The 112,500-nt window shown below is 41.8% G+C and overlaps 4 protein-coding genes across 4 annotated transcripts; 3 read left to right on the top strand and 1 right to left on the bottom strand.

The window, feature by feature from the left end:
* Positions 1-6,305: 6,305 nt before the first annotated feature.
* Positions 6,306-8,786, bottom strand: LOC308092740 (ubiquitin carboxyl-terminal hydrolase 5-like; the record flags this gene model as incomplete). The annotated part of the gene is made up of 1 exon (XM_080438841.1): positions 6,306-8,786. One exon carries the CDS (start codon positions 8,784-8,786, stop codon positions 6,306-6,308), a length of 2,481 nt encoding a protein of 826 aa, XP_080294967.1.
* Positions 8,787-11,999: 3,213 nt separating this feature from the next.
* LOC308092739 (ELAV-like protein 1) lies at positions 12,000-13,061 on the top strand (the record flags this gene model as incomplete). The annotated part of the gene is made up of 1 exon (XM_080438840.1): positions 12,000-13,061. The coding sequence occupies one exon, from the start codon at positions 12,000-12,002 to the stop codon at positions 13,059-13,061; it is 1,062 nt and encodes a 353-aa protein (XP_080294966.1).
* An 8,598-nt stretch (positions 13,062-21,659) lies between these two features.
* On the top strand, positions 21,660-66,607 carry copb2 (COPI coat complex subunit beta 2). Its single transcript, XM_080439424.1, has 22 exons — positions 21,660-21,804; positions 22,612-22,749; positions 26,127-26,213; positions 26,950-27,076; positions 30,977-31,125; positions 33,421-33,567; positions 35,268-35,367; positions 38,030-38,172; positions 39,373-39,572; positions 40,191-40,301; positions 43,774-43,862; positions 44,149-44,255; positions 47,532-47,675; positions 52,497-52,627; positions 55,659-55,866; positions 58,156-58,266; positions 58,790-59,004; positions 62,055-62,193; positions 63,757-63,894; positions 64,016-64,093; positions 65,514-65,747; positions 66,214-66,607. Exons 1-22 carry the CDS (start codon positions 21,802-21,804, stop codon positions 66,310-66,312), a joined length of 2,898 nt encoding a protein of 965 aa, XP_080295550.1. The 5' UTR covers positions 21,660-21,801; the 3' UTR covers positions 66,313-66,607.
* Positions 66,608-72,337: 5,730 nt separating this feature from the next.
* LOC308094159 (segment polarity protein dishevelled homolog DVL-3-like) lies at positions 72,338-112,155 on the top strand. The gene is made up of 16 exons (XM_080440645.1): positions 72,338-72,728; positions 81,208-81,277; positions 83,336-83,466; positions 84,130-84,239; positions 87,254-87,386; positions 92,519-92,609; positions 92,858-92,927; positions 93,082-93,221; positions 94,138-94,214; positions 96,328-96,395; positions 97,775-97,924; positions 100,378-100,509; positions 101,906-102,073; positions 108,636-108,830; positions 109,330-111,164; positions 111,268-112,155. Exons 1-15 carry the CDS (start codon positions 72,571-72,573, stop codon positions 109,710-109,712), a joined length of 2,076 nt encoding a protein of 691 aa, XP_080296771.1. The 5' UTR covers positions 72,338-72,570; the 3' UTR covers positions 109,713-111,164; positions 111,268-112,155.
* The last annotated feature ends 345 nt before the right edge of the window (positions 112,156-112,500 follow it).

Genomic DNA, 112,500 nt, shown 5'->3' with positions numbered 1-112,500 from the left:
CTTCCTGTCCGTGGCAATGAAAGAGTTAAGCAGGAGAGAGGAGAGGAGAGGAGAGGAGAGGAGAGGGGAGGGGAGGGGAGGAGAGGAGAGGAGAGGAGAGGAGAGGAGAGGAGAGGAGAGGAGAGGAGAGGAGAGGAGAGGAGAGGAGAGGAGAGGAGAGGAGAGGAGAGGGGAGGGGAGGGGAGGGGAGAGGAGAGGAGAGGAGAGGAGAGGAGAGAGAGAGGGGGAGATGCCCAGGACCGTCTGGGCTAATGTAAAACTTGTAGATCTAATGTAAAACTTGTAGATCTAATGTAAAACTTGTAGATGTGATGTAAAACTTGTAGATCGGTTATTTTAGGTGCGGCGCACCAGCGCACAACGAAGTATAAATGAAGCCTCATCAGAAATATTTAATTTACTTATTTTTGTTTTTAAATGCAAACCTTTGTACTTTTTATCACCGTTTGAGTGTTTTTATGCCTATTAATGTTTTCTAGACACAGGTTTGTGCACAGAGTCAGGGTGTGTGTATGCACAGTGTGTAACAGTGTGTACGCACAGTGTGTAACAGTGTGTAACAGTGTGTACGCACAGTGTGTAACAGTGTGTAACAGTGTGTACGCACAGTGTGTCCAAAATGAAGGATGGTGACAAAGCTGAAGCTTCATTTAAACCACTGAAGCTTGTAGAGTATCATATGTATCATATGTATGTATCATGTACCTTACTGTAAGTACCATATGTACCGTATGTATCATATGTATGTATCATATGTATCATATGTATCATATGTACCGTATGTATCATATGTATGTATCATATGTATGTATCATGTACTCTACTGTAAGTACCATATGTACCGTATGTATCATATGTATGTATCATGTGCTCTACTGTAAGTACCATATGTACTGTATGTATCATATGTATGTATCATGTACTCTACTGTAAGTACCATATGTACCGTATGTATCATATGTATGTATCATGTACTCTACTGTAAGTACCATATGTACGCTACAGGGTATGTAAGGTACAAACACCCTCCTGTGCTGGACTGTTGTCATCCTGAAGTTTTTTAACCACTGCAATATTTAATATTTATTCTTATTTAAACAATTCATGTACTGTAAGAAACACGCTCCTCACTGCTTATCCATGGAAGAGTTGAACATTCCTGACGTTATTACAGCTGAATATTATTAACTCTTCACACTACAGCTGAATTTTATTTATCACTACAGCTGAATATATCATATAAAACACTACACAGAGTTCCCACAGTCACTAAATTCCTGGAAATATTTTGAAATGAAAAGAAAAATGTTTTCCGGGCCTGGAAAAGGTTTGGAATTAATCAAATGTTTTGGAAAATGATTGGATATAATTTACAGTTTGTGGCTTTTGATTCTGTTCATAAAAAAACATGTCTAGCATTACGTGAAATATATGTGGCCTAATGTACACAGGAAAATAATAGATCTACAACACGTTTCACTGTGATACGTTGTTAGCTTGTAGATCTGTTCTTTTTGTCATTATGATTACTATAGGTCTGTAGTAAGACTCATTATGATTACTATAAAAAATATATTAAAAATGTGTGGGAACCCTGAGCTGAGCTCTGTGCGACGCTTTAATATTATATATATAATAATATATATAGTTAATATTAGCTGAGCACACATCTGTTACTTGTGAGTTAATATTAGCTGAGGTTTGTGTTGGAGTTTCTTCTTTACAACAGCTTGACTTGCGTTTATTTTGTGTGTGTGTGTGTGTGTGTGTGTGTGTGTGTGTGTGTGTGTGTGTGTGTGTGTGTGTGTGTGTGTGTGTGTGTGTGTGTGTGTGTGTGTGTGTGTGTGTGTGTGTGTGTGTGTGTGTGTGTGTGTGTGTGTGTGTGTGTGTGTGTGTAAAAAACTGGTCCTTCTTTAACAGGATGTGACTGAAATTCAAACATGTATACATTTGCTAAAAGCTAAAAGAATGGCTCTTTGTCCAAAATTAAAAGCTTTGAATTGGATTCAATTCTGATGCCAGGATTTATGCTTCCTGTACTTCCTGTTTCCATTCCGTCCAAAGTGTAGCTGAACTGTATTAAATTGATTCCAAAACCATGAAAATGATCACTTTGTGTCCTTTAGGATCTGATGACTTCACTAGGATCTTAAGGATCACTTTACTTCATTATTGTGTCCTTTAGGATCTTAGCTTGATATGCAATGTAGCCACCATGTTGTTTAATTATCATTATAGGCCTACATATAATTATATATAATTATAATTATGTATAATCAGTGTTGGGGATAACTACTGTAACGTAATACTTTTTGGGTAACAGAGTAACGTAACGCGTTAGTTTTGCAATTAGAGTACTTGGTTACTTAGTTACTGTTTAAAAAATAATGGCGTTACTTTGTTACATTTATGAACTATATTATGTTTCCCTGTTCTTTATTTAAATCCATCCGACACATTTGCTCTGTTTCCTGATAAATGAACAAGCTTGTCTCTGTCAATGGAGGTTTGCAGGGATGTTGCACGAAAATCGGTGACTGGGTGATTGCGTAGTCATTCTATTTAATGGGTCAGTCACCGCTTTAGGTGTGACACACGGCTGACGCCATTAGTCTGTATAAAAAAGGAGTAGGATAATGCAGTAGGATATGAGTAGGATATTATGGTATATCCAGGACTAAAAGTATCTATTAAACATGGATTAGGAAGTCTAAAGTAATATTAACATTTATTATTGGTTAATAACAGTGTGGGAATTTGCAGGTGAGGCTGTGACCGATTTGAGATAAGAGGCTGTTTCTGTATTTTGAATTAATCAGTCACACCCTGAAGATCCTGCCCTTTTGTTCTGCAACAGGAGAGTTCATCTTTAGGTGTGAACCAAAACAAGTCTCTGGGCCAAGTCTTTTGTTACCAAGCGGCTGATTACAGTCTTTATGCAAGGTGAAGGCTCTCCCTCTGTCCCCAGAAAGTAGGATAAAGGTAAAGTCATGCAGACTCAAAGCTAGATTGAATTCATGTAATTATTCTTATTTCACAGTAAAAGCTTATTTTGTAGTAAGTACACAAGTATGAACAAATGTGGTTGGGGAGAAACCAGCTAGTTGTAAGTCATTTCTCTTCTTGAATCTAAGAATAATGTCATGTTATTTTAAATCATCTCTTTTTGTTTAAATCATTCATAAGGTTGAATACATATATGTGTGGTCTTATTTTGAAGACAATAAGATGTTAAACAAAGATTTCATAATAAGAGCTTGTAAATGTACAGTTTTATAGAGGGTTAAAGTAAATTGTCATGTGTCAGTGTAAAGGAGGCAGATCCATTGTGAAAGGCTGGCACAAGAAGTCTTTTGTTTCTAAAAACCTGTTTGTGAGTGTTCAGAAGGAGGACTAGGAGGACGGTCCTATGTCAAATGTCTGTATATATTTTAATGTCTCTGTGATTCAAGTTACACTCTGTGGATCGGCTACATGCAGATGTCATGTCCTGGAAATAAAACACATTTCTATGGACAAACCCACTTTCAAACTGGATTCTTGTTATTCTTACACTCAGGGAATAGTGTTGTTTCCGCCTGATCAATGGGACCATATACCACAGTCACACATCACAGTCACAGATCATTGTACTGATCACAGTATTCTTAAACACGTGCTGGACCCAAAACATTATCAAGTGAAGAAAAAGGAAATGTCCGCATCTCCCATCTTTTCTTTATTATTTTAACCCACGCAGGGCTTCTTCAAACATGTAAACTGCTCTTGTTTACATTAATTTGTCACACGTGCGCGACACATTGGCAGAGATTGAGAGTAGACAGGGAGGCCCTTTAGTAGGCTACGGTCGTGGAAGTATTCACACTATTTTCGGATGTATTGGTGAAAGTAGAACGTCAATGCAAATGAGCCTTGGTGAAGCCCAGCACAGCTCTCTAATATATGTATGTGTGTATGTGTGTGTGTGTGTGTGTGTGTGTGTGTGTGTGTGTGTGTGTGTGTGTGTGTGTGTGTGTGTGTGTGTGTGTGTATATATATATATATATATATATATATATACACACACACACATACGTATATATATATATATTTCTATGTTTTCATAGTTCATAGTCCAGTAGTGATATTATGTATTAGTGGTCTATGAGATCCAAACTTTATGTTTGCTACAGTTTGTTAACGATGCTCAATCTCTTTCCATTTTACTGTAATTAAAATTTAGAAAAGGGTTTGCAAAAAAAATGTGTGTTCAGTAAAATCTGAGAATTATCTAGTTTTATTTCATACATTCACTAACTGTGGGGGATATGACATTTAATTTAAGTGTGAATATATTTTTTAATGTTTTTATGTTTTTATGAGTTTTTAGATTTTTTAGATAGAGTTTTTAGATAGATTTTTATGACCTTTTTTTTATCTCGTCCCCTGACAAATAATATATATTATTTTATATTAAAAAACCTCAAACTAACAAGAAAATCCACTTTAAAACAAATTAAACCTAAACTGAAATGGAAAATAAAAACAAAATAAAAAACTAAAAGGAATTAAAAATGAAAAACTATAATAATATTGGTGGGGAGATAGGGGGTATATATTGTAGTTTAGTGTGTGTGTGTGTGTGTGTGTGTGTGTGTGTGTGTGTGTGTGTGTGCGTGCGTGCGTGCGTGCGTGCGTGCGTGCGTGCGTGCGTGCGTGTGTGTGTTTGCAGAGGTGTGTGTGTGTTTGCAGAGGTGTGTGTGTGTTTGCAGAGGTGTGTGTGAGTTTGCAGAGGTGTGTGTGTGTTTGCAGAGGCGTGTGTGTGTTTGCAGAGGTGTGTGTGTGTTTGCAGAGGCGTGGCCTCATTCAGTCACTCTATAGACGGATGTCTTGTTTACCAACATTGAGACTGCAGCACATGTGCCTGTTTCATGTAATCTATTCCCAACAGATCCCCAAACCTGCTGTTTTGGGATCTACTGGTTTCACTGGTTTCAGTTCATTGGGATCACTGGTTTCAGTGGGATCACTGGTTTCAGTGGGATTACTGGTTTCAGTTCATTCATCCTCCTCTGTGTGTTGGCTGGTGAGACGCTCCTGGCGAGACATATATACTTCACCCAGCAACGGTATTGCACGCCGAGAACAGCTGACATACAAGCTCACAACGCGTCGCCGATGCGACCGTTGTGAGCTTGGAGGTCTGCTATTCTCTGCCGCTCTCTGCACCATATATATCAGGTTTGAGGGGATACAGCTGCGTGATCACAGAGCGGAGGGGGGGGGGGGGCGGGGGGTTTGGGGGACAACCACTTTGAGAATCACTATAACTGTTTACACAAGTTGACACAACATAAACCAAGGTATATATTTCACAGTAAACATCCATCCTAAACCTTCTTCTTCCTCACTGGGAGGAAAACAGCTTCTGAAAGTTTAATGGGATGTGAGGCTGTGACCACTTTTACATCTTATGATAGATCTATACATACTGGTTCTATAGATCTATACATACTGGTTCTATAGATCTATACATACTGGTTCTATAGATCTATACATACTGGTTCTATAGATCTATACATACTGGTTCTATAGATCTATACATACTGGTTCTATAGATCTATACATACTGGTTCTATAGATCTATACATACTGGTTCTATAGATCTATACATACTGGTTCTTATCAGTGTGACGTTGTCTGGAAACGCCTCTATAGAAGTAGAGATTCCCAAGGTCTTTAGGAGGGTTCTAGGGGTCAGAGGTCAGTCTCCTATAGAAGTAGAGGTCTCCTAGGGGTCAGAGGTCAGTCTCCTATAGAAGTAGAGGTCTCCTAGGGGTCAGAGGTCAGTCTCCTATAGAAGTAGAGGTACCCCAGGTCTTTAGGGGGGTTCTAGGGGTCAGAGGTCAGTCTCCTATAGAAGTAGAGGTACCCCAGGTCTTTAGGGGGGTTCTAGGGGTCAGAGGTCAGTCTCCTATAGAAGTAGAGGTACCCCAGGTCTTTAGGGGGGTTCTAGGGGTCAGAGGTCAGTCTCCTATAGAAGTAGAGGTACCCCAGGTCTTTAGGGGGGTTCTAGGGGTCAGAGGTCAGTCTCCTATAGAAGTAGAGGTACCCCAGGTCTTTAGGGGGGTTCTAGGGGTCAGAGGTCAGTCTCCTATAGAAGTAGAGGTACCCCAGGTCTTTAGGGGGGTTCTAGGGGTCAGAGGTCAGTCTCCTATAGAAGTAGAGGTACCCCAGGTCTTTAGGGGGGTTCTAGGGGTCAGAGGTCAGTCTCCTATAGAAGTAGAGGTACCCCAGGTCTTTAGGGGGGTTCTAGGGGTCAGAGGTCAGTCTCCTATAGAAGTAGAGGTACCCCAGGTCTTTAGGAGGGTTCTAGGGTCAGAGGTCAGTCTCCTATAGAAGTAGAGGTACCCCAGGTCTTTAGGGGGGTTCTCTGAGGCACAGACCTTCTGGTCGTTGAAGATGACCCACTGCCTGTCCTTCTTGATGTGACAGACGTAGTGTCCACACACCGTGCTGCTCCCCATGTGACTGATGAAGGCAAACAGTTCGTACCGACCCGGTCCGTTCCTGACGCAGGACTCAGGAGGAGGAGGGGCGGGGCTTAAGACCTCCACGTCCGTGGAGTCCGGGTGGTTTAGGATCCAGTCCACCGCCCGCTCCAGCATGTTATTGGTGGCTTTCAGCCCTCTGACGGCCTGCTCTCTGCTGAACTTCATGTCCATGATCTTCGCCAGGTGCTCCTCGGACACGCCCCCTCCGCGGTCGGCGCTGCGGCCCGGCGCCACCAGGGGGGCGGAGAGGTCCGGGTCGTCGGTGTGGTCCATGAGCCAGTTGACGGCGGCATCGACTCCGGTGTTGTTGGTGTAGTAGACCGCCTTCCTGCAGGCCTCCAGAGGGAACTCCATGTCACACAGCTGAGACACGATGGAGTCGTCCAGGACCTCCTCTTCCTGCGGCAGGGGCACCTCCTCCTCCTCCGGCAGGAGCTCCTCCCCCGGCCGCCGGCCCGTCCCGAGGAGCGTGCTCAGGTCCAGCGTGTCGGGAACGTCGATGCTCACGTCCAATTTCTTGGGGACCATATCGAGGCCGAAGGTGAACTTCTTGATCTGGATAATGAGGTGGTCGGGGAAGGTGGCGAAGCGGGTGGTCTTGGTGGCAGTGGTCTTGGCCCGTACGGCCGAACTCCAGAAGTCCGTGAGGACCTCCGGCTCGCTGAGGGCCTCCATGCAGGCCGTGAAGGGGATCTGGGCACGCACCGTCGGGGGGGCGCCGGACGAGGAGTCGGCCTCCTTACGCCTCCGCTCCGCCTCCTGCAGCTCCTCCAGGTTGGTGGCCCTATCCATGGGAACGGGCAGCTGGACGTTGTAGTCCACCCTGCGGGTGTACTTGGCCTTCTGGGAGCGCTGACACACGATCCTCTCCTCCACCAGGAACTTAAAGACCTCGGCCGGGTCGGGCCCCGAGCCGCGGTTCCTCTCCACCATGTCTATGAAGTGCATTAAGAACTCCTGAGCGTCCTGCTGGTGGTTGGTGGAGAACTCCCGGTGACCCTGACCGACGAGTGCTTTGAACATGCGTGGCGCGATGCCCACCTGGTCTCCCGAAGGATCGGGCATTCCAGATTTATCTCCGGGGCCCGGCGCCGGTTTGGAATACTCTCCCGACAGCAGACCGTAGCCAAGCTTGGCTACTTGGGTGTTGAAGTCCTGGGTCGGATCCGTGGGCGCTTCGTCGAAGATCTTGTCGATGTTGAAAAAGTACTTGCTCTGGAAGTCGGGCACGGTGAAGAGCACCTGCATGACGGAGTTGAGGTAGCAGCTGTTGCCCAGGTTCTTCATGCCCGTGAGGCCGGGGCCGTGCAAGGGCCGCAGGGTGCTGCCCGACTCCTGGATCACCTCCCACTCCCGCTGGTTCACCGCGATCTCCAGGTCTGTGATGGTTCTCTCCGTCTTCTCCATGGTCATCATGTTGATGCCAAAGTGAGCCAGGTGCTCTCTGAGCTTGGGATCCAGCACCATGTCTCCCTCCTGGTAGGAATGCACATCCGCTCCGTCGGGGGTGACGGTGCCCAGTTTGACGGCCAGCGGGTATTTGGTCTCTTGGTAGTGGAGCATGGCGTGGTTGTTCCCGTCCAGGCCGCCGTACTGTTTACGGCCACACAGCACCTTCCCGTCCGTCAGGTTCATCCACAGGTTCTCCTGCAGGTCACAGCCCTCGCACCGCCAGCCGCCCGCGCCGACCTTCACCCCGTTGTCCAGCTGTTTGAGGCCGTTGGCGTGCCGAGACACCCGTCTCTCCTCTCCGTCCCACTGCGCCACCTGGAGGCCGTGAGACGCAGAGTCTGCCGACAGGATGCCGTTCCAGGACCTGTTCACCGCCTCTCTCACCACATCGGGCATGGCATGAAGGTCATCCGAGGTCACTTCCTGTCTGTCCGGGAAAAGGACGACCTTCACATGTTGCTCGTACTGCGTCTGCTCCTGCTCAACGTCAAAACCTCCTTCGATCCCGATCGCCAGTCTGGTGGGCTTCTTCTTCATTTGGTCAGAGTTACCGTCCTCTTCCTTGGGGGTCTTGCGGGTTCGGATGATGTGCAGATACACCCGCTGTCCGGTCTTGGCATGGTGCCGGTCGACGTACTGGCTGCCGTACCCCAGGAAACTCTTCATGCACACGTACAGACCTCCCCCGCTCTCCGGCGAGGTAAATGACAAGACACATTCGTCTTTGTGGACGCGAACCCCGTAACGCGGCTCCTGAATCATGGACAGAACCGACATCAGAACCTCGCTGATCGCTGCCATTTCAGCTAGCTAGTTCTGCCTTGGATCGAACGAGTGGCTGCAGTGTGTTACGGCCTTCTGTGAGCCGCTGAATGAAAGACTTTGAGATGATGAGCTGAACCGTGCTGGTAGGCCTCCACGGTATGTTCAAATGCACACAGGTATGCCGTAGTTCAGGGGATACGTGCACCTTAAATAGCCTACCGATGACTCAGCATGACGTATGATACTGATCACCCCCTTAGTTACTGTTGCTAAGTATGTCAAGCTTCCTGACCTTGTTCTGGCGGCAGAGCAGCTGTCCCTCAACTCAACTTTAAACTCAACAATGATAAACAATAATAGGCGCCATCCTATTATTGTTTATTGTTTATTAAATGGATCCCCATTAGCTGACGCCGTGGCGACAGCTAAACTTCCTGGGTCCATATAGGATACATACAAATAACTAGACCAGGAGACCTGGTTGTGCCAGACCCCTAGTGGTTAAATACTCGAGGTGACGTCGAGGTGACGTCATGCCGACATCTGATTGGCTGGGTAGGAAAAGAGGAACAGACCGACCGACCGACCGACCGACCGACAAAGCCTCACGTAGGCCGACCCCTTGGGTCTGGCAAAAACACATGAAAATACATCATTACAATACATTAAACAAAAAATACATACAACATAAGATTAAGATTCCGGTCACATGGTCAGCTGCAAGAAGTGTGTCTTTAAAGCTTTCTTGAAATATTTTATTTGTGTGAGATTAATGTGAGATGACATCATATATATTTATTATATATATTATAATGTGTGATTCATGTGAGATGATATTATATATATTTATTATATATATTATAATGTGTGATTAATGTGAGATGATATTATATATATTTATTATATATATTATAATGTGTGATTCATGTGAGATGATATTATATATATTTATTATATATATTATAATGTGTGATTAATGTGAGATGATATTATATATATTTATTATATATATTATAATGTGTGATTCATGTGAGATGATATTATATATATTATAATGTGTGATTAATGTGAGATGATATTATATATATATATTATATATATTATAATGTGTGATTAATGTGAGATGATATTATATATATATATTATATATATTATAATGTGTGATTAATGTGAGATGATATTATATATATATATTGTATATATTATAATGTGTGATTAATGTGAGATGATATTATATATATATATTATATATATTATAATGTGTGATTAATGTGAGATGATAATAACTGTTTGCAAAAATAATCTGGTGTTTGATTTAAATTAATGTTTCTGAAGAACATGAGGAGTTTTTGTTCATGATTAGTCATTGAGAACTTTAATTGACTGTTATGTGCGTATTGGGACTGGCATTGATTGGCCAGCGTGATATTGTTCTACAGCTAAATTCTACCATGCCCCGCCCTGCCGCCTTGCGATTGGCTGAAGCATTGGACTGCTGATCCCAACCCCCTGATTGAATCCTGCTGCCGGCACTCTTTTTCCGTCAACCGCGGACAATTTGATTTGTTTTGGACCGCGATGGAGGCAGTTATGTACCGACAGAGTTATGTACCGACAGAGTTATGTACCGACAGAGTTATGTACCGACAGAGTTATGTACCGACAGAGTTATGTACCGACAGAGTTATGTACCGACAGCGACAGAATCGTAAATCATGTTTTAGGGTGAGCGTTTGCCCCAACTGCCACTCAAAGTGACTACTGGCTAATCACAGCGCGTCTTTTCCGGGTCTTGGCAGAAGTTACACTGTAGCTGCATTTCACTATCTCGCCTCTAGCGCCTCTCTGGGTTCAGGTCTCTCTGGGTTCAGGTCTCTCTGGGTTCAGGTCTCTCTGGGTTCATGTCTCTCTGGGTTCATGTCTCTCTGGGTTCAGGTCTCTCTGGGTTCAGGTCTCTCTGGGTTCAGGTCTCTCTGGGTTCATGTCTCTCTGGGTTCAGGTCTCTCTGGGTTCAGGTCTCTCTGGGTTCAGGTCTCTCTGGGTTCAGGTCTCTCTGGGTTCATGTCTCTCTGGGTTCAGGTCTCTCTGGGTTCAGGTCTCTCTGGGTTCAGGTCTCTCTGGGTTCAGGTCTCTCTGGGTTCAGGTCTCTCTGGGTTCAGGTCTCTCTGGGTTCAGGCCCTCTACTGCCCTCTACTGGCGGTGTGTCTCTCTGGGTTCAGGCTCTCTACTGCCCTCTACTGGCGGTGTGTCTCTCTGGGTTCAGGCTCTCTACTGCCCTCTACTGGCGGTGTGTCTCTCTGGGTTCAGGCCCTCTACTGCCCTCTACTGGCGGTGTGTCTCTCTGGGTTCAGGCTCTCTACTGCCCTCTACTGGCGGTGTGCCTGCCTTGAAACTTTGAGATGCAACATATCTGTGCTTGCAGAAAAGGGGCGGGACTATAAAAGGGGCGGGGCTATAGCACAAAATAAGACAGAGACAAAACAATAAGACACATTGAGATAAAAAGTAAAAAAAAAACATAAATTTGCTGTTTTCTCATTAAAAAAAACATAAGCAAATAATACATACTTTTAAATATAGGAACCTACTGCAACTTTCTGGGTTTAAAATTAAGTCATTATTATTATTATTATAATTATTGTTGCCAGACCCAGAGGGTCGGCCTACATGAGACTTTGTCCCTATTTCGTCCATACATGGGCATAAATGTCGGTCCATCTTTTGTCCCCCTTTCGTCCATACATGGGCATAGAAGGGACCTCGCATGACGTGACTTCGCATGACACGTCATGCGAAGTCCGGCCATTCAGATTTCAACCACCACTTGTTATTATGCAGCAGAGCCTCATGCCCATTGTCGGAGTACCGTCCATATTTGAGCATATTGACAGACTGACTGACTGACTGACTGACTGATTGATTGATTGATTGATTGATTGATTGATTGATTGATTGATTGATTGATTGATTGATTGATTGATTGATTGATTTGAATGCAACATGAAAAATTGCCTCCCTAGCAGCTGGTGACGGCTGTTGCTAGGCTACAGGTGAGGTAAACAAAGGTGTCCTATGAGTTGTATGTTTCCATATTTGGAGAGTATCTTTTACACCACCAATAATAATATAAAACAATATAAAACCTTGCACAGATTCCAGGTTAAGGTCTTAATTAAGGTCTTAAAAATATCAAATCTAATTTGTTAAAATTTCTTCAGACATTTCAAAGCCGATTGGTTGTTTTTTAAAATGACAGAGAGGCCCGGTAAAGGCCTGGCGGGGAAAGATTTCAGGACCAACCTGATAATCAATTACCTTCCTCAGAGCACGACTGAAGACGCCTTGATGACTCTCTTCAGCAGAATCGGAGTGGTGGAAACCGCCAAGGTCATCAGAGACAAGAACAAAGGTCACAGTTTGCAATACGGGTTTGTCAACTACGCTAACCCCGCTGACGCAGCCAAAGCCATCCAGACGCTGAACGGACAGAAGCTCCAGTCCAAGACCATCAAGGTGTCATACGCACGGCCCAGCTCCGACACGATCAAAGACGCCAACATTTATGTGTGCAACCTGCCGAAGAGTATGAACCTGGAAGACGTGGAAAAGATGTTCTCCCCGCACGGAACGATCATCAACGCCCGCATGCTCCTGGACGAGGAAGGCAAGCCCCGCGGGGCAGCGTTCATCCGCTTCGACAAGCGGGCTCAGGCGGAGGAGGCCACCAAACAGCTGAACGGCACCAAGCCTCCCGGAGCCACCGAGGAGATCAAGATCTCCAAACCCATCCTGTGCATGGGCCCCGACTCAAAGGTCAAGGTCGCCAAGGTCATAGACACCACGCTCACCGAAGCCGAGCTCATCGCCTCCCCATACGACCTTGTCCAGGGAGGCGTGGACAGGGTGACCGTACCGCGCATCTTCATCTACAACCTGGGCCAGGATGCCGACGAGGATCTGGTCCGGACCATGTTCGGAACCTTCGGCACCGTCACCGACGTCAAGGTCATCCGAGATTTCCGCACCAACAAGTGCAGGGGGTTGGCCTTCGTTACCATGGAGAACTACGAAGAGGCCATGGAAGCCATCGCACGGCTCAACGGCCATCAACTCGGAGACAACATCCTGCAGGTCTCCTTTAAGATCCAAGAGAGCGGGAGGGAGAGAGAGTCTGGCAAGACGGCCAAGAGAGGGAGAGACACCGTGGACGACCTGGAGAGAGACCAACACAACGACGACCATCCAGACAGTCATTATCACAGAGAGAGGGCCGTCTTCAGACCCTACGACAAACACCTGCGGAGGCGTTAATGGATGGTAATCATAACAACCACTGCTGGAGACCACCTGGCCACTGAGCAGGAGCATTTAGCTGGATGGGAATGGGAGGATCCTATCGCCATCCCCAGCTGAGGCGGGGGAATGTTCATTCAAGGACCAGTTTGATATGCACTCGCATACTACAGATTCTGTGGCGGAACGTACCTCTCCTGACCAGTGACCATTTTCCAGCAGTGGTTGCTCCCATGTGGGCATTGACCCACCTGCACCCCCCCCCCCCCCCCAATGTGGGCATTGACCCACCTGCACCCCCCCATGTGGGCATTGACCCACCTGCCCCCCCCATGTGGGCATTGACCCACCTGCCCCCCTCCCCCACATGTGGGGGAATGATGATAAAATTACCCAAGGCCTACGATGTTCCTCCCAACCTGAACCTACTCTGAACCATTAGGATCATGTACACAGTGAACCATTAGGATCATGTACACAGTGAACCATTAGGATCATGTACACAGGAATGAGAGGATCATGTACACAGGAATGATCCTATTCCATGTACACAGTGAGAGCCAAAGTGAACCAGAGCCAAGGTTGGTCTCATGCTTAACACTGAGGTCATAACCAACATCTCCTCTACAGTGTACGTTTCATTAACTCTGTAACTGTACAAATGTAGAATATCTAGTGCCCCCCCTCCAGGGCTATGGGACCCCATATGGGACCCCATCCTCCAGGGCTATGGGACTCTGACCGTCAGGGCTATGGGACCCCGACCGCCACTACAGATCCTGTGGTGAAAATGTTTAATGGACATGAATGTGTCAATGTGGGAAAAGTTTTACCCCCTTACTCCATGCATGCAGTAACACACAAGTCATTTAGATCCCATAGCCCGTACATCCCGGCTATGGGACCAGACCAGCTGGTTTCCAGCAGTAGTATAGATCCCATAGCCCGTACATCCTGGCTATGGGACCAGCAGCTGATTTCCAGCAGTAGTATAGATCCCATAGCCCGTATATCCTGGCTATGGGACCAGACCAGCTGGTTTCCAGCAGTAGTATAGATCCCATAGCCCGTACTTCCTGGCTACGGGACCAGACCAGCTGGTTTCCAGCAGTAGTATAGATCCCATAGCCCCTACATTCGGGTTATGGGACCAGACCAGGGGTCATCAACGTGTCAACCCTAACCCACAAACAAATGTGTCTCTGACCTTTTTATGTCTGTGGTTTTGATTTTATTTAGATATATATACTGCATATAGATGTATAAATATATAGATATATAGATACATATATGGATGGAACACATTTTTTATTGTTTCCGCCAGGCCAAAAGGCATGGCGAGAGAGTATGTTTTGCACCCCGTCCGTCCTTCTGTGCGTCATTTTGTCTGTGTAGAGCTAATCTCCGGCACCGTTGGCTTGATCGCAGCGAAACTGTGCACACACTCCCTGGATGCCAGAGCAGAACCTTTGCCCTACATTTTTCACATGGGCCTGTTATAGCACCACCAGGATGCCACTTTTTGCAAAACACATTTTTTTTACAGTAGCCTACTCCTATAGATTTAGTCATTAAACGAAACAGATCTTTCCGATTTTTCATATTCCATCCTGATTGGCTAAGAATGGCTTCCAAAATTTGCAGGAGTGCTCCGTTTTGAACAAAATGCCTCAAATCATGAACACAGCGTGCAATTTCCGTGAAAGTTTGCACGCACATTCCCACTAGGCCGAGGAAGAAATACCACTTGAACATTTTCAAATCAGCCTCATGATGGCGCTATAACGAATAGCCGATTCGTGTTTTTATCTGTAACTGCACCGATCTGTGTAAAACTATGTATGTGCACTCCCTAGAGGCCAAGGAAAAGGCTTTACCTTGCATTTTTCACATCTGCCTTTTATAGCGCCACCAGGAGGCCGACTTATGTAAAACACATTTTTGGATATTACTATCCAAATGTCACGCAAATCGGTACACATGATCTCTATAGTTATGTGATCAAGACAGATCTGTTTGATTTTCATATTCCATCCTGATTGGCTAAGATTGACATCTACAGTCTGCAGGAGTGGACCGTTATGAACAAAATGCCGCGAATCATGAACGCAGCGTCCGATTGCAGTGAAACTTTGCACGCATTTCGCACTATGTTGAGGAACAAATGCCACCCTTTCAACATTGCCCTATTATAGCGCCACCAGGAGGCCGATTTTTGCAAAACACACAAACATCACGCACATCGGTACACATGATCTCTTTAGTCAAGTGATCAAGACGGATCCGTCCGATACGACCGATTCTTCACATTACAGCCTGATTGGCGAATTCCGAACATTACTGGTCCACACTAACCTACCTGACCTACCTGACCTACCTGACCTGCCTGACCTACCTGACCTGTGCTCCGAGGAGCACTTTCTCTAGTTATGTTCTTATTTTGTTTGTGAACCATGTTGCATTGATGCATGTATACAGTGAATAGAATAGATCATGATGATGCATGTATACAGTGAATAGAATAGATCATGTTGATGCATGTATACAGTGAATAGAATAGACCATGTTGATGCATGTATACAGTGAATAGAATAGACCATGTTGATGCATGTATACAGTGAATAGAATAGATCATGTTGATGCATGTATACAGTGAATAGAATAGATCACGTTGATGCATGTATACAGTGAATAGAATAGATCATGTTGATGCATGTATACAGTGAATAGAATAGACCATGTTGATGCATGTATACAGTGAATAGAATAGATCACGTTGATGCATGTATACAGTGAATAGAATAGATCATGTTGATGCATGTATACAGTGAATAGAATAGATCATGTTGATGCATGTATACAGTGAATAGAATAGATCATGATGATGCATGTATACAGTGAATAGAATAGATCATGATGATGCATGTATACAGTGAATAGAATAGATCATGATGATGCATGTACACAGTGAATAGAATAGATCATGATGATGCATGTATACAGTGAATAGAATAGATCATGTTGATGCATGTATACAGTGAATAGAATAGACCATGTTGATGCATGAACTACGTTATCAATACACCTGATGAAGAACTACGTTATCAATGATGAAGAACTACGTTATCAATGATGAAGAACTACGTTAATAATACACCTGATGAAGCCACTATCTGTGTCTGAGAACTTCTTGACATTATTCCTTGTTATTCATTGTGTGTATTTTTGTTCAGTGTCACGCAAAGTGTGAGTTTTTTTTGTTGCTATTTTTTAATTATTTCTTTTTTTAATTATTGATAAAAAATGTCTACTACTCTACTTCACACTATTTACAGTAGCACACACGGATTGTGTGTGTGTGTGTGTGTGTGTGTGTGTGTGTGTGTGTGTGTGTGTGTGTGTGTGTGTGTGTGTGTGTGAGAGAGAGAGATGTTTATGTAGACGGATCACAGGCTAAAGATGACCCACCGTCAGCTGGCTACTGCTGAGGACACATCCTGAAGTAGCTCTGAAACATCTGACCGTCATACCATGACAGTCATGGCGCTACTTGTTTCTGTTATTTTCTCTCATTGTCCTTAAGTTTTTTACTGAAAAAGGCGAGGGGCTGCCAGGCGCCAGCCACCCACTGTTCACACACCGCCCCCACTGCGTAATCGGATGCGTCGGTGGTAAGGGCTATCGGAGCAGCAGGGGACGGGTGTGCCAGCATGGCAGCTTTGGAGAGAGCAGCCTTAGCGTCCTCGAATGCCTGGACCCGCATTCACTGCCACTGACGTAAAAAACGTAATTCGTTTTTTTTCTGTACAGCACTTTGTTAACCCTGAACAAGTTTTAAAATGGGCTATATAAATAAAGTGGATTGGATTGGATTGGATTGGGGACCAGTCCACGTCCTCGTTGTCCTTCGTCCCCTTTAACGCCTCATACAAGGGGTGTATGAGGTGAGCAGCGTGTGCTATAAACCTATTATAGAAATTAATCATGCCTAGGTATTCTTGCAGGGGCTTGACCGTGAGGGGGCGGGGGAAAACGGCGATGACTTCCACCTTGGTGGGTAGAGGAACAGCCCCCTGGGGAGAGACGTGGTGGCCCAGGAAATCGATGGCGGGCAGGCCAAAGTGACATTTAGCCGGGTTCACAATCAGTCCATGCTCGTTGAGCCGCTCGAATAGCTGCTGGAGATGTATCCGATGCTCCTCGTCAGATGCACTGGCTACGAGGATGTCATCCAAGTAGACAAACAAAAATGACATACCTCGCAGCACAGAGTCCATTAGCCGCTGGAATGTCTGCGCTGCCCCTTTAAGATCGAATGGCATCCTCAGGAATTCAAACAGTCCAAACGGGGTGATGACAGCCGTTTTGGGCACGTCCAATGGATGGACCGGAACCTGGTGGTAACCACGCACCAAATCTATCTTAGAAAAGATGGTGGCCCCCGCCAGGTGGACAGAAAAATCCTGGATATGTGGAACTGGGTACCGGTCATGTGTGGTAATGTTATTGAGGCGACGGAAATCACCACACGGACGCCACTTCCCATCCGCCTTGGGGACCATGTGCAGAGGATAGGCCCAAGGACTGTCAGATCGGCGCACAATGCCGAGCCGCTCCATCGTGGCGAACTCCTCCCTGGCGAACTCCTCCCTGGCTATGGTCAGCTTGGCAGCATCCAGGCGGCGCGCTCGTGCGTAAACAGGCGGCCCCACAGTCGTGATGTAATGTTCCACTCCGTGCTTGGCAACGGAGGCAGAGAAAGCAGGGACCGTGAGAGCAGGGAAACTTGCGATGAGGCGCTGGTACACATCCCCCGTGGCGAGCATATTGGCGAGGGCAGGAGGCCCCGGCCCCCCCAGTGTGCACGGGTATGTGTCAAAAGACACAGAGTCAATCAGCCGACGGTTCGCAACGTCCACTAACAGTCTGTGAGCACACAAGAAATCCGCGCCCAGTATAGGTACCGACACAGAAGCAATAATAAAGTCCCAGCCAAACTGATGTCCATGGAAACATACGGTCACATACATGGTACCAAACGTACGGATGGAAGTACCATTAGCCGCATCCAGCGGTGGTCCATGTCCGTTTCCCAAGGCGTCCGCGGCAGATGCTGGAAGGATGCTCCTCTGTGCGCCAGAATCCACCAGCAGGCGCTTACCAGAAGACGTGTCCTCCATAAACAGCAGCTCATTAATGACGCCAGCGCTCATAGCCGCTAACGACCGCCGGCTCTTGCGTTTCCCTGCTTACCAAAACAGCATGGTGGAGTGCAGCGCTTTGCCTTGGTGCCAAAACGACGATGATAATAACATAGTCCACTATCATCCCTCTGTGTCTGCTCCCTGCGATCAGACACTCGATCAGACACCGCAGCCACCACGTATTGGCGGGAGGCCAGTAGAATTCTGTCCGCCTCCTCTGCTAATCCACGGTAGTCCTTGGTGCGCACTAGAGGCGAGCTGGCCAGAGCCGTGCGCACTGGAGTCGGGAGTTGCCGCAGGAAAAGTTGGACAAAGATAAACGTAGCGTCACCTTCACCGAGCAGTGCCAGCATGTTCTCCATCAGATCTGTGGCTTTACCGTCCCCCAATCCATTGAGGGACAATAGACGCTCCGCACGCTCCGCGTCGGACAGCTGGAACAGCCGCAACAGCTGCTCCTTGAGCGCGTTGTACTTTCCGTCTGCTGGCGGGTCTCTGAGGAATCCCATCACACGACGCGTGGTGGAGGAATCCAACGCTGCGACTACGTGGTAGTATTTGGTTGCATCCACCGTGATCCCGCGGAGGTGAAACTGTGCCTCAATATGTTGGAACCACAGAGCCGGATCATGTTGCCAAAACTCTGGTAACTTTACCGTAGCCGCAAACACCGCTGGGGCAACGACAGCCGCAGCAGCGGGCTCTGCGTTATCGACCATTATAATGTTCAATCAAACGTCAGGGTCACCACTGTGGAAGTTAGTGAGAATGAGACGAACAGACGGAGTATGGAGTCTCTGATCTTTACTTCCAAACAATTGCATCAAGACACACAGGTAAATCACTTCCCTATATCACCTCCCATTACCACCCCACCAATCCATTCTGAGGTGAGATACCTCCATTTAGTGTCCACCTATTATCACTCTTTGGTGTCCACCACAGGGTCATCTTAGAATTTAATATAATATAAGAATTGTGGTCCAAAAACAAACAAACTGTCTCTGCGATATTGTCAGGGAGGAGGCTCTGTATCGTTTATGATAGTCAGTCACTCATATTTGAAACAGTCTGTTTCTGGCGAAAATGTAACTAATTCGTCTGAAGTAACATTAGCGTTTCCTCACCGTCAGTTGATGGGTCATATCCATAAGAGTAAAACCGCCGGGGTCATTTTTTATTTTTGGAACACAGTTAATATTTGACGCAATATTAAACACGTCTATGGGAATTCAGAACGGGGGGGGGGGGGGGGGAATCGACCCAGGTAGGATGTGTAAATTACGTCAGACTTCAGTGCTCTATTCACCTGTTTCCTAGGCTGTGTGTTTTCCACTTCCTGTCGATTTCATTGGATATCATTGGTCATCTGACCAGTTTCATTGGATTTCATTGGATCAAATCGACAGGAAGTGGAAAACACACAGCCTAGGAAACAGGTGAATAAAAAGCTTGTTAATGCGATCGCCGGCCATTTTCTCTGAATTTTCTCCATATGCTTTCAACTACGTGCCCCTATTGGTTGGGAGGTGTATTGCTTTCAGATACATTATTAAAACAAATTTAAAAACATTTGAACAATACGAAATACGGGTACTTAGATCTGTGCGCTTTAACTTGTTACATCCATGACCATGAGGTCAGCACTTTATATCTGAAATGTGAACGTTTATGTAGATGTACGGGTTGTAAATGTAACATTTTTAAAAAACAGGAACAAGTAGCGCCATGACGCATGTGACCATAGATATATATAAACAGCCTTTCTTATATATATCTATGCTTGTGACAGACAGGGGCGGAGTTAAGAAGTTAGGGGCTCCAAGCAAAGCTCTGGTCGGGGGCCCCTGCGGGGGACACACGCGCACGCACCACTACGGTGGTGCGTGCCAAAAAGAGCCGATCTACAAGCTCACAACGCGTCACATCCACAACGCGTTGTGAGCTTGCAGCTCGGCTATTTTTAAGTATCATTTTATTTTGAAAAGACAGCGGAAGTGCTTGCTTGGCTGTGAGCGTGTGACTTTAAGCAGTGATTAGTTTTATTTTGTAAACCCTCAGCCGGAAGTGGAAAGAACCTTTGACAACAACACGTGACTTAACAGACCTGACTCTGTTTAGCTAACTAGCTAGTTAGCCATCTAGCTAGTTAGCCATCTAGCTAGTTAGCCCGCTTTTGAAACGATGTAAAAAGCTGCATTTGTAATAAAACCGTTTCTTTAAAATCCGACGATTAAATGATCGGCACCACAGTGATAAAAACACGTAATAATAGTTATAAAGCTAAGAAAACGCTAACAGTAGCTAAAGCTAAAGCTAACTGTGGGGTCACGCGCATGCGCACATTTAATCTACTTCTAAATGACCTATACAGGCTGAACCACTAGAGGGCGCTACTGTATTGCATTTTACGTTGAGAGCGAAGAGCGCATTGATCATAATATAGTTATATACAATATATAATATAGTTATATACTATATAATATAGTTATATACTATATAATATAGTTATATACTATATAATATAGTTATATACTATATAATATAGTTATATACTCGGGTAGGCTACTTAGACCCAGGGTTATAAACGGGTAGAAATAAAAAATAACAATATATACAGTAAATATGTTCAGTAAATATGTTCAGTAAACAGCCATCTGTAAAGCTCTTTTAGAGCGGTTTGAAGGAGTTTTCTTTTTTTTTGTACAAATCTTTATTTATAATGTCATGAAATACAAAACAATACAAACACAAAGAGCCAGAGGGATTTACTAACAGAAAACATTAGAGAGTGAATGAACACTAAATATAAAGATAAACATATCATTATATTATATATTATTATATTATTTATTATATATAAACATATTATTATTATTATTATTATTATTATTATTATTATTATTATTATTATTATTATTATATGATCTATTATAGATAAACATATAAAGAGTGAATGAACACTAAAGGACATTAGTTTGAGTCATAAATAGTTTTAATGTACTGCTCTGCTTCAATCTGAAATATGATTAAAGAGGGTTTGGAAACAATGACTACATGGATTTATCTATATGAAATGTAGCTAGAATAATGATTACATTAATTATGGAGGAGAGGAGGAGGAGGAGAGGAGAGGAGGGAGAGGAGGAGGGGGAGAGGAGAGGAGAGGAGAGGAGGAGGAGAGGAGGAGGAGAGGAGAGGAGGAGGAGGAGAGGAGAGGAGAGGAGGAGGAGGAGGAGGAGGAGAGGAGAGGAGGAGGAAGAGGAAGGGAGGAGGAGGAGGAGGAGGAGAGGAGAGGAGGAGGAGGAGGAGGAGGAGGAGGAGGAGGAGAGGAGAGGAGAGGAGGAGAGGAGGAGAGGTCAGGTAGGAGTTTTGTCCCGAACTGAACTCTGTGTCACGTCATCACTTCCAGCGAAGCCTCTGCGCATGCGCGCTTCTGAATCAGGAAGTTCCACGTCAGTTTGACAGAAACGACACCAGAGACTCTTCACTATTTACCTTATTATTATTATTATTATTATTATTATTATTATCATTCCTACCGCTGTGTGGACATGGTATGTACACCTTTATGTTATCATTATTATTATTATTATTATTATTATTATTATTATTATTATTATTATGTCTGTAACGTTATGAAGCATCATTTAGCTCTGAGGCTGAGTTAGCTTCTAGCTCCATTAAGAACCTAGAGCTCCGCTATACAACGTCTAGAGGGTTGTATACTCTCTATCCTACAGGATACTACAGCTACTGACAGCGGACGTTTTCCAGGTTGAATGGTAAACATGGCCACAGGCTGACTAAATAAGACATTTAAAGTTACTACTACACAGAATGTCATACAATCAGCTTACAGGTTACTGGTATGAAGAGAGAAAAATATAACATGTATAGAGGAGTGAGAGGTTCTTAATGGAGCTACTTAGCTTCATGCTAACAGGCTGTGTGTGTGTGTGTGTGTGTGTTTTGGTGTGTGTTGGGGTGTGTAGTAAAGGTTGTGTGTTGTTGTGTTCTCAGCCTCTCAGGCTGGTTGTGTGTTGGGGTGTGTAGTAAAGGTTGTGTATTGTTGTGTTCTCAGGCTGGGTGTGTGTGTGTTGGGGTGTGTAGTAAAGATTGTGTATTGTTGGGTTCTCAGCCTCTCAGGCTGGTTGTGTGTGTGTGTGTGTGTGTGTGTGTGTGTGTGTGTGTGTGTGTGTTGGGGTGTGTAGTAAAGGTTGTGTATTGTTGTGTTCTCAGCCTCTCAGGCTGGTTGTGTGTGTGTGTGTGTGTGTGTGTGTGTGTGTGTGTGTGTGTGTGTGTGTGTGTGTGTGTGTGTGTGTTGGGGTGTGTAGTAAAGGTGTGTATTGTTGTGTTCTCAGCCTCTCAGGCTGGACATCAAGAGGAAGCTGACAGCGAGGTCAGACCGGGTCAAGAGCGTTGACCTCCATCCCACTGAACCATGGATGCTGGCCAGCCTGTACAACGGCAGTGTGTGTGTGTGGAACCACGAGACACAGGTACACACTCACACTCTCACACACACACACACACACACACACACACACACACACACACACACACACACACACACACACACACACACACACACACACACACTCACACACTGAGATTAACTTCCTGACTACATATATATATATCAGCCTGATCTCACATGACTTAGTATACATTGCACGGATCCAGTGCACGTCATTCCGTGCATAGTCGCCTAGAAACCCAGAAATTCCGTGAATAAGTACGGCGAGTCCCACGGTGGGCGTAACCAGTCGCAACCCGGAAAAACCCGGAAGCAGAGCAGTCCTCATAACAAAATTTACGATTCTGTGCCTATCGGTACATAACTCAAACGGCGCTGAGTAGGCACAAGGGAATGTCGCAACGTTCGGGACGGCAACTCGCTCGCTTTAGCTCGCTCGGTGGCCCCTTACGTGGCGACAATTCCCTTGAGACTGCGCGCCTCCGAAATGGTTTTGTCACAAAGGGAGAGATGTACATATGCACGGAATTTCGGGGTTTCTAGGCGACTATGCACGGAATGACGTGCACTGGATCCGTGCAATGTATACTAAGTCATGTGAGATCGGGTTGATATATATATATATATATATATATATATATATATATATATATACATATATATATATATATATATATATGTATATATATATATATATATATATATATATATATACATATATATACATATATATATATATATATATATATATATATATATATATATAGGTCAGAGCATATACTGTATGTCAGGCTCACAACGTGTGGCATTGCGACACATTGGCTGCGGTTCATTCATTCAGAATGAACTCATTCTGAACAGAGATTCAAATAGTTTACATGGGACCTGAATAAAAGTATTCCTGGTTTACATGAATGACCCAAAGCCTTCATTCTGAATGTAACTTTTGACATGCGCAAAGTGGTTCCTGCCTACATCCGGGTCCACTATCCGGGGCAGAGCTTCCCCTGGTGGGCATGGGGAGGAGGCATGGGGAGGAGGCATGGGGAGGAGGCAATAATAGCCCCCTTGTGCCTCCACGGCGGAGGTTTGTGGGCCGTAGGCAGGCTGGGAAGCGACGCACCGCCTCGGGCCAGGCAGCGTTCGATTTGCTGCGTCAACCCTGATCCCATGAGCCGCCCCGCGCACCAGTGCGAGCCCGTGTTCCTTTGTTAACGCCGTTTTAATGCGAAAGTAGCAGATCTACAAGTTCAGACCAGTTTTTCTTTTTGTATTGGTACCAGACAGTACCACCATGTTTCTTTCATTATGCGTTACGGCTGGAAACTCATATTCCATATTGGAATATTCCTTCGAATATTAAAAATGAAAGTTTTAATTAAAATAAAAAAGATTGTGCCTTGCTGTAACCTTCCACAGCATCTGGTCTGATATTCATATATTTATATATATTACATATATATATATTTATAGCTCTGAGCAAGCAGCTTCAAGTCAAACTCAAGTCTCGCCGAACACGAGCCGATCTACAAGACCAACGCGTCGCGAATGCAACTCTTTGTGGGCTTGTAGATCGGCTATGTTTTCCATGGGACACCGTCGTGCAGCGAAGCATAAATCAGGAACGCCTCTGTCATGCTATAAACACACAGACACAAACAACACAGCAGAGCAGACACACATGAGTCGCTCGTAGCGGTAGAAAGTAAGTGCTGTACTGACTGTACACACGTTTAATACTCACACAACCACCTGACTTTATTTAATTACAAAATAATAACACAGGTGAAGCTGAAACAGGTTTATATCCGTTTAGTAATGATGATAGACACATCCAAACAACCAAACTTTAGATTATCCCTCACGGTAAAGCTTAGGTTACTCCTGGAGGCTATTTTATATTATATTATATTATATTAGATTAGATTAGATTAGATTAGATTAGATTATATTATCCCTCACGGTAAAGCTTAGGTTACTCGTGGAGGCTACCTTACTTTTGTTTAAACAAAAAACGTTTCATCTGACTGAATAGATTCTTTTGATTATAATTTCCTCTCATGTGAAGGACGGGTAAAGATTGTTCCTCCATCACAGGCTCAGATCCTCAGAGCGTTTGTTCTCCGGGACAAGTCTGGGCTTAACCATTACAGTATATAAGCTTATTAAATGACACTATAGAATATGAATCATTCATTAACCATTACAGTATATAAAATATTTTACATGGCCCTGTTATAGCGCCACCAGGAGGCCGATTTGTGCAAAATATTTTTTTTTATATTACTCCTACAGATTTTATCCAAACATCACGCAAATCATTACACAGTATCTCTATAGTCATGTGATCAACACGGATCTGTCTGATTTTCCATATTCCATCCTGATTGGCTAAGGTTGGCTTCCAAAGTTTGCAGGATTGGTCCATTTTGAACTAAATGCCTTAAATCATGAACGTAGTTTGCGATTTCAGTGAAATTTCACACGGACATTCCCACTAGGCCGAGGAGGAAATGCCACTTAGAAATGTTCAAATCCGCCTCATGGTGGCGCTATAAAAGGCCAAATTGCGTTTTTAACTGTAACTGCACCGATCTGCGTGAAACTTTGCACGCATACTCCCTAGAGGCCAATGAAAAACATCTGTCCTCCATTTTTCACATTAGCCTTTTATAGCGCCACCAGGAGGCCGACTTATGTAAGACACATATTTTGAGATGAAGCCTTCAGATTGTATCCACATTTCACGCAAATCGGTACACGTGATCTCTATAGTCATGTGATCAAGATGGATCTGTTTGATTTTTCATATTCCATCCTGATTGGCTAACATTGACATCTAAGGTTTGCAGCAGTGGCCCGTTTTGAACAAAATGCCGCTAATCATGAACGCAGCGTCCGATTGCGGTGCAACTTTGCACGTACATTCGCACTACGTTGAAGAACAAACGCCACCCTTTTAACATGGCCCTATTATAGCGCCACCAGGAGGCCGATTTTTCTTTTTTATATTACTCCAACACATTTTGTCCAAACATCATGCAAATCAGTACACATTATCTCTATAGTCAAGTGATCAAGATGGTTCCGTCCGATTTTTTATATTCCATCCTGAACATTGCTGGCCCACAATAACCTACCTGACCTGGCGGAGACCTGTGCTCCAAGGAGCACTTTTTCTAGTTGTAAATTTAAAACGATTAATCCATGATATACTTTTGGTAAGTTTGGGTCCCGGTGAGACATTTAACGTCTCCTTTAAGTCTTAAGTTGTACCGATAAGAATGTACTTATATATAATACCATACAATATACTTATATATAATACCATACAATATACTTATATATAATACCATATACATACAGACTCTGGTAACAATAACAATGTTTTTTCTACAGACTCTGGTGAAGACATTCGAGGTGTGTGATCTCCCAGTCAGAGCCTCCAAGTTTGTGGCCAGGAAGAACTGGGTGATAACTGGAGCGGTGAGTTAATAAAGACATGCCATCTCCGGTTTACTTCCTGTATCTGTGTGACCTAGGCCGACGCCTTTTTAGGAGACTGAACTAAATATTGGACACGATCGTCACAAGACACACAATATTTACAAGGGTTTCATACTAAAATGGCTTTTTGTAGAGACACAAATCAGGAGAAAATCTACTTTGTTATCGACCTTTCTCTATCCCAGCAACAACATACTATATCTGAAGAGTCCATTTGCAATCTGACGGACGAGACATAGAGGGCTCTGTCCCTTATTTTAACTCTATGCTCTGTGGGGGAGAAGCAAACCACGCCTACTTAGGAGACCATTTGTAGGATTTGTTTATTTCGCCTCTAGTGGCTCCAATTGAGATTGTGTATCTTCCTAAATTAACAATCTTTGGTTAAAACATGAAGTTTGTGGCCAGGAAGTTAAAACATGAAGTTTGTGGCCAGGAAGTTAAAACATGAAGTTTGTAGTCAGGAAGTTAAAACATGAAGTTTGTGGCCAGGAAGTTAAAACATGAAGTTTGTAGTCAGGAAGTTAAAACATGAGGTTTGTAGTCAGGAAGTTAAAACATGAAGTTTGTAGTCAGGAAGTTAAAACATGAAGTTTGTAGTCAGGAAGAACTATGATAACCGAGTTAAAACATGTAGATATTATATTAATATTAATATTAAACATGGTATTAATATTAAACAGATGTTACATGGTATTGTATTGTACTGTTTCAGGATGACATGCAGATCCGTGTGTTCAACTACAACACCCTGGAGAGAGTTCACATGTTTGAGGCTCATTCTGACTACATACGCTGTATCGCCGTGCACCCCACCCAGCCCTACATTCTGACCTCTAGTGGTACGTATATCAAATCAAATCAAATCAAACTTTATTTGTATAGCACATTTACATCGACCAAAGTCGAACCAAAGTGCTTCACATTACAGAGCATAATAACATAGACAGGCATTGCTTCAATGTGTATGAAAGCAAAAATGTAAAATACAATGAAACAGTACATGGGAACATCATAGGCTACATGGGTAGACTTCAATTAAATTCAATTAAAAGCGATAGAGTAAAAATTAGTCTTTAATAGGGATTTGAAAGCCGTCAAAGACCGAGCAGTGCGAACATGGAGAGGCAGGGCGTTCCAGAGGTTTGGACCGGCCGCGGCGAACGCACGATCTCCTCTGGTCCTGAAATGTGTGTCGGGCATAACCAGGAGAGACTGATTGGCCGATCTCAGGGCTCTTGTTGGGGCGTATGGAGTGATCAATTCAGCTAAATATGGAGGGGACAGGTCATTTTGGGCTTTAAAAACAAACACTAAAATCTTAAAATCAATTCTGAAGTGGACAGGGAGCCAATGGAGGGAGGCAAGGACTGGGGTGATATGGTCCCGCCTATTAGTGTTGGTGAGGAGGCGAGCGGCGGCATTTTGAACAAGCTGAAGACGCCTGATAGCTGACTGATCAATGCCTGCATAGAGACCATTACAGTAATCTAGTCTAGTTAAAATAAAAGCGTGGATGACTCTCTCGAGGTCGGTACGGGGCAGATAGGCCTTTGCCCTGGCTAGAAGCCTAAGCTGAAAGAAGCTAGCCTTGACCACAGAGCTAATATGCTTGTCGAATTTGAGGTTATTGTCAAAGGTGACACCAAGGCTCTTAACTGAAGAACGGATGTTATCACTGAGGGGACCGAGTGGGGTGATGGGTGAGCTAGGGTTATTGTTGAAGATGATGACTTCGGTCTTGCTTTCGTTCAGAGTGAGAAAATTTGTAGTCATCCAAGATTTAATATCAGAGAGGCACTTCAACAGCGGCTGAGCGGGGTCGGTGCTGGTCGTATTTAGCGGTAAGTAGAGCTGAATATCATCTGCATAGAAATGAAATGATAAATTGTGTTGTTTAATGAGTGAGCCTAGTGGGAGCATATAGAGCAGAAAGAGGATGGGACCAAGGATGGAACCCTGAGGGACGCCGCAGGTTAGAGGGGCCACACTAGAGTTAAAGTCGCCTAGTCTAACTTTAAAACTACGGTCGGTAAGATAAGACCTGAACCATATTAGAGCAGTGCCAGAAATGCCAACGTGGTGCTCCAATCTAGACAGCAGGATCCGATGATCCACTGTGTCGAAAGCAGCTGACAGATCGAGGAGCACCAGGGCTGCAGGGCAGCCTATATCAGTAATTAGACGTATGTCATTTAGGACTCTTAGGAGTGCAGTTTATGTGCTATGTCCAGGTCTGAAGCCGGACTGAAACGTATCATGAATGCCGTAAGTGGTTAAAAAAGCTTGCAATTGAAGGTAGACTACCTTTTCCAGGGCTTTAGAAAGAAACGGGAGTTGTGAGATTGGCCTAAAATTGGAAAGAGAGGAGGGGTCTAAAGTAGCCTTTTTGAGGAGAGGCTGCACCACGGCTTGTTTGAAAGCAGCTGGGACTGAGCCTGTGCGGAGGCAGGTATTGAAAAGCAACAAGATACTCGGACCAACAGTGTCAAACGCGAACATTAAAAAGAACCTGGGGTTTATCGCTATTTTTGGAGATTAATGCAGAAATATGGTTGGTCTTGGCCAATTTGACTGCATTCTGGTAGTCAAAGAGACAGCCACGTAGGATTTCAACCGAGATCTGAAGCCTATCCTTCTTACATTTTCTCTCAGCACGCCGGCAGGCGCATCTGAGAGAGCGAGTGGAGCTATTGAGCCAGGGCTCTGAAAGTGCTTTAGTGCTTTTTGTCTTTAATTTGAAAGGAGCAACGGAAATCCAATATTGAGGAGCATGTGACATCAAAGAGGCGATATAGTTCCTCAGCGTTATGAGTGCTGTCGGAAGAGTAAGGAGGGGAATTGTTAAAAGTGAGGGAAAACTGGGAGGCCGTTGTGGAAGTTATGACACGCTGACGGCGAGCAGGGGCACAAGGTTTGAGTGGTAAACAGGGGACTGAGACCGAAAATAAAATTGGGAAGTGGTCTGATATCCTGATTGAAGAGCAGATGTCACTGACAGAGATGGATAGTCCATGGGAAATAATCAGGTCTAAAGTATGGCCCAAATCATGCGTTTGGCCGGCCACTGACTGAGTTAGGTTAAAAGAGTCTAAAAGGTTAAAAAAGTCCTTGACTAGTGGCTTGGACGGGCAGCATGCGTGCACATTCAGATCGCCCGAGATTAAAACATAGTCATATTTAATCATAATTATAGATAGAAAATTGCCAAAGTCCTGAATAAAAGCTGCGTTAAACTGTGGGGGGCGGTAGATCACTGCACAGATTACAGGTGAGGACAGATTCAACTGAAACTGTTGGAGCTCAAAACTGGAGTAGCTGGTGGAATCTTGGATCAGTGGACAGTGTAAATTGGACTTAAACACTGATGCTAGACCCCCACCAGAGCCAGTAGTACGAGGGGAACTGAAAAAAGTGCAGTCAGCAGGGAGAAGTTCGAAAAATGCTGTACACTCACCAGGGTCAAGCCAGGTTTCTGTTAGGAACATAAGGTCCAAATTGTGAGAGGTAAAAAAGTCTTTCATAATAAAAGTTTTATTTCTAAGCGAATGGATATTTAACTAGAAAAAGTGCTACTCGGAGCACAGGTCTCCGCCAGGTCAGGTACGTTATTCTGGCCTCCTGGTGGCGCTATAATAGGCCAATGTGAAAAGGGTGCCAACCGTATCATTTATTCTTGCATTGACACTGCATTCATGATTTGAGGCATTTTGTTCCAAAAATGTGTTTTGCTAAATTAGACCTGCTGGTGGCGCTATAACAGGCCAATGTGGCATTTCATCCTCGGCTTAGTGGGAATGTGCGTGTGAAATTTCACGGAAATCGCAAGCTGTGTGTATACTTTGAGGCATTTTGTTCAAAACGGACCAATCCTGCAAACTTTGGAAGCCAACCTTAGGCAATGAGGATAGAATATGGGAAATTGGACAGATCCGTGTCGATCACATGACTATAGTGATACTGTGTACTGATTTGCATGACGTTTGGATAACATTTGTAGGAGTAATATAAAACTAGAAAATGTGCTCCTCGGAGCACAAGTCTCCGCCAGCAGACCCGTGCTATTTTAATAGCACGGGTCGTCTTGGTAGAACGGGTCGTCTTGGTAGAATGCGCGTGGTTTTTGGTGTTCTGCAGGGGCGAATATGTAGTGTCTGCATCTAAAAAAAAATCTTCTTGAAGCAATGTGTCATTGCGTAATTGACTGGTCAATTCGTAATTGACTGGTTTGTTCAAATGCTTGTCTGTCTTCTTCATCTTCATTGTCTTGAACAGTTTCAGCAGTTGATTGGTGTGTTTGATCTATGTCAGTTTTCTCTAGTGCTACATAATGTATTTGATCAAGGCGGCCAATTGTTACAGTATTAAGACTTCGGCCTTGTTGTGGGATCAATTCAACTCTAAAGTCCTCTTCTATGTTACTGTTGTAGATGAGTATGCTTTCTTAGCTTTGGCCTTCTGCGCCTTTGCTTGACCAATGTTAGGTGTTCTCAGAGGGACACACACACGCACGGACGGACGGGTGATTTGTACTGGAAGGTACTGTTCCAATCAACCTGATCTATACTTCTCTCTGAGACTGTTTACCTTCATGTTTACTCTGATTCATCTGATCTCACACTGTGTGTGTGTGTGTGTGTGTGTGTGTGTGTGTGTGTGTGTGTGTGTGTGTGTGTGTGTGTGTGTGTGTGTGTGTGTGTGTGTGTGTGTGTGTGTGTGTGTGTGTGTGTGTGTGTGTGTAGATGACATGCTAATCAAGCTGTGGGACTGGGACAAGAAGTGGACGTGCAGTCAGGTGTTTGAGGGTCACACTCACTACGTCATGCAGATCGTCATCAACCCTAAAGACAACAACCAGTTCGCCAGCGCCTCTCTGGACAGAACCATCAAGGTGAGAACCTACCTGACCCTAACCTTAACTTAACCTAACCTTAACCTAACCCTAACCCTAAAGACAACAACCTCTCTGGACAGAACCATCAAGGTGAGAACCTACCTGACCCTAACCTTAACTTAACCTAACCTTAACCTAACCCTAACCCTAAAGACAACAACCTCTCTGGACAGAACCATCAAGGTGAGAACCTACCTGACCCTAACCTTAACTTAACCTTAACCTAACCCTGACCCTAACCTAACCTAACCTTAACCCTAAAGACAACAGCCTCTCTGGACAGAACCATCAAGGTGAGAACCTACCTGACCCTAACCTTAACTTAACCTAACCTTAACCTTAACTTAACCTTAACCCTAAAGACAACAACCTCTCTGGACAGAACCATCAAGGTGAGAACCTACCTGACCCTAACCTTAACCCTGACCTTAACCCTAAAGACAATAACCTCTACCGTAACCCTAATCCTGACCCTGACTACACCCTGGGATTTAGATCTACTAGTCCACACCCTGGGATTTAGATCTACTAGTCCACACCCTGGGATTTAGATCTACTAGTCCACACCCTGGGATTTAGATCTACTAGTCCACACCCTGGGATTTAGATCTACTAGTCCACACCCTGGGATGTGCAGCCAAACTATATGTTTATACTATTGGAATCTTACACACCGGATCATTCCAGTGTGCAGCGCAGAAGTAGGTCATATAGGTCATAGGTCATATCAATTAACCTGGAACTCTAACCAGGTCAGAGACGGTCTGACCATAACATGACATATAGAATAGATCTTAAAGTTTAAACCATAACATGACATATAGAATAGATCTTAAAGTTTAAACCATAACATGACATATAGAATAGATCTTAAAGTTTAAACCATAACATGACATATAGAATAGATCTTAAAGTTTAAACCATAACATGACATATAGAATAGATCTTAAAGTTTAAACCATAACATGACATATAGAATAGATCTTAAAGTTTAAACCATAACATGACATATAGAATAGATCTTAAAGTTTAAACCATAACATGACATATAGAATAGATCTTAAAGTTTAAACCATAACCTGACATATAGAATAGATCTTAAAGTTTAAACCATAACATGACATATAGAATAGATCTTAAAGTTTAAACCATAACATGACATATAGAATAGATCTTAAAGTTTAAACCATAACATGACATATAGAATAGATCTTAAAGTTTAAACCATAACATGACATATAGAATAGATCTTAAAGTTTAAACCATAACCTGGCATATAGAATAGATCTTAAAGTTTAAACCATAACCTGACGTATAGAATAGATCTTAAAGTTTAAACCATAACCTGACATATAGAATAGATCTTAAAGTTTAAACCATAACCTGACGTATAGAATAGATCTTAAAGTTTAAACCATAACCTGACGTATAGAATAGATCTTGAAGTTTAAACCATAACCTGACATATAGAATAGATCTTAAAGTTTAAACCATAACATGACATATAGAATAGATCTTAAAGTTTAAACCATAACCTGACGTATAGAATAGATCTTCAGATGAAAACGTAGGCCTATGCTCTTCATGTCCTCATGTCACCTCAAAGTAAACGCTGGATTATTTCTTCAAATCCACCGGATCACAGGCAGAACTATATTATATTAAGCTATATTTAACTATATTATATTAAGCTATATTTAACTATATTATATTAAGCTATATTTAACTATATTATATTAAGCTATATTTAACTATATTATATTAAACTATATTTAACTATATTATATTAAGCTATATTTAACTATATTATATTAAGCTATATTTACACTATATTATTAAGCTATATTTCAACTTGTACAATTGGATAATTGGCGGATAATAATCAGACTTTTTTAATGACAGAGAGAGAGTGCGACCATGCATCCTGCGCAGTGCACACGTTACAAAGCATTTGAACCGTGGGACCAGCGCATTCCCAGTGGGGCGCTCGTTGTCTCCCGTGGGCGCCCGAGCCCTGGGTGATCGGCGCCTGCTTATTCTGCTTGTTAAAAGCATGATTTTATTAAGACATGACAGCAATGTAAATATCTGAAAATATATTTAATAGAATAACTGAATATTATTTTGAAAACGGTTTGTAGGGGCAGAATATCCACACACATCCCTAATCACAACACAACGTTGATTTGTCCATTCTGTGTGTTCTGTCTCTCTCTCTCTCTCTCTCTCTCTCTCTCTCTCTCTCTCTCTCTCTCTCTCTCTCTCTCTCTCTCTCTCTCTCTCTCTCTCTAGGTGTGGCAGCTAGGCTCCTCCTCTCCTAACTTCACTCTGGAGGGTCATGATAAAGGAGTAAACTGTATAGATTACTACAGTGGAGGAGACAAGCCTTACCTCATATCAGGAGCAGACGACCGCCTGGTCAAGATCTGGGATTACCAGGTCAGAAAATATCAATTAACATCTGGGATTACCAGGTCAGAAAATATCAGTTAACATCTGGGATTACCAGGTCAGAAAATATGAATTAACATCTGGGATTAGTAGAGTAGAATATAGTAATAAAGTAGAGTATAGTAGTAAGAGTAGAGTATAGTAGTAGAACTACCCAGAAGAATCTGGGTGTGACCTTGGACGACCAACTGTCGTACTTCTCGGCAAACATCTCATCAGTGACACGGTCCTGCAGATTCCTCCTCTACAACATCAGGAGGATTCGCCCCTTCCTCACGGAGAAGGCAGCCCAGGTGCTCATCCAGAGCTCTTGTCATCTCCCGCCTGGACTACTGCAACTCCCTCCTTGCTGGTGCCCCGGCGTCTGCCATCAGACCTCTGGAGCTTGTTCAGAAAGCTGCAGCTCGTCTGGTGTTCAACCGCCCCAAGTTCTCCCACACAACTATCCTTCTCTGTTCTCTACACTGGCTCCCCGTAGCGGCTCGCATCCAGTTTAAAACCCTGGTGCTATAGCCTATAGGGCAGTGAAAGGAACAGCTCCTTCTTACCTCCGGGCTATGGTCGATGCCTACACCCCTGCTCGACCACTTCGGTCTGCCACCTCGGGCGACTGATTGCCTCGTCGCTCAAGGGTCCTTCTGGCCGATCCACACGGTCACGACTCTTTTCTGTTCTGGCCCCACAGTGGTGGAATGAACTCCCCACTGATGTCAGGACAGCAGAGTCACTGATGTCAGGACAGCAGAGTCACTGATGTCAGGACAGCAGAGACACTGATGTCAGGACAGCAGAGTCACTGATGTCAGGACAGCAGAGTCACTGATGTCAGGACAGCAGAGACACTGATGTCAGGACAGCAGAGTCACTGATGTCAGGACAGCAGAGACACTGATGTCAGGACAGCAGAGTCACTGATGTCAGGACAGCAGAGTCACTGATGTCAGGACAGCAGAGACACTGATGTCAGGACAGCAGAGTCACTGATGTCAGGACAGCAGAGTCACTGATGTCAGGACAGCAGAGACACTGATGTCAGGACAGCAGAGACACTGATGTCAGGACAGCAGAGACACTGATGTCAGGACAGCAGAGACACTGATGTCAGGACAGCAGAGACACTGATGTCAGGACAGCAGAGTCACTGCCCATCTTTCACCGCAGGCTGAAAACCCACCTCTTCAGGAAACACTACCCTTCCTCTTTGCCTGGCCTACTTGTTGTTAACTAGTTGTACAAACGCTTGTTTTATTGTTGTATTGTTTTATTGGATCTTGTTTATTCGATACAATTATTTGTTTTATCTCTTGCTCATTTGATCTGTTTAAGAAAGTAGGTAACTGATATATTGCACTTTTACCTTAGCGCTAGGTATACTCTTAGTTGCTTGTTTTTGCAGAAAATGCACTTCAGACTTCTGGTGATTAGTAGTTTTCTTGTTGAATGCACTTATTGTAAGTCGCTTTGGATAAAAGCGTCTGCTAAATGACTGTAATGTAGAGTAGATTAGAGTATAGTAATAGAGTAGAGTATAGTAATAGAGTATAGTAGTATAGTATAGTAATAGAGTATAGTAGTAGAGTAGAGTATAGTAATAGAGTAGAGTATAGTAATAGAGTAGAGTATCATAGTATAGTGATAGAGTATAGTAGTAGAGTAAAGTATAACCAGAGTTTGTTGATGTTTTTCAGAACAAGACGTGTGTTCAGACCTTAGAAGGCCACGCCCAGAACGTGTCATGTGTTTCCTTCCATCCTGAACTACCAATCATCATCACCGGATCAGAGGATGGTACAGTACACACACACACACACACACACACACACACACACACACACACACACACACACACACACTCTCGTCGGTTGTTGTTTTTTGGGCGATATTTGTCATTTTATTTAGTTAAATAAATGTATCCTAATGGTCTGCCTTTTCATAAGGCCAAATTAATTAATGTAAGGCACAATAGACCCTTAACAGACAATAGACCCTTAACAGACAATAGACCCTTAACAGACAATAGACCCTTAACAGACAATAGACCCTTAACAGACCACGTCACACTGGTTGCAAATGAAACCCATTCTATCAGGTCTCACTAGGACGCGCAGCACTAGCCAACACACAAGAGGGGGATGGGGTTAGAGGTTAGAGGGGGTTAGATGTTAGAGGGGGTTAAAGGTTAGAGGGGGTTAGAGGTTAGAGGGGGTTGGGGTTAAAGGTTAGAGGGGGTTAGCGGTTAGAGGTTAGAGGGGGTTAGAGGTTAGAGGGGGTTGGGGTTAAAGGTTAGAGGGGGTTAGAGGTTAGAGGGGGTTGGGGTTAAAGGTTAGAGGGGGTTGGGGTTAAAGGTTAGAGGGGGTTGGGGTTAGAGGTTAGAGGGGGTCGGGGTTAGAGGTTAGAAGAGGTTGGGGTTAACTCTTTGACTGCCCTTGACTCGATAACGCGTCAATAGCTACTTTGTCCAGTTGGCCGTCGACGCGCTGGACGCGCTGGACGCGCGTTCATTGTTTAATCTCTGATTGCGCTATGCTGCTTAATATTCAATGTTATTTTCGAGTTCCACTTACTTCACCCACATCTGCATCCGGTTTCATGACCTGGATTCCGTTTCCGCTTTTTCCCCGGTCATTTTCGTCCAGAATAGGAAAACACACGTTTTTTCACACAGTATAACAAACGAACGGACAGGTTCTCTTCTATAATCTATGGTCTGGGTGACGATCAGTCATCGCCGTCGTGTATCACATCGTAATTTTGGCCGATCAGACAATCTGAGACCACGTCACATCCGTTTTCATGTATTTCCCTGTTTAATCTCTCAAGAAGGGTGCCAGTGAGCCAACGACCTGATCAAGCTGTCATATGCTGCTCTCTAGTGGCGGATTTGTGCTGTGTCTTTAAATTATGTGTCTTTAAATTATTTTCATGAAAAAATTCAAAATATAAAAATAAAAAAACACGAAAATTGCTGGCACTGGGGGAGTACTTTATGAAAATACTCTGGCAGTCAAAGAGTTAAAGGTTAGAGGTTAGAGGGGGTTGGGGTTAGAGGTTAGAGGGGGTTAGGGTTAGAGGTTAGAGGGGGTTGGGGTTAGAGGTTAGAGGGGGTTGGGGTTAGAGGTTAGAGGGGGTTGAGGTTAGAGGGGGTTGGGCTTAGAGGTTAAAGGGGGTTGGGGTTAGAGGTTAGAGGGGGTTGGGGTTAGAGGTTAAAGGGGGTTAGGGTTAGAGGTTAAAGGGGGTTGGGGTTAGAGGTTAAAGGGGGTTGGGGTTAGAGGTTAAAGGGGGTTGGGGTGTGCTGAAACCAGCGCACCCCGAAACAACAGGTTGAGAATTGATTGCATGAAACAATCACCTGTGCTTCCAGTCTCAATGTTGGTAAATAAATAATTGGTTTATACAAAGCGTTTGAGAAATGTTAGTGAATTTGGGCCGTTCTTATACAGTCTATGTTCTACATGTTCTACATGTCTATGTTAAACCGTCTACGTTCTTATACAGTCTATGTTCTACATGTTATACATGTCTATGTTATACAGTCTACGTTCTTATACAGTCTATGTTCTACATGTTATACATGTCTATGTTAAACAGTCTACGTTCTTATACAGTCTATGTTCTACATGTTATACATGTCTATGTTATACAGTCTACGTTCTTATACAGTCTATGTTCTACATGTTATACATGTCTATGTTATACAGTCTACGTTCTTATACAGTCTATGTTCTACATGTTATACATGTCTATGTTAAACAGTCTACGTTCTTATACAGTCTATGTTCTACATGTTATACATGTCTATGTTAAACAGTCTACGTTCTTATACAGTCTCTAGAGTGTAAAGTCTAGGCTACAAAACACACTCCCCTTCCTGGTAGGGAATGGAGTGGAGGAGAGCAGAGGAAGGTTCCTAGTTGTCTATTCATCAGCTTCTGTACATCTGATGTTAGCTGAATATATAATTATATGTTTAAAAACTAAACTGAAACTAGCTTTAGTTTCTGTAAATCCTCGCTGTGCATTGCAAGCACAACTCAGGAACGCGTGTCTATTCTTTATTATAACTGGAACTGAGGAGCTGTTTGTTTCTTTGTTTCTTTGTTTCTTTGCTTTTCTGGTCAAATATATCCTAAATCTGAGATTTATTTTGGCTGACGATGGTCGATAGGAATATTTTGGCATATCGCACAACCTAATATCGCACACACACACACACACACACACACACACACACACACACACACACACACACACACACACACACACACACACACACACACACAGAGATCCGTAGATGAATAAATAACATTAATTAAAGGTACAGTGCGTATCTGGCACAGCAGTACTAAGTGTCTGGAGAGCACTCTGAACTATGGGATGGAGAGAGTGTGGTGGATATACAGTGTGTACATATGTATGTATATAATATATACTGTATGTGTGTGTTTTAAAGGTACAGTACGTATCTGGCACAGCAGTACGTACCGTCTAGAGAGCACTCTGAACTATGGGATGGAGAGAGTGTGGTGTGTCAGCGGGCTGAGAGGATCTAACAACGTGGCTCTGGGCTATGATGAAGGCAGCATCATCATCAAGGTGAGTCATCATAATAATAATGAGTCATCATCATCAAGGTGAGTCATCATCATAATAATGAGTCATCATCATCAAGGTGAGTCATCATCATAATAATGAGTCATCATCATCAAGGTGAGTCATCATCATAATAATGAGTCATCATCATCAAGGTGAGTCAGCCTGGGGAGTAGTAGTAGTACTAGTAATATTTGTCACATTCAGCCCTGGACTTCACTGACTGTAGGTAGAGGTCACATTAATCACATTAATCACATTAATCACATTAAATCACAGATTAGAGATTTTATGTATTTTCCCCACAAGTTATTTTCATTCAAATGAAATGTGATTGAACTTGCACTATTAATGACTTTAGTTGATTTTTCACTATTTAAAATATAGTATTTCAATTATAGCTTGTAGATTGGCTTTTTTTCACCATTTTAAATTGTTTTAAAATAATAATGTTAAAAAAGGAATAGTTTTTCCATCCGACAGCGACAATATTTAGCCTATATATTGGTCTGTATCAGTATATGAGTCAGTTTTAGCAGATTTCATTCTAATTGGCTACTATGACTGCCTATGAATTTCATGGGCCTGGGTAGGTCATCCTGGCCTGGCGGAGATATGCCCTGTTGTTCGCAGCAGCGCAACAGGTGAAGGCAATTCACTTAAACAGGAGCTGGCACCAAAAACGGCTGAAACGATGTCACTGTTTCTATCTGCTGAAATAAACTTCCCATTTGGATCATTGTTGACACACGAAGAGAACATGGATATTGTTTGCAAAAGGATTATTTAATAGGATTATTTATTGTCCATCACAGCGGACTACGGCCAAAGAGAGGGGCAACGACGGCCATGGTCGTCGTGGCCGCCGTGAAATTCCTCAGTAGTGTTTAGTAGTATAATAAACTATTATATCTATATAATGTGTTCAGTAGTGTTTAGTAGTATAATAAACTATTATATCTATATAATGTGTTCAGTAGTGTTCAGTAGTGTTTAGCAGTATAATAAACTATTATATCTATATAATGTGTTCAGTAGTGTTTAGTAGTGTTCAGTAGTATAATAAACTATTATATCTATATAATGTGTTCAGTAGTGTTTAGTAGTGTTCAGTAGTATAATAAACTCTAGTATATCTATATAATGTGTTCAGTAGTGTTCAGTAGTGTTTAGTAGTATAATAAACTCTATTCTACCCAACAGTTGGGTCGAGAGGAGCCTGCCATGTCCATGGACACCAACGGTAAGATCATCTGGGCCAAACACAGTGAGGTTCAGCAGGCCAACCTGAAGGCCATGGGAGACACAGAGATAAAGGATGGAGAGAGACTTCCTCTGGCTGTCAAAGACATGGGGAGCTGTGAGATCTACCCTCAGACCATCCAGCACAACCCTAATGGAAGGTAAGATCTATAAGACCATCCAGCACAACCCTAATGGAAGGTAAGATCTATAGATCTACCCCCATTAACCCTAATGGAAGGTTAGATCTATAAGACCTACCCCCATTAACCCTAATGGAAGGTTAGATCTATAGATCTACCTCATTAACCCTAATGGAAGGTTAGATCTATAGATCTACCTCATTAACCCTAATGGAAGGTTAGATCTATAGATCTACCTCATTAACCCTAATGGAAGGTTAGATCTATAGATCTACCTCATTAACCCTAATGGAAGGTTAGATCTATAGATCTACCCCCATTAACCCTAACCCTCTGGCTGTTAAAGACATGGCAGCTGTGAGATCTACTCCCAAACTATCCAGCACAACCCCAACACACACACACACACACACACACACACACACACACACACACACACACACACACACACACACACACACGTTACAGCTAGCGACGCATGTCTTTTAAAACATAGTTTAAAAATCTTTTTTTGGTTTGTGTGTGTGTGTGTGTGTGTGTGTGTGTGTGTGTGTGTGTGTGTGTGTGTGTGTGTGTGTGTGTGTGTGTGTGTGTGTGTGTGTGTGTGTGTGTGTGTGTGTGTGTGTGTGTGTGTAGGTTCGTGGTGGTGTGTGGAGATGGAGAATACATCATCTATACAGCCATGGCCTTGAGGAACAAGAGCTTCGGTTCAGCTCAGGAGTTCGCATGGGCGCACGACTCCTCTGAGTGAGTAAACTTATCTTATCTTATCTTATCTTATCACGACTCCTCTGAGTGAGTTATCTTATCTTATCTTATCTTATCACGACTCCTCTGAGTGAGTAAACTTAACTTATCTTATCTTATCTTATTACGACTCCTGAGTGAGTAAACTTAACTTATCTTATATTATCTTATGACGACTCCTCTGAGTGAGTAAACTTATCTTATCTTATCTTATCACGACTCCTCTGAGTGAGTTATCTTATCTTATCTTATCTTATCACGACTCCTGAGTGAGTAAACTTAACTTATCTTATCTTATCTTATCACGACTCCTGAGTGAGTAAACTTAACTTATCTTATCTTATATTATCACGACTCCTCTGAGTGAGTAAACTTATCTTATCTTATCTTATCACGACTCCTCTGAGTGAGTAAACTTATCTTATCTTATCTTATCACGACTCCTCTGAGTGAGTAAACTTAACTTATCTTATCTTATCACGACTTCTCTGAGTGAGTAAACTTATCTTATCTTATCTTATCTTATCACGACTCCTCTGAGTGAGTAAACTTATCTTATCTTATCTTATCACGACTTCTCTGAGTGAGTAAACTTATCTTATCTTATCTTATCTTATCTTATCTTATCTTACAAGGACTTAGCCTATATAAAATAGGGTCCTAGTGTAGGACACAAGGACTTATCCTATATAAAATATGGTCCTGTAAGAATTGTGACTGTTTTTTCTTCCTCATAGATATCATTGATTGGTAAATTGTTGGCCTCAATAAAAAAACTGTGTCTTCCTCTATAATGTTAATAGACTGAATGTTGTGTATCTTCATAGATATAGTGTTAATAGACTGAATGTTGTGTATCTTCATAGATATAGTGTTAACACATTGATTGCCAAGATCGAGTTAACTCGTTTTTAAGAAAAAAAACATTTTTCAAAAAAAAAAAGAAGCTGGGACAGGAATTTCCAAGCTTTTATTTTTTAGCAAAACTAAAAAATAAAAGCCTGGAAATCGAGGCTAGGAATTTACTTCCTGAAGCCACACTCACACAATCACGCTAAAGCACGCGTTGGCCCCATGTACAGCCATTAGGCGCAGAGGGAGGGGACGCATGCTGCACGTGATTGTGTGAGTGTTGCCTCGCATCCTGACACACAGTCTCGCAGCTCGCTGCACGCAGCCAGCAGCGGCTGTGTTCGAGGCACTCGTCACCGATGATGAACGCACCGTGATGGTGCAAAATATGTACTATATAATGATACTATATCTTCATAGATATAGTGTTAATAGACTGAATGTTGTGTATCTACATAGATATAGTGTTAATAGACTGAATGTTGTGTATCTACATAGATATAGTGTTAATAGACTGAATGTTGTGTATCTTCATAGATATAGTGTTAATAGACTGAATGTTGTGTATCTTCATAGATATAGTGTTAATAGACTGAATGTTGTGTATCTTCATAGATATAGTGTTAATAGACTGAATGTTGTGTATCTTCATAGATATAGTGTTAATAGACTGAATGTTGTGTATCTTCATAGATATAGTGTTAATAGACTGAATGTTGTGTATCTTCATAGATATAGTGTTAATAGACTGAATGTTGTGTATCTACATAGATATAGTGTTAATAGACTGAATGTTGTGTATCTACATAGATATAGTGTTAATAGACTGAATGTTGTATATCTACATAGATATAGTGTTAATAGACTGAATGTTGTGTATCTTCATAGATATAGTGTTAATAGACTGAATGTTGTATATCTTCATAGATATAGTGTTAATAGACTGAATGTTGTGTATCTACATAGATATAGTGTTAATAGACTGAATGTTGTGTATCTACATAGATATAGTGTTAATAGACTGAATGTTGTGTATCTTCATAGATATAGTGTTAATAGACTGAATGTTGTGTATCTTCATAGATATAGTGTTAATAGACTGAATGTTGTGTATCTTCATAGATATAGTGTTAACACATTGATTGCCAAGATCGAGTTAACTCGTTTTTAAGAAAAAAAACATTTTTCAAAAAAAAAAAGAAGCTGGGACAGGAATTTCCAAGCTTTTATTTTTTAGCAAAACTAAAAAATAAAAGCCTGGAAATCGAGGCTAGGAATTTACTTCCTGAAGCCACACTCACACAATCACGCTAAAGCACGCGTTGGCCCCATGTACAGCCATTAGGCGCAGAGGGAGGGGACGCATGCTGCACGTGATTGTGTGAGTGTTGCCTCGCATCCTGACACACAGTCTCGCAGCTCGCTGCACGCAGCCAGCAGCGGCTGTGTTCGAGGCACTCGTCACCGATGATGAACGCACCGTGATGGTGCAAAATATGTACTATATAATGATACTATATATTCATAGATATAGTGTTAATAGACTGAATGTTGTATATCTACATAGATATAGTGTTAATAGACTGAATGTTGTGTATCTACATAGATATAGTGTTAATAGACTGAATGTTGTGTATCTTCATAGATATAGTGTTAATAGACTGAATGTTGTGTATCTTCATAGATATAGTGTTAATAGACTGAATGTTGTGTATCTTCATAGATATAGTGTTAATAGACTGAATGTTGTGTATCTTCATAGATATAGTGTTAATAGACTGAATGTTGTGTATCTTCATAGATATAGTGTTAATAGACTGAATGTTGTGTATCTTCATAGATATAGTGTTAATAGACTGAATGTTGTGTATCTACATAGATATAGTGTTAATAGACTGAATGTTGTGTATCTACATAGATATAGTGTTAATAGACTGAATGTTGTATATCTACATAGATATAGTGTTAATAGACTGAATGTTGTGTATCTTCATAGATATAGTGTTAATAGACTGAATGTTGTATATCTTCATAGATATAGTGTTAATAGACTGAATGTTGTGTATCTACATAGATATAGTGTTAATAGACTGAATGTTGTGTATCTACATAGATATAGTGTTAATAGACTGAATGTTGTGTATCTTCATAGATATAGTGTTAATAGACTGAATGTTGTGTATCTTCATAGATATAGTGTTAATAGACTGAATGTTGTGTATCTTCATAGATATAGTGTTAATAGACTGAATGTTGTGTATCTTCATAGATATAGTGTTAATAGACTGAATGTTGTGTATCTTCATAGATATAGTGTTAATAGACTGAATGTTGTGTATCTTCATAGATATAGTGTTAATAGACTGAATGTTGTGTATCTTCATAGATATAGTGTTAATAGACTGAATGTTGTGTATCTTCATAGATATAGTGTTAATAGACTGAATGTTGTGTATCTTCATAGATATAGTGTTAATAGACTGAATGTTGTGTATCTTCATAGATATAGTGTTAATAGACTGAATGTTGTGTATCTACATAGATATAGTGTTAATAGACTGAATGTTGTGTATCTTCATAGATATAGTGTTAATAGACTGAATGTTGTGTATCTTCATAGATATGCCATCAGGGAAAGCAACAGCTTGGTCAAAATCTTCAAAAACTTCAAGGAGAAGAAGTCGTTCAAACCAGACTTTGGAGCAGAAGGTAAGAAGAAGAAGTGGTTGAATATTTAATTTATTATGATAAATGAAATAAGCACATGGAGCATTCAAGCAGAGCACATGCATCTGAAACATCAGATAGCATTACAAATGACTTGTTTACTATTCATTAATTATAGTTGTAGAATATCAGCTTATATAGTTATACACTCAATTATAATGGTGTCATTAACCAATACTGTGTGTGTGTGTGTGTGTGTGTGTGTGTGTGTGTGTGTGTGCGCGTGTGCGGTGCGCGTGCGTGTGCGTGTGTGTGTGTGTGCGTGCAGGTATCTATGGAGGCTTCCTGCTGGGCGTGAGGTCAGTGAACGGTCTGGCCTTTTATGACTGGGAGAACACTGAGCTGGTCCGTCGTATCGAGATCCAACCTAAACATGTATGTACTCTACTGTGTGTGTGTGTGTGATCCAACCTAAACATGTATGTACTCTACTGTGTGTGTGTGTGTGATCCAACCTAAACATGTATGTACTCTACTGTGTGTGTGTGTGTGTGTGATCCAACCTAAACATGTATGTACTCTACTGTGTGTGTGTGTGATCCAACCTAAACATGTATGTACTCTACTGTGTGTGTGTGATCCAACCTAAACATGTATGTACTCTACTGTGTGTGTGTGTGTGTGTGATCCAACCTAAACCAGGGGTCGCGCTATGATTTTTTCCGGCCGGACAGGCTGTCCGACGTGATTAAAGTTTACCGGACATTTGAATAAAAAAACGGTCATCCGTTTTCGATGCATGATTGACATGCAGGTGCATGTATCTATACAGCCTAACAACATATTATGATACAGCATAGTAGGCCTATTATTATATTTATATTATATATATATATATATTATTTATCATAGTAGGCCTATTATTATATTTTAGATAGAAAACTATTTGAAAATCAAGGAATATAAGAACTTCATCTTGCACAACCAGATGAATTAGGCCTAGACCGTGTACAGGTGCACATTTGATGTGCGTGTAGCTGTGCATGTGTAATGATTTATCATCAAAACAAGCAGTTTTGATTTTGCATTAATTTTAACACATTGTTCACATCTTTTCTTATTGGCCTTTATTCTGTATTTTTCTTCACATTGACAGCAAAGGCACGTAACGAAGGCAATTCAAGACAACAATGCTGATTTTATCAAGCAGAGGCCATAACATACATAGGCCTATTAACTTCATTAATATAAAAATAAAATGCTTATTAGGCTATAAGCTTAGCTTGTGGCCTGTTAAGTTCAGGCAGCCTACTTACAGTAACGGTCTTCTTAAAACAATCCAATATTGCAATCCATAGCTTACAGTCAGTGTAGGGCTGGTGGTTATCAATTTGAGAAGACAAAAAAGTGCTGAAAGTAGCCTGAAAGTAGGCCAATAAAAAAAAAAAGATCAGTCCATATGCTCATTTGCGTGAGGCTTCAGTTCATTGAACTGAGTAGCTGCTGATTTAAAATCGAATGTCTGATAATCTTTTGTGCAGCTTGAAATACGCATGTACGCTGTAACATACGGGTCACCTGCCTGTGTCATTGTCACATCTTTGTAGACATCATTGTTGCACTCATCATGGAACTTTTGTTCCTCTGGGCCTGGGGCTTCACGCAGCTGTGAAAGTGCCGTGATAGACGCCTGCACCATGGGGCGGATAGTGGAAAGATTGACATCGTCTTTCTGAAATACAAGACTGAGCTTGGTCATGACAGGGAGGATGTCACATAGAGCGTGAGTAAGGGCCATGTATGAGAAGGTCTGGATCTTGTTCAGGATTCCTTGTGCTGATGCATTACCTCCAGCAGCTTCTTCGGCACATGGTTGTTTCAGGCTCTTTGTGTCCTCGTCACTGAGGGCCACAAAATGGCGGAGGCGGTTGGTTTGTGTGGCAGAGTGTTTGTAGAATGAGTATACTGAACTAACAGTGCGTTTATAGTCATCTATTTTGCTCACGGCCTTCGCTGCATCAACTGCTGCTAACGCAGCTCGATGTGCAATGCAGTGCCCAGACCAGTGACCCGACTCATGTCTACCCCTCTCTCGTCCAGTGCACCCACTACCATGTCATATATGCATTGTGCATCTCCAGCTTCAACAGTATAATTCCCAAGAAAACAGGTCTCAACTTTCCCTGCATTTTCCAGTTTCAGATACATAATCCACTGTTATATTGACAGTCTCATCAATTATGACACCGATGAAGTCACTCTTCTGTATTTTTTCATCCATCTCTTTCATAATGACAGACTCCAGTGATTTGTCCATGTCATCAAAGGAGTCGTGGTGTTTTTAAATGCCCTTTGCCGTTAAGAAATCAGGGGCTTTGACAACTTTCAGCAGCTCAGTCAGTGGTTCAAATTGATGACTGGGAACATCATGTTTGGCCATGTAGAAAGCTACTTTCAGCTGCGAATCGAGTGTGCGAATCGAGTGTGATACCGTAGGTATCAGAGTGCTGTTTCATCGCTGCCTGCTGGCGCATTAACTCCACAGCAACAATATGGTCGTTACCTTTACTGTGTTCAGAAAGCGCTGAAGATCTCATGTTTGAAGATCCCTTTGTGAACCCATTCTTCCTACCAGTTTTCTCACAGTACGAGCAGAGGTTGTTGTTGTGGTGTGAATAAGGAGCTGGTGTATTCCTATCTGTCATCGTCGGCCCAAAAATCGCCGATTGACGATATATTCGTGCTAGAAAAGCAATAATGTGAGAACAGCTCCCAGTCCTTTAAGCTCCAGTTATACTTCGCCGTACAGCGGGTCGCGTGTCAAAAACAGCAGATCTACAAGCTCACAACGCGTCGTTGTAGATCTGCTATTTTCGGCGCACAACCCCATGGTATGACATAGTATACATTCAGCTGTAACACGTGCAGTGTCGGCTCAATGAAAAAAACAAGATGAGACGGCTGACTGTATTTCTGCTGCCATGCACCTCTCTCTACCTACTGGGGAGGGGACTGAGTTTTTTAGACTAGACTCGTCAGAAATGAGCGCAACAAGAGCGTGCCTTCATCATCATCATCATCATCATCATTATTAGAATGGCCCAAATGGATTAACATTTCGTGCACACTTTGTATTGCGCTTTACATTTAATGTGGCTGTATTTGAAGAGTTTAATTCTGGAGGAGGCAGACCATTAGGATACATTTATTTTGCTAAATAAAATGTCAAATATCGTCCGAAAAATTAGACGATTGGACTCATCCAATCGCCGACTAGCGATTTATTCGTCCAATCGCCCAACCTTAGTGTGCATCTCTACTGATTGATGTAATTTAATATAATGTAATATAATATAAGGTAATGTAATGTAATGTAATATAATGTAATGTATCTATGTAACAGATCTTCTGGTCAGACTCTGGGGAGTTGGTGTGCATCTCTACTGAATGATGTCATGTAATATAATATAATATAATGTAATGTAATGTAATGTAATATAAGGTAATGTAATGTAATGTAATGTAATGTAATATAATGTAATGTATCTATGTAACAGATCTTCTGGTCAGACTCTGGGGAGTTGGTGTGCATCTCTACTGAATGATGTCATGTAATATAATATAATATAATATAAGGTAATGTAATATAATATAAGGTAATGTAATGTAATGTAATGTAATGTAATATAATGTAATGTATCTATGTAACAGATCTTCTGGTCAGACTCTGGGGAGTTGGTGTGCATGGCTACAGAGGAGTCCTTCTTCATCCTGCGTTACTGTGCAGATAAAGTGGCCTCCTCCCAGGAGAACAACGAGGGAGTGACTGAGGACGGCATCGAGGACGCCTTCGAGGTGAGTTAGGTTACAGAGTTACAGAGGACACTATGGAGGTACACTAGCCTGGGTTAGAGACTATCACAATATACAAAACATTACGTCACTCTGTTTGCAACGACCTAGACAGATGGTTCAATCAAAAATTGTCATTAAGCAGTCGAATATCCATCATAAATATGAACATATTACCAAGGGTTAATTTTATTTCCAGTATGCTCCCATTACCTTCTCCTCCCTGTTATTGGAGTCAGATACAGGGCCTTGTTACAAATTTGATTTGGAAGGGGGAACGACCAAGGTTAAAAAACACAATTCTTTACCAGAGTAAACAAAAAGGTGGATTTGAATTACCAAACTTTGAGTTATATCACATATCCTTTGCCATTCGCTCACTTGAGAGATGGTTTTCCCAAGAAGAGAATATCCCATGGCTTATGATGGAACGAAGTATAATTACCCCTTATAAATTAAATGAAGTTCTGTTCAGTGGTTTGTCCAACAAATACTGCCGGTCAAAATTTGGTCCTATCATATCTCACTCTATTTACATATGGCAGCAAGCCGAAAGAATTGGAAAGTGTAATGTCAGATGGCATACACATACACCAATCTTTAAAAATATGTTATTGTGCTTGGAGCGCAAACCCTTGGTCTTCCCATCTTGGTCCAGCTGCGGCATCCATACTTTTTCTGATATATTTAATAATGAGGGTTTAAGATCATTTGAAGATCTCAAGAACAGTTATGGCTTACCATCATTCTCTTTCTTTTTTTATTTACAATTAAGGGCAGTCATTCAAGCACAGGGGGTCCCGTGGAAAAATGCTCTACCTGTACATACACTCCTTAACCACTTAACTAATGTTCCTAAATGTGAGGGTATTGTGTCCTATTTGTATAAGAAATTGAGAGAATCCACATGCCCGCCAATGGGTGTGCCTACCGTCTGGAATGTTGACTTAAAAAATTGGCAGCAGGCGGTCAATTGGAAAAGAGTTTGGGAAAATGTCTCTCTCTCATCACGAAATTATAACTATCAAATGTTGAATTTCAAATGTATCCATAGATTCTATTTGACTCCAAGGAAACGTTTTCAACTCCAGCTCTGTACAACACCCATTTGCATATTATGTAACAACAACAAATTAGGAACATATATGCACATGATGTGGGAGTGCCCAGATGTGAATTATTTTTGAGTTTCACAAGTATTATCTGAGGTAATGGGAGTTCCTATCCCCCTCTTACCTAATATTTTAATGTTGAATGATGATTCAGCGATTGGGTTGACAATGCCACAAAGAAGACTTCTACTCTTGGGACTGACAGCTGCGAAAAAGCTGCTGGTCCTAAGATGGAAACCTCCCCATAAAATAGAAGCTTCACAATGGATCCTCGCACTAATGGACATGATCTCCTTGGAACTCTCTATAGCTCGAACCAATGGGGCAAAAGAAAACATGCCTGTTACCTTAGCCATAGCACTGGAGAAACTTAAATCATGTTATTAACATCATACATAACTACTGATTATTATCTTTTTCCTTTGTTTTTCCCTTTTTATGCAGACTTGCATCTGTATTTGCTTTGCTTATTTTATTTTTCTCGTTTTTTGCCGTATTTATTTTATATATCAATGCATCTGCCCTGTCTATGTCTGTTCAACCTGTGGGCCAGGTAGGGTGGGGGTGGGGAGTAGGGGAAATTCTTAACTGGAGGGACAAATAAGAACCCCTTGTTGGGCAGTTCAAATGTACATTGGAATCAGCTGCACAGTTGTACTGTGCAGGACATGCTTGTTCAATCCTCCAGCTATGTGAACAAAAAATTAAATAAAATGTGATCACAAAAAAGAGACTATCACAATATAGAGCTAATATAGAGTTACTGAACAAACACTGTTCAGTAACTGTAATGAGTACTATCACAATATAGGTCTATTTAACACTGTTACTGAACAAACACTCTATAGTAATGATTACTATCACAATATAGGTCTATTTAACACTGTTACTGAACAAACACTCTATAGTAATGATTACTATCACAATATAGATCTATTTAACACTGTTACTGAACAAACACTCTATAGTAATGATTACTATCACAATATAGGTCTATTTAACACTGTTACTGAACAAACACTCTATAGCAATGATTACTATCACAATATAGGTCTATTTAACACTGTTACTGAACAAACACTCTATAGTAATGATTACTATCACAATATAGATCTATTTAACACTGTTACTGAACAAACACTCTATAGTAATGATTACTATCACAATATAGGTCTATTTAACACTGTTACTGAACAAACACTCTATAGTAATGATTACTATCACAATATAGAGATATTTAACACTGTTACTGAACAAACACTCTATAGTAGGCATGTAACGATTTATCGTATATCGATTTAAATCGATTCAAAGTGGTGACGATTTAAATCGATGCAATAAAATATGACATCGCGATGCAACCAGCAGAGGGCGCAATCGAGTCAGACTCCATTCCATTCCTCCATTCCGCCTACTATTTTGTCCCCTCAGGGCCACCATAGCTGCCTCGTCGGTCTCTTCTTCACTCACTCAACGCAGGCTATGAACGGCAGTGGGGTTCACGTCCTCTCAGTCTATGAAATCTAAACAACTAGGCGATCGCACTGCATAAAGAGGGAAATGTGCGTCGCATGTAAACATGTTTATTTGATTGATGAAAAGCCCAAACTATACCGTTTACCCCCTCCCCCATCTGACAATATTGTTAGCTGTTGTTAGCCTGTCTGATTTAAACTCTGTAGGAAACATTCAACTGATAGGCTTCTAATGAAAACGGCTAATTCTGGAGCGCCTCGGTGCGGCTGCCGCTGCAGAGTACAATGAATAATAATCTATATGAATAATGATAATTTAACAATTGTATCAGACTGCTGACAACGTCAAACTCCTTTCAACACTGTCTGTCAGATATATAGCGAATTACATTGATATTAATCAATAAATGTTTAATCTAATCTCATTTGGAGCAGTTTAAAACAGTTTCCCTTATTACATAAATGTGTACAGAATGCTGAGAATATAGCACAGATAAAAAATTACTTGTAAATCCCAAGCTTGGAACAAAGGCTAAGCCTTAATTTGTTTATTTGAAGGTTTTCTTTATAATTTATTTCATCTGGGACATATGTTTTAAAATTCATTTATTTCATAATACTTATATATTTAAAGTTATTATTTTACAGATAAAAAAGTATATGTCTTAATGTGTACCTTACAGTTAATGCATGTACCTCATGAATAATAAAAAAGGCTTAATTTCATATATTGAAAAGAGGACAAGAGAAAATACAGTTGTTAAAAAATACATGATTTTTGTAAGAGAAATAATCAAGGTTTTTCAGTAATTTGTCTCGAAAATAAATGTGCTTAAAAATCGTGAAAAATCGTATCGTGAACCTCGAATCGTGATTCGAATCGTATCGTGAGTTGAGTGAATCGTTACATGCCTACTCTATAGTAATGATTACTATCACAATATAGATCTATTTAACACTGTTACTGAACAAACACTCTATAGTAATGATTACTATCACAATATAGGTCTATTTAACACTGTTACTGAACAAACACTCTATAGCAATGATTACTATCACAATATAGGTCTATTTAACACTGTTACTGAACAAACACTCTATAGTAATGATTACTATCACAATATAGATCTATTTAACACTGTTACTGAACAAACACTCTATAGTAATGATTACTATCACAATATAGAGCTATTTAACACTGTTACTGAACAAACACTCTATAGTAATGATTACTATCACAATATAGAGCTATTTAACACAGTTACTGAACAAACACTCTATAGTAATGATTACTATCACAATATAGATCTATTTAACACTGTTACTGAACAAACACTCTATAGTAATGATTACTATCACAATATAGGTCTATTTAACACTGTTACTGAACAAACACTCTATAGTAATGATTACTATCACAATATAGAGCTATTTAACACTGTTACTGAACAAACACTCTATAGTAATGATTACTATCACAATATAGATCTATTTAACACTGTTACTGAACAAACACTCTATAGTAATGATTACTATCACAATATAGGTCTATTTAACACTGTTACTGAACAAACACTCTATAGTAATGATTACTATCACAATATAGATCTATTTAACACTGTTACTGAACAAACACTCTATAGTAATGTTTTTTATCACTTTAGAGTTAGTTAGCAGAAGGTATTTCATGTAACAGGGTGGTCTCTCTACTCTAGGTTCAAGGAGAGACCCAGGAGGTGGTGAACACTTCCTCTGGGTGGGGTTAGGGTCATCAGAAGGTCTTTAACAGGGTGGTCTCTGGGTGGGGTTAGGGTCATCAGAAGGTCTTTAACAGGGTGGTCTCTGGGTGGGGTTAGTATTTAACAGGGTGGTCTCTGGGTGGGGTCATCAGAAGGTCTTTAACAGGGTGGTCTCTGGGTGGGGTTAGGGTCATCAGAAGGTCTTTAACAGGGTGGTCTCTAGGTGGGGTTAGGGTCATCAGAAGGTCTTTAACAGGGTGGTCTCTAGGTGGGGTTAGGGTCATCAGAAGGTCTTTAACAGGGTGGTCTCTGGGTGGGGTTAGGGTCATCAGAAGGTCTTTAACAGGGTGGGGTTAGGGTCATCAGAAGGTCTTTAACAGGGTGGTGTTGTGTCTTCAGAAGGTCTTTAACAGGGTGGTGTTGTGTCTTCAGAAGGTCTTTAACAGGGTGGTGTTGTGTCTTCAGAAGGTCTTTAACAGGGTGGTGTTGTGTCTTCAGGTCCAGGGGGAGATCCAGGAGGTGGTGAAGACAGGTCTGTGGGTGGGGGACTGCTTCATCTACACCTCCTCTGTCAACAGACTCAACTACTTTGTAGGAGGAGAGATCGTCACCATCGCCCACCTGGACAGGTACGGCCACCAGGGGGCGCTACACTGTCATGGATGAAAGTAGTCAGACAGACTGATCTCAGTTTAAAGAGTCTTAGATTGGGTCTAAAAAACTAATGAATGAAACACTTGCCCTGTTTTACAGCTCACAACACAATGTACCTGACTGTACATGACTGTACATGCTATATACATGACTGTACATGACTGTACATGACTGTACATGACTGTACATGCTATATACATGACTGTACATGACTGTACATGACTGTACATGACTGTACATGACTGTACATGACTGTACATGCTATATACATGACTGTACATGACTGTACATGCTATATACATGACTGTACATGACTGTACATGCTATATACATGACTGTACATGACTCTACATGACTGTACATGACTGTACATGCTATATACATGACTGTACATGACTGTACATGACTGTACATGACTGTACATGCTATATACATGACTGTACATGACTGTACATGACTGTACATGCTATATACATGACTGTACATGACTGTACATGACTGTACATGACTGTACATGACTGTACATGACTGTACATGCTATATACATGACTGTACATGCTATATACATGACTGTACATGACTGTACATGCTATATACATGACTGTACATGACTGTACATGACTGTACATGCTATATATATGACTGTACATGACTGTACATGCTATATACATGACTGTACATGACTGTACATGACTGTACATGACTGTACATGCTATATACATGACTGTACATGACTGTACATGCTATATACATGACTGTACATGACTGTACATGACTGTACATGCTATATACATGACTGTACATGACTGTACATGACTGTACATGACTGTACATGCTATATACATGACTGTACATGACTGTACATGACTGTACATGACTGTACATGCTATATACATGACTGTACATGACTGTACATGACTGTACATGACTGTACATGCTATATACATGACTGTACATGACTGTACATGACTGTACATGACTGTACATGCTATATACATGACTGTACATGACTGTACATGACTGTACATGCTATATATATGACTGTACATGACTGTACATGACTGTACATGCTATATACATGACTGTACATGACTGTACATGCTATATACATGACTGTACATGACTGTACATGACTGTACATGACTGTACATGCTATATACATGACTGTACATGACTGTACATGACTGTACATGACTGTACATGCTATATACATGCATACATATATACTGTGTGTATATATCATAGAGTTAAAAATAATAGAGAGGGCACCGGATATCGCCTCCCATCCACTTGCTCACCCAGCGCATGGGCTCAATTGAACCCTTCTTCCGGGTTGGAAATTTGGTGGGCGCGGCCTATTTGGGGCTCCGAACGCGTCACTTCTGTGACGCATTTTGCGTCACAGAAGCGCGCAGCCCCGTGCTTTACCAACACACCAACACTGCGAACTCCTGACTGCTTTAGGACCATGTATCTAACCCTAAACCTGTCCTCTGACTGCTTTAGGACCATGTATCTAAACCTGTCCTCTGACTGCTTTAGGACCATGTATCTAACCCTAAACCTGTCCTCTGACTGCTTTAGGACCATGTATCTAAACCTGTCCTCTGACTGCTTTAGGACCATGTATCTAACCCTAAACCTGTCCCCTGACTGCTTTAGGACCATGTATCTAAACATGTCCTCTGACTGCTTTAGGACCATGTATCTAACCCTAAACCTGTCCCCTGGCTGCTTTAGGACCATGTATCTAACCCTAAACCTGTCCCCTGGCTGCTTTAGGACCATGTATCTAACCCTAAACCTGTCCCCTGGCTGCTTTAGGACCATGTATCTAAACCTGTCCTCTGACTGCTTTAGGACCATGTATCTAACCCTAAACCTGTCCTCTGACTGCTTTAGGACCATGTATCTAACCCTGTCCTCTGACTGCTTTAGGACCATGTATCTAACCCTAAACCTGTCCTCTGACTGCTTTAGGACCATGTATCTAAACCTGTCCTCTGACTGCTTTAGGACCATGTATCTAACCCTAAACCTGTCCCCTGACTGCTTTAGGACCATGTATCTAAACATGTCCTCTGACTGCTTTAGGACCATGTATCTAACCCTAAACCTGTCCCCTGGCTGCTTTAGGACCATGTATCTAAACCTGTCCTCTGACTGCTTTAGGACCATGTATCTAACCCTAAACCTGTCCCCTGGCTGCTTTAGGACCATGTATCTAACCCTAAACCTGTCCCCTGGCTGCTTTAGGACCATGTATCTAAACCTGTCCTCTGACTGCTTTAGGACCATGTATCTAACCCTAAACCTGTCCCCTGGCTGCTTTAGGACCATGTATCTAAACCTGTCCTCTGACTGCTTTAGGACCATGTATCTAACCCTAAACCTGTCCTCTGACTGCTTTAGGACCATGTATCTAAACCTGTCCTCTGACTGCTTTAGGACCATGTATCTAACCCTAAACCTGTCCTCTGACTGCTTTAGGACCATGTATCTAACCCTGTCCTCTGACTGCTTTAGGACCATGTATCTAACCCTAAACCTGTCCTCTGACTGCTTTAGGACCATGTATCTAAACCTGTCCTCTGACTGCTTTAGGACCATGTATCTAACCCTAAACCTGTCCCCTGACTGCTTTAGGACCATGTATCTAAACATGTCCTCTGACTGCTTTAGGACCATGTATCTAACCCTAAACCTGTCCCCTGGCTGCTTTAGGACCATGTATCTAACCCTAAACCTGTCCCCTGGCTGCTTTAGGACCATGTATCTAACCCTAAACCTGTCCCCTGGCTGCTTTAGGACCATGTATCTAAACCTGTCCTCTGACTGCTTTAGGACCATGTATCTAACCCTAAACCTGTCCCCTGGCTGCTTTAGGACCATGTATCTAAACCTGTCCTCTGACTGCTTTAGGACCATGTATCTAACCCTAAACCTGTCCTCTGGCTGCTTTAGGACCATGTATCTAACCCTAAACCTGTCCTCTGGCTGCTTTAGGACCATGTATCTGCTGGGCTACATCCCTAAGGACGACCGCCTGTACCTGGGTGACAAGGAGCTGAACATCGTCTCCTACTCTCTGCTGGTGTCGGTTCTGGAGTATCAGACCGCTGTGATGAGGAGAGACTTCAGCATGGCTGACAAGGTCCTCCCCACAATCCCCAAGGAGCAGCGCACCAGGGTGGCACACTTCCTGGAGAAACAGGTAACTGTATAACAGTCTAAATCACTTCCTATAGAAACAGGAAACTGTATAACAGTTTAAATCACTTCCTGGAGAAACAGGAAACTGTATAACAGTCTCAATCACTTCCTATAGAAACAGGAAACTGTATAACAGTTTAAATCACTTCCTGGAGAAACAGGAAACTGTATAACAGTTTAAATCACTTCCTGGAGAAACAGGTAACTGTATAACAGTCTAAATCACTTCCTATAGAAACAGGTAACTGTATAACAGTTTAAATCACTTCCTGGAGACACAGGAAACTGTATAACAGTTTAAATCACTTCCTGGAGACACAGGAAACTGTATAACAGTTTAAATCACTTCCTGGAGAAGTAGGTAAATTATTATTATTATATTGTGTTCCTACAGGGTTAGGTGTTTAACTAATGTTATTGTATTATACAGGGTTAGGTGTTTAACTAGTGTTATTGTATTATACAGGGTTAGGTGTTTAACTAGTGTTATTGTATTATACAGGGTTAGGTGTTTAACTAGTGTTATTGTATTATACAGGGTTAGGTGTTTAACTAGTGTTATTGTATTATACAGGGTTAGGTGTTTAACTAGTGTTATTGTATTATACAGGGTTAGGTGTTTAACTAGTGTTATTGTATTATACAGGGTTAGGTGTTTAACTAGTGTTATTGTATTATACAGGGTTAGGTGTTTAAAGGGTCTACACCATGAAAATCACTTTTTTCTTGGTTTTTTGTATTTTTTGGGGTCCCCAGTGTCTCTTGTACCCCAAAAAATGTTTTTTTTTTTAATTCAGTCATTCCTTCTCATTTCATGGATTTCCAGAATGGGCGTGTCTGAACAGGCGATCTCAGAATGGCAATGTTTATGAGGTCATAAACATTTTTGATGGCAAACCCAATGTTAAATGAAAAGTGCCCGAATCGCTCCGAAACTTTTTCTACCCCCCCTAAGTGGGGGTCTACGAACAAATACTTCGGGCTCGGATTTTGGCTCCGCCCCCCGGAAGTGGGTGAAACAGGCACCTCAAACACTTGGTGGAATTGTTCAAAAATGTTCAAAGTGTTTTTTTTTCGATTTTGTATTTTTCTTAGATGCTTCTTTCTATGCAGAATTTTTCCATTTCTTTTTTTTTTTTTTTATATATTTTTTTATTAACAGAATTTTGTATTAACAGAATTGCTCAGTAGCCCCCCCCTGCCCAAGAGGACGTTTTGGTATTGCAGCTGAAAGTGCTGTATAAGCCAGAGACAATTGACTTGGGATGAGTATATCTGAGTGATGATTTAGGCTCAAACCTTTTGAAAAAGGTTTGAGGGACATACGCCATATGATATTAAATATCAAATATATTTTTTAAATTCACGGTGTAGCTCCTTTAACTAGTGTTATTGTATTATACAGGGTGAGGTGTTTAACTAGTGTTATTGTATTATACAGGGTTAGGTGTTTAACTAGTGTTATTGTATTATACAGGGTTAGGTGTTTAACTAGTGTTATTGTATTATACAGGGTTAGGTGTTTAACTGGTGTTATTGTATTATACAGGGTTAGGTGTTTAACTAGTGTCATTGTATTATACAGGCCAGGGTTAGGTGTTTAACTAGTGTTATTGTATTATACAGGGTTAGGTGTTTAACTAGTGTTATTGTATTATACAGGGTTAGGTGTTTAACTAGTGTTATTGTATTATACAGGGTTAGGTGTTTAACTAGTGTTATTGTATTATACAGGGTTAGGTGTTTAACTAGTGTTATTGTATTATACAGGGTTAGGTGTTTAACTAGTGTCATTGTATTATACAGGCCAGGGTTAGGTGTTTAACTAGTGTTATTGTATTATACAGGGTTAGGTGTTTAACTAGTGTTATTGTATTATACAGGGTTAGGTGTTTAACTAGTGTTATTGTATTATACAGGGTTAGGTGTTTAACTAGTGTTATTGTATTATACAGGGTTAGGTGTTTAACTAGTGTTATTCTATTATACAGGGTTAGGTGTTTAACTAGTGTTATTGTATTATACAGGGTTAGGTGTTTAACTAGTGTCATTGTATTATACAGGCCAGGGTTAGGTGTTTAACTGGTGTTATTGTATTATACAGGGTTAGGTGTTTAACTAGTGTCATTGTATTATACAGGCCAGGGTTAGGTGTTTAACTAGTGTTATTGTATTATACAGGGTTAGGTGTTTAACTAGTGTTATTGTATTATACAGGGTTAGGTGTTTAACTAGTGTTATTGTATTATACAGGGTTAGGTGTTTAACTGGTGTTATTATGTTCCTACAGGGCTTCAAACAACAGGCTCTGGCCGTGTCCACAGACTCTGAACATCGCTTTGAACTGGCTCTAAACCTGGGAGAGCTGAAGATAGCCTACCAGCTAGCTGTAGAGGCTGAGGTAACATCTATAATAATATAATATAATATAATATAATATAATATAATACATACGGTCATAACACAGAGCAGGAACCCCAACACTAACAAACACATAAATGTTAAATGTTAATGTGTAATAATAATGTGTATTCATGTTAATGTGTAATAATAATGTGTATTCATGTTTATGTGTAATACTAATGTGTATTCATGTTAATGTGTATTCATGTTAATGTGTAATAATAATGTGTATTCATGTTAATGTGTATTCATGTTAATGTGTAATAATAATGTGTATTCATGTTAATGTGTAATAATAATGTGTATTCATGTTAATGTGTATTAATGTTGATGTGTAATAATAATGTGTATTCATGTTAATGTGTATTCATGTTAATGTGTAATAATGATGTGTATTCATGTTAATGTGTATTAATGTTGATGTGTAATAATAATGTGTATTCATGTTAATGTGTAATAATAATGTGTATTCATGTTAATGTGTAATAATAATGTGTATTAATGTTGATGTGTATTAACAGTCAGAACAGAAGTGGAAGCAGCTGGCAGAGTTGGCCATCAGTAAGTGTCAGTTCGCTCTGGCCCAGGAGTGTCTTCATCACGCCCAGGACTACGGAGGACTCCTCCTCCTCGCCACGGCCTCTGGAAACGCCTCCATGGTGGCCAAGCTGGCCGAGGGCGCCGAGCGAGACGGGAAGAACAACGTGGCCTTCATGACCTACTTCCTGCAGGGGAAGTGAGTAGCTGGCTGAACTGGGTTCACTTCTGCTTATCGGTGCCTAGACACACTAATACAGACATGCAAAACACAGGCTTATCAGTGCCTAGACACACTAATACAGACATGCAAAACACAGGCTTATCAGTGCCTAGACACACTAATACAGACATGCAAAACACAGGCTTATCAGTGCCTAGACACACTAATACAGACATGCAAAATACAGGCTTATCAGTGCCTAGACACACTAATACAGACATGCAAAACACAGGCTTATCAGTGCCTAGACACACTAATACAGACATGCAAAACACAGGCTTATCAGTGCCTAGACACACTAATACAGACATGCAAAACACAGGCTTATCAGTGCCTAGACACACTAATACAGACATGCAAAACACAGGCTTATCAGTGCCTAGACACACTAATACAGACATGCAAAACACAGGCTTATCAGTGCCTAGACACACTAATACAGACATGCAAAACACAGGCTTATCAGTGCCTAGACACACTAATACAGACATGCAAAACACAGGCTTATCAGTGCCTAGACACACTAATACAGACATGCAAAATACAGGCTTATCAGTGCCTAGACACACTAATACAGACATGCAAAACACAGGCTTATCAGTGCCTAGACACACTAATACAGACATGCAAAACACAGGCTTATCAGTGCCTAGACACACTAATACAGACATGCAAAATACAGGCTTATCGGTGCCTAGACACACTAATACAGACATGCAAAATACAGGCTTATCGGTGCCTAGACACACTAATACAGACATGCAAAATACAGGCTTATCAGTGCCTAGACACACTAATACAGACATGCAAAATACAGGCTTATCAGTGCCTAGACACACTAATACAGACATGCAAAATACAGGCTTATCAGTGCCTAGACACACTAATACAGACATGCAAAATACAGGCTTATCAGTGCCTAGACACACTAATACAGACATGCAAAACACAGGCTTATCAGTGCCTAGACACACTAATACAGACATGCAAAACACAGGCTTATCAGTGCCTAGACACACTAATACAGACATGCAAAACACAGGCTTATCAGTGCCTAGACACACTAATACAGACATGCAAAACACAGGCTTATCAGTGCCTAGACACACTAATACAGACATGCAAAACACAGGCTTATCAGTGCCTAGACACACTAATACAGACATGCAAAATACAGGCTTATCAGTGCCTAGACACATTAATACAGACATGCAAAACACAGGCTTATCAGTGTCTAGACACACTAATACAGACATGCAAAATACAGGCTTATCGGTGCCTAGACACACTAATACAGACATGCAAAATACAGGCTTATCGGTGCCTAGACACACTAATACAGACATGCAAAATACAGGCTTATCGGTGCCTAGACACACTAATACAGACATGCAAAATACAGGCTTATCGGTGCCTAGACACACTAATACAGACATGCAAAATACAGGCTTATCAGTGCCTAGACACACTAATACAGACTGCAAAATACAGGCTTATCAGTGCCTAGACACACTAATACAGACATGCAAAATACAGGCTTATCAGTGCCTAGACACACTAATACAGACATGCAAAATACAGGCTTATCGGTGCCTAGACACACTAATACAGACATGCAAAATACAGGCTTATCGGTGCCTAGACACACTAATACAGACATGCAAAACACAGGCTTATCAGTGCCTAGACACATTAATACAGACATGCAAAATACAGGCTTATCAGTGCCTAGACACACTAATACAGACATGCAAAATACAGGCTTATCAGTGCCTAGACACACTAATACAGACATGCAAAACACAGGCTTATCAGTGCCTAGACACACTAATACAGACATGCAAAATACAGGCTTATCAGTGCCTAGACACACTAATACAGACATGCAAAACACAGGCTTATCAGTGCCTAGACACACTAATACAGACATGCAAAATACAGGCTTATCAGTGCCTAGACACACTAATACAGACATGCAAAATACAGGCTTATCAGTGCCTAGACACACTAATACAGACATGCAAAATACAGGCTTATCGGTGCCTAGACACACTAATACAGACATGCAAAATACAGGCTTATCAGTGCCTAGACACACTAATACAGACATGCAAAATACAGGCTTATCGGTGCCTAGACACACTAATACAGACATGCAAAATACAGGCTTATCAGTGCCTAGACACACTAATACAGACATGCAAAATACAGGCTTATCGGTGCCTAGACACACTAATACAGACATGCAAAACACAGGCTTATCAGTGCCTAGACACACTACTACAGACATCCAAAATACAGGCTTATCAGTGCCTAGACACACTAATACTAGCCTGAGGCTACGAGCTCAATCCATGGTCTTGAAGGGCGGACCCAAACACAGCCGCCTGGATTTGTGCGTGGCTTCCTATTGCTTCACCAATCTATGTCCCCGCCTCCCCTCCCCTCCCCCCCTCGGCCTGTGCACGGAGCACGCTGACGTCACCAAATTTAGAGCGACGCCCCTCTGCACTCTGATTGGTTAGGAGATAACAAGGTCCAAGACCATCGTTCCTGCATCGCTCCCCCAGGCTTTTTTTCTTTTGTAACAAAAAAAAAAAGCCTGGGTTTCCGAGGCTACACTAATACAGACATGCAAAATACAGGCTTAAAAAAACACAACAACCAAAAATCGCATTTAATTTGCTGTTTTCTACCCTTTCTCAACTGGCGAGTTGTTCCCCAAATCTCCAGCCCTGCTCACATATATAATATATATAATATATATAATGTATCTCCATCAGACTGGACCAGTGTCTGGAGCTGCTGATCAGGACAGGAGATGGTTATCATAATGTCATCATAATGTTATCATAATGTCATCATAATGTCATCATAATGTCATCATAATGTCATCATATATAATATATATAATATATATAATATATATAATATATATAATATATACAATATATATAATATATATAATATATATAATATATATAATATATACAATATATATAATATATATAATGTATCTCCATCAGACTGGACCAGTGTCTGGAGCTGCTCATCAGGACCAACCGCCTGCCGGAGGCTGCCTTCCTGGCCCGGACCTACCTGCCCAGCCAGGTGTCCAGGGTGGTCAAACTGTGGAGAGAGAACCTGGCCAAGGTCAACCTGAAGGTACCGTAGGACCATGGTGTTAAGTATTATTAACACCATGGTGTTAAGTATTTCTACTGTCATTAACACCATGGAGTTAAGTATTTCTACTGTCATTAACACCATGGAGTTAAGTATTTCTACTGTCATTAACACCATGGTGTTAAGTATTTCTACTGTCATTAACACCATGGTGTTAAGTATTTCTACTGTCATTAACACCATGGTGTTAAGTATTTCTACTGTCATTAACACCATGGTGTTAAGTATTTCTACTGTCATTAACACCATGGAGTTAAGTATTATTAACACCATGGTGTTAAGTATTTCTACTGTCATTAACACCATGGAGTTAAGTATTATTAACACCATGGTGTTAAGTATTTCTACTGTCATTAACACCATGGTGTTAAGTATTTCTACTGTCATTAACACCATGGTGTTAAGTATTTCTACTGTCATTAACACCATGGTGTTAAGTATTATTAACACCATGGTGTTAAGTATTTCTACTGTCATTAACACCATGGAGTTAAGTATTATTAACACCATGGTGTTAAGTATTTCTACTGTCATTAACACCATGGTGTTAAGTATTTCTACTGTCATTAACACCATGGTGTTAAGTATTTCTACTGTCATTAACACCATGGTGTTAAGTATTATTAACACCATGGTGTTAAGTATTTCTACTGTCATTAACACCATGGAGTTAAGTATTATTAACACCATGGTGTTAAGTATTTCTACTGTCATTAACACCATGGTGTTAAGTATTTCTACTGTCATTAACACCATGGTGTTAAGTATTTCTACTGTCATTAACACCATGGAGTTAAGTATTTCTACTGTCATTAACACCATGGAGTTAAGTATTTCTACTGTCATTAACACCATGGTGTTAAGTATTTCTACTGGCTTTAGGACCATGAGGCCACGTTTTTATAGATGGAAATGTGTCCAAAACAAACAGATCTTCAAGCTCACAGTGTCATAGTGTGAGTAGTGAGCATCAGGGTTAGGGTTATTGGTTATAGGGTTAGGTTATTGGTAGGTTTTGGTATTGGTAGGGTTAGGTTAGGTGTCATAGTGTGAGTAGTGAGCATCAGGGTTAGGGTTAGGGTTATTGGTAGGTTTTGGTATTGGTAGGGTTAGGTTAGGTGTCATAGTGTGAGTAGTGAGCATCAGGGTTAGGGTTAGGGTTATAGGGTTAGGTTATTGGTAGGTTTTGGTATTGGTAGGGTTAGGTTAGGTGTCATAGTGTGAGTAGTGAGCATCAGGGTTAGGGTTAGGGTTATAGGGTTAGGTTATTGGTAGGTTTTGGTATTGGTAGGGTTAGGTTAGGTGTCATAGTGTGAGTAGTGAGCATCAGGGTTAGGGTTAGGGTTATAGGGTTAGGTTATTGGTAGGTTTTGGTATTGGTAGGGTTAGGTTAGGTGTCATAGTGTGAGTAGTGAGCATCAGGGTTAGGGTTAGGGTTATAGGGTTAGGTTATTGGTAGGTTTTGGTATTGGTATTGGTAGGGTTAGGTTAGGTGTCATAGTGTTCAGTGAGCATCAGGTCTGTCATCTCTGTCCCTGACAGGCAGCTGAATCTCTGGCCGACCCCACAGAGTATGAGAACCTGTTCCCTGGGCTTAAGGAGGCTTTCACAGCCGAGTGTTTCCTCAGAGAGACCTGCCTGGGCTCCTGTAGACCGGCTACAGACTACCCTCAGGTCACGGTAAGCACTATTATATACATTATATATATATATATCATTATATATCATTATATCATTATTTCATGTTATATAATACGTATAAGTGAACAAACAGAGTTTATAAAGCTTTGTGTTCTTCCAGCTTAATGAAGACAGGAACCTTCTAGAGGAAGCTCAGGGATATGAACCCACAGGAATCTACCCTCTACCCGTCACCAAGGTTTGATTATCCATCACTCTGTCCTCTAAACCCCTCTAAACCCCTCTAAACCCCTCTATATGTTCATCACTCTGTCCTCTAAACCCCTCTAAACCCCTCTATACCCCTCTATATGTTCATCACTCTGTCCTCTAAACCCCTCTAAACCCCTCTATATGTTCTATATTATCCATCACTCTGTCCTCTAAACCCCTCTAAACCCCTCTATACCCCTCTATATGTTCATCACTCTGTCCTCTAAACCCCTCTAAACCCCTCTATATGTTCTATATTATCCATCACTCTGTCCTCTAAACCCCTCTAAACCCCTCTAAACCCCTCTATATGTTCATCACTCTGTCCTCTAAACCCCTCTAAACCCCTCTATACCCCTCTATATGTTCATCACTCTGTCCTCTAAACCCCTCTAAACCCCTCTATATGTTCTATATTATTCATCACTCTGTCCTCTAAACCCCTCTATATGTTCTATATGTTCTATATGTTCTATATTATTCATCACTCTGTCCTCTAAACCCCTCTATATGTTCTATATGTTCTATATGTTCTATATGTTCTATATTATTCAACACACTGTCCTCTAAACCCTTCTATATGTTCTATATGTTCTATATGTTCTATATTATTCATCACTCTGTCCTCTAAACCCCTCTATATGTTCTATATGTTCTATATGTTCTATATGTTCTATATGTTCTATATTATTCAACACACTGTCCTCTAAACCCTTCTATATGTTCTATATCAGGTATGGGCAACTGGCCCGCACCGTCACTCAATGCGGCCCCAGGCCAAAATCCTGATTTTTTTTAAACTTTTGAAATCACAAAGAAAAACTAAGTAATCTAAACATATCCGAAATGGTGAACTATTGCCTTCAGCTGTTCCAAACATGCCTCTTTCCATGAACCATTTTTTAACCATTTTTTAACCATTTTTTAACCATTTTTTAACCATTTTTTTCCACACACACTCACAGAGTGTTTTTTTTTAAGTGAGTCATGGGTCTGTGATGACCACACCGCCCACTTCACACTGGGTGTGATTTTTCTTTTTTTGGAGGGGATTTTGGCCTGGGGCCGCATTGAGTGACGGTGCGGGCCGCATGCGGCCCGCGGGCCACCAGTTGCCCATCCCTGTTCTATATCATTCATCCCTCTGTCCTCTAAACCCCTCTATATGTTCTATATGTTCTATATGTTCTATATGTTCTATATTATTCATCCCTCTGTCCTCTAAACCCCTCTATATGTTCTATATGTTCTATATGTTCTATATGTTCTATATGTTCATCACTCTGTCCTCTAAACCCCTCTATATGTTCTATGTTCTATATGTTCTATATGTTCTATATGTTCTATATGTGCATCACCATTATCTGTAATTGGTCTGGCACAGATAGTAAGGTGTGTTCTGATAGGTCCAGCCATCAGAGGACAGTGAGGAGTCGTCCGCCAGTGTGATGTCATCGCCCAGTGTGATGTCATCGGTGATGTCAGCGGTGATCGCTCCTATGGCGGCAGTGCTTTCAGCGGTGACCCCTGACCCTGAGCCCCTCCCCCACACCGCCCCGCCCACACCTCACCAAGAGGAAGAGGATGATGAGGAAGAGGAGGAAGAGGAGGAGGAGACCTGCAGCGCCCAACCAGACAAGGTAGGACTGTGTCCATATATGGGCATAAGGTAGGACTGTGTCCATATATGGGCATAAGGTAGGACTGTGTCCATATATGGGCATAAGGTAGGATCGGCTGATAGAGATAATGTTACAGATTTGCGTGACGTTTTGACAAAATCTGTAGGAGTAATATCAAAGAATGTGTTCCTCATGGTGGCGCTATAACATAGTTTAATGACTATAGAGATACTGTGTACCAATTTGCATGACGCTTGGACACAATCTGTAGGAGTACTATCAAGAAATGTGCTTTGCAAAAAATCGGCCTCCTGGTGGCGCTATGACAGGACCATGTGAGACATTTGGGACAGAGGTTCTGCTCCGGCATCCAGGGTCTGTGTGCACAGTTTCACGTTGATCGGGCCAACGGTGCCGGAGATTAGCCATACGGAGACAATAATTATTATTATTCTAATAATTATAATAATTGTATATATTACAGGTTGATGATGAGGACCTAGAGGAAGACTTGGACAACTTGGATCTTGACGACATCGACACGGCAGACGTCAACCTGGACGATGACTTCCTGGATGACTGACATCACTTCCTGCTCTTCAAACCTTTATTATTTAAAACGAGACCAAACCCTGTTTCCTCCTTTTCTTTTTTATTTGTATTGTTACGTTCTCCTCTTTGACTTAATGATGATAATGATGATGATGATGAAAATGGTAATTTGCAGAAGGATAACTTTGAATTGTAGTGTCTATATATTTACTCTTCATATTGTGTGTTAATAACCACATACTCTTCATATTGTGTGTTAATAACCACATTGGCTGAAGCTGCTGTTTATGTTTTCAAATAAAGCGCATTTGCTGTACATAATATAATATGTGAGTGGATAGTATTTTATTCCTTTCTACCGGTGGGTGAATGTTAATTTGTTATTCATGCAGGAACAAAGAGAACTATCTTCCTACACCCTGGGCTGTTGGTTGTCTAGGAAGTGACAACCTGAAGTGGTTGAATTTGGCGGAAGTACCGCCCAAGGAAAAGACGTTGATGCTCTACCAATCTGTTTACAATCTCTATGAATGAAACGAGTGTTGTGATTGGTCGAAAAAGATTGTTTCCGGGGGAAACACGTACGACGGAAGTCCTGCCCAATAGAGACACTCTGCTTTAGGTCGTGACCAGGCTCTTCTTTTGGCAGATGAGTGAGGCTCCTATGAAGAGAATAGAAAGGCTGTAGTTTCTGTTAGCTAAGAATCCCCATCCATGATGTTGCTAGGCAGTTTTCTGAACGGTCATCGATGATGGTTGCTAGGCAGGTTTCTGAACGGTCGGTCATCGATGATGGTTGCTAGGCATATTTCTGAATATGAACGGTCCACAGAGTGAGTAGACAGAAATGGAATGGTTCCATATGGAGTGAAATTAGTGGCTATATTACATAATTATATTATTATACACACCTGTTTCACCATAAAACACAATTCAACAACAACTACAAATCCTGTTTGAAATCTCAAAATACATAAATATGCAAATTACTCATCTCTGTGGATCTCAAATACAAGTTAAAAATGATAAATCTCAAACTGGATCTCATATCGTTGGCTGTCCAGCAGAAACCTCCCATCTCCCTTTTTTTCTTTAATAAATCAGTGCTATAAACCAATTATTTATTTACCAACATTGAGACCTGTTTCGGGGTGCGCTGGTTTCAGCGAACCCCAACCCCCTCTAACCTCTAACCCCAACCCCCTTTAACCTCTAACCCCAACCCCCTCTAACCTCTAACCCCAACCCCCTCTAACCTCTAACCCCAACCCCCTCTAACCTCTAACCCCAACCCCATCTAACCTCTAACCCCAACCCCCTCTAACCCCCTCTAACCTCTAACCCCAACCCCCTCTAACCTCTAACCCCAACCCCCTCTAACCTCTAACCCCAACCCCATCTAACCTCTAACCCCAACCCCATCTAACCTCTAACCCCAACCCCCTCTTGTGTGTTGGCTAGTGCTGCGCGTCCTAGCGAGACCTGACAGAATGGGTTTCATTTGCAACCAGTGTGACGTGGTCTGTTAAGGGTCTATTGTCTGATGAAAAGTATTATAAAGCGATTCTGACAAAACTCCATTGGATCCTCAAACTGTCAGTCAAACCTCCTAACTCCACCTTCTCATTCTAATCAATGATGGACAAAACTACCATCTCCACATGAATGTTCAAAAACCTCCTATTTGGGTAAAGTGATGATAATAATGTATTTAATATAATAATAAAATAATATAATGTATTTGATATAATAATTTAATATAATAATATAATATAATGTATTTGATATAATAATTTAATATAATATAATATAATGTGTTTGGGTAAAGTGATGATAAAACAATATATTTAATATAATAATAATAAAATATAACGTATTTAGGTAAAGTGATGATAATATAACGTATTTAGGTAAAGTGATGATAATGTAAATATATTATTGTTTATATATATATATTTGTTTACTGGAGCGCTCTACTGCCAGAATGAACGGTGCCAGAGCTGACACTGTGGATAACTGGTCCAGAGCTCTGGATGCAGTTCAGTCGCTTGGCTAGTTTTAATCTGTATTGGGTTGTGGCCTTGTCCATTTCTCCCTTTCCCCGTACCTGTGGCTCCTGTACATGTCCTGTACATGTCCTGTACATGTCCTGTACTTGTCCTGTACATGTCCTGTACTTGTCCTGTACTTGTCCTGTACTTGTCCTGTACTTGTCCTGTACATGTCCTGTACTTGTCCTGTACATGTCCTGTACATGTCCTGTACTTGTCCTGTACATGTCCTGTACTTGTCCTGTACTTGTCCTGTACATGTCCTGTACTTGTCCTGTACATGTCCTGTACTTGTCCTGTACTTGTCCTGTACTTGTCCTGTACATGTCCTGTACTTGTCCTGTACATGTCCTGTACATGTCCTGTACTTGTCCTGTACATGTCCTGTACTTGTCCTGTACTTGTCCTGTACATGTCCTGTACTTGTCCTGTACATGTCCTGTACTTGTCCTGTACATGTCCTGTACTTGTCCTGTACATGTCCTGTACATGTCCTGTACTTGTCCTGTACTTGTCCTGTGCTTGTCCTGTGCTTGTCTCGTGTTGGTCTGTCCCTGTCTGTACCTGTCTTGTACTTTTTCTGTTCATGTGGATGTCCATATTGTATGTTTTGCTTGTTATGTTTTTTGTTTAATGCATGTATGCATGTCTCCATCTAATGCATGTATGCATGTTTATTGCTTGACTTGTCTCATTTATTTAGCTCTTTGTGAGTTTGTTTGTCTGACCGAGTTTTGTATTCTTTTTTATTCTATTTTTTATAAATGTTTTATTATTTTTTGTTGTATGTCTACATGTGTGTATGTGTGTTATTATCGGTTTATTTTTCCTTTCCCTTTTCTGTCTTGGTTTTTCCTGAGTATGGCCTCTTTGTGTGCTTTGGTGATCTCACCTGTTTGCTTTACTTGAAAAATAAATAAAAAATTGATCAAAATAATAATAATAATGTAAATATATATTTAATATAATAACTTATAACATTATTATTATTATTATCATCATCATTCACAGCCAGTGTTTCTCCACAGAGACCTGCTTGGGCTCCTGCAGGAAACGCAATTTATAACAATCTACCCACTAACATAAGAGAGAGTCTGATCTGGGCATAAATACATATTATAACTATAATAAAAACATAACTATAATAAAAACATATAAACTATTATAAAAACATTGTCTGTAATCCTGATCTGGGCTAATAATAAAACATATTATAACTCTATAATAAAAACATATTATAACTATAATAAGAACATATTATAACTATGATAAAAACATGTTTCATGTCTGTAATCCTGTCTTGTCTGCAAGACGGCGCATGTACAATATAACCCAAAATATAGGCTTTGCTGCCATCTTGTGGTGATAACGGAAAATAGCAGACTTGTGGCATAATACCAAAGATTGTTAATTTAGGAAGATACACCATCTTATATAGGTAGAAGGTTTAGGTGTGTGTCTGTAGGTGAAGATGCACCATCTTATATAGGTAGAAGGTGTAGGTGTGTGTCTGTAGGTGAAGATACACCATCTTATATAGGTAGAAGGTGTAGGTGTGTGTCTATAGGTGAAGATACACCATCTTATATAGGTAGAAGGTGTAGGTGTGTGTCTATAGGTGAAGATACACCATCTTATATAGGTAGAAGGTGTAGGTGTGTGTCTATAGGTGAAGATACACCATCTTATATAGGTAGAAGGTGTAGGTGTGTGTCTGTAGGTGAAGATACACCATCTTATATAGGTAGAAGGTGTAGGTGTGTGTCTGTAGGTGAAGATACACCATCTTATATAGGTAGAAGGTTTAGGTGTGTGTCTATAGGTGAAGATACACCATCTTATATAGGTAGAAGGTTTAGGTGTGTGTCTATAGGTGAAGATACACCATCTTATATAGGTAGAAGGTGTAGGTGTGTGTCTATAGGTGAAGATACACCATCTTATATAGGTAGAAGGTGTAGGTGTGTGTCTATAGGTGAAGATACACCATCTTATATAGGTAGAAGGTTTAGGTGTGTGTCTATAGGTGAAGATACACCTTCCCAAGTAGAGCCACTAGAGGCGACATGGTACACAAATCCTAAAAATTGCCTCCTCTGACGGCAGATCTCGCGAACGTCCTATGTTTACTGGTGCTAGATCCCGCGAGAGTGTTCTCCCGATTTGTCTCTCTGAAAAAAATACATTTTAGTATGAAAATCTTGTACATATTGTGTGTCTTGTGACGATCGGGTCCAATATTTAGTTCAGTAACCATGGAGCTAAAGAATGGTTCAGAAGCTGTGTTAATAGACTCATAATAATAATAATAATAATAATAAAGAATGGTTCAGAAGCTGTGTTAATAGACTCATAATAATAATAATAATAATAATAATAAAGAATGGTTCAGAAGCTGTGTTAATAGACTCATAATAATAATAATAATAATAATAATAAAGAATGGTTCAGAAGCTGTGTTCACGTTCACTCTCCCATTGAAATGAATAGACTCCAACCTACTTCCGGTCTCATAAAAAGGCGTCCCGCCCACTTCACACTGATACGGGAAGTAAACCTGAGAGTCTTGCTATTTCTGTCTTGGATAGTACCAAAGATTGTTAATTTAGATACACATTCTCCATTGGAGCCACTAGAGGCGAAGTAGTACACAAATCCTACAAATGGTCTCTGACAACGTCATGTGGATAATATGTATTTGTGTATTTTCTTCATTAAAGAAAATAAATGCTTTACATGTTTGAAAGTGCACTGTTATTGGCAAAGATGCTTTTAAGAAACCTATGAAATTCCCAGTACAAACTACAAACACACACGTATTATTCATTCTTATACTAGATGTGCTCCTGTTTCTGCTCAATGTTAAAGAGATATATATAACTATAATAATTATATATAACTATATATATATATATATATATATATATATATATATATATATATATATATATATATATATATATAAATATATATATATATATATATATATATATATATATATATATATATATATATATATATAAATATATATATATATATATATATATATATCGTAGAAATATAAGGTATATATTTTACCACTATAGACCATAGTATGTTTAGCATGAATGTTATGTTTAGCAAGATGTCATGATTCCCAAATCATACCCCACAAACCAAGACAGACTACAGTTAATAATGGAAAATGATATTATTGAGCACTGGAACACACATTTTATTTAATTTTTAATATGTCCATAATGATTTTCACGTACTATATTCACATATATATAATCTCAGTTAATCAGTTTTTAGAACATCTTATGGGACAGAGCATAGAGTTAAAAATAAGGGACAGAGCCCTCTATGTCTCGTCCGTCAAACTGCAGATGGATATCTTCCCAAATCTCGCGAGTGTGTTGCTGGGATAGAGAAAAGTCGATTCCCCTCATTTGTGTCTCTAAAAAAAGCCATTTTAGTATGAAAATCTTGTACATATTGTGTGTCATGTGACCATCGGGTCCAATATTTAGTTCAGTAACCATGGAGCTAAAGAATGGTTCAGAAGCTGTGTTAATAGACTCATAATAATAATAATAATAATAAAGAATGGTTCAGAAGCTGTGTTCACTCTTCCATTAAGCTGCACCAACGCTCCTGATTTCTCGTATAGACGGGCGGGTGTATACATAGATATAAAGGCCTTTATATATATCTATGGGTGTATAGAGGCGCAGAGGCGTCCATGCAAGCAATGGCGTCGACCCGCCCTCTAGGCTGTCCCTACCATAGATATATATATATATGTCTATGGTCCCTACCTTGTTTTCTAATTACCTTGACACCGACGCGTTCCTCCAGGCTTTTATTTTTTAGCAAAACTAAACAATAAAAGTCTGGAGATCGAGGCTACTCTTGACTCCAAGCTGCTTCCGGTCTCCTAAAAAGGCGTCCACCTCGTCCACCTACGTCACGCAGAAACAGGAAGTAAACCGGAGGAGCGACTCTTGGGTAAAGAAAGATTCTCAGAGAAAAGCAGCCATCAGATCAGATCAGATGTTTTACAGATCTATGGGTCCATCCACATGTTTTACAGATCTATGGGTCCATTACAGGGTTAGCATGTTGTCTTCAGCAGCTTGAGCTTTAAACTCATTTAAACAGCGTTTTAACGCGTCGTTAAAACGGACCGTTTAGAGCTATAAAACACCTCTTTGTGGAGGAGGAGGAGGAGGAGGGGTCCGCGGACCCCCTGCATCATGGAGACTAAGATCATCTACCATCTGGATGAACAGGAGACTCCTTACCTGGTGAAAGTCAACGTCCCTCCTGATGACGTCACTCTGGGAGACTTTAAAAACGTCCTGAAGAAACACAACTTTAAATATTTCTTTAAGTCTCTGGATGACGACTATGGGTAATATATGTAATATATTACATTAAATATATATTATAAATACTCCTTTAAGTCTGGATGACGACTATGGGTAATATATGTAATATATTACATTAAATATATAATATTAATACTTCTTTAAGTCTGGATGACGACTATGGGTAATATATGTAATATATTACATTAAATATATATTATAAATACTCCTTTAAGTCTGGATGACGACTATGGGTAATATATGTAATATATTACATTAAATATATAATATTAATACTTCTTTAAGTCTGGATGACGACTATGGGTAATATATGTAATATATTACATTAAATATATATTATAAATACTCCTTTATGTCTGGATGACGACTATGGGTAATATATGTAATATATCATATATACTATATAATATATATATAATATATAATATTAATACTTCTTTAAGTCTGGATGACGACTATGGGTAATATATATACTATATAATATATAATATATATATAATATAAATACTTTAAGTCTGGATGACGACTATGGGTAAAATACATAATATAAATATAAAATATATAATATAAATATAAAATATAAATACTTCTTAAAGGCTCTGGACGAAGACTTTGAGTAAAATATATAATATAGATATTAAATATCTCATTTAAATATCTGATATAAATACTTTTAAGTCTCTGGACGACAACTTTTGGGTAAAATATTTAAATATAAATACTACTTTGACTTGTAAAACAACTGAAGATCTTTAATCGTTTGATGTTTAAGCTTTTCATTAAGTTTTGTTTTGTTGATTTAACTGACTGACTGACTGGGGGAAGCTAACATGCTAAGCTAGCTACTAGCTCCTTGGCTAGCGTCCCGGGACGCTAGCCAAGGAGCTAGTAGGGGACCGTACCTATGTTCCCCAGGTTCTATGTTCCCCAGGTTCTATGTTCCCCGCTTTCCTAGGAGAGCGGGGAACATAGAACCTAACCTAAACCTAACCATAACCATAACCTTAGGGGGGGAACATAGGTCCGGGGAACGTATGACCCATGTTTGGCTCGACATGCTAGGGCTCTGACGTTTGTTTACATTGTGGCTGCTAGCATAACATTAGCCTGCTAGCATATGTGTGTGTGTGTGTGTGTGTGTGTGTGTGTGTGTGTGTGTGTGTGTGTGTGTGTGTGTGTGTGTGTGTGTGTGTGTGTGTGTGTGTGTGTGTGTGTGTGTGTGTGTGTGTGTGTGTGTGTTGTGGATTGATGTACTTTATTTAGTAAGACATGAGAACATCAGTACATGGAAGTACAAAAAATTCACAATACAAGGTCTACTGAACTGGAAGACTCATTAAGCACTGAGCTGTTTAAGATGAGAACCCCATGCACACAAATCATGATGACATATAAGAGACAGACAGATATACACACTACTATACATATAAGAGACAGACAGATATACACACTACTATACATATAAGAGACACAGATATACACACTACTATACATATAAGAGACAGATATACACACTACTATACATATAAGAGACAGACAGATATACACACTACTATATATATAAGAGACATACAGATATACACACTACTATACATATAAGAGACATACAGATATACACACTACTATACATATAAGAGACACACAGATATACACACTACTATACATATAAGAGACATACAGATATACACACTACTATACATATAAGAGACAGACAGATATACACACTACTATACATATAAGAGACATACAGATATACACACTACTATACATATAAGAGACATACAGATATACACACTACTATACATATAAGAGACAGACAGATATACACACTACTATACATATAAGAGACAGACAGATATACACACTACTATACATATAAGAGACATACAGATATACACACTACTATACATATAAGAGACAGACAGATATACACACTACTATACATATAAGAGACACACAGATATACACACTACTATACATATAAGAGACATACAGATATACACACTACTATACATATAAGAGACACACAGATATACACACTACTATACATATAAGAGACATACAGATATACACACTACTATACATATAAGAGACAGACAGATATACACACTACTATACATATAAGAGACTGACAGATATACACACTACTATACATATAAGAGACTGACAGATATACACACTACTATACATATAAGAGACAGACAGATATACACACTACTATACATATAAGAGACACACAGATATACACACTACTATACATATAAGAGACAGACAGATATACACACTACTATACATATAAGAGACTGACAGATATACACACTACTATACATATAAGAGACAGACAGATATACACACTACTATACATATAAGAGACTGACAGATATACACACTACTATACATATAAGAGACAGACAGATATACACACTACTATACATATAAGAGACAGACAGATATACACACTACTATACATATAAGAGACAGACAGATATACACACTACTATACATATAAGAGACAGACAGATATACACACTACTATACATATAAGAGACTGACAGATATACACACTACTATACATATAAGAGACAGACAGATATACACACTACTATACATATAAGAGACTGACAGATATACACACTACTATACATATAAGAGACAGACAGATATACACACTACTATACATATAAGAGACAGACAGATATACACACTACTATACATATAAGAGACAGACAGATATACACACTACTATACATATAAGAGACAGACAGATATACACACTACTATACATATAAGAGACTGACAGATATACACACTACTATACATATAAGAGACAGACAGATATACACACTACTATACATATAAGAGACAGACAGATATACACACTACTATACATATAAGAGACAGACAGATATACACACTACTATACATATAAGAGACTGACAGATATACACACTACTATACATATAAGAGACAGACAGATATACACACTACTATACATATAAGAGACAGACAGATATACACACTACTATACAGAACGTCATACAATCAGCTTACAGGTTACTGGTATGAAGAGTGAAAAAAAAAAAGTACAAGAGAAGAAAATAAATAGGGGAGGGGGGGGTAGGTTAAAACTTAGACGGGGGCCATTTTGGAATTGCAGCCTCCTGAAGGTGTATCTTTAGGGCAGTTTTGAAAGTGAGTAGGGTTTTGCACTCCTTTACTCCTTTTGGTAGGGCGTGTGTGTAGGGTGTGGCAGCTTTAAAAGCATCTCGTCTCCTGTTGTCCCCCAAACCTAGTCTCCACCGGTCTAATAATAATAACATTACATTTAGAGAAACACAAAGACATGATGTTCAGGCTGAGTCCAGCTTTACTCGCTTGTCTTTTTGCCTCAACTTTTCAGGGTGAAAAAACACTTTTAGACAGACAGACACAGAGACACAGAGACAGACACAGAGACAGACAGACAGACACAGAGACAGACACACAGACAGACAGACACAGAGACAGACAGACACACACACACACACACACACACACACACACACACACACACACACACACACACACACACACACACACACACAGAGACAGACAGACAGACAGACAGACAGACAGACAGACAGACAGACAGACAGACAGACAGACAGACAGACAGACAGACAGACAGACAGACAGACAGACACACAGACAGACAGACAGACAGACACACAGAGACAGACACACACACACACACACACACACACACACACATACACACACACACACACACATACACACACATACACACAGAGACAGACAGACAGACAGACAGACATGTTGTTTTGTCCAGCAGACCTGATATTCATGTTGTGATGAATAGTAATAGTATGAATAATTGTGTTAGTAATTTTAGTGTGTTTAAACCCAGGGTTAGTTAGTGTTAGTATAGTTGTAGTGCGTTTAAACCCAGGGTTAGTTAGTGTTAGTATAGTTGTAGTGCGTTTAAACCCAGGGTTAGTAAGTGTTAGTATAGTTGTAGTGCGTTTAAACCCAGGGTTAGTTAGTGTTAGTATAGTTGTAGTGCGTTTAAACCCAGGGTTAGTTAGTGTTAGTATAGTTGTAGTGCGTTTAAACCCAGGGTTAGTTAGTGTTAGTATAGTTGTAGTGCGTTTAAACCCAGGGTTAGTTAGTGTTAGTATAGTTGTAGTGCGTTTAAACCCAGGGTTAGTTAGTGTTAGTATAGTTGTAGTGTGTTTAAACCCAGGGTTAGTTAGTGTTAGTATAGTTGTAGTGCGTTAAAACCCAGGGTTAGTTAGTGTTAGTATAGTTGTAGTGTGTTTAAACCCAGGGTTAGTTAGTGTTAGTATAGTTGTAATGCGTTTAAACCCAGGGTTAGTTAGTGTTAGTATAGTTGTAGTGCGTTTAAACCCAGGGTTAGTTAGTGTTAGTATAGTTGTAGTGCGTTTAAACCCAGGGTTAGTTAGTGTTAGTATAGTTGTAGTGCGTTTAAACCCAGGGTTAGTTAGTGTTAGTATAGTTGTAGTGCGTTAAAACCCAGGGTTAGTTAGTGTTAGTATAGTTGTAGTGCGTTAAAACCCAGGGTTAGTTAGTGTTAGTATAGTTGTAATGCGTTTAAACCCAGGGTTAGTTAGTGTTAGTATAGTTGTAGTGCGTTAAAACCCAGGGTTAGTTAGTGTTAGTATAGTTGTAATGCGTTTAAACCCAGGGTTAGTTAGTGTTAGTATAGTTGTAGTGCGTTTAAACCCAGGGTTAGTTAGTGTTAGTATAGTTGTAGTGCGTTTAAACCCAGGGTTAATTAGTGTTAGTATAGTTGTAGTGCGTTTAAACCCAGGGTTAGTTAGTGTTAGTATAGTTGTAGTGCGTTAAAACCCAGGGTTAGTTAGTGTTAGTATAGTTGTAATGCGTTTAAACCCAGGGTTAGTTAGTGTTAGTATAGTTGTAGTGCGTTTAAACCCAGGGTTAGTTAGTGTTAGTATAGTTGTAATGCGTTTAAACCCAGGGTTAGTTAGTGTTAGTATAGTTGTAGTGCGTTTAAACCCAGGGTTAGTTAGTGTTAGTATAGTTGTAGTGCGTTTAAACCCAGGGTTAATTAGTGTTAGTATAGTTGTAGTGCGTTTAAACCCAGGGTTAGTTAGTGTTAGTATAGTTGTAGTGCGTTTAAACCCAGGGTTAGTTAGTGTTAGTATAGTTGTAGTGCGTTTAAACCCAGGGTTAGTTAGTGTTAGTATAGTTGTAATGCGTTAAAACCCAGGGTTAGGGTTAGTTAGAGTGTTAGTGTCATATAGTTGTCTCCGCCAGGCCGAAGGCATGGCGAGAGAGTATGTTTTACCCCCTGTCCGTCCGTGTGTGTGTGTGTGTCCGTCCGTGTGTCCGTCTGTGAACAGCTAATCTCCCGCACCGTTGGCTTGATCGCAGCGAAGCTTTGCACACACACTCCCTGGATGCCAATTCAGAACCTCTGCCCCAAATGTTTCACATGGGCCTGTTATAGCGCCACCAGGAGGCCGATGTGTGCAAAACATATTTTTTGACAGTACTCCTTCAGATTTGATCCAAACATCACGCAAATCGGTACACAGTATCTCTATAGTCATGTGATCAACACGGATCCGTCCGATTTTCCATATTCCATCCTAATTGGTTAAGATTGCCTTCCAAAGTTTGCAGGATTGGTTTGTTTTAAACAAAATGCCTCAAATCATGAACACAGCTTGCGATTTCCTTGAAATTTCACACGCACATTCCCACTAGACCGAGGAAGAAATGCCACCCTTTTCACATTGGCCTGTTATAGCGCCACCAGCAGGTCTAATTTAGCAACACACATTTTTGGAACAAAATGCCTCAAATCATGAATGCAAGGTCCGATTGCCGTGAAAGGCCCAAGAAGACATGGCACCCTTTTCACATTGGCCTATTATAGCGCCACCAGGAGGCCACAATAACCTACTTAACCTGGCGGAGACCTGTGCTCCGTGGAGCACTTTTTCTAGTTGTAGTTCTTCTTGTAGGACGGCTTTTAAACCCAGGGTTCTATACTAGGCCCACTCCTCTTTCCCTTCTACACCAGATCTCTTGTGAGCTTGTTGATCAGTTATTTCTACTGTTAGCTCCAGATAGAATAGGCACTAGGTTTCAGGGGGTCAAAGGTCAAACGTAGCTCTGGTCCATAGCGTTTAACGCTATGTGACGTGTCGGGCGTCGCCCGCATACCGCCGGGAGCGCAGCTTCAGGTACAGAGAAGTTCCATTGATCAGATCTGTAGGGGGCGCAGTAGAGTCACTGAAAAATGTTTTCGTCCGGTGGAATATTTTCTTTTCTGGCCAAAAAGTGTATTTTACATGGAAGGTGGGGGTTTGAAAGTCTTTCCACCAAGGAGAACAGGCTTTCAAGACATTAAAACCCTCTTTGTTTTGGTGAGCAGCGAAAGTGTATTCTTTATTGTCTCCGCCAGGCCGAAGGCATGGCGAGAGAGTATGTTTTGCACCCTGTCCGTCCGTCCGTCCTTCTGTCTGTGAACAGCTAATCTTCGGCACCGTTGGCCTGATCGCAGCGAAACTTTGCACACACACTCCCTGGATGCCAATTCCGAACGTCTGCCCCAAATTGTTCACATGGGCCTGTTATAGCGCCACCAGGTGCCCGATTCTACCTGACCTGTCGGAGACCTGTGCTCCGAAGAGCACTTTTTCTAGTTTGTACTTCAGTTGAGAGGCTGCGCTACCGGCGGTATGCGGGCAATGCCCGAAAAGTTACATAGCGTTAAGGGGAACTCCTTTTAACGCCATGGACCAAAGCTTTTCAGTGAAAGCAGAAGATGGAGATGGAAAGAGAGACGTTTTAGTCGTGGAACTGTTTAGTCACTGGCTGTGTGTAAGGCCTGTCGTGTCTCATTTCGTTAGCCTCATATAGCATAAATGCCTAAGTCACTTTTTGGTCAAATTGACATTTTTGCCTAACTCTACTCTCCTAACAATGCTGCATCATTGTGTCTAACTCTACTCTCCTAACTCTACTGCATACTGATACTAACCTGACACTAACCTGACACTAACCTGACACTAACCTGACACTAACCCTGACACTAACCCTGTCACTAACCTGACACTAACCCTGACACTAACCTGTCACTAACCCTGACACTAACCCTGTCACTAACCCTGACACTAACCCTGACACTAACCTGACACTAACCCTGACACTAACCCTGACACTAACCCTGACACTAACCTGACACTAACCCTGACACTAACCTGTCACTAACCTGACACTAACCTGACACTAACCCTGACACTAACCCTGACACTAACCCTGACACTAACCTGACACTAACCCTGACACTAACCTGTCACTAACCCTGACACTAACCTGTCACTAACCCTGACACTAACCTGACACTAACCCTGACACTAACCTGTCACTAACCTGACACTAACCTGACACTAACCTGACACTAACCTGACACTAACCTGACACTAACCCTGTCACTAACCTGACACTAACCTGTCACTAACCTGACACTAACCTGACACTAACCCTGACACTAACCCTGTCACTAACCTGACACTAACCTGACACTAACCTGACACTAACCCTGACACTAACCCTGACACTAACCCTGACACTAACCCTGACACTAACCTGTCACTAACCCTGACACTAACCTGTCACTAACCCTGACACTAACCTGACACTAACCTGACACTAACCTGTCACTAACCTGTCACTAACCTGACACTAACCTGACACTAACCTGACACTAACCTGTCACTAACCTGACACTAACCTGACACTAACCTGACACTAACCTGACACTAACCTGACACTAACCTGACACCAACCCTGACACTAACCCTGTCACTAACCTGTCACTAACCTGACACTAACCTGACACTAACCTGACACTAACCTGTCACTAACCTGACACTAACCTGACACTAACCTGACACTAACCTGACACTAACCCTGACACTAACCCTGTCACTAACCTGAAGTACAAACTCATCATTCGTACAGAATGATGAGCATGTTTCATACAGAATGATGAGTCATGTTACAGAGTGATGAGTCATGTTTCATACAGAATGATGAATCATGTTTCGTACAGAGTGATGAGTCATGTTTCATACAGAATGATGAGTCATGTTTCGTACAGAGTGATGAGTCATGTTTCATACAGAATGATGAGTCATGTTTCATACAGAGTGATGAGTCATGTTTCATACAGAGTGATGAGTCATGTTTCATACAGAATGATGAATCATGTTTCGTACAGAGTGATGAGTCATGTTTCATACAGAATGATGAATCATGTTTCGTACAGAGTGATGAGTCATGTTTCATACAGAATGATGAGTCATGTTTCATACAGAGTGATGAGTCATGTTACAGAATGATGAGTCATGTTACAGAATGATGAGTCATGTTACAGAATGATGAGTCATGTTACAGAGTGATGAGTCATGTTTGGTACAGAATGATGACTCAGGTGTTTCTCCTCAGGGTGGTGAAGGAGGAGATCTCGGACGACAACGCCAAGCTGCCCTGTTTTAATGGACGCGTTGTGTCCTGGGTAAGTTTGAACACATCTGGCTTTTTTACACACACACACACACACACACACACACACACACACACACACACACACACACACACACACACACTGTGCTGTTGTGTCCAGCTTCACTGAGATTGGATTAACCCATTAAGACCTGAGGGTCAAATACCTTATAAATCAGTAGTTCTCATCTATTGAGCTTGTAGATCTATTGAGCTTGTAGATCTATTAGCTTGTAGATCTATTGAGCTTGTAGATCTATTGAGCTTGTAGATCTATTAGCTTGTATATCTATTGAGCTTGTAGATCTATTGAGCTTGTAGATCTATTAGCTTGTAGATCTATTGAGCTTGTAGATCTATTGAGCTTGTAGATCTATTAGCTTGTATATCTATTGAGCTTGTAGATCTATTGAGCTTGTAGATCTATTAGCTTGTAGATCTATTGAGCTTGTAGATCTATTGAGCTTGTAGATCTATTAGCTTGTATATCTATTGAGCTTGTAGATCTATTGAGCTTGTAGATCTATTAGCTTGTAGATCTATTGAGCTTGTAGATCTATTGAGCTTGTAGATCTATTAGCTTGTAGATCTATTGAGCTTGTAGATCTATTGAGCTTGTAGATCTATTAGCTTGTATATCTATTGAGCTTGTAGATCTATTGAGCGTGTAGATCTATTGAGCTTGTAGATCTATTAGCTTGTATATCTATTGAGCTTGTAGATCTATTGAGCTTGTAGATCTATTAGCTTGTATATCTATTGAGCTTGTAGATCTATTGAGCTTGTAGATCTATTGAGTTTGTAGAACTGCTATTTTCTTGGTGGGCGAAAGCCAAACATTTGAACACTAATCTGATAAAGGTCCTCCTTGGCTCACAATATTTCTAGAGGGGGGGGGGGGCAGAGGGGAGACAAACACACATTGTTATGGCGGGCCTTGACATGAAAATGTTTGAGAACCGCTGGTTTAAACAACGTTAGGAAACAAGACCCCAAAACTACCAATAATTTACAAGCTACTTTACAGAAAGACTAGCCCAAAGTCGCTTATAATGAGCAGACATGGCAACACTAATTAAGAGCAACTGAAATCATAGGACAGGCACAAAAACACAGGCTTATAATGAGCAGACATGGCAACACTGATAAGAGCAACTGAAATCACAGGACGGGGAGGAAAACACAGGCTTATAATAAGCAGACATGGCAACACTGATTAAGAGCAACTGAAATCATAGGACAGGCACAAAAGCACAGGCTTATAATGAGCAGACATGGCAACACTGATTAAGAGCAACTGAAATCACAGGACAGGGAGGAAAACACAGGCTTATAATGAGCAGACATGGCAACACTGATTAAGAGCAACTGAAATCACAGGACAGGGAGGAAAACACAGGCTAACAAAGACCTCGCTGCCACTCCACCCCCCCCCCCCCCCCCCCACTAACCCGCTGCCTAACTGGAAGATTGAATCACTGAGAGCAGCTGGAGGGAGAGAGAGAGAGAGAGAGAGACACAGAAAGGTCTGTTTGTGTTTCTGATTGGACGCAGTGTGTTCATTAGAGCTGGTCCTTCAGGCAGTGTAGAGGACTGTCCTGTAGAGATCCTAATGAGTAGTGGTGAGGCCATGTTTGTAGTCGTCCAACAATTATGTAGGCCATGTTTGTAGTCCTGAACAATTATGTAGGCCATGTTTGTAGTCCTCTGTATGGTGATGTAGCCTATGTTTGTAGTCCTGTGAACAGTGATGTTTTCTCAGATTCTATGAGACCCCCCACGTCTTTTAAAGCGATCGTTATGAAGAAGAATATTCTATGATTTCTCAAAGGTCAGCTATAGATGATGTTAACTCTGGCAGTCAATGAGTTAAAGATCACATTTAATAACAGTGTGGATAGTAGGTCCTAAAAAGATATTAAATTGTGTGTGTGTGTGTGTGTGTGTGTGTGTGTGTGTGTGTGTGTGTGTGTGTGTGTGTGTGTGTGTGTGTGTGTGTGTGTGTGTGTGTGTGTGTGTGTGTGTGTGTGTGTGTGTGTGTGTGTGTGTGTGTGTGTGTGTGTGTGTGTAGCTGGTGTCAGGAGACGGGGTCCACTCAGATGGAGGCTCGGTGGTGGACAGCATAGAGCCTGCTCCCCCCCTCACCCTCACCCCCCTGGAGAGGACCGGGGGCATCGGAGACTCCAGACCCCCATCATACCAGTCAGTACTGTGTGTGTGTTTATTACATGTTTATTATGTGTGTGTGTTTATTACATGTTTATTATGTGTGTGTGTTTATTACATACCAGTCAGTACTGTGTGTGTGTTTATTACATACCAGTCAGTACTGTGTGTGTGTTTATTACATACCAGTCAGTACTGTGTGTGTGTGTGTGTTTATTACATGTTTATTATGTGTGTGTGTTTATTACATACCAGTCAGTACTGTGTGTGTGTTTATTTAGTTGGATCCCCATTAGCTACTACCTTAGCAGCAGCTCCTCTTCCTGGGCTCCACACAGAAATACATGACATGAAAACATGTTAAACACTTAACTCATTCACTGCCTGAACTATTTCTGGCCGCGTTTGCCCACTTCATTGAAAAAAAAAAAGTACTCAGGAGCCGAGATACAGAATGTTTAAGTTTTAAGTTAACAAGGAAGTGGATGGGAGTCTAGATCTTCGAAGAAAAAAAAAATCGTCTTTTACGTTTTTGGCAGAATTGGTAATTGGATATAATACGTTTTTTACGTTTTAGGCAGGGAATGAGTTAAAATAACAACCAACATGGTAAAAAATAAATAAATCATTGCATACATTTAACATCTTAATGATACCTCAAAAAACATAGTTTGTGTGTGTGTGTGTGTGCGTGCGCAGTGGGAAGGCTGCGAGTGGCAGAGACACACTGGACAACGACACAGAGACAGGCTCCATGGTGTCACAGAGGAGGGAGAGAGAGAGACCTCGACGGAAACACAACGACCATGGTACGCTAACCCTAATGTTAAAATCATTATGAAATATGAAACACAGCGACCACGGTACCCTAACACCCACCCTAATGCTAACCTTAATGCTAATCGTAATGCTACAAACACTATGAAATATGAAACACAGCGACCACGGTAACCTAACACTCACCCTAATGCTAATCGTAATGCTACAAACACTATGAAATATGAAACACAACGACCAGGGTACCCTAACACCCACCCTAATGCTAACCTTAATGCTAATCGTAATGCTACAAACATTATGAAGTATGAAACACAGCGACCACGGTACCCTAACACTCACCCTAATGTTAACCCTAATGCTAATCGTAATGCTACAAACACTATGAAATATGAAACACAACGACCAGGGTACCCTAACACCCACCCTAATGCTAACCTTAATGCTAATCGTAATGCTACAAACACTATGAAATATGAAACACAACGACCAGGGTACCCTAACACCCACCCTAATGCTAACCTTAATGCTAATCGTAATGCTACAAACACTATGAAATATGAAACTCAGCGACCACGGTAACCTAACACCCACCCTAATGCTAACCCTAATGCTAATCGTAATGCTACAAACACTATGAAATATGAAACACAACGACCAGGGTACCCTAACACCCACCCTAATGCTAACCTAAAGCTAATCGTAATGCTACAAACACTATGAAATATGAAACACAACGACCAGGGTACCCTAACACCCACCTAACACCCACCCTAATGCTAATCGTAATGCTAATCGTAATGCTACAAACACTATGAAATATGAAACACAACGACCAGGGTACCCTAACACTCACCCTAATGCTAACCCTAATGCTAACCCTAATGCTAATCGTAATGCTACAAACACTATGAAATATGAAACACAGCGACCAGGGTACCCTAACACCCACCCTAATGATAACCCTAATGCTAATCATAATGCTACAAACTCTATGAAATATGAAACACAGCGACCAGGGTACCCTAACACCCACCCTAATGATAACCCTAATGCTAATCGTAATGCTACAAACACTATGAAATATGAAACACAACGACCAGGGTACCCTAACACCCACCCTAATGCTAACCTTAATGCTAATCGTAATGCTACAAACATTATGAAGTATGAAACACAGCGACCACGGTACCCTAACACTCACCCTAATGTTAACCTTAATGCTAATCGTAATGCTACAAACACTATGAAATATGAAACACAGCGACCACGGTAACCTAACACCCACCCTAATGCTAACCCTAATGCTAATCGTAATGCTACAAACACTATGAAATATGAAACACAACGACCAGGGTACCCTAACACCCACCCTAATGCTAACCTAAAGCTAATCGTAATGCTACAAACACTATGAAATATGAAACACAACGACCAGGGTACCCTAACACCCACCCTAATGCTAACCTAAAGCTAATCGTAATGCTACAAACACTATGAAATATGAAACGCAACGACCAGGGTACCCTAACACCCACCTAACACCCACCCTAATGCTAATCGTAATGCTAATCGTAATGCTACAAACACTATGAAATATGAAACACAACGACCAGGGTACCCTAACACTCACCCTAATGCTAACCCTAATGCTAACCCTAATGCTAATCGTAATGCTACAAACACTATGAAATATGAAACACAGCGACCAGGGTACCCTAACACCCACCCTAATGATAACCCTAATGCTAATCATAATGCTACAAACATTATGAAATATGAAACACAGCGACCAGGGTACCCTAACACCCACCCTAATGATAACCCTAATGCTAATCATAATGCTACAAACTCTATGAAATATGAAACACAGCGACCAGGGTACCCTAACACCCACCCTAATGATAACCGTAATGCTAATCGTAATGCTACAAACACTATGAAATATGAAACACAGCGACCAGGGTACCCTAACACCCACCCTAATGATAACCCTAATGCTAATCGTAATGCTACAAACACTATGAAATATGAAACACAGCGACCAGGGTACCCTAACACCCACCCTAATGATAACCCTAATGCTAATCGTAATGCTACAAACACTATGAAATATGAAACACAGCGACCAGGGTACTAATAACTGCTAACCCTAATGCTAACCCTAATGCTAACCCTAATGCTAACCCTAATGCTAACCCTAATGCTACAAACATTATGAAATATGAAACGCTATGAAATATAAAACACAGCAAAGACTGTAAAAATGGGACCCAATGCCTCCCTGCTTGGCACTCAGCATCAAGAGTTGGATGGGGGGGAGGTGTACTTGTACATCAAGCTGTTTCACGCTACAGAAACAGGAGATAGGCTCCTCCCCTATGGGCCTCATGGCTACAGAAACAGGAGATAGGCTCCTCCCCCTATAGGCCTCATGGCTACAGAAACAGGACAAAGGCTCCTCCCCCTATGGGCCTCATGGCTACAGAAACAGGACAAAGGCTCCTCCCCCTATGGGCCTCATGGCTACAGAAACAGGACAAAGGCTCCTCCCCCTATGGGCCTCATGGCTACAGAAACAGGAGATAGGCTCCTCCCCCTATGGGCCTCATGGCAACAGAAACAGGAGATAGGCTCCTCCTCCTATGGGCCTCATGGCAACAGAAACAGGAGATAGGCTCCTCCCCCTATGGGCCTCATGGCACCAGAAACAGGAGATAGGCTCCTCCCCCTATGGGCCTCATGGCTACAGAAACAGGACAAAGGCTCCTCCCCCTATGGGCCTCATGGCTACAGAAACAGGAGATAGGCTCCTCCCCCTATGGGCCTCATGGCAACAGAAACAGGAGATAGGCTCCTCCCCCTATGGGCCTCATGGCAACAGAAACAGGAGATAGGCTCCTCCTCCTATGGGCCTCATGGCAACAGAAACAGGAGATAGGCTCCTCCCCCTCTGGGGCAAGGCTTACTTATAAAGGAGACGTTATGATGGTTTTATGCACGGTGCTAACGTGCTAACATGCTAACGGAGATGTTTGTGTTCCAGGGGGAAGACAGAACGGCCACTCGCGGCCGGTGGGCCGCGGAGCCGCAGAGTACGACAGCTGTTCGTCTTTCATGAGCAGCGAACTGGAGTCAACTTCCTGTTTCGACTCGGAGGATGACGACGCCACCAGCAGGTGAGACGCACACACTGCAGGGAGATGCACCGATACAGGTTTCTTCAATTTCGTTCCGATCCGATATATTAATTAATTTCCCGATACTTTCCCGATACCAGATACTTTTAGTATGCTACATAGCAAAAACGTTAAATACCAAAAAATGCATTACCTTAAAATTAAAGCCATTTATGAATTGTAGGATAGGCTTCAGTTCAAATAAGGAAAGCACAACAGTGTCAACAAGGAAAGCACATCAGTGGCTTGTGTAAAGTGTACACCAGGTTGGTATCATGTTATAACCAATCTGGGAACCCATCGCCAAATGAAAAGGAAAAACAGCGCCCTCTGTTGTTTTTTACTATCTCAGTTATCTCAGGCTCTGGGAGGGAGTTGACGTAGCACACGTGCGCAAGGAAACCGGGGTTTTGGTCTGCCTTCAGCCTTTCCCTTCCGGTGGTGCGACTATGTTTTCATTCCCACTAACAATATTTCTACACAGAACACTAACACCATTTCTCCCAGAGAACATGGATGGTTTTGGTTATAAGCCCACTTGTTTCTATGATGAAAGAGCAAGTTAAAATGTGAATATCTTTCTGTGGTTTTGTCTGCTCCGAGGACGCTATTGTTAAATGAGTTTCGGTTTGTTTCTAGTGGGGAAGGATCGGCAGACACGTAAATCCCGCCCACTACATTTGATTGGGTAAAGCGCGGCCTGCTTCCTGATCTGAAGGCACGTCCACTTGTAGGTCAGTGCGTACGCGATATGACGAACCCCCCCGACAGATTCATTCGCAGAGCAGAATCTGTTCTTGAGAGATTAGGCTATAACAAATAAACAAGTGCCTGGCAGTGCAAATACTTAACTGGTAAATACAAAACAAGTGGCAACTCCTTAATTTTTGTCTCCGCCAGGCTGTAAGGCATGACAAGAGAGTATGTTTTGCACCCTGTCCGTCCGTCCGTCTGTCTGTGAGCAGCTAATCTCTGGCACCGTTGGCTTGATTTGCAAGTGGAATAACGGTAGAAAAACAAATACACTATAACCAAAAGAAAATACCTACAACTGTGCATAGCTGCTTCTTAAAATTGTATTAAACACAAAATAAATAAAATACTGTAGGTCTGTTTAAATGAAGCAGCAACCACTGTAAACAAGGAAACCACAGCTCATTGTGGCTTTTTTAAAGTTGAGTAAAGAAAGAAGCAAGCACTCGTCAGACGCGTCGTTTAAAGTACACAAAGTTACGGGTGCACGGTTCAGGCAGAAACCGTTTCTTTGAAAAGACTACCAGCACTCACTTTCATCCATTTAGGATCTTGTTTTACTGAAGTCTTTAGACCCCAGTGTTTTTTCACAGCACTCTTAACATCAACACACAAAGGTGAGTAAGTGGTAGAAAAAAACCTCTTCGACTCCCCTGTTCGAGCAGGTTTAGGAGTCAACAAGCTAGTCCTCTCTTTCTCACGAGCTCTCTCTAGGTTAGTTTTAAGCACCTTAAGTCCTTTAGTTTTGAAACGTTCACACAAGTCCTTAGCTTGCCTCTCGAAAGCACTGTCAGAACTACAGATTATTTTAGTTCTCAATACTTGACTGTAAGGTAAACTTCTCTTTAATCCCGAAGGATGATCTATCTTTATAGAGGGGTTTAAACTCGCAGAGGCTTGGGTTTTCTAAAAAATCTAAAAAATGGATGTTTCTAAAAAATGTATTTTTCCAAAACATTTTGTGAGGAATGTGAAAAAATATGGTCAATGTTGTTGTTATTTTCTTGTTTTTTACAGTCTTATTGTTGTATGTAAACTTGCTAATGTTTCACCCGGACCGCCTTGTGCACTGCACCGAGGTCCTCTTTAAAAGGTGGCACCATTTGTTATGTTTTACACACGCTGAGGAAGGCCTGGTGAGGCCGAAACGTCCGCTATATGAGTGCTGCTGGGGGCTAAAGACTTCAATAAAACAAGCTCCTAAATGGATGAAAGTGAGTGCTGGTAGTCTTTTCAAAGAAAGAGCTTTTTTAAAGTTAACATCAGGTATCATTTTAACTTAAAAGGACCTGGATTAACCCAATTAAGACACCAGAAGAATCTCACTTAAGAGAACTTTGTCAGGAAAATAATTATTTCTGCTCTCTCTGCTGTCAGGCGGTTTCTCTTTTCATCCACTATGTTGGATGTGCTGAAACAGACTCTCAGGGAGGTGGAGGGGGAACTGAGGAATTTTAATGCAATGGCAGCAACTGCAGGAAAGCTATCATGTTTTTTTCGCCAGAACTGGAAAGGGGACTCAGAGCGAGGCATTGCTGGCTCTTGTTACTACTTTTGCATTTGAACTAGAGCAACATCACTCTTACTCCCTGTTCCAGGATCACCTTGCTCCTCCAGAATGTCATCATACAGAGTCATCAAGCTGCTCTTGGGTCTGCTCTGGCTTGATCAGCTGCTTCCATACGAGGCACCTTCTCTGCTGGCTCTGTTAATGCTGAAGCTAAATCTTAAGTAGCTGCTGGCTCTGTTGTAGCTGAAGCTGAAGCTGCTCCATCATTCAGTGTTCCCTCCATCTTCCTAATCTCTCGCATCTTGCTTGGCTGTGACATCACCTGTGAAGTATCTGACACAAAAATAAAATATAGTGTAGCTAAGCAGTAAGCACAAGCCAGTCATGTGTGAATTAAATAAACATGTTCCAACTAAATCTGTAATTCTGTAAATACAACACACACACACACACACACACACACACACACACACACACACACACACACACACACACACACACACACACACACACACTTCACATCTTCATCTTTAGGCTATAGTTCAACATCTAGTTATCTAGTTTGTGCAGCATTTCACATTTAAAAACACAGCCAACAACATTAGTGTATTGATAAAACATTTAATACATGCTGTCTTACCTGTCTTTGTAGCCTGAGTCCATTAAAATGGCTACCAGGGGCGGCAGTGGCCGGGTAGAGTGGCCGGGTAGAGTGAACTGGAAAATCGCAAGGTTCCCAGTTTGATCCCGGGCTGGGGCGCTCCCCTAGAGTTAGTGTCGAAGTGTCCTTGAGCAAGATGCTGAACCCCTAATTGCTCCCGATGAGCAGGTTGGTGCCTTGCATGGTTTCCTCCGCCATCGGTGTATGAATGTGTGTGTAAATGGGTTAATGGCACAATCAATGTTAAGCGCTTTGGATAAAAGCGCTATATAAATGCACCATTTGCCATTTACCCAGTACAAGGGTTGACCTTCGCCCTCGGTGGTGCTAAATCAATGACCACTCGTTGGCAGACAGTGTTGTTGACAGGTTGTGGTCCGTGTGATATGCACAGAGGCCTCGTTTCTGTTCCAGAAGGCTTTGTATCATATACAGCGAGCTGTTCCACCTTGTCTGAACGTCTTGCTGAAGATGTTTTGTGTCCTGCCCTAGCTCTGTTTGAATGTCTTCTAAGCAAGACAGTGCAACTTGAGAATGTTTATTAGTCACTATTCTCCTGAGGCGCATCCTCATCATGCGCTGGGAGAGAATCCCCTCGTGAACAACTAGCTGCAGTGTGTGCCAAGCAGCCCAAACTATCAACCGGCACCTCATCCATCGCCTTTTTCATGATGCTCGCGTTGTCTCTCAAAACCACATGTTCTTTAGCCAGCGGGATCTTCCAGTTATCCAGCATCTCCTTCATTGTGGTTTTAATCAATTCGCTGGTGTGTGAGCCCCTGCACTCATATAATATAATAATTGGTGGTATTATATACCCCCAATTGCATGAAACACTTTGTCCACCCCTCTGAACATTGTCTTCACATACATTGCACTTTGCTGCTCTGCTGCTTTTGGGCGTCTCAATTGTAAAATGTGTCCAAATTAAAGCCGTTCTTGTAAGGAAAAAAAAAGAAGATTTTTAGCAACCTCTGCTGGTCATTACCGTCATTGCAGGTCTTTAGTGCATTCCTGCATTACCCAGAATTCCATTTGTTTTCACCGGAAGGCGGAAGCGTTTCAAAAAGCAACAAAAGTTTCTGTTGTTTTATACTATCTGCGGATCGTTTCTCTTAGCCAGTGGAGCTTTAGTTACGTGAGCTGTGTTTTCTTTTGCTGTTTTTCCATCTTCAAATCCTATAATGCCATAAAAACAGCGTGAGATTCCTTTTTGTTACTAGCGCGGTAGTGCCGGAACAGGAAACCGGTGCATTTACGTTTCTGTTTTCCAGCCGGATGACGTCATTTTCACGGGAAAGACGCCCCTGTCCACTTTCAATAGAAAATATGTTTATAAAAGGCTTTCGGGGGTGAAATGCATGGAGTGGGTGTTGTGAAACATTTGCCACTCACAAAAGATATACAATTTAACTTTAGTTTTTTTGAAAAAGTTACCTAGTAAAACTTTAAGGACATGTTTTCTTTGTTTGTGCCGGCTCCACCAAACGAAAACACTTCCTTCAGAGGTGCCACAGTGCGCGTCTACAGGTAACCGGAACATATGGCCCCATTGTTTTTTCGCGGACCAGCGGTTCTTGTATTTGTTTTATTTGGTTAGAAAGAAGTTTAGGGTTAGGCATAGTTTACTGAGGTTCAGTTTAGGATTAAGGTTAGGTCAGGCATAGTTTACTGAGGTTACGTTTTGGAGTACTTGGTGAATACCGCCGGATTTGCCCCGGGGCGACTGTGTTTTTGGGCGAGCGTTTTGGCGACTGTGTTTTTGGGCGAGCGTTTTGGCGACTGTGTTTTTGGGCGAGCGTTTTGGTATTCCGTCTACAGGCTTCCCATGCTGTGAAGCCGTGAGAGAAGAGAGGAGAAGCGACGAAAGAAAGTTTGCTGGATAAGATTGTGGGATCGTTTTATTTAATAATTATTTGCTAAAACGTTTGGTTATGGGCTTACAATTGCGTGCTTATATTATATATTATATATTTATAAACCAGAGACTTTATTTTTTATCGGAACGTGGATCGGTGACGTCATGTCCTGTGTCCGATACGTGAATTCAGTCATATCGGAACCCGATACCGATATGGAATCGGCACAACTCTACAGGGAGATGCAACATTTCCCTATTTCTACTGTGGATAGGTAGAAATACATATTGTTCAGGTTATAATGTCATTAATTAATTATAATTAGTAATGATGGGTTATTAATCATCAGGCTCAGCAGTTCTACAGAGCAGAGCTCGTCTCGGCTGATGAGGCGACATCGACGGCGGAGACGGAAACCAAAGACCTCCAACATGGACAGAGTGAGAAAACACACACACACACACACACACACACACACACACACACACACACACACACACACACACATCCGATGCCTCATACAGGTAGCTCTCGGTCTGCAGGCTTCCAAATATGAACACAAGCAGTTTACATGTTTAACCAGGCTGTATAATAGCATCCTTAAGACCTGTGTGTGTGTGTGTGTGTGTGTGTGTGTGTGTGTGTGTGTGTGTGTGTGTGTGTGTGTGTGTGTGTGTGTGTCCTACAGTCGTCATCGTTCAGCAGCATCACAGACTCCACCATGTCTCTGAACATCATCACTGTCACTCTGAACATGGGTAAGAACCTTTAATAAAACACCTCTTAATTGATAATGTATTAATATACACCTTATCACTGTCAACACTATCACTGTCAACATGGGTAAGAACCTTAATAACACATTATTAATTAATTACTAATGTATGTCACCTTAATATAATGTAATTACAGAGAAGTATAACTTCCTGGGCATCAGTATAGTGGGACAGAGTAATGAGAGAGGAGATGGAGGAATCTACATCGGCTCCATCATGAAGGGTGGAGCTGTGGCCTCAGACGGACGCATTGAACCAGGAGACATGCTGCTGCAGGTGTGTGCTTATATTATTATTAATGATGCAGTTCTCTGTGTGGCCTGTAGGGTCATATATAATATTATTATTAATGATGCAGTTCTCTGTGTGGCCTGTAGGGTCATATATAATATTATTATTAATGATGCAGTTCTCTGTGTGGCCTGTAGGGTCATATATAATATTATTATTAATGATGCAGTTCTCTGTGTGGCCTGTAGGGTCATATATAATATTATTATTAATGATGCAGTTCTCTGTGTGGCCTGTAGGGTCATATATAATATTATTATTATTAATGATGCAGTTCTCTGTGTGGCCTGTAGGGTCATATATATTATTATTATTAATGATGCAGTTCTCTCTGTGGCCTGTAGGGTCATATTTAATATTATTAATGATGCAGTTCTATGTGTGGCCTGTAGGGTCATATATAATATTATTATTATTATGATGATGCAGTTCTCTGTGTGGCCTGTAGGGTCATATATAATATTATTATTAATGATGCAGTTCTCTGTGTGGCCTGTAGGGTCATATGTAATATTATTATTAATGATGCAGTTCTCTGTGTGGCCTGTAGGGTCATATATATTATTATTATTATTAATGATGCAGTTCTCTGTGTGGCCTGTAGGGTCATATGTAATATTATTATTAATGATGCAGTTCTCTGTGTGGCCTGTAGGGTCATATATATTATTATTATTATTATTATTATTATTATTATTATTATTATTATTATTATTATTAATGATGCAGTTCTCTGTGTGGCCTGTAGGGTCATATATATTATTATTATTATTATTAATGATGCAGTTCTCTGTGTGGCCTGTAGGGTCATATATAATATTATTAATGATGCAGTTCTCTGTGTGGCCTGTAGGGTCATATATAATATTATTAATGATGCAGTTCTCTGTGTGGCCTGTAGGTGAACGACATCAACTTTGAGAACATGAGTAACGATGACGCTGTCCGAGTTCTTAGAGACATTGTGCACAAGCCGGGGTGAGTCACACACACACACACACACACACACACACACACACACACACACACACACACACACACACACACACACACACACACACACACACACACACACAGCCAAATGTATCTCGGGTCCCGCCCACCCGAACCTCTGAATGACATATTGTAGTGTATAGAACCTCTGAATGACATCATATTGTAGTGTATAGAACCTCTGAATGACATCATATTGTAGTGTATAGAACCTCTGAATGACATATTGTAGTGTATAGAACCTCTGAATGACATCATATTGTAGTATATAGAACCTCTGAATGACATCATATTGTAGTCCTAACAGTGTGTTATCTCCACCAGGCCCATCACACTGGCCCTCATTTATCAACGCGGTGTAGACCAAATAATGGGCATCAGCGCAACTTTTGGCATTTATCAACATATCCTGACGTTGAGTTTAGCGTACATTACATTATGTATGTAATGTAATGTTGAGTTTAGCGTACATTACATTATGTATGTAATGTAATGTTGAGTTTAGCGTACATTACATTATGTATGTAATGTAATGTTGAGTTTAGCGTACGGCACGCTTAGTCTCACGACAGGTCGAGAGCAGTTGTAGACTTTGGCTGAACCCGTTTGTTCCATCCTAGACATGCAGAGCAGCATTGTCTGACCGTCTGACAGGCATCTGGACACAATGTATCCACTCCAAAATGTATATATATCACACTGATAAATAATCCCTGTGAGAACATTTTATAAACTAATTTAAACAAAGTGCTTTAACAGTCATTCGGTTAAGCTTGGAGATCTCGCTACATTGGCTATTTGAAAACAGCAGATCTACAAGCTCACAACGGGTCGCATCGCGACGCGTTGTGAGCTTCTAGATCTGCTATTTTTGTCCTATATGGAGTTATACAACTTGGGCTGGGTTGAGGATATAAACCCGACGCTCCAAACCTTTGACCAGCAGGTTATTCTTCATGCTGTGGATTCATTTGGGCCACCGCGGGAGATCGGACATTTAACCGTCCCAACACACACATGTTTATAATTCATTAATCAGTGATCACTCCATAAACGTTCAGATTATTGACTGCCTTGCCTGCTATCTCTCCTTAACATGGCGTCACGGCAGTCCGTGAGGGGGGAAACATGATTGCTTTATTTTAGTGGAACTAGAACGCGCACTGCTCGTAATGGGTTAAAGGTTTCATGACATTCAGTTTTACAACACATTAAAAGTCTTTGTCATGGTCCTTCAAACGTGTATAAAAAGTTTTAACAAAAAAATCCACTCCATTGATCCATGGCAGGTGTTTTTCTCTCACATTTCTAAAGCCTTTTCAACTGCAATGAAATGCCTGCGGGTGTCGCTGTTGAGGGATTTTGCCTGTCAATCATCGCCTCTGCTCCGCCCCCCCCCCCCCCCCAAAAGGAAAGGATAGGGCAGGGGAGGGGCGAGGAGGAGAGTGGGCGGGATTAATGACCTGTGACTTCACTGCCCAAGGGCCAAGCTCAGATTTTGGGTGTAATTGAGGTCATAAAACCCCCAAAAAAACATAGAAAATGAATGTCATAGAACCTTTAAATTAATATACAAACGTATGGTATGATTTATGACGATGAGTTTGTGTGTCTATCATGTCGGCTACTTGACAAAGATTGTACCATCACGGAACCACAGAGTGCTGTGTGTGTGTGTGTGTGTGTGTGTGTGTGTGTGTGTGTGTGTGTGTGTGTGTGTGTGTGTGTGTGTGTGTGTGTGTGTGTGTGTGTGTGTGTGTGTGTGTGTGTGTGTGTGTGTGTGTGTGTGTGGCTTTGTTTGGTCGTATTCTGGTTCTTCATGTCGTAAAATGGGGAATATTTAAGGGCGTGTTATTTAAATGACGCTCGTTTCAGACGTGAGATTTATCAAAGCTCCGCCCACATGTACGCTAGGATTGGCCTATAGGATCGCTTCATAAATGTGACTTTGACGTACGGCCGACTTTATGGAAAAATATAAGCCGTTTTTTACGCTCCATTGATAAATGAGGCCCACTGACTGTAACAGTGTGTAACTGTGTGTAACAGTGTGTAGCAGTGTGTAACTGTGTGTAACCGTGTGTGTTGTCTCCACCAGGCCCATCACACTGACTGTAGCTAAGTGTTGGGACCCTAACCCTCGTAGCTGCTTCGCCCTGCCTAGGAGTGAGTTACACACACACACACACACACACACACACACACACACACACACACACACACACACACACACACACACACACACACTCTAAGAAGACACACACACACACACACTCTAAGAAGACAGAAGGAGGCACATAGATGACCTTTTACCCGTCGGTAAACAAGTGCAGACTCTCCAGACTAGAAAAAAAAAGATCTATTACTCCCCAAAAAAACATTTCAACTGCCCCTTGACAACTGCCCCTTGACAACTGCCCCTAGACAACTGCCCCTTGACAACTGCCCCTAGACAACTGCCCCTTGACAACTGCCCCTAGACAACTGCCCCTTGACAACTGCCCCTAGACAACTGCCCCTTGACAACTGCCCCTAGACAACTGCCCCTAGACAACTGCCCCTAGACAACTGCCCCTTGACAACTGCCCCTAGACAACTGCCCCTAGACAACTGCCCCTAGACAACTGCCCCTAGACAACTGCCCCTAGACAACTGCCCCTAGACAACTGCCCCTTGACAACTGCCCCTAGACAACTGCCCCTTGACAACTGCCCCTTGACAACTGCCCCTTGACAACTGCCCCTTGACAACTGCCCCTAGACAACTGCCCCTTGACAACTGCCCCTTGACAACTGCCCCTTGACAACTGCCCCTAGACAACTGCCCCTAGACAACTGCCCCTAGACAACTGCCCCTTGACAACTGCCCCTTGACAACTGCCCCTTGACAACTGCCCCTAGACAACTGCCCCTAGACAACTGCCCCTAGACAACTGCCCCTAGACAACTGCCCCTAGACAACTGCCCCTAGACAACTGCCCCTAGACAACTGCCCCTTGACAACTGCCCCTAGACAACTGCCCCTAGACAACTGCCCCTTGACAACTGCCCCTTGACAACTGCCCCTTGACAACTGCCCCTTGACAACTGCCCCTTGACAACTGCCCCTAGACAACTGCCCCTAGACAACTGCCCCTTGACAACTGCCCCTAGACAACTGCCCCTTGACAACTGCCCCTTGACAACTGCCCCTTGACAACTGCCCCTTGACAACTGCCCCTAGACAACTGCCCCTAGACAACTGCCCCTTGACAACTGCCCCTTGACAACTGCCCCTAGACAACTGCCCCTTGACAACTGCCCCTTGACAACTGCCCCTAGACAACTGCCCCTAGACAACTGCCCCTTGACAACTAACCCTTGACAACTGCCCCTAGACAACTGCAACGGCAGCGCCCCAGCTCCTGTGATCATCCTAATGATAAAAACGCAAGACTTGGCATAAGTCACATATGGCTCCTACATTATATGTTATATCTTCTATCTTCTATGTTCTATCTCCTACATTATATGTTATATGTTATATCTTCTATGTTCTATCTCCAGGTGAGCCCATCCGGCCCATAGACCCAGCTGCCTGGGTGTCTCACACAGCAGCCATGACGGGGGTCTACCCCGCCTACGGCATGAGCCCCTCCATGAGCACCGTCACCTCCACCAGCTCCTCCATCAGCTCCTCCATCCCAGAGACAGAGCGTACGTTTATATACATTTATAGCCTTGACCCTGACCTTAACCCTGACCCTAACCCTGACCCTTTATACCTACCAAACCCTGACCTTAACCCTGACCTTTATACCTACCTAACCCTAACCCTTTATACCTACCAAACATAGTGTGGGGTTAGGTAAATAGTACATAGTGTGGGGTTAGGTAAATAGTAAATGGTAAATGGTGCATTTATATAGCGCTTTTATCCAAAGCGCTTTACATTGATTGTGCCATTAACCCATTCACACACACACATTCATACACCGATGGCGGAGGAAACCATGCAAGGCACCAACCTGCTCATCGGGAGCAATTAGGGGTTCAGCGTCTTGCTCAAGGACACTTCGACACTAACTCTAGGGGAGCGCCCCAGCCCGGGATCGAACTGGGAACCTTGCGGTTTTCCAGTTCACACTACCCGGCCACTCTACCCCTGAGCCACTGCCGCCCCTAGTACATAGTGTGGGGTTAGGTAAATAGTACATAGTGTGGGGTTAGGTAAATAGTACATAGTGTGGGGTTAGGTAAATAGTACATAGTGTAGGGTTAGGTAAATAGTACATAGTGTGGGGTTAGGTAAATAGTACATAGTGTGGGGTTAGGTAAATAGTACATAGTGTGGGGTTAGATAAATAGTACATAGTGTAGGGTTAGGTAAATAGTACATAGTGTGGGGTTAGGTAAATAGTACATAGTGTGGGGTTAGGTAAATAGTACATAGTGTGGGGTTAGGTAAATAGTACATAGTGTGGGGTTAGGTAAATAGTACATAGTGTGGGGTTAGGTAAATAGTACATAGTGTAGGGTTAGGTAAATAGTACATAGTGTAGGGTTAGGTAAATAGTACATAGTGTGGGGTTAGGTAAATAGTACATAGTGTGGGGTTAGGTAAATAGTACATAGTGTAGGGTTAGGTAAATAGTACATAGTGTGGGGTTAGGTAAATAGTACATAGTGTGGGGTTAGGTAAATAGTACATAGTGTGGGGTTAGGTAAATAGTACATAGTGTAGGGTTAGGTAAATAGTACATAGTGTGGGGTTAGGTAAATAGTACATAGTGTGGGGTTAGGTAAATAGTACATAGTGTGGGGTTAGGTAAATAGTACATAGTGTGGGGTTAGGTAAATAGTACATAGTGTGGGGTTAGGTAAATAGTACATAGTGTAGGGTTAGGTAAATAGTACATAGTGTGGGGTTAGGTAAATAGTACATAGTGTGGGGTTAGGTAAATAGTACATAGTGTAGGGTTAGGTAAATAGTACATAGTGTGGGGTTAGGTAAATAGTACATAGTGTAGGGTTAGGTAAATAGTACATAGTGTGGGGTTAGGTAAATAGTACATAGTGTGGGGTTAGGTAAATAGTACATAGTGTGGGGTTAGGTAAATAGTACATAGTGTGGGGTTAGGTAAATAGTACATAGTGTGGGGTTAGGTAAATAGTACATAGTGTGGGGTTACACACTATGTACTATACAATTAATGAGCCACGTCCTGAAAGCAAAGCAGAAACTCAACATAAAATACCAAAATCTTACGACCAATGGCTACAAGATGGACCAGCCTGTGATGTGATGACGTCCAGCTGTCCATCCACAGTGACATGTTGTCCTCTCTCTGTGTGTTCTATAGGTTTAGATGACTTCCAGCTGTCCATCCACAGTGACATGTTGTCCTCTGTGTGTTCTATAGGTTTAGATGACGTCCAGCTGTCCATCCACAGTGACATGTTGTCCTCTCTCTATGTGTTCTATAGGTTTAGATGACGTCCAGCTGTCCATCCACAGTGACATGTTGTCCTCTCTCTGTGTGTTCTATAGGTTTTGATGACTTCCAGCTGTCCATCCACAGTGACATGTTGTCATCTCTCTGTGTGTTCTATAGGTTTAGATGACTTCCAGCTGTCCATCCACAGTGACATGTTGTCCTCTCTCTGTGTGTTCTATAGGTTTAGATGACGTCCAGCTGTCCATCCACAGTGACATGTTGTCCTCTCTCTGTGTGTTCTATAGGTTTAGATGACGTCCAGCTGTCCATCCACAGTGACATGTTGTCTTCTCTCTGTGTGTTCTATAGGTTTAGATGACGTCCAGCTGTCCATCCACAGTGACATGTTGTCCTCTCTCTGTGTGTTCTATAGGTTTAGATGACTGTCCATCCACAGTGACATGTTGTCCTCTCTCTGTGTGTTCTATAGGTTTTGATGACTTCCAGCTGTCCATCCACAGTGACATGTTGTCCTCTCTCTGTGTGTTCTATAGGTTTAGATGACTGTCCATCCACAGTGACATGTTGTCCTCTCTCTGTGTGTTCTATAGGTTTAGATGACTGTCCATCCACAGTGACATGTTGTCCTCTCTCTGTGTGTTCTATAGGTTTTGATGACTTCCAGCTGTCCATCCACAGTGACATGTTGTCCTCTCTCTGTGTGTTCTATAGGTTTTGATGACTTCCAGCTGTCCATCCACAGTGACATGTCGACGGTAGCCAAAGCCATGGCGTCCCCAGAGTCCGGTCTGGAGGTCAGAGACAGGATGTGGCTGAAGATCACCATCGCCAACGCATTCATCGGTACGACGCCCACCTCTGACATCATCATGACCCCTGACCTCACTACTCTGACATCATCATGACCTCTGACCTCTCTACTCTGACCATGTTGTGAATGAATCATCATCAGATGATCACTCTGACCTCTGACCTTTGATTGATTGATTGAATATTTTATTAGGTAAAACAGCACAGTTACATTTAAAATACTTTGTCTAACAGGTCCGTTCATAAAAGTCCTTGCGGACTTGTTTCCAATGAGGGCCTTGGTATTTAATTCATAGACATATATAGTGGCACCACAGTTCAAATATCATTACAAAATAAACAGCCAAAAAAATATATAACACTATGTACAACAAAAAAATTAAAAGAGGGGAAAAATAAATATGTACAAGAACAGGGGGGGGGGGGGGTCTGCTGTCTAACGGGAAAATGGTACTACCTCCACCTTTGGCCTCCTGAAAGGTGATTTTTTTAAGGCTCTTTTCACCTCATCATGTTTTAATGTGTTCACTACTCTGACCTCTGACCTCATCATGTTTTAATGTGTTCACTACTCTGACCTCTGACCTCATCATGTTTTAATGTGTTCACTACTCTGACCTCTGACCTCATCATGTTTTAATGTGTTCACTACTCTGACCTCTGACCTCATCATGTTTTAATGTGTTCACTACTCTGACCTCTGACCTCATCATGTTTTAATGTGTTCACTACTCTGACCTCTGACCTCATCATGTTTTAATGAGTTCACTACTCTGACCTCTGACCTCATCATGTTTTAATGTGTTCACTACTCTGACCTCTGACCTCATCATGTTTTAATGTGTTCACTACTCTGACCTCTGACCTCATCATGTTTTAGGACCCCCAAACTGATGTATTAGGCCGCGGACCCCCATTAGAAAAGAAGATGTGCCAGGGACCCCCAGAAGAGAAGATTGGTCCAAATGTTTCCAAAATATCGATCTACAAGCTCACAAGGCGTTGCAATGCCTTGTGAGCTTGAAGATGGGATATTTTGAAGAAGAAACTAGTCTTTAGGTGTTGATGCTACATTAATAACCAGCTGGTCCAAGTGTCCTTGAGCAAGACTCCTGACTCCTAACTCCTAACTCCTACTGCTCTGCAGGGCAGCCATCAGCTGGGTTGAGCCGAAACCAAATGTCCCCACCGGGGGACCCCCACCGGGGGACCACCGGGGGACCACCGGGGGACCCCCACCGGGGGACCGCACTTTGAGAAGCAGTGTTTTTAGATTGTCTCAGATGTGGTGGACTGGCTGTTCATCATGTGGAAGGGTTCTCTAACTGTGTGTGTGTGTGTGTGTGTGTGTGTGTGTGTGTGTGTGTGTGTGTGTGTGTGTGTGTGTGTGTGTGTGTGTGTGTGTGTGTGTGTGTGTGTGTGTGTGTAGGCTCAGACGTAGTGGACTGGCTCTTCCACCATGTTGAAGGGTTCTCAGACCGGAGGGAGAGCAGGAAGTACGCCAGCAACCTGCTGAAGGCTGGATTCATCCGCCACACCGTCAACAAGATCACCTTCTCTGAACAGTGTTACTACATCTTTGGAGACCTGTGTGGTAGTGAGTTAACACACACACACACACACACACACACACACACACACACACACACACACACACACACACCCAGAGTGTGTACAGTGTTACTACTGTGTGTAGTACGTACTGTAACACTGGACTCAACTGTTGACCGTTTGTTTTAGGTTGTTTTTAAAAGTTCCAACAAACAACTGTCTCTCTGTATGTCTCTAATTGACCCTCTGTATGTCTCTAATTGACCCTCTGTATGTCTGTAATTGACCCTCTGTATGTCTGTAATTGACCCTCTGTATGTCTCTAATTGACCCTCTGTATGTCTGTAATTGACCCTCTGTATGTCTGTAATTGACCCTCTGTATGTCTTTAATTGACCCTCTGTATGTCTCTAATTGACCCTCTGTATGTCTCTAATCGTCTCTCTGTATGTCTCTAATTGTGTCTCTGTATGTCTATAATTGTGTCTCTGTATGTCTATAATTGACCCTCTGTATGTCTCTAATTGTCTCTGTATGTCTCTAATTGACCCTCTGTATGTCTCTAATTGTCTCTCTGTATGTCTATAATTGACCCTCTGTATGTCTCTAATTGTGTCTCTGTATGTCTATAATTGACCCTCTGTATGTCTCTAATTGTCTCTCTGTATGTCTATAATTGACCCTCTGTATGTCTCTAATTGTCTCTCTGTATGTCTCTAATTGACCCTCTGTATGTCTATAATTGTCTCTCTGTATGTCTATAATTGACCCTCTGTATGTCTCTAATTGTGTCTCTGTATGTCTATAATTGACCCTCTGTATGTCTCTAATTGTCTCTGTATGTCTATAATTGTCTCTGTATGTCTCTAATGGTCTCTCTGTATGTCTCTAATTGACTCTCTGTATGTCTCTAATTGACCCTCTGTATGTCTCTAATTGTCTCTCTGTATGTCTATAATTGTCTCTGTATGTCTCTAATTGTCTCTCTGTATGTCTCTAATTGTCTCTCTGTATGTCTATAATTGTCCATGTCTCTGTATGTCTCAAATTGTCTCTCTGTATGTCTCTAATTGTCCATGTCTCTGTATGTCTCTAATTGTCCATGTCTCTGTATGTCTCTAATTGTCCCTCTGTATGTCTCTAATTGTCTCAATCCATGTCTCTAATTGTCCATGTCTCTGTATGTCTCTAATTGTCCCTCTGTATGTCTCTAATTGTCTCAATCCATGTCTCTAATTGTCCATGTCTCTGTATGTCTCTAATTGTCCATGTCTCTGTATGTCTCTAATTGTCCATGTCTCTAATTGTGCCTCTGTATGTGTCTAATTGTCCATGTCTATGTATGTCTCTAATTGTCCCTCTGTATGTCTCTAATTGTCCATGTCTCTGTATGTCTCTAATTGTCCATGTCTCTGTATGTCTCTAATTGTCTCTCTGTATGTCTCTAATTGTCCATGTCTCTAATTGTCCATGTCTATGTATGTCTCTAATTGTCTCTATGTATGTCTCTAATTGTCCATGTCTCTGTATGTCTCTAATTGTTCATGTATCTGTATATCTCCAAGTGTCTCTCTGTATGTCTCTAATTGTCCATGTCTCTGTATGTCTCTAATTGTCCATGTCTCTGTATGTCTCTAATTGTCTCTCTGTATGTCTCTAATTGTCCATGTCTCTAATTGTCCATGTCTATGTATGTCTCTAATTGTCTCTATGTATGTCTCTAATTGTCCATGTCTCTGTATGTCTCTAATTGTTCATGTATCTGTATATCTCCAAGTGTCTCTCTGTATGTCTCTAATTGTCCATGTCTATGTATGTCTCTAATTGTTCATGTCTCTGTATGTCTCCAATTGTCTCTCTGTATGTCTCTAATTGTCCATGTCTATGTATGTCTCTATGTATGTCTCTAATTTTTCATGTCTCTGTATGTCTCTAATTGTCCATGTCTCTGTATGTCTCTAATTGTCCATTTCTCTGTATGTCTCTAATTGTCCATGTCTATGTATGTCTCTAATTGTCCATGTCTATGTATGTCTCTAATTGTCTCTATGTATGTCTCTAATTGTCCATGTCTATAGACTGGGAGCGCCATGGAGGACGGCCGCTTCCGTACGCGCTCCGTAACATCGCAACGTTTTTCCATCTTTTTAGTATTTTTTAGCCTTCTCTTTTTTCCCTACACCGTCGCGTGTCTAAGGAGTTATGACAGACAAGCACTTATGGACATCAGCACAGTGATTACACACAGAATTCCGGACTTTTTTGCCGAAAACCTTCCACCCGGCTGGGTGGGGGGAGGGGTTCCCTTTGTTCCGGCTGGAACAACAACAACAAACCCAAGGCGACGGAAAAGACGACCCGGGCGACGAGGGACAAGAGCGGGTCTCCTCGTAAGAACAACAAAACGTGGATATAAACCTGCACTGCCTTCAATCCTGCTAGCGAACGTTAGATCTCTGTGTGAATCAAGAACAGTGACCACTATGGACGACTTACTAGCGCGCGTAAAGTATAACAGTGAGACAAGGAACACTTCCATTGTTGTGCTAACAGAGACGTGGCTAACGGAGTTAGCATCTGATTCTTCTATCACTCCTCCTGGCTTCACCGTGTATAGAAAAGACAGAGACACTGTACTAAGCGGTAAGCAACGTGGGGGGGGAGTTTGTGCCTTGATCAACAACAACTGGTGCAAAGATGTTAAAATCCTAGATAGTCACTGCTCACCAGACCTTGAACTTTTAATCATAGCCTGCCGTCCTTTCTACCTACCACGCGACTTCAGCATTGTGATTGTAGCCGTTGTTTACATTCATCCTGGAGCTAATAAGGACACAGCTATGAGGGAATTACACCAGGCGATCAGTGCACAAGAAAATCGCCACCCGGACTGCGCAGTCATCTGCCTAGGCGGCTTCAACCGGACAGACTTAAAAAAGGTCTTTCCCAAATTCCACCAGCATGTCGCCTGCAGTACCCGTGGTGACAATATTCTTGACCACTGCTACACGCCCTTCAAGGATGGATACAAAGCTCTCCGCCGCCCACCGCTAGGAAGCTCTGACCACGACGCCATCCAGCTGCTACCTGCCTACAAACGGAGGCTAAAAAGGGAGCCGGTCGTTGAGAAGGAAATCCGAATCTGGTCTGAGGACACAGACGCTATGCTACAATCCTGCTTCTACCAGACTGACTGGGGGATGTTTAAGAACGCCGCTGGGAATAACATCAACGAACTCTCAGACTCAGTCACTGGCTTTATCAGTATGTGCATAGATGACATAGTCCCAAAAAAGACAGTTCGGATCTATCCCAATCAGAAACCATGGATGGACAGCGGAGTACGTGCACATCTGCATGAACGGGATGCTGGTTTCAAATCTGGCGACGTGGAAACGCGCAACACGACGCGCGCGGCCCTAAACAGCGCCATCAGGAAGGCGAAAAAGGCCTACACAAAAAAGATGCAAGACAAACTCAGCAATGGCGACATCAGGAGCACATGGCAGGCGGTACACACCTTGACAGACTGCAAAACAAGAACCAGAAGCGAGGTGAACCCGCCTGCCTCCCTCCCCAACGAACTGAACACTTTCTACGGCCGGTTTGAGATCAGCTCCAACCGCGGCAGCCAAGCGGGGCCATCAGCAGCACCAGCAGAGGAGAACCCTCTAACCATCTCGGAGAGAGAAGTGCGTACAGCCTTCACACGGGTCAACATCCACAAGGCAGCCGGACCTGATGGGATTCCAGGCCGGGTCCTTAAGACATGTGCAGACCAGCTGGCGGGTGTCTTCGCTGACATCTTTAACCTCTCCCTCTCCCTGGCTGTGGTCCCTGCAGGGTTCAAAATGTCAACCATTGTGCCCATTCCCAAAAAGGCCAAAGTGACATGCCTGAACGACTGGAGACCTGTTGCTCTCACCCCGATCGTCAGCAAGTGTTTCGAGAAACTGGTGAGGGAATACATCAGCTCCACGCTACCTGCCTCGCTGGATCCGTGGCAGTATGCATACCGCAAAAACAGATCCACCGACGACGCTATTGCCATGGCTCTCCACACCGTCCTCTCGCACATGGACAACAAGCTGCTGAAGGAAAAATATGTACGTATGCTGTTCGTGGACTACAGCTCAGCATTCAACACCATTGTCCCAGCAATACTTGACAAAAAGCTCAGAGACCTAGGGCTACACCCAAGCATGTGCGATTGGATACAGGACTTCTTGTCCAGCCGACATCAGGTGGTGAGAATGGGCAGCATCACATCCGACCCCCTGACCCTCAACACCGGAGCACCCCAGGGATGCGTGCTGAGCCCTCTCCTCTACTCCCTGTACACGTATGACTGCATAGCCACACATGTCTCCAACACCATCATAAAGTACGCGGACGACACGACAGTGATAGGCCGAATCGTCAACAACGACGAGTCTGACTACAGAGAGGAGATCAAATCACTGGCACACTGGTGCCGGGAGAACAACCTCTCTCTTAACGTCGACAAGACCAAAGAACTGATCGTGGACTTCAGGAGGCCGCGGAGAGACCATGCGCCCATCCTCATCGACGGTGCTGCAGTGGAAAGGGTCAGCGAGTTCAAGTTCCTCGGAGTACACATCGAGGAGGACCTCAAATGGGAGACGCACTCCACACACGTGAGGAAAAAGGCTCAGCAGCGACTGTACTGGCTCCGCCGCCTGAAGAAGCTCGGAGTAGGACAACGCATCCTCAGGCTGTACTACAACAGTTCTGTTGAAGGCATCCTAACAGGCTGTGTCACGGCCTGGTACGGGAACTGCACTGCCCGAGAAAAGATCAGCCTACAACGAGTAGTGCGATCGGCAGAGCGGATAATGGGAATCGAGCTCCCAGCGCTCCAGGAACTGTACAAAAAGCGGTGCGTGGTCAAAGCCAAGCGCATCATCAAGGACAAGCACCACCCAAGTCACAGACTGTTCAACCCCCTACAACGACCGCGACCGGGCAAGGGGCTCTACCGCAGTATCAAGAGTTCCACCACCAGCTTTTGGTGTAGTTTCAATCCAGCTGCTGTCAGAATGCTGAATGGGGCATAAGCCTGGATGAGGCATGGGCCTTGTTCAGCAGCCTGACAGCAGGCGGCGCAGACTTTTTCTGGCTCTTCCTGAACACACCTGTGGATTATACCAGGGACAATGACTTGGACTTTAGCCCCCCCTCGGACACACCTGTGGACTACACCAGGTACAAATGACTTTTTGTTGCACTCCCTCATGGAGCTACTTGCGGATTATACTAGGGTCAGTCCACTCTAGGTGGACACGCACTGACCTTTTGCACCTTAATCCCTTGTATAACGCACTGACTTTTTTTTTGGTCTTTTTTTATTGTGCTCCTTTTCCTCTAAGCACCTTAACGTCCATTGTCTATCATGCACAGTATAAGTATAACATGCACAGTATACAATACATTGCTGCTATGCTCAGGCACCTTAGTTTTTTTTTTATTAGGTTTTTGTAAATATGTAGATAACTTGTCTGGCCTTCTGTTGCTCTCTTGTTTTGATCTCCTTCCCACCTGCCCCCCACCCTCTTCTTCTCCCCCCCCCCCTCTTCTTTCTATGGAAACTAACGTTGCGATGGGAACGATGTACAAAAAAGAATTTCACCCACTTTTTTACCTTGTAAACCTGTGATGTGACAATAAAACTGATTCTGATTCTGATTCTGATGTATGTCTCTAATTGTCTCTATATATGTCTCTAATTGTCCATGTCTATGTATGTCTCTAATTGTCCATGTCTCTCTATGTCTCTAATTGTCCATGTCTATGTATGTCTCTAATTGTCCATGTCTATGTATGTCTCTAATTGTCCATGTCTTTGTATGTCTCTAATTGTCCATGTCTCTAATTGTCCCTCTGTATGTCTCTAATTGTCTCTCTGTATGTCTCTAATTGTCTCTCTGTATGTCTCTAATTGTCCATGTCTATGTATGTCTCTAAGTGTCCATGTCTCTGTATGTCTCTAATTGTCCATGTCTATGTATGTCTCTAATTGTCCATGTCTATGTATGTCTCTAATTGTCCATGTCTATGTATGTCTCTAATTGTCTCTATGTATGTCTCTAATTGTCCATGTCTCTCTATGTCTCTAATTGTCCATGTCTCTAATTGTCTCTATGTATGTCTCTAATTGTCCATGTCTCTCTATGTCTCTAATTGTCCATGTCTCTGTATGTCTCTAATTGTCTCTCTGTATGTCTCTAATTGTCCATGTCTCTAATTGTCTCTATGTATGTCTCTAATTGTCCATGTCTCTGTATGTCTCTAATTGTCTCTATGTATGTCTCTAATTGTCTCTATGTATGTCTCTAATTGTCCATGTCTATGTATGTCTCTAATTGTCCATGTCTCTGTATGTCTCTAATTGTCTCTATGTATGTCTCTAATTGTCTCTATGTATGTCTCTAATTGTCTCTGTATGTCTCTAATTGTCCATGTCTATGTATGTCTCTAATTGTCCATGTCTCTGTATGTCTTTAATTGTCTCTATGTATGTCTCTAATTGCCTCTGTATGTCTCTAATTGTCTCTGTATGTCTCTAATTGTCCCTTCTTGTCCTCCAGACATGACCCACCTGTCTCTCCAGGACCATGATGGGTCCAGTGGGGGGGCTTCGGACCAGGACACCGTGCCCCCCCTCCCCCACCCCGGGTCGGCCCCCTGGCCCATGCCGCTGCCTTACCAGTTCCCCTTCACCCCCCCGTCCCCATCCCCCCACCCCTTCCCAGCAGGGGGCAGCGCAGGCAGCCAGCACAGTGGTGAGTTCTCTACTCCAGTGGTTGTCATAGATACGTTATATAGTATATATAGATAGTGGTTGTCATAGATACGTTGGCAATCTATATTTATATATGATCTATTATAATATATAATATATTATTATTATGTTACAGGAAGCAGTATATATAGTATATATAATATATATAATATATTATTATGTTACAGGAAGCAGTATATATAGTATATATAATATATATAATATATTATTATGTTACAGGAAGCAGTATATATAGTATATATAATATATATAATATATTATTATGTTACAGGAAGCAGTATATATAGTATATATAATATATATAATATATTATTATGTTACAGGAAGCAGTATATATAGTATATATAATATATATAATATATTATTATGTTACAGGAAGCAGTATATATAATATATATAATATATATAATATATTATTATGTTACAGGAAGCAGTATATATAGTATATATAATATATATAATATATTATTATGTTACAGGAAGCAGTGGGTCAAACTGCAGTAAGAACAACGAGGGGCGGAAGTCGGGAGGAAGCGGCAGCGAGTCCGGAGAGTTGCGGAGCCACCGGGCCCCCAGCGAGCGCTCTCTGGGGGCCCCCAGCGAGCGCTCTCTGGCGCCCCCCAGCGAGCGAAGCGTCCGCAGCTCCTTAAGCCACCGCAGCGTTCACTCGCTTTCCTACGGGGGGGGGCTGGTATACGGGCCCCCCGGCCTGCCCCCCCAGCCCCCCCCGGCCCCCGGGGCCCCTGGGGCCCCCCAGGGGGGCAGGGAGCTGTCCTCCGTACCGCCGGAGCTCAACGCCTCCCGCCAGTCCCTGCGCTTGGCCGTGGGAAACCCCGGGGAGTTCTTTGTGGACGTCATGTGACCATGTCATGTGACCACCCATCATGTGACCATGTCATGTGACCATGTCATGTGACCATGTCATGTGACCACCCATTATGTGACCATGTCATGTGACCATGTCATGTGACCACACACAGCTTCCTGTTGTCTTGTTTTTTTTAGTTTCTAAACGCGGGCCTTATACTTTTTTAGATCATTTGGACCACAAAGGGTAAAAAACACAATAATGATGATAATACTAAAACACTATAAATAAATCACACCCAGTGTGAAGTGCATAGTCCTATTTATAGGGCTATGCACAATTGTCATGTTTCCCTAGCCAATCACAGTCCTGAATAGACTGTGATTGGCCAATCACGGTGCAGGGTTAGGGGGGTACACTGGTGGCCAATCACAGCGCAGGATTTGGGGTGCAAATATCCAAACCTCACATATAGGGGCGGTTTCACCGCCCAAAAATATTATTATTATTATTAAAATGTATTATCCCTCTGGGAAAGTGGCGATCCAGAGGCGATCAAATGGACCAATTACAGTATTTTTTGGCCCAAATGATCTGGAATAAGGGCCCATGTTTAAAATAAAACAATCTTCCCCTTTAAACACAGAGAATGACAGAAAGGAGCCATCCTGACACTTCTGGTCTGCTTCCTTCATCCAGGAATGGAAGCAGGATTGTTGTCGTTGACAGAACTGTTGACAGAACTGTTGACAGAACTGTTGACAGAACTGTTGACAGTAGAAAATAACAACGATCACTCTCAGTCTGTATATGGTGCAGTTATGCGGGTGCACGGCTCACAAAGATTCACCACGCGTTTCGGTGTCAAGCCTTCCTCAGCGTGTATGAGGAAGGACTGTTGACAGACCGTTGACAGAACTGTTGACAGAACTGTTGACAGAACCGTTGATAGAACCGTTGATAGAACCACTGACAGAACTGTTGACAGAACCGCTCCCTCCTCTCTTTGCGCTTTTCTTCCAATTCGTGAAATCTGATTTATGCTTGGGTGTCTGAAACAGAAAACAACCAGCCTACTGTAGTAGACCTACTGTAGTAGACCTACTGTAGTAGACCTACTGTAGTAGACCTACTGTAGTAAACCTACTGTATTAGACCTACTGTAGTAGACCTACTGTAGTAGACCTACTGTAGTAGACCTACTGTATTAGACCTACTGTAGTACTAGACCTACTGTAGTAGACCTACTGTATTAGACCTACTGTAGTAGACCTACTGTAGTAGACCTACTGTAGTAAACCTACTGTACTAGACAGGTTACTTTCTGTGCAACTGGATTATAAATCAGGCATAAAGTACTTTTCTTCAGTGAAGAACCCCCCCCCCCCCCCCCCCCCCCCCCACACACCCTTCAGATGGAACCAAAGCGCCTTTTCTCTGTTTCCCCTTCCTGTTGGGGAAGGAGTTTACGTGGGGACAAGACAGAGCAAGGAGAGGACACAGGAAGTGGGAGGGGAGGAGGAGGGGAGGAGGAGGAGGGGAGGAGGAAGGAAACGAGGAGGGGAGGAGGAGGAGGGGAGGAGGAGGAGGGGAGGAGGAAGGAAACGAGGAGGGGAGGAGGAGGAGGGGAGGAGGAGGGGAGGAGGAGGGGGGAACGATGACTCCACGCTTTTCGACGTGGATGTTTTTTTTCCTTCATTCCGTCTGTCAGTCATAAACCTCATATGTCTAAAACTGTTACTTTTCAGGATTCAAATTCAAAAGCACCAAAAGTAGCAGATCTACAAGCTTTCGATCTTGTAGATCTGCTACTTTTGATCCTTTGTGTGACGCTGTAGTGTGATCATGTGATCAGGTAGGACGTTCATTTAAGAAAAAACACCAAAAGTTAGAATATGGAGAGAAGAGGTTTCTGCCCTCTTTCTTTCTCTCCCCTCCCCCCCCTCCTCCCCTCTCACTCCATCTCTTCCTTCATGTCTTTCTTCCTTCCATTCTTCCCCTCGTTGACCTCGTTGACCTCATAATAACAAAGTGAACAAACTCTAACCTGATGTTTCTATGTTTGACTTAAAGAGAGAAAGAAACTGAAAACATGTTTGTAGTGAAAAAGAGAAATAACGTCCTTCTGTAAGAATGCCTTCGTTTTATATACTGTATGTATGTCTGTGTGTGTGTATATATATATACATATATATATATATATATATACATATATGTATATGTATATATATGTATATGTATATATATATGTATATGTATATATAAATAACCCTGTGTGTGTGTATGTATGTAGCTGGTTGCAAATAGTTTTCATAATTTCAACACTAAACTTCCAGCTTGAAGAATGATTTTTAAAGCTCCATTCCGTGATCCAGAGCAGTTTGTGTCTCTGTCATAATGTATAAAAGTGAACAAAAATATTTCTTACCATGACTTTCACACTACTCTTTTACTGAGGAAATATGTCTTTTTATTTATAAATATAGTTTTATGACTTTACCTTGATGCTCTGTGTCATTTGTGTGTGTGTGTGTGTGTGTGTGTGTGTGTGTGTGTGTGTGTGTGTGTGTGTGTGTGTGTGTGTGTGTGTGTGTGTGTGTGTGTGTGTGTGTGTGTGTGTGTGTGTACAATTTTCAATTTAGGGTTAGCATTTGTAAATTGGATACAGATTAAACAAGTGAAAACTTAACTGAGTTCTCTATCCTGATTGGATAAAATTGGTATACTGACCTGAAAATGCATTTTCTGTTTAATAAAGAGCTGGAGAGACCGGTAGAGCCCTGTTACTGAACAAACACTATAGCAATGATTACTATCACAATATAGAGCTATTTAACACTGT

The sequence above is a fragment of the Gymnoscopelus braueri genome (assembly GCF_963280865.1).
Source record: "Gymnoscopelus braueri genome assembly, chromosome: 10".
In the NCBI taxonomy this organism is placed as follows: Eukaryota; Metazoa; Chordata; class Actinopteri; order Myctophiformes; family Myctophidae; genus Gymnoscopelus; species Gymnoscopelus braueri.
The sequence above is the reverse complement of the archived record's forward strand: the minus strand, read 5'-3'. Positions and strand labels throughout refer to the sequence as shown.

Bases quoted from the DNA above. Each gene is read 5' to 3' on its own strand.
- copb2 (XM_080439424.1), top strand. The intron at 31,126-33,420 runs GTGAGAACCTAC...CTCTCTCTCTAG, and splicing joins CTCTGGACAGAACCATCAAG to GTGTGGCAGCTAGGCTCCTC. The intron at 47,676-52,496 runs GTGAGTTAGGTT...TTGTGTCTTCAG, and splicing joins GCATCGAGGACGCCTTCGAG to GTCCAGGGGGAGATCCAGGA.
- LOC308094159 (XM_080440645.1), top strand. From the start codon at position 72,571: ATGGAGACTAAGATCATCTACCATCTGGATGAACAGGAGACTCCTTAC. The intron at 81,278-83,335 runs GTAAGTTTGAAC...GTGTGTGTGTAG, and splicing joins ATGGACGCGTTGTGTCCTGG to CTGGTGTCAGGAGACGGGGT. The intron at 96,396-97,774 runs GTGAGTTACACA...TTCTATCTCCAG, and splicing joins CTGCTTCGCCCTGCCTAGGA to GTGAGCCCATCCGGCCCATA.